At 39.7% G+C, this 144179-nt stretch overlaps 2 protein-coding genes across 11 annotated transcripts; one reads left to right on the plus strand and one right to left on the minus strand.

The window, feature by feature from the left end:
- On the plus strand, nucleotides 2217-43838 carry LOC102166306 (alpha-fetoprotein-like). Of its 9 annotated transcripts, none has more exons than XM_005666745.3 (15): nucleotides 2233-2350; nucleotides 2462-2573; nucleotides 3641-3692; nucleotides 3818-3959; nucleotides 5465-5676; nucleotides 10254-10386; nucleotides 14088-14185; nucleotides 15207-15336; nucleotides 18425-18639; nucleotides 20863-20995; nucleotides 22624-22721; nucleotides 24894-25032; nucleotides 25970-26196; nucleotides 32130-32262; nucleotides 39701-43838. In XM_005666745.3, exons 3-15 carry the CDS (start codon nucleotides 3643-3645, stop codon nucleotides 39743-39745), a joined length of 1755 nt encoding a protein of 584 aa, XP_005666802.1. In that variant the 5' UTR covers nucleotides 2233-2350; nucleotides 2462-2573; nucleotides 3641-3642; the 3' UTR covers nucleotides 39746-43838. The 9 variants fall into 9 exon arrangements, with proteins under 9 accessions (XP_005666800.1, XP_020957083.1, XP_005666802.1 ...); XM_005666746.3 differs by having other exon boundaries at nucleotides 2260-2350; nucleotides 2465-2573; XM_005666743.2 differs by lacking the exon at nucleotides 2462-2573 and having other exon boundaries at nucleotides 2217-2350.
- Nucleotides 43576-102208, minus strand: RASSF6 (Ras association domain family member 6). 2 transcript variants are annotated; one of them, XM_005666740.3, is made up of 11 exons: nucleotides 101327-102208; nucleotides 88315-88413; nucleotides 68353-68431; nucleotides 63373-63512; nucleotides 57147-57244; nucleotides 55617-55801; nucleotides 52372-52473; nucleotides 51794-51845; nucleotides 46671-46789; nucleotides 46475-46572; nucleotides 43576-46376 (listed from the first exon to the last, which is right to left on the minus strand). In XM_005666740.3, exons 2-11 carry the CDS (start codon nucleotides 88377-88379, stop codon nucleotides 46301-46303), a joined length of 1014 nt encoding a protein of 337 aa, XP_005666797.1. In that variant the 5' UTR covers nucleotides 88380-88413; nucleotides 101327-102208; the 3' UTR covers nucleotides 43576-46300. The 2 variants fall into 2 exon arrangements, with proteins under 2 accessions (XP_005666797.1, XP_020957088.1); XM_021101429.1 differs by lacking the exon at nucleotides 101327-102208 and adding an exon at nucleotides 101108-101320.

A 144179-nucleotide genomic window follows, 5' to 3' on the forward strand; every position in this document is an offset into this window, starting at 1 on the left:
ACGCCAATGACTAGAACATACCCGGACTCCCTCAATGCAGGAAGACTTTTCTAGTACTAGAGAAGTTTGTAAATGTGATCAGCCTGGTGGTGCTATAACAAGGGGCAAGACTGCACATGTGTGAACTGTCACTGCCCAAGTTTTTGGTGGGATCCAGGGATCCAGTCCTGTGCTTCCCAAGGTTGAACTCTGTTCCTATAGCTTGGACAAGAATTAGGTTTCCTATGAAAATTATACTTGTTAAAAACCATCATTGTGTCTTGTATTTGTATACCTTCCATATTTGATCTTAAAAGTCAGCATGGAGTTCCTCCTCTCTTAAAGAACAAGTTTGGTGCTGTCTTTTCAGCTCCATCATAAAACTTACCTTTGCTTAAATAACCCTGACTCATCCTTTCTCTGGTATGAAATTCTACTCTCAGTCACTAAAAAAGAATGTAACATCTCTATACGTTTTCAAGACTCTCTTACTGTGAGAGAAGGATTCCCATGGGAAGTTAATTTTGTTCATTTTTTAAAAAAAGAATTAGTTTAAGCACACAAACCATAGTCTTTTTTTTAAAAGTGTCTGTGTCAATCATTTAGTATTAGTAGCTGTCCTGTGGCACTGTGCTATGAATGATTCTAAGGCAAGTCTAGGTTCAGAGAGAGAGAGTACAGTCATCAATTAGTAATGTCTGCAATGGGCGAGTCTCACATCCCTCATCCACAAGATTTGCCATCCCTGGAGCAATATGTCCATTTCTGATAGTTCCAGGAAGCTTAGACTAAGATCTCAAGGGAAAGCTCAAAGAATGCAAGAGAGCAGGAGATGTTGAGCATTAGGACTATCTGGAGGACCCCAAAAAGCATGATGGAAACTGGCCAAAGATAGTCTTTTCTATGTTGCCCCTAGTTTTTGTCCACAAAAGGTCAACCATATTCTTTACTATAAGCCAGTGTGTCCCAAACAAAAATAACAGATTTGTTTGCTGTTTTTCAGTCAAGTATACCCCTCCCTCTCACTTGTGATATTTCTTTGCCTAGGGATCCAGAAATGAGAATGTGTGAGTTGCAGAATCAATCAATGTATTGTCAACCACAAAGATTATCTGGTCCAAGCCCTCCATCTATAAATGAAGAAACTGAGGACAGCGATGGTTAAAGTAGTAACCACTGATTTCCTGTTTCCAAAATGTTTGGACTTCAGATTTATCTTACGCTTTTAATTCAGTTAGGAATCATTTATGTCCTGCCCTAGACCCAAGAACTTGATGATGGGCAAAGCAAAAAATATTAGAGAAATGTCAGAATCTCAGCTTTTAATACTAGCTCTTAGGTGGTGTGTGTTCTGACTTTGGACAGACCTGAATTTCTTTCTTTTTCTTTCTTTCTTTTTTTTTTTTTTTTTTTTTGTCTTTTTGCTATTTCTTTGGGCTGCTCCCACGGCATAGGGAGGTTCCCAGGCTAGGGGTCTAATCCGAGCTGTAGCCCCCGGCCTATGCCAGAGCCACAGCAACGGGGGATCCGAGCCACGTCTGCAACCTACACCACAGCTCACGGCAACGCCGGATCGTTAACCCACTGAGCAAGGGCAGGGACCGAACCGGCAACCACATGGTTCTTAGTCGGATTCGTTAACCACTGCGCCACAATGGGAACTCCCTGAATTTCTACCTGTGAGTCCAAGAGCAAATTATATAGCCCTGGATCATAACATCTAATTCAAGAAATAAGAATATTGCTTTCTACATATAGTCATATAAAGTGCCAGACCCATAGCAACACTCAGTAAACTAGGTAACATTTCCTTGGGTTGCTCCCAAGACCTATGCTCCCCTCTCTCTGCAGGGAACAGAAAATGTGACCAGCACTGGAACTGGGGCCTTAACCATTTATCTGAATCTATCATGTATTTGGAGAGTACATGTTTCCCGGATCTCCTACCATTTTAGAACTTTGTACATAACCACAGGCATTTCTAGGAAATGAGATATTTACCAAAAGTGTTTATCAATCATTACAAAGCCTACATGGTGTAATCTTGAAAAAACAAGGATGATGACATGATTCATTTTAAAATCCAGTATTCATTAATGAATACTATCAAAAATATTTCTTCATTGTCATGAATTTCTTTAATTTTTTCAAAGATCAGAGTGGCCTGGAAAAAAATATTCACCAGAAAAAGGTTAATTATTAATAGCAATTACTTGGAAAGAATATAAAAGGATTCTTTAATTTTTTCAAATCATAGAACGCCTTCTCCAAGACTCATCTGAAATAATGAAGACTGTTAGATCCATACCATTTCTTGTTTTCTTCAGCTACATTAAATGTCAGACTCTTCAGAGAAGTTTTCTAGATGCAGGTAGGGAATTCTGTTTATAATCTATACATCCCATGTGCCAGGAGATGAGGCTTAATAACTACCGACATAAACATGGAACTGCTTATCTTTCTCATGTGCATCTCTGTCAAGAAGTCATTGAGAATGGCTGTAACTTAACTTGTGGAATGGATACAGAAAGAGAATTCATGTATTAAGGCGACATAGACAGGAAGATATCATTTTCATCTTATTTCCACTCTAGGTGAGAGAATGATGTATTTCAAACTTGTATTTAAAATGGGATAAATGATTTTAGATAGAGCAATTGTGTTTCTAGTAGCAAGAACAATACTGTGAGCTACATTATTCGGTACCTACTATGTGCCAGGCGCTATGCTCAAGGTTTCACATGTTGGCTTTTGTTTAATCCTAACAACCATCCAATGTAGTAGAAGTTGTTTACATTTGATAGAGAAACAGAAACTGAGTGTGGACATTATATTACCAAGGCCATATTAAGTATCAGAGCTAGAAATTGAGTTCAGAATAACTGTCTCCAAAGCTTTCCCCTATTAATAGAGCAAATAATAAAGGTTTCTTTATGAAGTAGATAGCTGCTAAGCTCTTCAGGTGCTATTGATATAAGAAGGAAGACACTGTTTTCAGCAGAGTGTGGTTTGCGTATGTGGTGAACGGAGGTGATGAAGGTGATGAGTGAATCCAAGGTATGTGAGATGATGTCTCTGCCAAATTAAGCCTGGTAAACAGTTAATGTTTATACTTTTGTGTTTTGTTTCGTTTTTGGCTGCCCTGCAGCATATGAAATTCCCGGGCCACAGTCGAGACCTATGCCACAGCAGCAACGCCAGATCCTTTAACCCACTCTGCTGAGCGGGGGATCGAACCTATGTCCTGGCATTTGTAGAGATGCCGCTGATCCTGTTGTGCCACAGAGGGAAATTTAATGTTTTTACTTTTGTTTCTAATGCCAAACTTTGACTTTCTTAGTGTTCTTTGGGTGTGCTATTAATGTCTTTTAATTAATGTGCATTTAATTAATTCAGAGGTGTTGATACAGGTACATGCAACTTATTTTCAGGCCAATGATAGATTCAACTACATGATGTATTTGAAAAGAAATAAATTGTCCACAGAATACAGTTTAAATGTGAGAAAAGATATGGACTTATAATTTGTCCTGATTTATGATGTAAACAAAAACAGTTCTGGAAATTTATGGGTGAACAAATACAGATTTGAGACGTCAAGGGGGATTTCAATTTCGAAAGTTTCCTCTTCTGCAAATAAAATCTCATTTTTTTTTTCCAGCCATGCAGCACATTAATAGACAGAATTCTCTAGAGGACAACTTAAGAGATGCGTGAGTTTTATTATCAATATTCTTTTGTCTGAAATTTAAAATCATATTAATTATTGGGAGGAGCAGTAGGGCAGTGATATAACACTGAATCTATTTTCATCGTTCACACAAGTGTCCTGTTTCAGCACCAGCATTATGGTTGCACAGTTTCTTCAGAAACTGGCTTATGAAGAAGTACAAACCATAGTTAAAGAGTTGCTACCTCTTGCAGAGCAATGTAAGGATCTCAAGTCACATGAATCACCTTCAGAATGCTGTCACCAACTGGTAGGTGAATCATGTTCTGCCTTTTTCTTTCCTTTTTTTTTTAAAAAAAAAAAAAAACTAAATTGCAAACAGAAGATGTTACAAGAAGGGGCAATCAAATAATAAGTCAAGGGACTTGAAGGCAACCATAGGTGCATGAGTCGCACTCAACATGTAATCTCTGTAGGTTTATAAACCTGCAGTTTTTCAATTCATACCTGGGAGATCAGACTGAGAGCCAAACACTCCAGAGAATGATTGTATCCTCAAATGCCAATTTGTTAATTTAAGTAGGTTGTTCTGCCTTTGTCATGAGAATACTACTGATTCTCATATAAATGTTCCTGGGAAATTTAAGTACTGATTCTGAGGTTTCTAAGGGAATATGGAAAAGCAGAAAAAAAAAGTGAGAGTTATTATAGGCTCTTTTCCCACTTAGAAAATCTTGAAAATCATTATTGTCTGTTCTGAAGTATGTCTATCTTGTGATTAGAAAATTTTTGATAAATACTAACATATTCTTATAATCTAACATATTTTTGAGTGGGTTATTCTCATGTCAACAGTTTAAAATACAAATGAATGGTTTCATTCTTTACTTACAGTTTTTTTTCAAAATCTCCATCTTTTTAGGGCTATACCTATCTTTTTTAAAAAAACTAGAATCTGTGTAGTCATAGAAAAATCATTAGTCATATTAGAAATGTGCTTTAAATGAAGTTCTTCTGCCGGTAGCTGGCCTCACTTATTTTATAGTGATTTCTTCTCATTTCCACTTCAGTAGATGACCCTTTTCTGCTCTTATCCTCCAAATGTGGAAACATTTGTCATTTGAGGTTTATAGCATCCCACATATTTACTGCATTTCAAGGATATTTGAAAGCTGAATCATCACATTTCCATTTGAATTTTTGACACTGAATACACATTGTTTCAGAGTTCAATTTTTAAAATAAGTTCCCATGGAAACCAACTAAAAACAATCAGGAAGCAGGTAAAGCAAACAAACATCTGTTTCTTGGTGGATAATTCATATTAAAAATACCTTGATTTCTTTAAACCCTGGATATTTTGGCTTATGTTTATTTTAATCCCTCTCAACTGTATGAAAATGAGGCACATATATTGGTAGGGAGTGAATGATAATTCTATTTGGCCAATGTCCAGCATGTGGGAATTTAGACTTAACAACATTTTTAAAGGATTTTGTGGAGTTCCCTTGTGGTACAGTATGTTAAGGATCTGGCAATTGTCAATGCTGTGGCTCCAGTCGCTGCTGTGGTGCAGGTTTGATCCTTGGCCCAGGAACCTTTGCATGCCATGGGCCAAAAAATAAACTTTTGCATGCCATGGGCCAAAAAATAAATAAGTAAAGGCTTTTGATCAAAAGACCTATGTCCAGGAACTATTGGACACAGAGTATAAGACTTTGCACTCAGTTGCCTTTTCTTTATAATAATTCCTTAACTTCCCTGTGGTTAAGAATGTAGACCACACATGCTCCTACTTATTATTTCCTCCTACAGATGACTACCTTCCTAGGGCATATTTGCAATAACCAAGGAATGGCTGGAAAACATGTATTTTATGACTGTTGCAATATAAATAACACAGCGAGCCACAGGTGTTTCCTCTTACACAAAAAAGATGATGCAGCTTACAGTGATATATTCCACATTTCAAATCCTGAGCAGATCTGTGGGTTGGACAAAGAGAATCGAATGTCAGTGAAAGAGAGGTAAGTCACTTTTCCTTGCCAGGTCTTTGAAAAAGAGTATTTTCCAATTTTGAAGACAAATTATTACTATTTTTGGTCTTTTTAGGGCTGCACCTGCAGCATATGGAAGCTCTCAGGCTAGGAGCTAAATTGGAGCTACAGCTGCTGACCTACACTACAGCTCATGGCAACACTAATCCTTAACTCACGGAGTGAGGCCAGGGATCAAACCTGAATTCTCTTGGATACTAGTTGGGTTCATTACCCTGAGCCATGACGGGAACTCCTGAAGACAAATCTTTTTACACATGAAAGTCTCTGAACATAAAATTAAAGTGAACATTTGAGCTACAATACATGTTTTTTCCTCAGAATGACAATATGGTCTTTGTAAATCCAAGAGGCATGAGTGTGTCTATGCTGTGAAACGTTAAAAATGACCAGGATCTGTAAAAGACCCATCTCCTTAGAGTTTAGATTGGTCAGACCAGTAGCAAACGATGTTGAAAAGTACAGGTTAAAAAAAAAAATTAAAAGGAGTTCCCATTGTGGCTCAGTGGTTAACAAACTCGACCAGCAACCATGAGGATGGGGGTTCAATCCCTGGCCTCACTCACTGGGTTAAGGATCCAGCATTGCCGTGAGCTGAGGTGTAGATCATAGACATGGCTTGGATCCTGCATTGCAGTGGCTGTGGTGTAGGCTGGAAGCTACAGCTCCAACTGGACCCCTAGCCTGGGAACCTCCATATGCTGCAGGTACAGTCCTAAAAAGACAAAAAAAAAAAAAAGAAAAAAAGAAAGAAAAAGAAAAGTACAGGCAAGTAGGCAAAGCACAATAAACAGAGTATTGGGAACAGAGGGCAGATAATAGCTCAGGTGAGAACTGGTATTTGGAAGGTTCACCAAGGCATAGCAGGATGGGAATCTGCTAGGCATATGGGTAGAGCCTGCCCCTGGGAACCTAGGAATAAGTGACAATTGCAGACTGGAGAGAGTTGAGTTTTCTACTCAAGAACTCTGATTCTATAATTCCCACTGGAGTGGATAGCATTATAGCCAGTGGGTAGACCAGCTCATGTTTAAGTCTCCCAGTTAGCACAGAGATCTATTATTTGAGAGTGAGGTGTGAGCAAGTGGCAGGGGCTTAGAGGCAGGAAACCAAAACTGAGAGAGGGAGGCATGACGAGAGAAATCCGAGGCTTCAATTCTCAAGGGATGTAGGTCTCGCCATCTTGTCAGGACAGACTCAAGATACTGGGAATGAGGGAAAGATCTGATTGCTGGATCTAGTGTAAGAAGCACTGTGGTAATTTGATTTCAGATTTCAGACATGAAACTCAAAACCAGAAGTGAACGAGCAGACAGGGTGGCTTGCTGCTGAATGATGTAAATACTTTTAATTCACCCATATGAGGACAGAATTGCCTGAGATTACTGAGCTTTCAAGAAGGAATTAAGCGGCGCCAACCACTGAGGGAGAAAAGACTCAAGAAGAAGAGATTGGATGGGTCCAACTTGTCTGACCTTAGGGGCCGCCAAAAGGGAAACAAATATGAACTTGACTTCCTCTTTACTGTAGTGACACATGCCCTAACTTGAGAATTATAAAATCAGGTTTGGGCTGAACATTTAGAGATTCCAAAATCTGACCAATACTCAGGCAGTGACTCCAATTTCTTCTTGAACATTTACAGTTAAATCAGTATTAAGGAGTTAGTTTCCATGCTAATTTAACTTATGTGCATGCAGTGGTAAAATGGTCAGGGAAAAATAATTTTCTAACTACTTACTGCATAACTATAAGCCAAAACTTTATCTAATTCTCAACCAAGGAAACAGTAATTTATATCAAAGCTGGAGGAAAAATAAGCTATTTTGGACTTATCAAAAATAGCATAGCATCGGAATTCCCGTCGTGGCACAGTGGTTAATGAAACTAATTAGGAACCATGAGGTTGCAGGTTTGATCCCTGGCCTTGCTCAGTAGGGATCCGGTGTTGCCATGAGCTGTGGTGTAGGTCACAGAGGCAGCCCTGATCCTGAGTTGCTGTGGCTCTGGTGTAGGCCAGCGGCTACAGCTCTGATTAGACCCCTAGCCTGGGAACCTCCATAGGGGGGAAAAAAAAAAAAGGACACACAAAAAAATAGCATAGCATCATAATACCTCAGTAATTGTACCTTTGGATTATCTAAGTATTTTTCAATAACAATTTTGATCATTTTAAGATTTGGTTATGTATCATACTTTAGTACCCAACTTTCAATCATGTGTGTCCCTGTGTTACCTTACAATAGGGATCTTCTCTTTCTTTCTTTGGTGGAGCCCGTGGCATGTGGAAGTTCCTGGGTCAGAACCTGCGTCAAAACAATGAAATGCCGGATCCTTAATCTCTAGGCCACTAGGGAACTCCAGGACATTCTGCTTTTTAAATGGCTCTGATGGTTAGAAGGCTTTTCCTTATACCAAGTTAAACTTTGCCTTTGGATATTTGAAATTAGATTGGATCATACTGAATATCCTCTAAGGGAACAAAGTTATTGCAGCATGAAAAGTGAACTCTTAGTTTAGCATGGTACCCAATAGAGAACAGAGGTATTGACAGGTGGGGATACTCACGACTATACTAACGAGGACGGCAAGAACAGGGGTATTGAATGGCCCCAGTTAATTTCACATTGACCAAAAATTTTGCCTCATCTTGGGTGGCAGATGTATTTTGATAATATCGCCTACTTTTCTTTTGCTACAAGTTGGGCTTGAGAAACTCTGCTGAAACAAATCTACTGACTGAACTTCGAAGCATAAGGGTTGGGTTTTCTTGGTTTGTTTTTGCATAGCATTGCCCTGCTTTTCTAAGCCTTGTCCAGTTGCTAATGAATAAGGTTCAGTTCTAGTATTTGATCTATTTTTTTCCCTCTCCAAGGCTTGCAGATAAGTTAAATGACACTGTGGTGACCAATTACCTCTAATTTTCAGTGACTTAACAAAAGTTTTATTTTTCACACATGCTATCTGTCCAACGTAGTTTGTTGGGAAGCCTGCTTATCATAGTCATTTAGGGACTTAGGCTGACAAAGAAGCCATCTCAACACCTGCCTTCTTGTTTCCTGTGGCAAGAGGAGGGGATGGTGGTAAATCATGAAGTCTCTTAAGCTTCTGTTTGGCATAAGACATTGTTTTTCCTTACATATGGTTAACCACAGCAAGTCGCATTATGATGCCTCACTCCAGAGGGAACGTACAATGTACAATACTACTGTTTGTTTTTTTTTTTCTGGAAGGAGGGGAGCTGGAAATATTTGATAAGCAATTCTGAAATGGCCACCATCTCAATTATCCACCACCGAGAAAAGATTTTTGACTCTTAACCAAAAGGAAATGTTAGCACAGGATTGCTACACACATCAGTTGTTAGAAGAAGACTCTACTAATATTTGATGAGTGCTTCAGGTCTCCTGTAACATCGCTCATCTTTATCATGGCATCATTATTCTGTATCTGGTTCTAACCTTCAGGGAACACCAAGAAATACTCTTTTCATGAGGTTATATGCAGATATAGTCCCCTGACTCCAGAAATTCCAGCTACCTACTTCGCTGTGATTTCGTTTTCTAGATTCTGTAGAACTGGGGGATCCTATTCAAATATTTCAAGCATTTCTTTGGCCATTTGTCATGAGCTGCAATTGCTATTTCAATCATTAAAGGGAAGGCAATTGTAGTAAACTTGTCATTTGACTAGAGGTCAAGGCTGCGGCAATTGCAGCCTTAGCCTGCATCCCAAGAGGAATGGAAGTTAAGGAAGTTGCAGGAATAAAGATTTATACATTATCCAAGGAACTGGGGGTGGGAGGAACTTATCAAAAGCTGCCTGATCTCTGTTCTTTATTACTTTCCCCATTATCCCTCTCTCTGTATCTTTTTTGGGGGCTGCACTCATAGCATATGGACATTCCCAGGCTAGGGGTGGAATCAGAGTTACAGCTGCCAGCCTATGCCGCAGCTGCAGCAATGCCAGATCTGAGCTGAGTCTGCGACCTACGTCACAGCTCATGGCAACGCTGGACCCTTAACCCGCTGAGTAAGGCCAGGGATTGAAGCTGCATCTCATGGATACTGGTCAGATTCATTTCTGCTGCACCACAGTGGGAATTCCCTCCCCACTATCTCTTTAGCATTGAGATAATGTACTTATGGATGATCTTGAGAAACTGCTCTTCATCCACCAATAGCTTCTAAATTTAGTTCCCCTCTACCAGTTTTCCTCCATTTGTAATCAGTTTGGACTATAGAACATTCTACCTTCTACTTATGTAAAAATGAAAAGTTTTGATTACTGCTTTTATTTTCCCACCAGACCAGAAGGTACAGTTGGTCACTTTGCGAGCCCTCAGAATGTCTGTCTAACCTCACAGTGATCCTGGGCTTAGTGAATATGTGATTCATTTAAGTTCAGTGCCATTCCATCTCTGTCACCATGAAACTCTAGAAGTTTCAGATCAATAAAAATAAAGTGAATCCCAAGTTTTTAAGAAACAGTGTCAGCACTTGTTCTTGACCTCCAAATTATATAGCTTTGTATTTTTCAAATTACAGGTACATTTATGAAATTTCTAGAAAGCATCCATTCTTGTATGGACCCACTATTTTGACCATGTCTGCTTGCTACAAAACAGCTGTTCAGTCATGCTGCCAAGAAGAAAATAAGACTGAATGCTTCCAGATAAAGGTAAAATATTCATATGTTCCCTAACTATTATTTAGGGATGTGTTATGCCAAGTGGGACTGTGGACCAGCAGCATATGCATCACCTGGCAGCTTGTTAGAAATGCAGAATCTGAAACTCTTTTCTAGACCTGCTAAATAAGACTTCATTTTAACAAGATATTCAGGTAATTCATGTAGTCTTTGAAATTTGAGACGCATGATCTAACATAGATAGCCTTTCATAATAAATATTTAACACTTCAGTTATTATTTCTGCATAACAAAGCACCCCAAAATTTACTGGTTCAAAACAATAACAAGCAATTTATTATTTCTCATGGTTTCAGTGGGTCAAAACACCAGGAAGGGGGAGTTTGCACTGTGGTGTAGGGTTAAAACTCTGACTGCAGTGGTTCTGGTTGCTGCAGAGGCATGGGTTCTATTCCCCGCCCAGGGCAGTGGGTTAAAGGACCCAGTGTTGCTGTAGCCACAACTGCGGCTTGGATTCAATCCCTGGCCCAGGGACTTCCATATAAAAAAGCAAAAAAGAGAGAAAGAAATTCAGGAAGGGCTCATCTGGGCTGTTCTGGCTTCTGATGTTTCATGTTATCACTGTCAGGCAATGGCTGGATCTGGGACTCTGAGGAGCTGAAGCACCTAGAGTCTGTTCAGCATCTCTTCCTTCTGCCACCTCAGGGTATCTCCCTGTGGTCTCTCTGCCTTGGCTGGTTTGGGCTTCCTCATAGCACCGCAGCCTCAGGGCAGCTGGACTGCTGACATATGGCCAAAGTCTCAAGAATGAGTATTCTAGTGGATAAAGCAGGAGTTGTAGGGCCTTTTATGGCCAAGCCTCAAATTTACCTCTACTATATTTTTTAGTGGTTGAGATACCTTAAAACCTCACTGGTTTGAGTGGGGAAAGTAAATATATGGTAACAAAAGCTCACTGTAGAAGAACATGGGATAAAAGATATGACTGTAGCCGTCTTTGGAAAATAGTTTGCCATGCTTAATTTTAACCAAGCGGCCTTTTCTCCTTCATTGGATAGAAGTAAATTAGTGATTAGTTCCATGATAAATGTCATTTTATGCATGCTCATTAAAGTTTCTAAATATCTACCTAAAATAACCATCTTTAGAGGGGGCACCAGGTGCATTTTCGGAAGGTCATGCTGAAATGAATAGTGGTTTGTAATCGTTTTGATGAATTCCTCAACGCTAAGTGCTGTGCCATTTTTTTCCTTGCTGTTTTCTTTGATGTCCTCATTGAGAATTTCTCTCAACTCCTCTCAACTCCTATTTCTCTCTTCCTCTAATTCCCTTTCTCCTATTGAGTGCCTCATTGTCTACCTTGTGTAAGACATTAAGCAATGTATCTAAAGAGTCTCTGACCTAAGCTAAGTACTCAATATCACAGCTTTTGTCTCTAAAGCTGCTTACATATATACCTTACCCCCCTCTCCATTCTTTCTGGTGAACTCTAATTCCTTCAGAAGCCAATCCTGAATTCCTAGGCAGGACAGTCATTTTTTTCTCCTTTGGTCTTCGTTTTAAAAACAAAAAATAAATGACTGGGCAGGCTTATGTCTCATTACCTGGCGCTTCTGAAGAATTACTTTTTTTTTTATTAAAAGGAGGTTAATTTTTTTTAGGTCATTTGTTAACAAAGTTTTCTTAATCTTTTTTTTTTTTTTTTTTTGTCTTTTTAGGGCCACACCCGAGGCATATGGAGGTTCCCAGGCTAGGGGTCTAATCGGAGCTGTAGCCACCGGCCTACACCACAGCTCACGGCAACGCTGGATCCTTAACCCACTAAGCGAGGCCAGGGATCAAACCTGCATCGTCATGGTTCCTAGTCAGATTCGTTAACCACTGAGCAAAGATGGGAACTCCAAAAGTTTTCTTAATCTTAATTAACCCTTTTCAGAGGAAATTTTGCCCTCCTGTATAACAAGCCTCTAGAAGGTTAAGCAGAAGCAGAAGCTTTTAAGTTAGCCAAGAGCTCTTTTCTCCTCTCCTCACTTTGTGATGTTTACAGTCTTGCTGCTGCCAGGATGTCTGTGCCTAGAAATTCATATATCTTACTCAGAGAAAATTGCACAGCCAATTGTATAAAAATTCTGTCTATGAGGAGTTCCCATTGTGGCTCAGCAGAAACAAGTCTGAGTGGGAATCATGAGGTTGCGGGTTCGATCCCTGGCCTCGCTCAGTGGGTTAAGGATCCAGCATTGCTGTGAGCTGTGGGGTAGGTTGCAGATGTGGCTCGGATCTGGCATTGTTGTGGTTGTGTGATTGCACCCCTAGCCTGGGAACCTCCATATGCCGCAGTGTGGTCCTAGAGGGCCAAAAAAAAAAAAAAAAAAATTGTTCCTATGATCAGAGAATGTAGTTTGAGTTGTCTTCAAGACTCTCTTATGAAGAAGTGGATAAGCTTGTTTGTATTTGATTTCAAATGTGTACAATATAACCAAATAAGGACAAAATAATAATTATATTCATAATTAATTATAAAATATAAATCATTATTGTTGTGTCAGTTTTGCAGTTTGTGTTTTGCCTCTGTATACATTTCCAATTTATTCTTAAAAATAACACATCATAAGGTGCTATTACCCAAAGTAAAAATAATATATGGTCAATATAATGTTTTAAGTGAAATAATAGAGCTTTTCTGAAACTTTAAAATATTACTTATATGGGAATTACCCCTGTGGCTTAGCTGTAATGAACCTGACTAGTATCCATGAGGATGTGGGTTTGATCCCTGGCCTCGCTCAGTGGATTAAGGATCCAGTGTTGCCATGAGCTGTGGTGTAGGTAGCAAATGTGGCTTGGATCCCGCATTGCTGAGTAGGCCAGCAGCTGCAGTTCTGACTCGACCCCTAGCCTGGGAACCTCCATATGCTGCAGGTTTGGCCCTAAAAAGCAAAAAGCAAAACATAATAAAAAGTTACATATATTCCCATCACACAGAGATACCATTTTGGTATATTTCCCTTTTTTTTCTTTTTTTTTATTGACAGATTTTATTTTGTATGTTGTGCTCACAATGGATATATAATTTTGACTAGAGACTTAAATATATGTCCTTTTTATTGGATATATACACCTTTTCAAGAATAATGTGCCATTATTTACTTAATCATCACTATGCTTTTGAGACGTATTGCCTCCAAAATTTTACTGTTGCAACAAACATACATGTTCTTTTTTGCATAATTATGTTTTTATCTATTCAGAAACATTAATTTGGAATGGAATTTCAGATGTCAAAATTCTAGCGTAAAGAATATGAACATTTTTGAGGGGGAGGACTAAATGCACATTGTAAAACTAAAGCACATATTTTAGACAAGCACTTGGAGACATGTTCAAGACGACAGGGCTACTAATCTGAATAAAACCAAAACATAACAGTAAGATATTATTGAAATTCATCTAGTGGATCTCTGGACTTTTATTTGCTCAGTTTCTTGTTCTCATTTACACTCCAAATGTTTAAGTCCTGGGACAAATGATCTCTGGGAAAATGAGATGATATTTTATTTTTAAATAATCTTTACCAAAGTATGCATTTGCATTTGGCCTTAGATAAGACAATAAAATCTTTCCAATTGTGAGGAGATACATGGTTTTTATTTTTCTCTCTTCTTTACTAACAATGAGATGGACTTTTTCTGTTGTTACCATAGTTCTTTGATGAGTCGTTTTTCTAATTACAGCTGCAACCCATCAAAAAGTATGTTAGAGAAATATCTTTGAGGCATCACCATTTATGTGAAATTGGAATTAAATTCAACCACAAAGTAGCAAAAGCAGTGTAAGTTGCCTATTTAGATTTGGGGACTTTGTTGCTTTGGATCGCCATTTTGGATTAAACTCCTTGGAAAAAAATCATTTATCTTTCATTTACTAACATCTCTCAGAGAAAGGCAAGTCACCCCCTTTCTCCCCACAGTGCTACTTGCCTGTTCAAGAGGGCCCGAAGGCTGTGCATGAACTTACACAATCCTCATCTCCACCAGTATCTCCTGCCTCAATTTCTTCCGTCAGCTCAAATCCTTTGAGGTTCTTTGTCAGTGCACAAAAGATTCTTCACGTTCAGAGGCATACAAAAATTGTTCTACACGGGAAAGCTTGGAGGACAAAATGTATTTTTCTGTTGGAAGATAGGAAAGGTTTTGGCTGTAATGTCACGAAGAACAGAACAAGTGATTGGTGTTTGGGGGTGAGCATGGAAGAGTGTGGGGTGGGAGGAGAATCGATGTTCCTCCGGGTGCCTCTTTCTTGGTCCAGACCATGTGTCTGTCCAGGTTTACCCCTGAAGACATGCATCTTCCTTACATCACCTTCTTCCCCAACTTAGGACAGTATTGGGCTGCTTGGAAGCTCTGTCCTCCTTATAAGGCAAGCTCATTTTTCATATTTCTAGAAAAATGTCAGGAATGTTGCTTGGTTGTCAACAAAGAGGGTAAAAGAGAACCCAACCTTCTGTAATTATTGTCCTTATGGTAAAGAATTTTATTTGGGAAGTCAAGTCAGATAAATTCCCAAGTAACCCATCTAAACGACTCAACTTTTTAAATCTGTACTTTAAATGATAAAAGTGACAGTATTTACATGATTATGAATTGAATAATTTTCATTTTGTGAGTTAGATCTTCATATGGTTCTGGGTTCTAACATGAAGAAATAGAAAACATTTTTATAATATACACCTCTCTTCATCATACATTTGCAAATATGTTTTTATTCTTTTGGTTACTCAATGAACTAGAACTAATTTTGGAAAAGATTAAGTTAAAAAACCTGTTTAAAATGTATTTTTTTTTAATTTTCAGGGAATTAGTTCTGTTGGCTAAAAAACTGCCTAAAGCTAACTTTTCTGAAATTGCCAAACTGGCCATGGATATTCAAAGTCTGCATCAGATCTGTTGTGAAGGAAATTCGGTAGCATGTGTGCTTGGCAGGGTAAGATCCGCTTTCTTCTTAAAACTCATTTCAGCCTTTAAAATACTTGCGATATTCTTAAATAAAGGTGACAGTGGTATATAATGAAACTAAAAAAGTAATTATCATTTCTCAGTGTTTCCAACAGAAGGATATTTCCCCTCCTCTCTCTTTCAGCTCATGCAACATTTTTTTCCTCTTCCTTCCTTCCTTCCCTCCTTCCTTCCTTCCTTCCTTCCTATTTCCATCCCTCTTCATTCTATCTTACTTTACTTTATTCTTTCATTCTTAAATTTTTAGTGCTGACTCTACTTTCCTTCCAAACTGGGGTTGTGTTTCATTCATCTTTGAGTCACGAGCAAGTCTTGGAATTGCAAACTATACCCGCAGGCCATATCTGCCTGGAGGAAAGAAGAAGCTGCCAAAACAAATATGTGGCATCAGGGGCCAGGGCAGTGGAGCATGGACAGCCTAGAACCCTTGTGCCCTAAGTCCAAAAGTAAAGTTTCAAAATCCCAGAGAAGGAAAAAAATTGTCACTGTTAAAAACCTGGAAGGGCGTTAGTAAGTCACAAGTTGCAAGTTATGCTTCTATTCACTCTGCAAATTTTCATCATGATAAATAAATAAGACAGAAACAAAGAAAGGCTAAAATCATGATTTTAGTGAGATATCCAGGACCCTTATGGGCAGGAATGCCCCCAAATTTAACTTTCAACAATTTTAACCCCATTCCATAACAGATTAAGGGATGTGGGTTACAATTGCAGTTAAAATAAAAAAAATCTTTGAATAGAACACTCAGTAGAATCCCTAGGACTCTGAGTCCTTAACTGCTTACTTTGCTGGAGTACAGAATTGGGGTTAGACTGTAGCTTTTCCTTGGCAGCTGTTGCAGTTGGCCATTGGGTACCAGGGTCAATACCACATTCAGCTCCACCACTTGTCAATTCCATCCTGAAAACAATTTAAAGCTGCTCCTTGGATTACTTTCTGTGTGGCCAGAATCTCGGTTGGTACTAGAAGGAATACTGTCCTACTCACATAGCAGTCATTCTGGCTCTTCAGGACAGGCTCTCAGAATTCTATTTGCATGATGATTAGGTGAATTTTGGGGAAAATTACAGCAAATTTGAGGGCTTACACATTGTAATTAAAACAAAACAAAATCTTTAAGCCCCTTAATATATGAACAATACTTATTGCAAACTGCTAACTGTAGAACAGCTCCCATTATAGTCTGCACCATGACCAACTGTGCTGGAACAATCTCCAGTTATGTAATTTCATTGGCTAGTATTCATAAGCAGTATAAAATAACTGTAGATTTTTCTGGAACTCCGGTCTTATTCCAGACTATAAAGGTAACAGGTTTAGAGTTATTGGCTTGACAAAGCCATTGTTTATATGTTGAGATTTGTTTCCTTCTATTTTAGAGACTGTTTTGTGATATTTTAATTAGGGTGGATTCTAAATATTACTAAGGATTCTTTTGTCTTCTTGAGATGATCATTTGATCTGTATTGTTTGACTTATCCACTGGTGAATTGTATTAGATTTCGTCCCTTTTTTTTTTTTGGTCTTTTTGCCATTTCTTGGGCCACTCCCGCAGCATATGGAGGTTCCCAGGCTAGGGGTTGAATTGGAACTGTAGCCACCGGCCTACGCCAGAGCCACAGCAACGCCAGATCTGAGCCACATCTGCGAACTACACCACAGCTTACGGCAACGCCAGATCCCCAACCCACTGAGCAAGGCCAGAGATCGAACCTGCAACCTTACGGTTCCTAGTCAGACTCGTTAACCACTGAGCCACGATGGGAACTCCTGTATTAGATTTCTTTATTTCTTCCTACATGTACATTGCTCAAGCCAGTCTCATTTTACTCTATTTTTGACCTCTTCTCTTTTTTTCTCTCTCTCTTTCCCTCTGTCTCTCTCTGTGTGTATGTATGTCAAATTTTCCCTTTTATGTTTAGATGTGAAATGGAACTAGAACTTTGTGGCACATACTTGATTAGATTTTTGTATCCCATTACGCTCACTTCTAAAAAATGAGTTAGAATTGTTTTCCTTCCAAAGTCTCTGAAATAACTAGTATTGAGACTTACCTGTCCTCCGACAGTTTGCCTGTGAACCTGATGCAGGGATGAAGATATATCTCGTGTGACAGTGTCTCTATTTCTTTGGTACAGATTTATTTAAGCATTTTCCAGTCAATCTTCACTATACATGAATTCTGTGCTTGTGAATTCAGCTATATGCCAAAATTCATTTGTAACCTCCAAACCAATCCTCACAGCACTTTGGGACCATTCCCAGATGGGTGCACGCTCAGAGCAGTGGAAATTAGAGTTGCCTGATATGGTAGTTCCAGCTGTCATGGACCAAGGCAATGCTCTCTGCCTCTGGCTTTAGCTCTCATACTGTAAGCAGGTGCTCTCTCGTGGGGCCTATTTAACACCACGTTCTCTGTATTTCTGTGCTTTTTGTTGGTTATTTAGTTGTTTTAAGTCTCAGATCACTGAGATCTCCACTCTGACCTTTATCCAGTCTGGATTGCCAATGTCTCTTTTATCTTCTAGAGGATAAGATGTGCATTTCTCTAACAATTTATTTTATAAAGAATCATTATTATTGTTTAATGATTTGACTTTCCAACTAGTGTATGAGTTCCTTAAGTAAGAGACTACTTGTGTGTATGTACATGAAAGTAAATATGTAAGTATAGCAGTAATATAATCGTCCTATATATAGGAAATGGCAGAGGCAAAATGTTTTCTAAACTGGGATCCTAAAACAGTAACAAAGATAGCAAGTGATAAAACTCTTCATCTGTATTTTGTTGGGCTACACATGAAAATGATAATACATTCTCTCTCCTTTTAAGTTCTTTAAGAAATGTTACAAGAGTTTGTGACACTTGAGTAAGGTCAAATAGAGAAACTTTCCTATTCCTCACCACAAATGACCTTTTAGGTCGCTCAGTGTGCCAAGGAAAAAGCAATACACAATGCCAAGGTTTTCTCTGATTTTCTACCAATGACAATAACAATAAATAAGTTCACAATGAGGTCATCAAAAAGAACCCTCCCTTTTTTGTTTTACAGAGATGGCTTATGAACTATATCTGCTCCAAACAGGCAGTCCTATCCAGCAAGTTTGCACCATGCTGTGAACTGCCAGAGCCATTCCGAGGGGAATGCATTATCACCTCAGAAAATGATGACACACCTGACCTTTCACCCCTGCCACTCAGCAGGTTTACAGAAGATCCGTTTATATGCAAACAAACCCCTGCCAAGCAAGATGACTCCCTGCAAGAGTAATATGGCTTTTTGTAAAAGATCTTAATAATGGGGCATTGTATTTTTGGATTCTTTGGGAAAGGTTGCAAATTTGAATAACGGCAGAGGCTAACCAATGACGTGAGTGAATGGTTAAATGGCCAAGAGGAGATACTTTGTGGAGTCTAAGGTGGCAGCTACTATTTGGCTGCAGCTGCTTATTGCCATGTGGGAATGTTGGCTTTGGGTGGTTGGGTCAACTGCATTTTGAAGGAAGCCGAAAGTCTCTTAATTTTTAAATGTTGACACCTAATGTAGGAATTTAAAAAAAAACATGTGAATGTCAAGTGTGTGCAAGCTTTGCTGCAAGTATCTTTGAGGCATCATTAAGTAAGAGCTTCAACTTGGCCACCTTGTCTATTCTAATTAATTGAATACCTACTATTGAGGTCATGGTGTGGCATTTCAAGATTAAAGAGATGGAGTACTAACATCTGTGGTGTCCATTCAGAAGTGCAAATTAATTTGGGCATAGGGCAAACTGATTTCAATGTACAGTATTAAGACAACATTGAATGAAAAAAAAAAAAGCACAACCTAAAAGTTAAGAGTGTTGTTTATTCGGAGGACAATCTTAGGACTTCAGGGGACATCATCTCAAATAACCCTAAGAAAACTCTTCCAAGAAGGTGAAGAGAAGAGCCAGGATGTGTAGGAGTTTTGCAACAAAGGGCAGGTAGTCTGAACGTCAAAAGATTATTGTTAATTAAAGAAAACAGCTATCTCAAGTTAAAGAATTTAGAGTTTTTCTATGTACGGGAAATTGCAAGAGTTTTGGGCTCACTGAAATCAATCCTTTGGTCTGCACCTCAAATCTCTGGGGCCAGTGTCCTGTATCTTTCCATCCTGAGTGTGCCTTAGGATTCATCAGTGGGAGTGGCTGCAGTCTGATGGCTGCTAGATGGTAGGTGTTCTTTATTTTGCCACCTGAGTTCCCTCAGGGCTCACAGGCTCACCACTGACGGTGGCTGCAATTGCTGATGATGGTGACATCATTTATTTACAGAATGGCAGGCATTGAAATGTTGCTGTGTGATTGAAATATTTCCAGAGTCACTTTCTGAAGAATTATTTGCAGCAACTCAATTGCAACAAAGCGTAAGAATTGGAATTTTCTTCATAGAAAGACTTGTAGAATGACTTTAGCTACATTTCTGAAAATTACATTTGACACTGGTTTAATGAAAGCAAATATCACTACCTGAACTCACTTATCTCTAAACTTGCATTTGGTACTGAAAATGTAGATAGGCACAACTGCCTAGTGGAAAGCACATTCGACTATGAGTTGGAGACCTGAGTGCCTGGCTAGCTTGGTCCTGCATCAGTGTTGAAATGCAGTTCAGGAGTTCCCGTTGTGGTCCAGTGGAAACGAATCCAACTAGGAGCTGTGAGGTTGCGGGTTCGATCCCTGCTCTTGCTCAGTGGGTTAAGGATCCAGTGTTGCTATGAGCTGTGGTGTAGGATGTAGACATGGCTTGGATCTGGCATTGCCGTGGCTGTGGTGTAGGCTGGTGGCTACAGCTCTGATTAGACCCCTAGGCTGGGAACCTCCATATGCCTCAGGTGTGGCCCTAAAAAGAAAAAAAAAATAATGCAGTTTGAGACCTCTTAATTTTCCAGGCTTTTGGATTCCAACTGTACATGAGGCAGTTGGCTAAGATCACTTCAAAGCTCCCCCCTGTGATTTTATGATTCCTTTAAGAATATTCTAGAGTTCACATTTCTGTTTCTTGTGACCCAGAAGAATGTGTAGATTATAAACAAATCATACTTGAAGGTTTCTGTGGTGAACACAGGAAGATGGTGATTGAATGCCAAGGCAGCATCAGCACTTTCTTATAAAAAATTGTAATACTTCTAAAATCTTGCCCCAAAGATCATAGAGAAAAATGTTCTCACTCAAACACTTGAAATGAATTTCCAGTAAGAGTTAAATAGAGATCCCGAGCCATGAAGTAAAGCTTATCAGGATGTTTTAGGTCCAAGTTTGGGACTTGTCACTCACTACTGTGTGACTTTGGGATAATCACATAATTTTATTGACTTGGTTTCAAAATATAGCCAATAAAACTTCCCTGGAAGCCTCTCAAGATTTTCAAATACCTTAAAGTCAGTTAGAGTACTGAATATATTTTGTAGTTGTAGTGGCTTTTGAAAGAAAACTCGTTCATTCTCTACTATGTTTCACATGGATACAGGTTTCTTTATGAATATTCAAGAAGACACCCAGAGTTGGCTGTTCCAGTGATTTTAAGAGTGGATACAGTGTATCAAAACTTACTGGGAAAATGCTGTAAATTAGAAAATCCTCTGGAATGCTACAGCCATGGGGTAAATTGCTTTTTTTTTTTTTTTTAAATCTATGCCTCATAAGTGATTACAAACATAGAGAAAAGTCCAGTACTACTCATAGTGCCATACTTTTGTAAGATGATTATGTGTGTTCTTTCTAATTCCTGGCACTACGCAAGAATTATGATTTCCATCTAAACCAAGGACCATATTGTCATACAGTAGCGATTCTCTGTGTGAGTCACTGCCTCATAGCTTCTGTATTCTATGAAACTTTCTCTGTTGGCACAGTAGCAGGTAGCATGAAAGCATAGCATATTAGAGCGGGGGGGGGGGGGTTTGACTATTTCCATGGAGCAGGCCTGGAAACTGTGCCAATCTCAGGTCAGAAATCATATGGTTACATGCAGCAGCTCCTGTTGTGCCCTTGACATGGCTAAAGCAGATGGCCTTGCCAATCTCTGACCAGACAATCTGTTAGCTACGGATTATCAGGGAGTCAGACTGTTCTGGATTTTGTTATTCTTATCAATGGCTTTCATATCCACAAAGAGGTAGGGATGGAGGCCATGGGTGTTTCCTGTATCTGGGCTCAAGCAGGTAGACCCAGCATCTTTCTGTTCTGGAGAGAAGGCTAAATGAAGGTGACTTGGTCTTCTCTCAGCATCCTTTCACAGCATCCCCTATAGACCTCTACAGTAATCATCATGATAATGTCCCTTAGAGGAGCATGGATGTTTAGGGTTTATAACCAGGGTCTTTTTTGATCCTCATGACAGCTTGGTAAGATAGATGCTGGTGGAAGTACTAATTACATTTCTCCATGAGAATATTGAGTTTCAGAAGGTTCAAGTGTCTTGCCCAATGTCAGGCAAGCAGTAAGGATGATGAGGCTCAGAGTTAAGTCCAGGCAAACAGTTTGCAAATCTGGTAAAATTTTTACTATGACAAACACTGCTTATTAGGATGAGGTGGCCTGGGTCTGATTACTTAAGATGATAACCAGTCCTCTTACCAAAGAGCTAAGTCTGCAAGGTCACTTGCATCTTCCCACAGGAATTTTATTTGCACTGGTCAAGAACTCTTTGAATTTGCCTTTAGCTCTAAAAATTCCATGTGATTCATTTCAGTGTGTATTTGTGGAGTGCTTTACTGTGTTCAAGTCTGGTATGTTTTTATTAAACCATGACTTCTTAATATATATCTATATTTCTATTCCTTATCTGTAGCTCTATACCTGTACTGTTATATAAGAATGCTGCATTTTAAAAAAATAACGAATATGCACACATACACATTCTGATCAATTGAATTTAGATCTGTACACTACTTTTAAGGAACTCTTTCTGGCTTGATGAATAATTTGTTTTATGCTTGCAATATGCCATTTGCGCCCACAAATGAGTTCATATCACAGAAAACTGAATATTCATCTAGATGTCTCACTTTTTTCTCCACAAAATACAGTCATTCCTGTTTTAGCAAAATGCGTTTTTTTGTTTGTTTGTTTGTTTTGTTTTTAATATTTCCAAACTCACTAAGTAAATGAAACCCTGGGATTAGGAAAACCGTGACAATAAGCTATTACAGAAGATGGTTTTGCAATCTTACCTCAAGATATATTGTTGCAACGATAGAGAAACACTGATTATCTTTATTTTTTTCAGGAGGAGATATTCCAAAGAGTGGTTCATGACAGCCATGAGCGTGTAAAAAATCTGTGTGATTTACGTGAGAAATTAGGAGATCGTAGCTTCCATGACAGGTATGCTTCCAAGACATGGTCCCGATTTATGCTTATGAGTGAGTTTTTGTTAACTCCTGTTGCTGAGAGTTGCTAAGAGTTTACATTCAACCTTAAAGTCTCAGAGGCCAAGGGAAAACTCAGTACAGAATTAACCTAGCTATCTCTAAGTTGATAAGATAGTTAACTTTTCACATAACCTTGGGTGTTTTTACATGGCTTTTTAGGCCCGTGTCCAAGACTCCAATCAATGCCCAGAGGTTAGGGGGCCAGCAGACCCTGGCTGCCCTTCTGCAATCTCATAGGAACCCTCTACCTCCCACCTGGACATTTAGTTTGAGGATGTGCCTGCAATTTGGAGTCAAGGCCTCAACAGAGATCTAATCTAGGGTTTCTTTGTCAGTTTGAAGTCAGGTCAATATAGCAAATACAATATTTTCACTATCAAGAGCAGAGCTAAATGGACACCTTAGTTGTTTGCCAGAGGGAGTGTGTACAACTCTGTGTGCTGAGAGCCTGGGAAATCCCATGGTATTTCAAAGATTAAGATATCAAAGAACAAAAGCCAATTTTTCAGTAATCCCTAAGATCTTACCATAATAGTCTATTTAGAAGCAGAGTATTGGGGAAAACTTCAGTTTGGACTAGTGTCCCATAATATTGAGCTTAAATTAAATGTCCAGAATAAAGGATCCAGAAAAATTATTGTTTCAGAGAGAATATTTGACTTATTTTCTTTTATATTGCGTTTAGTGGTTGATGTCTAATTTAGGGATTAGACCTGTGGCCCTCAAACTTTAGCCTGCAGCAAAATGACCTGGAACACTTGTTAAAACACAACCCACCTCTAAAGTTTCTGATGCAGCAAATCTGGGATGGGGCATGAGGACTTTTATTTCAAACAAGTACCCAAGGATTCTAACACTGCCAGTCCAGGGGTCATGCTTTAAGAAGTACTGGATTAGGTTTCCTATTTCATTGAATGTTATAGCTAAATTCTTCCCCTAACTCTATTATAATATTTTTGCAATAAACGATTCTGATATTTGGTAGTCCTTAAATCCAATTCTGTAAAGTCTTTCTCATTAAAATCTTTCTCTAGAAGTTCCTGCTGTGGCTCAGTGGGTTAAGAATCTGACTGCACTGGCTCAGACTGCTTCCTTTGCATGGGTTGAATCCCCAGCCCTGGGGCAGTGGGTTAAAAGGATCCAGCATTGCTGCAGCTGTGGCATGGTTCTCAGCTGTGGCTCAGATTCAATTGCTAGAACTTCCACATGGCACGAATGTGGCCACAAAATTAAAAAAAAAAACAACAAAACGCACTGTCCTCTGAATCCCTTGATTCCCACAACCACCACTCTTCTAGTTCAGGCCAGCACCATCTCTCACTTGGATTATTGGTCTTGTCTTTCCTTCCCTCACTTGGCCTCTTGCCCACCTCCAACCCAGTCTTCATACAGCTACAATAATTATCTTAAAAGCAACGTAAATCTGCTTCTGGACTTGAGCTTTTTTTCCTCTCCTCTCTCCAATTCCCAATCCCCCAATCAAGACTGTAAAATCACACACAATAACTTTCCAAAAGCTCCCCTCCCACTTTCACCCCCCTTCACCTAGCTCATTTTCAGTGATTGTCAGATCTCAGCTCACCTGTCACCTCTTTTGAGAGCCCTACCTGACCTCTGTGAGGAGGGGGTTAGATGCCATGCTGTGTGCAGCTACAGAGCTCGTCACTCCTCTCATTACCGTGAGTGTATTCGTCTATCTCCCCCATTAGGGTGCAAGCCCATGAGAGCTGGAACTGTTCCCTGATCGTTGCTGTAGCTCCTATTCCTACATATTGTAGACAAACAATAAATGATTTAGTAATATATGCTGTGCATGTATTTATTTCAGAAGCTGTTTCACTGAGTCTGATTTTGCAGCCATCCAAATTAGCTATCAATAGTATCCTTGATAAGTAGAAAAAAAGATGGCTTGGATTGGAGCAATATTGAGGTGGAAAGAGAATTCCAGGCATATTGAATAAGACATTGGGCCACTGGAACCAGAACTAAAAGGGTAGACTTCAATCAATCTGATAACTTGCTCACCCTCAATCAGAGACAATATCAGATGTGAGGAAGACTTTGAAGAATTCTTTGTTTGGGGCACATAGCCATTGCCAGGAGTAAGAGGAAATTATTCTTTCAGGCTCATAGTGCTTTATACAAAGAAAGCCCCACAGCTATCTACTCAAGAGTTGGTTGTATTCACGAAGAACATGGCAGCTGCTGCCTCCAAATGTTGTCCACTGAATGATGAGCTACAGCTCGCTTGCATGGAGGACTCGGTAAGCACATTAGCAGCTACATGTTTGCTTGTTGTTTAAGTTCTGAACTCTCGGCCTCAGCAACCAAGCTCATGTTGGTGAACACATCTATGAATTGTCAATGGAACCAGATCATTCTGTTATCAGAAGAATCTTTTTAGGTCAGTTCATGCCAGTTGTCTTTGATCAGCAACAGGAGTAAGACCATCACTTTGCAAAACCTGGGGATGTCTTTCCAATGACATGAATAGTTGAGTCTAATAACTAGGCTATCCTTCATCCTGAATCAACTTACATGGGAAGTTGAATTAAGATGTGGGTATTCTTGGAGTTCCCATCATGGCTCAGTGGTTAACGAATCTGACTAGGAACCATGAGGTTGTGGGTTCAATCCCTGGCCTTGCTCAGTGGGTTAGGGATCCGGTGTTGCCATGAGCTGTGGTATAGGTTGCAGACACGGCTCAGATCTCTCATTGCTGTGGTTCTGGTGTAGGCTGGCAGCTACAGCTCCAATTTGACCCCTAGCCTGAGAACCTCCATATACCATGGGAGTGGCCCTAGAAATGGCAAAAAGCCAAAAAAAAAAAAAAAAAGATGTGGGTATTTTTACAGATAGACTCAAAGGGTCAAATTAGCAGTTGTGTTCACTTGAGGCTTGGTTTTAATTTGATGGAGCATAGGAAACTCCTGCCTCAAATCAACGTTGGCCTAAAAACTGGATTGGGGAGGAACGGGGAGGTGGGTTCAAAGGGGATGAGGATGACACCTGGAGGATGACAGGAAGAAGGAGGATAAGGCTGAGAACCAGGCTTCGCCTGACACTCTTGCTCTTCTGCAGACAGTGAAACCCAGGCTGAATTCTCAGAAACTGGAATTCAAGAATACTTTTCTCTGCACAAATATTAATAATAATGACCACACACCTTATGTCTCTTATCTTAATTCTCTTCTGGGAAAGGCAAAGCTAATGCTTGGAGCTTTATGCAGAAGACACGAGACAGAGCCTATCAATGCTGGCGTGGGTCACTGCTGTGACGACTCATATGCCTTCCGGAAGCCTTGCTTTGATGATCTTCAAGTCGATGGAACTTACATTTCTCCACCTTTATCCTGTGACAAAGTCATCAACCTTAAAGAGGACTTGTGCAAAGCTCAAGAGCAGGAATTCCAAACTGAGAAGCAAAGGTAAGGATCTTTGTTTAGCATGTTTCTTAATTTAACAAGGGAACAAGTATGGAGATCTGTAAAGTGGGTGCATAGACAAGTATTACATAATCAATGCAATAGCTAAATGTCATATCAGAGGTCAGATGAGACTATTCTGCACTTTAAAGCAACCTGTTTTATTGTAGGTAGGCTTAATTTAAAAGCTCGTTTTGTTGTTGTTGTTGTTGTTGTTGTTGTTGAATAGAAATATATTTGTCACTTCCAACCAAATTTCTACATTTGAAGCTACAAAGAAAAATATTTACTAAGGGTAGATCCCTTTTAGTTGACTGTCATCTGAAGGTGAGGTAGCGTGGTTACACTTTTAATCTGCAGAAGGCACTCCAGGGGACGGTGAAGGGGAATGATGTACAATGCTTTCCAAACTTGGGCATGACCATGGAAATTCATATAATTATATATACACGCATAGATCATATATATATATAGTACATGTGAAAACATTGTAAATTAGAACATTTTATGACTATAAGTTATTACTTTATAAAGTGCTATTCTGATTTGGGTGCTGTTATGTATACTGAATCCTATTGGTCAGAAATGTTGCCAGTAGAATACAATCTCTTTACCCTTGAACAGGGTTTCCCAACGTGTGTTCTATGTATAAAGGGTTTCTGAATGAAGCTGGCAGTAGACTTCAATCCCCCGCTCTTTTCTACTCATGCATTCACAGCATCTATTAGAATATCTCATCCTTCCACTCTGCTGTCCACTCTCTTGCCCTCCCACTGCTGCAGTCACAGTCCAATCTTTTTCTCCCTCATCTTTTCCTCGTATGATATATATGTTAGTGTTTGCTGTGTAACAGATCACACCAAATTGTAGTGGCTTTACAGAGCATCCATTAGTGCTCATGTGTCTGTGTGTTGATTTGATGAGTTTGTGGGCCTGGGTCAGCCTCAGCCACTTTCAGCTGGGCTTGCCCCAGTCTGTGGTCAGCTATTGGGTCAGTTGCTCGGTCAGCTGGGAGCTGGTTGGCCCAGGAAGCCTTATCTCTGAGGCATGTGGTCTTCTGTTCTTGGGCAGGTGATCCCAGACCTCTTTATATGGCAACTGGGAGGAAGGCGATGTGTGGAACTATGCAATGTCAGTTCTGCTGTAAGGAGGGTCATAGGGTGGGCCCAGCTTAAAGGGATGTAGACATAGACTTCCTTTCTGAGAAGTAAACATTTGGAAAGTGACAGTGTAAAGGGCACAGATACAAGAAAGGTAGGCAGTGGGTCCATTTTTATAATCAATCTGCCCCATGTGGATCATTAAATGTAGTTGTTGAAACTATAGAAGACGATGGAAGTCAAGATAATGGTGGAGAGCAGGGCAATTAATGGGGTCCGAAATCATCAAAAATGAGGGGACATCACCAGGCTTCCCATATGTGGCATAAATAAAGAGGGATGAGGATGTCAGTGTTTGATGGCAAGTACCCCCAAAGAGCTATGGCATTTAAAAGAGGATAAAGGAGAGATAGGCAGGGAGCGGTAAAAGGGAACTAGGTGCTAAGGTAAGTGGCGACTGAACAAAATAAACTCCTCTTGCGGGGTCTTGGGGATGCTGTGTCTTCTGGGGAGCCTCATGTTTTCATATAGAGCAAGAAATGGTTCAGAAAAGAGGCTGTGGATATAGGGCAGTGTTTTTTTTTTTTAAATAATTCAGTGAATTTTATTGTATTTATAGTTGTACAACCATCATAACCTCATTGTAGCACATTTCCATCCCCAAGCCCCAGAATAGGGGTGTTTTCTGATGGGAAAGCCTCAAGGTACAAAGAGGATGAGTTAGGGAGGGCAAGGCAAGCGGGAGATGGGTCTGATTAGGGATGTGGAAATATCACTATGATGACAGATAGTCCAAGAGACTGGGCTTCTGACTGGGAGTGAGGTGACTAAAGCATGACAGGCTTGGCCTTGGAAGTTGCACATACTGGACACACAACGTTAGGGCAGCTGGTCTTGTCCTTGGACCCTGAGAGCATAAGGTGATTAGGATCTCACAAGTGATTGGCTTTTTCCCCCTGTTCTCCCTATCACGCCCACATGGGAGGATTTTATGGAACACCTACTGTCAGGTCTTAGGAAAGATTCTATTTATTTGCTGCTGCAAACAGAGAAATGACTTTCTTAGTGTCTTCAGTCACCCACCTCTTCACCCCAAACCAATCCTGAGCCTAGAGGTCAGATATTCCCATGGCCCAGGCGTTCTCCCTTGGCATGAATGCTGCTGATGGTGGATATGATGCTAGGGCCCCCACGTGGAATTGACCAAAGGTGACTATCCTAAGAGAAACCAAGGGGTGAAATTCTGGTTACCCTGAATCAATACGATGCATTGAAAACAATCCATCTCCTGGCAGTGGGGCAACTCCTTTACAGTGGCTACTCACCCTTCCTGCTCTCCTCATATGCCCTGATCCTGTCCTCAGGAGAAAGCAGACCCTGGTCCTCAGAGTTCCTTCTCCCTCAAGATCATTCGTGGTGGCTTAGTTCTAATTAATTTATTTGCTCTAAGATATGCTGTAGTAGGGCCTAGATAGGATTAGTCCAACAATATCATCTTGCCAAGTGAGGCAAAGTTTTTTGGGAATAAAGATATTCTCATGGTCAGAAAGCATGAAGTTGTTACTTGTTCTGTTTTATGGCAGTAAAATTCACAAGCCAGCTGACCCCTGATGTCCTTTCTTCAGCTCCCAAGGTGAGCTGATCGCCAGCTAGACCTCACAACATCCCAGTGGGCATCCAAAGACCACTGTAACACCCAGTTCTCCATTCTTTCTTCAGCCGAGGCTTGGTGTGAGAATATCACGAGGAAGAAGTCTGCTTTACTTCTGGAGTTCAGGCTTTGCTTTCTCTGGTGGAAATTCTCTGGCACCCTTTATGCATGTCATCTCACCAAATCCTTACTGCAGATTCAGGAGGTAGCTAATATTACTACTCTATTTTAATTGTGAGGAAACTGAGGCTGAACAGGCAAGGAAAACTGGTAAGAGAGCTTGCAAAAAGTAAACAAGTTGTTGAGCTGGAATTTGCACCCAAGTTACCTGGCTCAAAGTACATATGCATAACTATCAACATGCAGCTGTTAGTGTGCCCTAAACAGGGGGTAATATTGCTGGTTATAATTTTTAAAACATGAAACTCTTCATATAAGGGCTAGATAATAAAAAGTGTGAAATATTAGGAAGCATCCCTGTCCTGGTGAATTCACCGTGTTTTCTGTGTGAAGAAAGCAGTAGCATAGAGACAGCTAGTGTAGAAACTTCTGGAATGTTCTGGGGGATACATATTGGAAGTCAAAGGTCAGTCTAGACAAAACCCTCCAACTTCCTGGGATAGTGGTAGGGGATCTCTCCATGGCTTTCACCCCTATATAGTTCTGGCTAACCATCATAGTACACACACACACACACACACACACACAGACAGAGAGAGAGAGAGAGAGAGAGAGACAAGAGAAGGGGCTCCTGGCGGAGAAAGACGAAATTCAGCAGGAATATAAAGAGAAGGCAGAAATGAAGTCAGGGAATAAGATAGAGAAAATAAAAAGAAAATGGAAATTTAAAGTAAAAAGAATTTACCATCCATCGAAGAAAAAAGCTGAGTTAAGATTGAAGATAGTATATTCAGACTAGAATGTGCTTTACATGATGAAATAGTGAATAAAGGTAATGAAAATAAAGGATTAATGTCAGAAATGAAACACTGAGGACAATTTGATGGCATTAGGATCAAAAATGGGATCTATTTAGAAGGTAAATCAAACATTTTAAAACTAAAAGAATAAATAGAGTTAGGGGAAATATTTTGAAATAGCAGGCAGAGAGAGCAGGGTGGGGTGGGAGGAAGTGAACAGGAGAGGCAAAACCACTGCCAGCAGATCACGAGGATGTGACAGGTTGTTGCTGTGGCAGGAAGGTCTCCTTCCAAATGGCTTAGCGTCCCCAGTTGCAGAGGAGGCGGCTTCTATATGGAGTGCCACGGAGGGGTAACCTGACATACTGATACCCCTGCTGTAAATCTCTTTCCCAGACCTGCCTTCGCCTAATGAGACCCTCTACCCCCATTACTTATCCCATCACGATGGGAGTGTTTTTCCTTGTTAAATAAGCAGCTGCTGCCCGATCTGGAAACTCAGCAGTCATAATTGTCTGCCCTCTACTGGTCGCTTATGGGAAGTGCATCCAGAAACCAGCGGACCCAGCAAGGCCGAGGAGAGCAGAATAGCTCAAGTGACTGAGGCGTAGGTGGGAGAGCGGAGAGGAATGTTCTGGGGTGAGACTAAAGGGGTTGGAGGGGACCAAGCCTTGAAAACACTTGGAATCCTAATGCTTGTGAGGAAAGAGAAGAAGGGTCTATATGAGGGAGGCTTTCTACCTCCTCTGTTAGGTTTCTCTATCGTTGTTAACTCTACAGCTCTCAGCCTCAGGGAAATTATAAACATGCTTATCAGTTATTTGCTGAACGAATAAATGAATACATAGGAGAGAAGCTGTGACAATGTGGGACTCAGGGAGAAAGGAGATCATAGTTGGAAGCCATCAATAATTTGAAATGTAAGCGAGTTGCAAGCTGTGCTATTATAATTATTCATTATCTTTGCCATAAGATAACGAAATAATTAATAAAATTATTCAGATTATCTTTGCCACTGTTCATTGAGTGCCTTCATTGTGCCAGTTACTATACCCAGCCCTTTAATATAGTATTGTTTTTGGTCCTTACGAAAACCTTGAGATGTAGGTGTTCAAATTTTCTTTCTTTCTTCCTTTCTTTTTTTTTTTTTTTTTGTCTTTTTGTTTTTTTAGGTCCGCATCCATGGCATATGGAGGTTCCCAGGCTAGGGGTCCAATCGGAGCTGTAGCTGCTGGCCTATGCCAGAGCCACAGCAACACCAGATCTGAGCCGCATCTGCAAACTACACCACAGCTCATGGCAATGCTGGATCCTTAACCCACTGAGCGAGCCAGGGATTGAATCTGCATCGTCATAGATGCCAATCATTCATTTCTGCTAAGCCACCATGGGAACTCCTCCTGGAATATTATTTTGTTTAATAGAGTAATAAACATCAGGCTATAATTTTGAATGTTCAAAGTGATTGAAACAGCAATGTCTATATATAGTTGCGGGGGAAATTTATTCTGTGAAGGAAATCTGAAAAGATTGTCAAACCACTGAAGTTCTAAATTAGAGTATTGGTTTTATTGTTAATAACATCTAAGAAGTCCTCAAACTTCCAGGTGTGTTACACTCGTAATATTCATTGGGAAGTTAGTTGTTTAGAATCAATATCATATATAACAAAATGTTATAGGAAAAGCTAATTTACTTTATAACCTATTAACCATCCAATGCAATGAAAATGTACCCTAGTAATAATCACATAAAGATAATTAAATTTATATAATAATTATCTGATGAGATATTCTTGATATGTTGACTAAAACGTGAAGATGGAGATGGTCATTGTGAAAACTATGAAGACATCAGAGCATTTTCAGGGCCTTTAAACTGAAGAGTGAGAGCTATACACAGGTATGAGTGGTGTGCACACTCAGGGAGTGTCTGTATTTTCACTCATTTTTTCTTTCTTTCTTTCTCTCTCTCTTTTTTTTTTTTTTTTTTTTTTTTTTTTTTGCTTTTTAGGGCCACATGTGCAGCATATGGAAGTTCCCAGGCTAGGGGTCGAATCAGAGCTGTAGCTGCTGGCCTATGCCACAGCCACAGAAACACAGGATCCGAGCCACATCTGTGAACTACACCGAGGCTCAAGGCAATGCTGGATCCCCAACCCACTGAACGAGGCCAAGGATCGAACCTGCGTCTCATGGATACCAGTCGGGTTTGTTACCGCTGAGTCATGACGGGAGCTCCCTTTACCACTCATTTTTGATTCAGGTTCCTCAGCCACCTTGTGAAACAGAAACCACATGCAGCTGAGATGAAGTTCCAGTCAATTATTGTGGATTTTGCTCATCTGGTGGAGAGGTGCTGCCAAGCAGAGAAAAGTGAAATGTGTTTCCAAAAAGAGGTACCCATGTTTCCTTGTCTGTTCTCTTAGCTCTCTTAGGGCTTATTAAAGTAAAAAAAAAAAATCATTTCTCTATTCCAATCATAAATGAATGAGGAGACAATCAGAGTCTAGGTGGACTGGAGTAACTGACTATAGTTGTGCTTAAGATATGTTGATACTTATGTCCCTTTGGAGGAAGTAGGCATGTTGGACATAAATAGAGACGAACTGAGATGTTTAGGACTGGGGATGGGAGGAAGAAGGAGGAGTTACAGACCTTGATCATTGTAGAGATGTGGTGTCCTTGGAAATACAGGGAATTTCTGAAGAAATAACAGTTTAAAGACCTGTCTGGGCAAATGGGAGCTTTGTTCTAGAAATTTCTGAAGGCACAATCAGAAAGAGTCACCAAATGTAGTTTGGGGCTTAGTTAGGAAACAAGGTGAAAAGGATTTCATTTTCTCAGTGGCAGATCATTAGACTAGCAGTTGAAAAATAGAAGAAAAATGACTAGGAAAAAAAAGTTTATCTGTGCAGACACGCCACATTGATTACCAGGAGATTGTTTTCTGTAATTAATCTAATTGCGTATCGTTAATAAGCAAATGATTTTTCATAAGATGATAAAGTTGTGTGACTTAAATTTCTAAACTTATGTGACATAAATGTCATGGTAATCCCACCATCAGTCCGTGGCACAGAAAATTCATGTAAATTCATGGAGGGACCTGGGATGGACCACTCTCTCAGGACATGACTTGAAAAGCAGAAACTTGCATGCAGTAGGTAATTGCATCTGAGTAGAGGAATGCAAGTGGTTAAAAAAATAAAATGAAGCAGCCCTTAAAGTCAAAAAACATGCTGGGCCTAGGTAGAACTGGGGTTTAGAAATGGCCCAGGAAAACGTTTTCATAGATAACAATTTCCATGAGCGCCTTAATTGCCTTTGGTGGCTCTTTTCTACTTTTTCAGCCAAACTGTACACATGTATGTATGTATGTATGTATTTAGCTTTTTAGGGCCACACTTGCCGCATATGGAAGTTCCCAGCTAGGGGTCGAATCAGAGCCACAGCCACAGCAACATGGGATCCGAGCCACATCTGCAGCCTGTACCAGAACTTGTTAGAAATAAAAATTACCAGACCCAACCCTGGATCTATTGAATCAGAACCCCTGTGGTGGAAAACACTGTTTTTGTTTTAATAAGTCTTCCAAGTGATGCTGATACAGGAAAATTTTATTTCAAACAAGCTTATGGCAACATCAGATCCCCAACCTACTGAGCGAGGCCACGGATTGACCCTGCATCCTCATGGATCCTAGTCGGATTCATTTCCACTGAGTCACGCGACGGGAACTCCAATGTGCTTATGCTAAAACTTATATAACTACAGTGTAGTCAAAGGTAGCAAAACTACAGTCCTCTAGCTACCAGCTCCACTCTCTGTTCATGTAAATAGGTTGTGTTGGCACACAGCCCTGCCCATTTATTTATGTGTCATCTATGGCTACTTTTTGCCATAACAGAATTGAAGAACTGTGACAGACTGTATGAACTGCAAAGCCCCAAATATTTGGTATCTGGCCATTTACAAAAAAGCTTTGCTGACTCTCAGACTAGCTGATACGAAAAATGAAGATAGTCATCTATACGAGGGTCCATTTATTTATTATAAAGCCTTTTTACTTTCGATAAACATTCAGAAAACACAGCTCTACCTGAGTAACAACCCCATATCTACGAGATAAACAGTTTTGCCTGTGCCTGAGAATTCCTGAGGGAGTTTCCTTGAAGTATTCTTGTTCTTGAGTGGATACTTCTTACTTGAACACTTTCATCAATAGAGAGATTTCTGTGTGTTTTTTCCCACACTTTTGGCCCAACAGCAATCTTCCACTTAATAATTGAAACACACACATGGTTTCTGCTTCCCTCCTTTTAAGATTTCCCTAAAGAAGAAAGAAGGAGCTCTCTGAAGAATATATTGTGTTAATGAAAATGTTAATTAAAATTAGTGTTTTCAGATTAAAATGCTTATTATATGTAATTATGTATCATCGCTGAAGTTTGATCACGTTTACCTTTGTATAATTTTCCTAAGGTGGTGCTTCTGAAATTTTCCTGTATCAGCATCACGTGGAAGACTTATTAAAACAAAATCAGTGTTTTCCACCACAGGGGTTCTGAGTCAATAGATCTAGGTTGGGGTCTGGTAATTTTTCTTTCTTTTTTTGTCTTTTTTTTTTGCCATTTCTTGGGCCGCTCCCGTGGCATATGGGAGGTTCCCAGGCTAGGGGTCTAATTGGAGCTGTAGCCACTGGCCTACACCACAGCCACAGCAATGCGGGATCCGAGCCGCGTCTGCGACCTACACCACAGCTCACAGCAACGCCGGATCGTTAACCCACTGAGCAAGGGCAGGGATCGAACCCTCAATCTCATGGTTCCTAGTCGGATTCGTTAACCACTGCACCACGACGGGAACTCCCGGTAATTTTTATTTCTAACAAGTTCTGATGCTGAGGCTTCTGGCTTGGAGACCACTTTAAGAACCATTTTCCTAAGGCAAAATAGATAATCCTAAACAGTTGCCGCTACTCTCCCAATCATTTTTCTATATCTAACTCTTTTTTTTTGGCTTTTTGCCTTTTCTAGGGCCACTCCCGCAGCATATGGAGGTTCCCAGGCTAGGGGTCCAATTGGAAATGTAGCCGCCAGTCAACGCCACAGCCACAACAACCGCTAGATCCGAGCTGTGTCTGAGACCAACACCACAGCTCACGGCAAGGCCAGATCCTCAACTCACTGAGCAAGGCCAGGAATCAAACCTGCAACCCCACGGTTCCCAGTTGGATTCGTTAACCACTGAGCCACAACGGGAACTGCCCCCATATTTAACTCTCAATGAGAAGGTAGAACCAAGGACAGTAACAAAAATAAGGAAACAATTGAAAAATAACTTATTTATGAAAGAAAGTAAAAGAATTTAGGGTCATCAAATATATAGGTAAAACTGGAACATTAAAAAAATACCTAATATTATATAGAATAGGCTTAGTAAAAAATATAGGAATATATGTTGGAATATTTTGGAATCTTATCAAGAATTGGTGTCTTTGTGCGTCTATGTTTGTGGAAAAAATCTGGGTTTGACTGTGGTACAAAAAAATTATACCTAGTGGCTTTGGGAATCTCCATGGAACCAAGATCCCAGAGATAAAGAAGCTCAGCCAATTAGCGTCTGTAGATGTTTCAAGTCAGGCTAACTGCTCCAGGGACCTACAGACATTTTCTTTGTTTTCTCTTCTGAGGTTAGAATAGTCAAGTATGTGAACCCTTCTCCATGTTTAAAGAGAAAGTGGGCAGGTTTGAAGATTGCCTTTCTAGCTATGGCTATTGGAAAGATAAAACACTTTTAGGCAAGATGGAAGATATATTTTGAGAAGTAAACCAGAATGCAGGAATATTCTAAAGGAAAAAAAGTGAACCAAAGTTAATGTTGGAATGTTGGTAAGAGTAAGAATGAAATAAAAAGGAGTTCCTGCTGTGGCAGAAGAGGATCAGCAGTTTCTCTGGAACACTGGGACACAAGTTTGATCCGCAGTCCAGCTCAGTGGGTTAAGGATCTGGTGTTGCCTCAGCTGTGGCATAGGTTACAACTGTGCCTGGGGTCTGATCTCTGGCCCGGGAACTCCATACACCACAGGGCAGCCAAAAAAATTCTCTCCTCCAGGTCAGTGGGGAAATGATAATTATAGCCTGAGATACTTATCTATTAACCAACGGAATATAACATGGAAAAAAGTTAACAAGAATTAGCAGAAATCTGGGCAGGTTGACATGGTAGTTTGAAAATAATACATTAAATTTAACAATAAAAAAGCAAAGTTCTGCTTTTAGATCACTTAATGCAAACTCTTGTGAAAAGACCTGCTGGTTTAAATAGCCTAGGTTGTACAACTTGTTGGATCTTCTGCCAAAGCTACTGTGACCCTGGGATGCGTTTCTGAATTAAAAACAACCATCAGATTAAACAACGTCATATCTCAGTCATATGTCTCAGGTCATTTCGGCATACTGTGCTTAGTTTCTTAGAATGCATTACACAATTTTGAAAATTATATAAGCAATACATGAACATGGCAAAAGTTCAAACAAGTGAGTGGAGTACATTTCCCATTCCCAAAAGGTAAACAATTTTGGTTCTTTTGTACTTCTAGTGATTACCATCATTATTTTAATGGTTTATTAAAGTGCTATTGTCACTCAAAGAATATAGTGTACTTCAGCTAACTTCAACAATGCTACCCACAGACTCTTTCTCAGTTTTTTTTTAAGGTAAAGTGTTTTTAGTTATTTTATTGGTTATTACATTCTATTTCTTTGTCCTTCTACTTCAGTCAGCATCTAGTGACTTTCCAAAATATAATTAATACATCTAAACTTTGATTTCTCTGCCAGCTTTTCTTTTTAAAGTTATACCATTACTTCTACACTGTCTAGGTTTATTCATCCTGCTTTGTACATGTTTGTCTTATATGCCTTGTCAACAGGTTGATGCTAAAAACTGGCAACCATTGAATAGTATATGCAATAGCGTGTTTGTTTGGAATACTATCCTGTAAATGACTTACTCTGTACCCCTCAAACTGTGTCAAGATTAAGTGAAGTCTCTTATCTACTATCAACTGCAGAAACCATGCCACATTTATATAGTTTTACATATTTGGATTATGATTTCCTAGGATGTCATTCTTTTTTGAGATTTTTCTAATTTTCTTTTTCCATATTGGCAAATAAAGCATCTGCATTCATCACACCACAAATATATATAAGGTACTTAATCATACAGGTTTTGTAATAGAATACTCTATCATCTTAAAGGTATATTTGAAAAGTCCTCTGACTTAATCTTTCAGTTTGCATCTATTTATTTCTCTGATTGATTTATAGTGGTAAACATAGTTTCGCTTTTTTTTTTTTTTTTTTTTTTTTTTGGTCTTTTTAGAGCTGCACCTGCGACATATGGAGATTCCTAGTTTAGGCGTTGAATTGGAGCTATAGCTGCAGGCCTACACCACAGCCACAGCAATGCCAAATCGGCGAGCCATGTCTGCAACCTACACTACAACTCACGGCAACGCTGGATCCTTAACCCACTGAGTGAGGCCAGGGATCGAACCTGTGTCCTTATGGATCCTAATCAGATGCAGTTTCCACTGAGCCTTGATGGGAAGTCCTGGAGTTTCTTTTTAGTGTAATCCTGGGTAACATTGACTATTTCTAAAATTCCATTTTGAGTTTTTTCTTGGACTGAAAATTAAGTTTTGCTGAACTACATTCTTAACTATGTATACATTTTTTTTTTCAGAATGGGCACCCAAGAGTTAAATTTTTTTGGGGGGGGTCCTTGCATGTTTAAATATTATTTCCTCTATATAAAAGGATAATACTGACTTTAGGAATCTTTAGAAAGTTTACAAAATAGTCTGAGTAGCAGATAAGACCCAAAGCACCTCAGACATCAATGACTTTCTGATCTTTTACTGCTGGTATATCTCTTCAACTGCTGTCTTTGCATTTTGGTATGTAGATTAATATCATACCAATGGGCTTTATTTTTTTAAAAGTTCATAAATATCTCATATTGATGGTAAGCTTCTTTTTCTTCTTAGTATCAATAAGATTTATACTCTTTGTATATTTTTACTGTTACCGAATTGGAATTTCAAAAGAGATGAAAGATGCCACATTTTAAAAGGATGTTGGCAAATTGCTATGTCCTGAAGTATCTAGAATGGAAAAAGGATTGAAAAGCATGTCACAGGATGTGGAGAAATAAACTAGGAATATTTATTCCAAAGTCTTAGGATAGGTGAGAGGTTCGCAGTCTCCCAACATGTCTGGGATTATAGGAAATCAAAGAGTGGCTAATTTGGTGTCAGTGTGAGGAATACAGCTTCTCTTTCGTCCCTCTCTTCTCTGCATTCCATCATATGAGTCCATGCTTTCCATTTCAAAATCTTGCTTGGGCCTTCTCTCCAGATGTGGCATTATCCTCACTTCTTACTTTATACAGGGCATTGCTTCTTATTAGAGTAGTTTTCTCAGATGCCTTCCTTCTGCCTTACCTTTACCAGAAATTTTTTCCCCCTCAGCACTCGTTACATAACAGATTAGAAATTTACCTAGAGCAATGGAATCGATGGGTGATGGAGAAATTTGACTTCCTCTCCTGTTGTTAGGCTAGAAGATACTGAACAAGATTTAATATGAGGGTCCTGAGGTTAATCTTGTGGGAAATTTTTCTATAAACATTGATTTAAACAGTCATGAGTTACCAAGGAAGTTAGAATGCCTTATCTTTTTTTTTCCTTTTTTTTAGGGCTACACCCGGGGCACATGAAATTCCTAGGCTAGGGGTCAAATTGGAGCCGTAGCCACGGGCCTACACTACAGCTACAGCAATGTGGGATCTGCAACCTACCTCATCTGCAGCTAGCCTCATCTGCAATCCAGCCTCATCTGCAACCTACCCCACAGCTCACAGCAATGCCAGATTCTTAATCCACTGAGGGAGGCCAGGGATCGAACCAGCATCTTCATGGATACTAGTTGGGTTCACTACTGCTGAGCCACAGTGGGAACTCCTAGGATAATTTAAACTACAGAAGTGTTTTTAAAAATAGATTTCAGTCTTTCTAGACGATTTAGGTGTGGTGCTGTTTGAAGAAGAACTAAATCACTAGACTTCTACCCATTTTACAGGATTCTAGAGGCTCTTAGGTGTGTAAGTCATCTACCTCCCAGGTGTGTGTGTGTGTGTGTGCGTGCGTGTGCACGCGCATGTGTGTGCACATATCTTAGCATGGAGTTCCAGGGATCCCATTCTGACTTAGCCAGGTATTTAACTTTTATCTATTTGGGCTTCTACAAATGATTTTTATTTGAATAAAGACTATACAGGTACAATTTGGGGAAAACTTTTGGACTTGATATCAAGGTCTATATCAGTAAATATGAAGGATGTAGAGGTGTCTGATCAGCCTTAAATGGCTTTGTTCGTCTTGAGTTCTTATACCTGAATATGTAGTGACTCGGCTTGGGATTACCCCAGAGCTGTTTTTAAAAGTAAGGAGAAGCTATGTGCAACTATGATGTTTCTGATTTTTGTGAGGAGAAAGCAAATTTTTATTTATTCCAAATATGGTGTCCTGAAACTGGACTGCAGTTAATTAAGGTCTTGCAGTTAATACCTTAATTAAGGTATTGCAGTTAATTAAGTCCTTAAGGTAAGGGACTAGGCCTGTGAGCAATTCCAAGACCTTGAGAGGCGAGCATATCAGAACCCCTCTCAGGCGTGCAACAGGGAAATCAAAGTTTTTCTCTTGGGGATCAGAGCTGTTTAGGTGTTTTCTCCTTCTCACCAATGTGCTTGTTTGCTTTTTTTTAGGGGTCCAAACTGATCGAAAAGTGCCAGTCTCTTTTGGGAAGCTAATTGACCCCAGAAGATGTCAATGTAGGATCCTTGCTGAATTATGTTTTTTTTTTTTCCAGCAAAAATGAAATGCATGGCTAATATTCAAACTGAGAATCAACATCATTTTTCAGCTATTCACAGTTACTCAAGAACACTAGTCAGTCTTCACTACATCTCTCCTTTCCTCTCCAGTACAGAAATCCACTTATTGTAACTCTCATACCCACTTTCCTTCCTCCTTTCTCCTCATAAGCTTTCTACATCTCAGAAACAGCAATAGAAACATGAACCAAGGGGCCTTTTGAAAGCCTCGGGTGGATGCAATGGGTTCTCCATGAACCTGGGACCTGACCACTGGGTTTCTGGAGTGAAAAAGACCCCAAGTGCTACCTGGATTTTCTGTCTACATCACTGCTGAACATGGTTATTGATGAGCTGAAAGAAATGTGTTTTATAATACAGTTACCATCATAACTGTATCTTCTTTCACCTTTCCCCTTGATATGTGATATTGACATTGTCACCAAGGAGTCCTGAAGTATTTAGTTTAACTTGAATTTTCAGCATTGATTCGTAATAGTAGTCTTTTCCCTGGAAATTCTGGCATAAATGACACAAAGAGCTTATTATTTGGACTTACTTTTCCAGATCTTTTCTGTGTTTAATGAAGTAAAAATTAGCAGTGATGTTTAGGAAGCAGTGATATACTGCTTGGAGTATTTTTTGATCGGAGAACATGCTTAGTTGATTATAGGGCTCTTGATTTCAGTTTTCCCTCACTCCAGTAATTTCAACCTGTTCATGTACATTTGCAAATTAAATCCAGTGAACACTTTAAGTATCTATTGTGTTCAATACACTGTGCTAGATGCTGCAGGGGATAATATGAATATGCCATGATCCGATCACTAATGAATTTATTCAAGATATAAACACATACGGAATGATAAGAATAGGGAGATTTTGCATTTCCAGTGTCACAAGAGCAGGGCTAACTGATAATGTGGAACACAGGGAACTGAGAGCACATACTGTCACAGTGACCAGGAAAGCTCACGACAGAAGTGATCTGGTCAATAGCTAGAAAATGGCATGGTTTCAACAGATAGATGTAGTAGAGTGTGCACCTGAATGGTGAGGGATTCATTTGGGTGGGTTTTGAGACAAGAACGAAGTATTTGTGGGTGGTAAGACTTAGTGAAAGCCTAGGTTACAATGCCAGGTGGGGACATCCTGCAGCTTATTTATAACAATAGCTAATATTTATCACACATTTCTTATGTGCAAAAGGTCAGCCTTTAAACCTATTATTCCTGTAACTCCTACAGTTGTCTAATGAAGAAGGTATTATTATTCTTATTTTACAAATGAAGACACAAAGAAGGCCATTTGAGGGTTTGTAGTTTAGGATGAGGGCATATATTTTAGAGGTTAATTAAGAGTGTGGATTCTGGAGCTGTAAGTTTCAAACCCTACCTCGATCTGTTGCTAAAGAGCTTAGTAAATCTCCTGACTTCTCCATGGATCACTGTTTTCATCTTTAAAATCAGGTTGAAAGACTAATTTTCTCATGGGAGTGTAAAGAACATTAAATGAGCTGATGTATGTAAGGCACGTAAAATAGTGCTTAGCAAATAGTAAATGCTGTTAGTTTGAACAATATGAAATTGCTGCTTATTTAGGTCAAATATGAACAATTTCAAATGGCTAATAGGTTAGCCATTATTAAAAGAAAAATGGATGCTGTTGAAGGGTTTGCCCTATTGAATTGCATCCTATTCTTTTCCTTCCTTGCACATGTAGATATCTCAATATAATAGATATCGTGCCATCTTTTTGACCTCATCAACTGCTTTGTAAATGGACTTTCCCCTTCACCTCCTGTGGCATATGGAAGTTCCTAGGCTGGGGGTCCAATCGTAGCTGCAACAGCTCATGGCACTCCAGATCCTTAACACACTGAACGAGGCAGAGATTGAACCTAAAGCTAGGGATTGAACGCATGTTCTCATGGATACCAGTAGGGTTTGTTACTGCTGAGCCATGGTGGGAACTCCTCCCCTTCAGCTCTTGAAGTCAATCTGAACAGCCCTAAACAAATTTCCATAGTAATGCTGCCTAAATGAATATTTCACACAGCTTAAAGTTAATAAAATACACCACCATATTGGTGAAAACCATATAGAAAAGATTCCTTATTTCTTTGGCTACTGGATCAAATTTGCGAAAAAGGAGGCATATATATACAAGGAATTTAAAAAACATTTCAGATCATTTATTTGCTCATTCTTTTATTCATTCATTAATTCATTCAGTCCTTTATTCAACCGATTTTTATTGAGCACATCCCATATACAGTATACAATATTAAGAATGGCAAAGTATACAAAGATGAATGGGACAGGTCCTCTATCCCTAATAAATACAACATATTACCTAGAATTGAATTTGAACTAATATATAACTGGTAATGAAATACTTGAACCACCCAAACAATAAATGGTTTTATGACAAAAGTTTATATTCTTATATTATGCAAAGATGACTGAAAGGAATGGATTTTTGTCTCAGAAATTATATCTTATTTATTGCTATATAGCAAATTATCCTGAAATGTAGCAGCATACTATAATATACATTTCTTATCTCACACATTTTCTGAGGATCAGGAATCCAGGAGTGGTTTAGCTGGGTTTTCTGGCCCAGGGTCTCTCATGAAATCGTCGTCAAACTATTAGACAGTGCTGCAGTCATCTGAAGGCTTGACCAGGGCTGGCAGATGACTCACTCACATGGCTGTGGACAGGAGCCTCAGTTCCTTGTTGGCTTTTGGCAGAAATTCTCAGTCCCTATCATTATAAGCCTTTTCCCTGGGCTGCTCTGAACATGGCAGTTGGTTTCCCCCAGAGCAAGCAAACCAAGAGAACAAGCAAGGAGGATGCTACAGTGACTTTTATGACTTAATCTCCAGAGTCCACACACATCACTTCTGCTTTCCTTTGTTCCTTAGAATTAAGTCACTAAGCCCAGCCCTTTGGCAAAGTGAGAAGGATTAGGCTCCATCTCTTGAGAGGAGGAGTATCAAAGACTTTATAGATACATTTTATTTTATTTTATTTATTTTATTTGCTTTTTAAGGCCACATGTCTACATATGGAAGTTACCAGGCTAGGGGTCAAATCGGAGCTGCAGATCCTGGCCTACACCACAGCCACAGCAATGTCAGATCCAAGCTGCATCTGTGACCTACACCACAGCTCATGGCAACACTGGGTCCTTAATCTACTGAGTGAGGCCAGGGATCAAACCTGCGTCCTCATGGATTCTAGTTGGGTTCGTTACCACTGAGCCACAGTGGGAACTCCCCATAGATATATTTTAAAACTACCACAGTAGTGATGTTAATGTCTCATTTGAATATTAAAAATTTTTTTTTTCATCTCGTAGAACTCTATGCTTGCATGTACTTGCTAATTTTTTTTGTGGGTAACTTTTTAATAAAAAATTTTCTATTTCCTTGTTTAAAAAGTAATACATGTTAATTGTAGAATATTTAATAAGTATAGAAAAATACAAAAAATATAAATCACACATAATTCTACAAACCAGGCATAACCACATTTGACATGTTGTTTTGGTTTATAATGTGTATGTACAAATAGTACACACACATATATAAACATATATCTATATATCTCATGGGTAATACATGTTAAAACATTTTAGTGTATATTCTTATCTAGCTACATAGGAGAAATAACTTATAATTAAAATTTGTTTGAAAACAATCCTAAGTGCTTCATAACATGCTATGGGTAAATGTTTCTTTCCTTCTTTAATCTTTTCTATTTTTCGACATTAGACTATTTGCTTCCTTTTATCACAACAAATAATGATCTTGTTTACATAGTGTCTTTATACATCTGAATATTTCCAACATAAGATCCTACAATTACAGGATGAACTTACTACCAAAATTGCTTTCAAGGAACATTATATCTATTTGTATTTTTATCAGCAATTTAAGTTCCTATCACACTGTAATCTGTTGAGTATTTAATATTATACCTTCTTAATTTTTTAATAGACCAAAAAGGATATTTCACTTTCATTTGTGTTTTGTTGCCATGCCAGTTATTTTATCGCCTCTGTGTTCCAAATTGATTCTTTGCTGATGGCTCTGGGAAAACCGATATGGGAGCCTTTAAATTTGTTTCCTTTGCAGCTTACAGATGTCATATTTTGTCAGTAGAGGGCGCTGGAGAAACACTGTAGGAGGAAGTTGGTTTTACAGGATTCCTCAGGGGCTGGTTGGTCAGGCTCAGGGAAGCTTTCTTCCTCCACCGTTTTGCCCAGAGTGGTTTCTCCAGTGCTAGTTGCCTGTAAGGTCCTAGTTAGTAAAGCAAGCTAGTTGCTTGCTTTAGCATTTGTTCCCCCATCCCCTTTTCCAGCTTTTGATTTGGTTTGTGGTGGCACAGCCTGAAGCCAGTACAGGCCTGTGTCCTAGCTTAAGTCATTACTCTCCATACCTTCTCAACTTGGTGCTCGCAGCCCCTGCAGCTTCCAGTCCTAGTGGCATGGCAGCAGTGCCCCTGACTCCATCTGTGTGGCTACTCTTCAGCCTCAGCTTGCCTGTGCCCCCAGACTTTGTTTCCTGCAGACCTCTGGACAGAGACATTATGCGATGTGGCCTTATGCCTGCAGAGAAGCCCCAAGCCCCTCTGCAAACCTGCCACTTGCTCCACACCCCAGGGGGTTGTTCCTGTTTGCCCTATGACTGTGGCCCTCTTGTATCCTGGGAACCCAGAGGCCATGTCCTCCATCAAAAAGGCTGCAAACACACCTTCTCAAGTGAATTCTGAACTCTTTACTTCAAGCTTTTCCTTTATGGGTATTCTTCTCAGCCTTGGGGTACACCTTAGGGTTCTCTCTTTTTATAGTTGTCCTCCTATCATCACAGCTAAATAATTATTTATATTAAACTTTCTCTCTTTAAATGATCATGTGGTTTCTGTCTCTTAATTAGACACAGACTAATACAACTGATCACTATTATGATACAAATTTTTTTCACATATTTAGTAGCCATTTGCTTTTCCTCTTCTGTGATTTTACTTTTCATGCTTTTTTTCTTCTATCCAAGCTTGGCATCTTACTTATGTACTTTGTAGATTTTGATATGTTCAAGATGAACTTTTTGTCATGTTTATGGCAGATACTTGATACAACTTTAAATAAATATACTGAATTTTAACCATTACATTTGCTTTACTTTAGTGAAATGAAATTTTGTTATTAACCGAGAGAGGAACAGATAAAGATGCAAGCCTCTGTTTTATTGAATAAAGGATATTTCCTAGGTCTGAAAAGGTTATAGTACATTTTTACTTTCATCCTGTTTAGGATCAGATGATACTGAGAAGTAATACCTTTGTCTTAAACATATTTCATATTTTGTTTATGTAGTTACGGAGTTTACTACATGATATATGTACACACACTGTAGATCCCTTATCTCATGGTATGTATAATGCAATCAAACAATTTAATCCAATGCTGATGAGAAGGAGTGGTAGAGTGGAGAAAAGCTGCATACAACTCTATTTTAATATAGAGCTCATAAATAAAATCATCAGTGATACTTGTGGCATTTTCAGTGGTTAAGCAGACTTCAAGTTTTCTGAGTGTTATCCTGTAGAATGAGTATTTTGGAGAAAAAGGGCAGAGCTACAGATTCCCTGTCCCACTTCAGCTACCATAGATTTGCATTATCTTCCATATTCATTCAGCAGCAAATGGTCATTATGGACCAAGTTTTCTCCTGGCGGATAAAATACATTAAATCTCTGTGGTATTTTTTTTTGAAAAAATAAAGAAAACTAGTTCAATTGACTTTTTAAAAAGCTTAATAACACTTTTGAAAGTCATCAGTAAAACAGAGTGGGGGGAGAAGGGTTCAGGTTGAGAAAATTACACTTCGGATTTCTTAACAGAGTCCATAATATTTTCCATCCCTGAGAATAGACAGTTCTGATGTTGCAGATAGCCCAAAGTCACCTACCCATATAAAGATAGCCCTAGATTTTATGAAGAGGCTGGAGTTTTCAAGGCACTGTGAAACACCATAAACCATCAAACTCTTTGGTGGGTAATAATGTGCTGCTTTTTTATTTCAGGAGCTGGCAGCTTTTACTTCTGAATCATTTCTCAGAGTTGGTTGATGATATTTCAGTTCTCTTGACAGCTGAAGCTCAAAGACATATAAAGCTACATGATATCTGAAGATGTCATTTAAATTCGAGTTCATTGAGCACTTTACCATAACAACCATTTGGAATACATAGTATCCGAGCTTATTTCAGTTACTGAAGCTAAATTCAAGTTCCTTTCCTTTCAACTGTGAACCCAAGTTCACCTCATCACTTCAAAGAGAGACAAGCTGTTTTGACATTCAGTTTTCTACAGATTCCAGTTCACATATATTTGTATGAATACAAATATAGAATTTATGCACTCAAATATTAACACCCTTCTAATTTTGTTGAAGTGTTTTAGCAACAGGGACCTGTACTACTAAACTGTTGTCTCTGTTTTTATTACCCGTTTACTTTGAAGATATTTCAGGATGATAGCCTTTTCTGTCCTGAATCTGAAAATGAGGAGAAAAAAGTATTAAAGATTGGACACATTTTGTACATTGAGTCTATTAAAGGACAAAGCGTTCAATGTTGCTAGTTCTTAACTTACTTTATTATTGTTCTTTGAATCTCTCTTTTCTCCTCTTCATTTAATCTTTGAAGGATGGATTCCAGGAGAGAAAAATGAAAGTTAATATACTGAGCCACCTGAAACGAAAAGCAAACAAACAAAAGAAGGAGAGCATTTATGTGAGAAGTGCTGAGTCAGGAGGGGGCAAAGACAGCTTCAGAGCAATGGTCCATACATCACTGCTAATTTCTTCTGCATCTTTGTCCATGAGGAAAATGCGAGCGTTCTTTTTGGAAGGTCCCTGTAGGAGTCTGTGCAGTAGCGGAATGTCTGTCTTCTTTAGCCGTCTCTGCTCTGCAATGAAAATAAGAATCAACTACATATACACACTACTGTATAAAATAGAGGATTAATGAGAATCTATAGCACAGGAAAATCTACTCAATAGTTTGTAATAACCCATATGGAAAAAAAGAATGGATATATTTATATGTATGACTGATTCACTTTGCCATAATACAACACTGTAAATCAACTATATGCTGATAAAATTAATTTTTTTTAAAAAAGAATCAACTACAGTCAGGAGTCCATCCTAAAGAAAAAAAAAAGGATAGTTGGTCCATTCATTTTATTCTTTACCTCATTTTGAAAGACCTAAAAATAACAGAAAACTGGAGGCATTTCCTTAAAGCAAATTGAAATTTAAAAACTTTTACATGAACTAAAAATGAACTTCTTTCTCATGCTATCCCTCAGGGTTTGTTTTTCTATCTCAGAATTCAACCTTGTCTTTGGTTTGGATGTTCAGACAAATCTCCAGTCCCATTTATGCCTTTTATCAAGAAACACATCCAAAACATTCTTTACAATTTTTTAGTTATTCAACAAACATTTATTGGTCTTTACTAGTTCAGTGAATGTAATTCTATCTTTCCAGTAGTTCAGGTCTAAGACTTTGTAATTATCCTCAATTCTTTATTTCTCTCTCACTCTACTTTCAATTCTTGGCTTTTCTTCAAAAATATATTCAGAATTGCAGTAATTTTTATTCTTTCATTCATCTGTAGGCTTCATTCATTCAGCCATAATATTGAGATGAGAAAGAATATCACTTCCAACTAGGAATAGTCCCAAAACTTTAAATTTCTGGGAGTTAGAATATATACACTCCCACCACAAGCTACATTTGGCTTTCTGTCAAAAGTCATTTCACATCTGAGATTTCATTTTTATCAGAATAAAGCATGGCCAGGACAGAGTGCCCTTTCATTCATTTTCTTTCCTCCTTCCTTCCTCCAATATTTTTTGAGATCCTACTATATACCAGCACTGTTCTCTGTGGTGGGTGCACTATAAACAAAGCAGAGTGAAATAATCTCCATCATGGACTTGCACTTTAGTGGAGGAGACAGGTAAAGGAGACACATCAGGAAAACATGTCATATATTAGTGATAAGTAATCAGGAGAAATAAAGGAAGGGGTTAGAAACTGTGCACATGTGCAAATATGTGTGTATGGGGGGAAAATTATTGATTGGGTGGCTGAGGAAGGTCTCACTGAAGATGTAACATTTGAGAAAAGACCTGAAGGAGAGAGAAAAGAATCAGGAAGCAATTTGAGGAGAGTGTGTGCCCAAAAGAGTAAGTAAATAAACAGAGCACGAGGTCAGTGCATGCTTAAGGCTGTCAAAAAGAAGTCCGGGAACAGGGTGGCTGGCATAGAGGTGAGAGGAGGATGATTAAATGATGAAGAGAAGAGGTAATGGGACCAGGACAAAGACTCCAGCTTTACTGTGAGAGGAGAGACCATTGGAGGATTTAGAAGATGACATAGTCTGATTTGCATGGTTAAAGAACAATCCATCTACTCTGCTGAAATAGATAGATGGAGAAAAGGTAGACCAGTTGGCTCTTTCTACAGTATCATGTGTATACTTGTGTGCATGGTCAGTTCTGAGGGTCAGAATTACTCTCATCCCCTAGGTTGGATTCACCCCAGGAAAAAAGACAAGAGAGGGTCTAGAATACAGAAGCCCAGCTTCCTCACAATTAAAGTGACATTACCCATTCCTGTGTCCAGAGTCAGTGTTCATCGCTTTAATTCCTCTACTATTTCTAAAGGGAAACCCTGATGATTTAGCTCCTCTCATTAACTCACCAGAATCCTCTTTTTATTGTTTTTAGTTTTTACACCTTATGTTAACTTGGTTTTGCATCCACAGTTTGTTCCATTCTTGATATTACAGAGCAATGTGTCCTGCTTCATATTTTTGCTTCATGGTGACCTGGGATAATTATTAGAAATACGTATTCCCAGACTGTCCTCAGATATAGAGGAACTTGAGAACCTGTATTTTAAACTCTCCAAGTAATTCTGAAATGCACTACAATTTGAGAAACACTGCTATAGATCATGGGCTTAGTAGATAAAAGGTGTTAAAACATATCATTCTTTTTTTTTTTCTCTTTCTTTCTTTTTGCCTTTTCTAGGGCTGCTCCCTCGGCACATGGAGGTTCCCAGGCTAGGGGTCGAATCGGAGCTGCAGCTGCCGGCCTACGCCAGAGCCACAGCAACGCGGGATCTGAGCCGTGTCTGTGACCTACACCATGGCTCATGGCAACGCCGGATCCTCAACCCACGGAGCAAGGCCAGGGATCGAAACTTGTAACCTCGTGGTTCCCAGTCAGATTCGTTAACCACTGCACCACAATGGGAACTCCAAAACACATCAATCTTTATTTTCCATATTACAACCCAAATGGGTACTATATGCTCCATTCTTTTCTCTATCCCTGATCCCTAATAGGTGCTAAGTTATGATTATCTTTAGTTCTGGATTTCATATGTAAGAAATTTTGCCACAAAATATAAAAGAAAACATGATTTTCACCGGTAAAATGTAAAGAATTACATTTTTGCAGTAAAAATACAGTTTTTCTGACTTTAAAAATAATGTATGTATTGGCAAAGGGAAATAGGTCAGGGGGTACAAATTTTCAGTTATTAGAAGAATAAGGTCTGAGGATCTAATGCACACTCAAACATTGCTGAGAGTAGACTTTAAGATTCTTAGCCCAAGGGAAAAAAAAGAAAGTTTACTTTGTGAGCTGATGGATGTGTTAATTATCTTGGTCTTTTAAATCATCCTATAGTGTATGTATATGTCAAATCATCATAGTTTATCCTTCAGATATATACAATTGTATCTGTCAATTCTTCCTAATTATTCCTTGGTAAAAAACCCTGTGCATTCAATCATAATTATGAAGAAAAGTATAAGGCAAAAATTAAAGATCACCTGGAATCTCAGAACTCTGAGATAATCAGCATTTCACTGGAGTGGACATCCCTCTGTATATCTCCTCATGCACACACACGAACAACACACAAAGGGGGGTGTAGCATACTTGCTATTTTTATAGTGGACATATTTTTAAAAATCATAATTAGGTTTGGTTTTTCCCTTTCGTGTTTTTTTCTCCGTCTCATCTTTTTTTTTTTCTGTATCTCCCCACCCCCCTATCCAAGTAATCAATGTTAATGGCTTGGTATTTATCTTTCCATATCTTTCCTCCTGATCATATAGTTATATATACCACAAAATTAAATTGAGATCTAGGAGTTACCGTTGTAGCTCAGTGGTAACAAAACTGACTAGTATCCTTGAGGCCCTGTTCAGTGGGTTAAGGATCTGGTGTTGCCGTGAGCTGCAGTGGCTCAGATCCCTCATTGCTGTGGCTGTGGTTAGGCTGGCAGCAGTAGCTCCCATTCGACCCCTAGCCTGGGAACTTCCATATGTCGCAGGTGCAGCCCTAAAAAGACTGATAAATAAATAAATATCTAAACTTCTTTTAAAAAATGGGATCATACTATTACATTTATAAGCATCTTGCATTTTTTCATTTATTACGTATTAAAGAATTCCCTCCATTCAACTAGCATAGCTCTAATTCATTTTATTTAATGGATGCATACTAATCATATATTAAATCATTCCTCTATGATGGGTGACTTTGTCTTCAGCTTGTCATTAGAAATAGCCTTGCACATAAATCTGTAGGTATTAGCACTTTTATTTTTGTGAAACAGATTCTCACCAGTAGGATTGCTGGGCTAAAGGATATTATACTGTAAATATTAATACATATTGCTGGAATGAACTCCAAGAAAAGTAGACAGTCTGATCTTCCCCAGAACTGCGTGAATATACTCTTTTGTCCTTAACCACGCCAACCATTGTTAGAATCTGATAAGTGCAAGGTAATATTGTTTTGTGGTTTGAATTTACATTTCCGTGATGTTTGCATTTCCCTTAATATTTGCAGTTTAAGGCTTTTCTAAAAATATTAGTGGTTATTTTGCTATTCTTTGAATTGCTTTATCCTACTTCTTTGTATTTTTATCAGATTGTCTTTTCATTGTCATTTTACAAGAACTTTTTGATATTGCAGTATTCATCTTTTATCCAATATTCTTCATAATCCATGTTTGTATCTTTTACATTTTTATAGAGGCCAGTGTATAAACCTTTTATTTTCCCTAAACAACTAGAATGAATATATACACATACACATACAAATTTAGAATTTAAAATGTGTATATTTCATATATTTCATATATAATAAGGACTTTAATCTTGTGCATGTTTGGAGAGCCAGCTTTCATTTTCTTATAGTTGTTCTGGATCAATTTCATTCTATTCAATTTCTGGCTCAGACATTCTGACACTTAACTTTTAACCTGAGCTATTTCTCTGATTTAACACTTAGATATTATCAGTTTTAAGGCTTCCAAAAATTTCCTTTCAATATTACCTTAGGGTTTCTCCAATCTTTCTTTCCCTCTCTGCTCCTAGTGCCCCATATATAGCCTCTTCTGAAAGTCCTGCTGCTAATCTTTTACCCCACAACAAAGTTCTGCACATTCTTCTCTGCTGAGGAGGAAAGAACACTCCTACAATGTGTCAGACACTGTGCTAAGCAAGAGGTAACAACAAGATCAGGGAGAAATGGTATCTCATGATGACTCTGGTAAGAGTCAGAAATGATAAGGGATAGAGAAAAAGTACAGAGGTCAACAACTTAAATGACTAACAATTCCTGGGAACTGTACACCTGTTCTCCAGGATTCTGATCGCCATTCAGGTACTTTAATGCTTGGCCAATATGGAAAGTTTTTGGATACCTTATTCTTAGGTTGTCTTCCTCTGAAATGGTGAAATATGAATTATCTCTTCCTTCTTCCTTCCCTCCCTTTCTTCCACAAAATCAGGTAAACTGCTTTTCTGACTTCCTTATGAGCCAAAATTAATAATACACTGGAATAATATAAAAAGAACAACCAAAGTTTCTTACCTCCTGTTGAAAAAATAATGTAAAGTGCAAAATCCTGGGCACTATTTTCAATCTGTCAGTGGAAGAAAACGAATAGGCATGACTTCTTTGTCGTTAATGTTTTTTAAGCCAACCAGGCTCAAACTATGTATCTGTTTCCTCACTTTCTTTTATCACTTTCAGGCATAAAACGTTCTCTGCTCCCTGGAAATAAGGTAATTTCTCAGAGCACAGTTATTAAAAGATGTTATACACTTGTCTCTTGGTGTCCACAGGGGATTGGTTCCAGGACCTGCTGTGGTACCAAAATCCATGTATGTTTTAGGCCCTCAGTCGGCCATTCATATCCACAGAGTCCACATTCATGGGATCCAACCAACTATGTATCGTAAACAGAGCAGTATATGTATAGGAAAAAAAAAAATCAGTGTATAAATGAACCCAGGCAAAGGATCAACTGTACATAGGAAAGAATTCTTCAGAACTGAACATTTTATTTAGATATATATGTTTATAGATATTTTTCAGAAGAATCTATTTATGTGTCTTAAGTTAAATTATTTGTAAGATTTACGGCTCGGTTCAGTGATTAACATTACCTTAAATTTTTGGAGAATCTGCTTTATTACTTCTTCAGTTCTCATATCACTGTTTATTCTGACCTTAGTTTCTGATCCAAAGGCTGGAGTGAATATTGATGTCTAGGAAAAAAAATTGATATAATTTTAATGACTTACAAGACAAAGTAACAAGAGCCAGTGTCTTGAATATGGCCTTCCTTTGGTCAAAAAACCCAAGATCATCAGTTTAAAAATTTGCTTTTTTGGTTTTGCTCCCTTTGTTATTGTTATTGTTGAATACTGTGTTTATGCTCTTAAACAGCTTTATATTTTTTTATAGAAAAAGTTAGGGAAAACATCATTCGAGAATATTCAAAACATATTCACTACATAGCCCTTCCATTCTTCAGTTTAGTTGAAGATTTCAAAGTTCCCTCCTGGTTGGAATAATTTTTCTAAATTGTTTTAATTTGAACCATAAAAAATCATTCATTTCTGGTTGGTCCGATGTTGGCAATTGCACACGGTTCGGTCTTTATCTCTGCTGAGGCCTGCGGTAAAAGTCTGTTAATTGAATATCTAGAAAAATATTTCCCACAAGTTGTCCTATCTATGGTCTGCCTTTTAGATAACATTTGGTAAAAGTTTTCCATGGTGAAATAACTCTGACACATTCCTCTTGGGGATTAGTAATGCACCATAAAAAAATCACAAGAAACATATAACCATAAATTTTTTACTCATAATTTGATAATATTCTTATTTTAAAGTAAATCCTGAAGGAGTTCCCGTCATGGCTCAGTGGTTAATGAATCCGACTAGGAACCATGAGGTTGCGGGTTTGGTCCCTGCCCTTGCTCAGTGGGTTAAGGATCTGGCGTTGCCGTGAGCTGTGATGTAGGTTGCAGACGTGGCTTGGATCCCTCATTGCTGTGGCTCTGGCGTAGGCCGGCGGCTACAGCTCCGATTCGACCCCTAGCCTGGGAACTTCCATGTGCCGCGGGAGCTGCCCTAGAAAAGGCAAAAAGACAAATAAATAAATAAATTAAAAATAAAATAAAATAAATCCTCAGAAAGATGAAAAAAATTAAATGGAAAATTCCAGAAATAAATAACTCATGTGTTTTAAATTGTGTGCCATTCTGAGTAGAGTGATAGAATCTCACACCATCCTACTCCATCCTCCTAAGACCCCCAACCACTGACAACACCTGCTCCTGACAGCCAATTAACCACAGCATGATGGCTTGATGGTCCAGGATCACCTGAAGCAGACAATACTCCATGGTACCCTAAGCTGCTTCAAAATGCCTACGTGATTCACCTCACTTCCTCTCACCACATAGGCATTTATCATCTCACACCCTTTACAAAGGGGAATACAGCACCTTGAGATATTTTGAGAGAGAGGGAGAGAGAGAGTGACCACATTCACATAACGCTTTTTACAGTATATTATTATAATTATTCTATTTTATTATGAGATATTGTTGGTAATCTTTTCTTTTGCCTTATTTATTTATTTATTTATTTATTTATCTATCTAGCTTTTTTAGGGCTACACTTGTGGCATATGGAAGTTCCCAGGCTAGGGGTCGAATCAGAGCTGCAGTTGCTGGGCTATGCCACAGGCACAGCAACGTGGGCCCAAGCCACGTCTGCGACCTACACCACAGCTCATGGCAAGGCTGGATTCCCGACCCACTGAGCAAGGCCAAAGATTGAACCCGCATCCTCATGGATACTAGTTGGGTTCGTTTCCACTGTGCCATTATGGGAACTCCCTTATTTTGCCTAATTTATAAATTAAACTTTATCATAGGTATGTATGTAGTGGGAAAAACACACACATAACCTTGTAAAGAAGGAGGGATGAAGGAACTAAGGCTAAGAGATTGAGTGATTTTTAACTGTGCCCAGCAATAATTTGAAATCAGGTCATCAAACTGCAATGCCCAAGCGCTTAACTCTGATGCTGTGCTGCCAACCTCATTCTTAGCATCAGGACCCCATCTGGAAGCTGCTCATTTATCAATGTGGTGTTCACAGCCTTCTTTAACACAAATCACCCCACAAACTGAGATATAAAGCATAATTCTGAGGAGGAGAGGAAACCAGGACAATTGGTAGTTGCACAGCTGTGAAGGACTGTCACTGTTACGCTATAGCCAGAAAAGTGTCTACTTTGAACAAAGAATTTACAATGGAAGTTTCTCCCCATTGGTCTCCAAAGGAACAAAAGGATACCCTCTCAAGAGAGAAATAAGAAGGAATAGGGTAGGAAGCTCAATAGGAAAAGGCTTAAGAACAATGACAATATTTTGTATGAAAGGGCTTAGAACAAGTGCTTTGCACAGAATAAGTGCCTTTAAAATGCACATTAAATGAATGGACGAATGACTGCTAAAGCAGGTGACGTGAAAAATTTGAGTTCTAGAAAAACAACTAACATATTTCCTACCTTCAGCCAAATGAAATATCTCACAAATACTATGGAAAGGAATGTGTAAATGTAATATATATTCAGCAAAAAAAAAAAAAAAAAAGAATTCAAAATATACCAACTTCAATGATACGTGTAAAAAATGTTATGTGTATATGTACAAGACCTAGAAAATGAGAAATGTGATCTATCGGAATAAATCAAAATCAGCCTATGGCTGATTTTTTCCTTTTATTTAAATATTAATATTTGAACGCACTTTGAACTAATCTCTTTTGTAGTGCTCACGTTATTCTTTTTTTTTCTCATCAAGCAAGCTTTTCAATAATTACACAGCCAGCAGCAATTACTGAATGTTATTCTAATGCCATTTGCGTATGTATTGGCTTCTTTGCCCAAGCCCTGAGCTCCATGCTGGCAGAGGCATCAACTGAGCCACCTTTGTTTTTCTAATGTGTGGATGGGGGCCTGCCACTTAGATAGTGTTCAGCCATCATGTTGGCCAAGAACTTGGGTTCTGCCATCGGACAAAGCTGAGTCTCAAGTTCATAGTTGCAACTTCTAAGAGTATGACCTGGGACAAATCTTGTAACCTCTGTGAACCTCAATTAACTCATGCAAAGCAGGGGAAATAATGGTATCTACTTCATAGGACTGTTTTAGCAATTAATGGGATAACCCATCAAAACAGTTTAATGCCTAAGGCATAGAGAGTATCCAGTAATAACAGTAGTAGTATATCTAATGGTATTATTATTTTTAATTGTAAATTGAATTGAGTGGTATTGTTAGCACATGAGACAACATTCTTTTAAGTAACATTAATGATATTGTAACTTACTTCATGGTTATAAATGTGTCCATTAATAGAGGCCCTATGTTTCTGTCTGGCTTTTCTGTCCATCATTGGAGGCTTCATCCTTTTCCTCACCAGGGCTGCTTCACTCATGGTTCTATACAGTAGCGGGGATTCAGGCTCTTCATCTGTATGAGGCTTCAGAGTGCTACACTGGTAAGATAAATAATCTGGGAAGAATAAAGGTGATTAGCCCATATAATTTAGCTACTTACTCTTTGCATCCTGGGTAGATTTGATTAGTACCTAAGTGATTATGTAGCTAAGCAATGGACAGATAATGCCTTTAAATAGAAAATAGCAATGATCTTGTTTAAGAATAGGACCATCTGCTGACACTTGTATTCCATTTTACTTTGTAATTAAAATTGTACAAAAACTCTACTGTAATTAGTGTCATCAGATAGCATGTGATAGTTCATACTTTTCTACCACTGATGCTTTAATACAAGTAGATCTTTATTGTATCTTTGGTGCCAAAATATTGGGATTTCTCTTTGTTTAGATGAGTGTTATCAAATGGCCAGTTAGAAGGATCCTCATATAAAAGATGCCAAAAGGCCATAAGACAAAAATAAGGGAATCCTGAAAGGAGCATCACGTTTTGTTATAGAATCTGGATTGTTATGGAGACAGCAGAGGGGTCTGAATTGAGAATGCTTTGGAAAAAATTAGCTGAACATTGGAAGTTGTTGGTAGATTCATGAAGATATTGCCAGCAGGATAATCTTGTTCCATCTGAAGTCCACTTGGTAATATCGCCACCCCAGGAATGTGAACCCTAGCCCCTGCCTCAGTCATCAGCTCCTCGTTGGAGCTCTAGAAAGTATGTGAGACATGAAAGTTCATGTAAAATGCTTGATGCTTAAGAGTCTCAGTAAGTCAGAGATCCTAATATTATCACTATCACATCATCATCATTCTTATGACTCTTGATGCCACATGTCATAGGAGCTGGCATTTTCCATTGTTCTGTCAAATTTGATAGGAACTCATTTGATGCTCAAGTAGATTTCTCTTTTTAAAATAAATACTTGAAACAACTGTATCAAATACAGTGACCCTAGCATATCTGACTCTAGAAGCATTGTTACATAAATACCTATTAACTAAAATGCTCGACTTCTCAAAAGATGCAGAATTCAATCTGAAGGGCTTGGTCTAACATAAAAAGCTACTGAGTGCAATAAATGAGCCTAATTCTTGGGGAAAATATGGAACAATTTTATGTGTACAAACTTATTCAAACCGTTAGTCCTTCCTAATGTAACAAATCTAAGTGACTTGATGTAACTTAAAAACTAATGTTTTTATAAGCAAAGAAAGATTCTTAAACATCATATGAGCACTGTAGTGATATAAGTTAATATGTTCCTAAAAATTGTATCTTTTTAAATTTAAAATGTGTTTAATAAGTAACAGTTATAAAATGTTAAATTTCAGAGAAGCATTTATGATTCATGCTTGATATGATTTAAAAAAAAGTCTTCTCATTAATTAGAGTTTAAAACTAACCTTCCTGGGAATTTGTTGCTTCAGACACTGGAATCTGAGTCCTGTCCAAATCACTAATTCGATGAAGATCATCAAATTCTCCCCAGCGTGTCATTCCCCTGAAAAGTAATAAATATTATGAGTGATATCAAGTCTATTCATAAAGAGGCCTCTGATGGTTTTCTGACTTACAGTATTGATATTTTTTTGGCTGTGACTGAGGCATGTGGAAGTTCCTGGGCCACGGATCAAACACGCACATGGTAGCAACCAGTCCAGTGACACTGCTGGATCCTTAACCCACTGGGTCACAAAGGAACCCCTTGAATTTACAGCATTAATAGAGTACTCTGGTCCTCTGTAGGCAGATACATCATCTTAAGTTATAACAGTTTTTTATGTTATTAAAATGATACTTATACGAGAGTAGTAGGCATGTGCTTTAAATACTTTCTCTACTGATTTTGACACAGTAATTATTACACACTGAAACACAAGTTTACATGGATTCTTAAAAAGCATATGTGCCAATGGAATTAGTAGAAACCAATATAATCCATTCTTTTTTAAAACATTAATTAGTTAAATAATTAAAAATTTTATTGGAGTTGTTGACTTACAATGCTGTGTTAGTTTCAGGTGTACAGCAGAGGGAATCAGATATATAAATATACACACACATATCTATTCTTTTTCAGATTCTTTTCTCACATAGGTTATTACAGAATATCACATAATCGATTCTTATATAGATAGCTCACAATAGTCTTAGTGTTTATTCTGTCAACTCGCATTGAGTTTCTATTGCATTCAAAGCATTTTTAGGTAAAGTGACTCTAAAATAATATAATATAAAGTCTATATTTAAGGTCCTTGACACATTGAAGAGCACAATTTGTAAAGGAAGACAGTGTATGAGAAACTTTTCTGGAAAATCATGACATATAGGATATTAAAATTTTTCAATGCATTCTAATACCCAGAATAAATAAAACTGAGCAACTGTTTATCTTTACCAGTTGGTCCGACACTCATTTTTATTTTCTTTAGCTGGCTCTAGATAAGTTACTTATCTTCTCTGTGCTTTACTGTCCTTGTCTATAAAATAGGAATAATTATGGTATGAGGTAGGATGGGGTTGTTGAGATGATTAAATGAGTTGATTTGCGTAAAATCCTTGAAAACTAACACATAGCAAGCAATCAATATGTGTTAAAAACTATCATGATCATCCTCATCTTCCTTGTCATTGTCGTCATAATCCCCATCATTTATATCCATTTCATGATGGATCAAGAGCCATTAGTGATCCAAGATCGTATCCAATCTCTCTAGGTTAAAGTATATATCACATCTAGGACCAGCCTTGGTCCTACCAAGAATCTCTTCCATGTCTGTTTTCCGAAACCAAAAAAAAAAAAAAAAAAAAAAAAAAAAAATCTGCTTCTAGGGAATTTGTGGCATTAATTCTACCCAAATGTCACTGGCCACCACAAGAACAAAAAAATGCTTATTCATATTAATGGTGGAAAATATGAATAAACATGATCTTTTTTTCCCTTGATCTTAGAATTCCTTGGAAGTCTTTTTACAAATTTTATACTACTTAAACCTCACAATAATAGCCTTATGACGGACATAAGAAACCCGTAATCTATTTATTCATTGATTTTCTACTAGGCTGTACTATCCAGAATATAGCCAGTCAAAGCAAATGTCATAAAAGCCCAAGAACTATAGGCAACTTTAACTCAATAACTTTCAACTCAAAGGAGAACTATTTAGGTCCTGACTCAGAATCTAGTTATTTTTATGATGGATAACATGATAAATTTTCCCCAATTTGGAGAAGATTGATTTTAAAAAGGCAAATGCCATTATCATAGAGTGCTAGCAATGGAAAAGACAAAGTACCAATGTAACATAGAAGCTAAAAAGGCCAGGCAGCTCTGTGCTATTTCACACGGGGGAAGAGAGAGAATCCATGCACGCCAGGCCAGGGACGTAACATAAACTCTTGGTAATCCTGGCAGACTTGACATCTGTCCTTACTTCCACCTTAGTGGTGTCACATAAATTCCGAAGAATAAACATGGCTTAAGACAGTCAGTGTTTGGACCCTTTTCCTCCCTACCATCTTGGGAGCACACACACACATACACCCACACCAAAAACAAAAAAACAAAAAAACAAAAAAACTCACAACCCAACCCAACATCCAATTTTCAGCTCTGGATTGTGTAACATGAAATGTCGCCACATACAACTATGCACATGACTAAGCTTAAGGGCAGTTACACAGAGTTTTCCAAAGAAAACTGGTTGGAACTTGATGTAATATCAAAGAGTTGAACTTGCCCAAGCACAGGACTGTTGGCCATGTTTAGACCAAGCTTCAGCGTGTACCCCATTAGCAAATTTAAGAAATGGGGAGGTTTTATAATGAACTGCAAAATAAAAAGGAAGTAGAGGAATTCCTGTTGTGGCTCAGGAGTAAAGAACCTGACTAGTATCCATGAGGATGCGGGTTTGATCCCTGGCCCCTTTCAGTGAGTTTAAGTATCTGGTGTTGCCACACCCTGCGGTGTGGGTTGCATACGTGGCTTGGATCTGGCATTGCTGTGGCTGTGGTGTAGGCTGGCAGCTGCAGCACCAATTGGACCCCTAGCCTGGGAACTTCCATATGCCACGGGTATGGCACTAAGAAAAAAAAAAAAAGATAGAAGTAGATATTTGAATGAAAGCAGTCACTTCCCTATCCCCTTTGCAAGAAAAAACCCCACTATGGGTGTTATTCAAATGTACACCTATCCAGTTTCTGCTCTTTACCATTCTGCCATGATTTGTCCAAAGCATGTCAAAACTGACTTTGGAAAGACATCAAAGACAGAAATGAAAACTGGTGCAAACAAACATAACCTTCAATAAGGCTGTTTTTACGGAAAAAAAAATCCAGAACAAAAGATGTGGACCAGATATAAAAGATTAAAGTACTGCCCACAGAATTTTTTTCATAAAGGATCACAAGTGGTCACAGCTCAAACTGATTTGTTTTCCAACTTTTGCCATTTCCATTAAACTGATTCAATGTGACTCATTTTAGAGGTAATTAGAACAAATGAGCTTGACAAACAGACAGTCCCCTCCAAAGGTGAGTTGAAAGGAAAGATTGCAGCCCTTCTGCAGCTGAGTGTACAACTTTTATATCTTTTATTCCACAACTGCCTACTAGAGATATTAAATCGCTGATCCTGTGAGAGGAGAGGTGTAAGTTCTGCAGCCAGAAACCCCGTGTGGGAAAAGGAACAAGAAGAAGTGTCACAGAGTGAGTGTGCAGTCTCCTTCTCTACACAATTCCCTTTAAGGCTTAGAATTTAAACAAATACCATGTTAAGGATGGCAAACAGAGAGAGAGTGTCTAGGATTGGATTGAAACAAAGGACACACCTTAGGTGGCTTGGCACCCACGGGAATCAGAAGCCGAGAAAGAGCCATTTCAAATTATGCTGCCCCTTCCTTCCGAGGATTCTGTTGGTTCCCACAAAGATTAGCACATTAGCTAATTAATTAGAAGATTAAATCTGCTAATTAATCACAACTGAATCTAACCTTGATCATGTGTGTAAGAAGAGTGGGACCTTTCTCTGATAATTCTTACCCACCAGAAAAATCTGATACAATACGAGTGTGCATTTAACTTCAAATGTTCTCCCAGTAAGTCTCAGTACAATGGCAAAGGGCAAGCCAAGTTTTCTAGGATAGTCTTTCTCAATTTTAAACTAAAGAAGATAATTCCTGTTTGATTCACAGCATTGTTCTGATAAATAATGAAAAAAGGCACATAGATTCCTTGGAAAACACAAAATAAGGATATTAATTTATCCTCTTCTGCAGAAGAAGGAAAGGTATTGACTTACCTTGTCTACCTGGGCTCCTGAAACTCATCCCCAAGTTCAGGGTTTCTAGGAAGTGTTTTGAATTTTAATTTGAGAAAAAAAATATATATATATATTGGGATATCCATTCAAAATCCTGATGGCTTAATGTATAATACAAGTAGCCTACTGCATCTCCTTAACATCTTCCCACAGTGTTCAATAATAATCATTTTTTTGTGATTCAAATAATTAAAATGCATTCAAAGGAGCTGGCTACTCACGGAAGTTTGTAATAAGTTCTTAAGTAATACGAAGAATGATGGCTAATTTTGCCAAATTCAAAGCTGATACAGTTTCCTAAAAGGAGGGCCCAGGGTTAATTTCTACTTCTAAATGATGCTCCTGGTCATTCAGAATCATTAGCCCCATCAATCATCTAGTACCTGAAGGTGAGGGATGCAGGACTTCACCAGGCTGCCTCAGTCTGTGGTCTCTCTTCTGCTCTTTCATAAGTACTGGGCCCCTTACCCATCTTTAGTTTGGATGGGTAACCAGTCAACAATGGGAGATGGAGAGACAGTTCACCCAACAGAGCAAAGGTAATTTAACTACCAGGATTCTGCAGGTTTCAGTCAATACTGTATTTTGCATGCCCTCTTTGCGCCCTGGGATAGAGATGCTCCTTATCCCGGAGGATTTCACAGGCTAAACGGGGAGGCAGGTGCATAAAAATACAATTAACAGCATGCTCAGAAAGTGATATAGAAAAGTGGTAGGAGTTACCGTTGTGTCTCAGCAGGTTACAAACCCAAGTAGTATCCACGAGGATGCCAGTTCGATCCCTGGCCTTGCTCAGTGGGTTAAGGATCCAGTGTTGCCATGAGCTGTGGCATAAGTTGCAGATGCTGCTTGGATCCTGTGTTGCTGTGGCTGTGACGTAGGCCTCAGCTGCAGCTCTGATTCAACCCCTAGCCTGGGAATTTCTATATGCCACAGGTACAGCCCTAAAAAAGCAAAAAAAAAAAAAAAAAGGTGTTACTGTACCAATGTACCTACTACTGACTGAAGGGTCAGAAAAGCCTTTCTGACAACTTAGAATAGATTTACAAGGAGATCCTGCTGAATAGCATTGAGAACTTTGTCTAGATACTCATGTTGCAACAGAAGAAAGGGTGGGGGAAAATGTAATTGTAATGTATACATGTAAGGATAACCTGACCCCCTTGCTGTACAGTGGGAAAATAAAAAAAATATTAAAAAAATAAATTAAAAAAAGAAGGATACAAAAAAAAAAAAAAAGAAAAGCCTTTCTGGAGAATATGCTACTGGCCAAATCTTAAAGGATTGGTGGAAGAGTCTAGCTAATGGGTGTCAAGAAGTAGTAGGCGATTAGGAAGAGAATCAGGAAAATAAGAAACTGACATGTGTAGGGAATTACAAAATGTTCAGAACTGGTGAAGCCTCCTGTTTGGGAAAGAATGGCAAGGTGCAAATCATAGCAGGACTTCAGTGTTTTCTCCAAGGGAAAAGGGGGGCCTCTCTCAAGGTGATACCTGATTTTCCTTCATTCTGGCCAAAAGTGAGATGGAAGAAAAAGTCCTGGGTGCTCTCTCCATCCTTTTAGAATTCCAGTCATCTATTTATGGATGGGAGATGGATGGAGAGAAGGCCTGGTACCTCCAAGTAAACACAAAAGGGAGATGAATTAGAGAATCAGAGGTTAAATAGGGAAGAAGTGAGGCAGGAAGACAACAAATATTCATAATGCATGATTCCTTTGGGAATATTTATTAATATTTCTGAGAATTGTAAAGGATAATGAAAATATCAGTCCGACTCATATATTTAAGGTTCAGTTGCAAAAATCCACACAGAGAACTGTTTTGTGCACTTATTGCACTTCAAATGCACTTTGTCCTGATCCAGTTCAACAGGACCCAGCAATAAGATGGAACATAATTGTCTCCTATCTAGAAGGCAAGAAAAACCCTTTGTCCCAAGGAAAGAAGGAATTTAAATTTTATCCTCCCTGTTTTTGGTGACAAGTCCAGGACTAATGAAATCTTGCCTAGCTGTCTTTTCTAGGTAAAGAATGCAATCTTCCAGGAGAGGAGTGCAGCCGAGAGGGCAGAAGCTCTGGCCCCCATACACCTGAGGTCCAACCCAGTTCTGCTACATGGTAACTGAGAGTCTTGTATAAACTACCTAACCTCTCAGAGCCCTGGTTTCTGAATAACTGCTTCCTAGAGCCATGGGGATTAAGTGAGATGGTCCATAAGCATTAGAGCTTTCATCCTCGAGAGTGCACATAACAAGGGTAAATATGAAGATCATCTTCTAAGGAATTTAAACCATAAAAGATAGCTCACCTTTTGGAAAAGACATCCGGTGACTTTAGCGCAGTAAAAGATGGGATCTGCTTCTCATCTTGTATTTTCAGTTGTAGAGGGCGCTTTACTCCCCAGAAAATGTCCAACAGCCCTTCCACAATTAGTTTACCATCTTCAGTCTAAGGAAGAAACCAATCATCTCAAACATTGTTTTTGTATCATTTACAGAGGGAAAGGTTTTAACTGAAGATGTAGAAGTGAAGTCTGTCAGATATATTAATAGATAAAAATAAATTCTTGGGTAGGACTGTTTGGCTTTTAAATTTATCTACAGAACGGTTTTAGTTTTGATGCATTCTCTTATTTCTTAAAACAGCTAAAACCAGCCAAGTGGGTCATAATGACAATGACATGCCCACCAGGGGGCATAGTATGCTAAAATTTTAGCTTTCTGAACTCTTAGTTCTTCATTTAAGTGAAAGTTTAATTCTCTACTTCTATTTACCTTAAAATTTAAGCAGAATTAAAAACTGTACTGAAGTAGAAATCAGAAGAACAGCTATTGAGTAATTTCGTGGCTGTTTTCTCATTTCTGACCAGGAAAAGTATAGCTCGCAAAATTATTATGCAGAACAAGTGAAATAATACAGGTAAAGACAGTGTAAAATGCAAAACAGAAACTGAATATTTGAAAAAGATCAATAGTACCTGAGTAGTCTCCTTTAAGTCAGAAATATTATAACAGAAGAAAGAAATTCCATGCAAATAAAGAAAAATTAGTAAACATGGTGGAACACTTATTTTGTGGATGTAAATATTAATACCAAGGCACATTCTCATAGAACTTATTTTCTAATCTATTTCGCTTTTGTACATGTAGATGTCTGGTTTTTTTTTGGTTTTTTTGGTCTTTTTGCCTTTTCTAGGGCATATGGAGGTTCCCAGGCTAGGGGTGGAATCGGAGCTGTACCTGCTGGCCTATGCCAGAGCCACAGCAATGCGGGATCCGAGCCACGTCTGCAACCTATACCACAGCTCACGGCAACGCTGGATCCTGAACCCACTGAGCAAGGCCAGGGATTGAACCCGAAACCTCATGATTCCTAGTCGGATTCGTTAACCACTGTGCCACGATGGGAACTCCTACATGTAGATGTCTGTTATTAGTGTATTATTATTATAGGAAATTCAGAAAATATAGAAGGGATTCTCTAACTATCCAGTAACTACTATAACCTCCAGTAACTATTTGTTATTATGAAAAATTAATTACCAAGAAACATAAATGACTCAGTTCTTATTTGTAATAAAAACTCCAGACTCTGAAATCAGACAGACCTGTGTTTGAACTCCAGCTGGACCACTTCCTAGCCAAGAGATCTTGGACAGGATGTTAAATACCTTTACACTTGGGCTGCTGCTTCTGAAGAACAAACGTCATAACAATCCCGGGTTCATAGGACATGGTATTTAAAATGCTCAATACATGTTATTGCTCATTATTTCTTTGGCTGATAGGCCTAGTTTGGAGTCATTCCTGTAACAAAATTTGCTTTTTCTCCCACTTTTGAGTTCACATTTCAGTTACTGTGAGATCAGGCAACCAACCAGTTGTTAAACCAAACATGAGTTGCTCTTTGAAAGGGCAGCAGCTGACACAAAGCCTACGTTTTAGTTATTAATGTATAACATCTTTTCTTGGCTTAACTATATTTCACTGAATCCCTTATATCAAAGACTTATAGGATAACTGCTTTTCTGAGGTTATCTAACTTATACTTTCAAGAAGAAATACTTCCAACAAATATCAGACAATGTGCTTTTCTCGTGTAAGGAATAGCAGAATACTTTTTAATTTCAGAAAGCATCTCTTTTGAGATTAACTAAATAAAAGATCCCTGCAGGATTATTTATACTTATCTGCTCTCATTGTCTCCATCTTTAGGCCTCTTCTCTTCTGGATCTACACTGATGGCCTTGGGGATCTCAATGATCCTTATATGTACCTCTAAACTAATAGCTCCCAACTTCATATTCCCAGCCCAATCTTCAGTTATAAACCTTCCTTCTTGGCATCAAACTTAATATGTTCCTAGGAACTGAATACGTTCCTAACTTAATATATTCCTTAATATGTTCCTAAGATTAAGATTAACTCTTAATATTTCTTCCATAAATATTTTCCTCTCTCAATCTTCCCATCACGGTAAATTGCAGCCCCCATCCTTCCAGCTGCTCAGGCCAAAAGTTTTAGAGTCACTATTAATCTTTCTTTATACTCAACATCTCAAAACTGAATTATGTTAGTACATCCAATGAGCTTTACAAGCATCTCAAAACTGAATGTGTTAGCACATCCAATATCTTGCCCATATGGGTATCCTCACCAGGTCCATGACCACAATTTTGGTCTATGCCATTGTCATTGTTGGCCTGGATTAGGGCATTAGTTTTTGTCTGGTCTACCTCAGTCTTCTCTTGTTCCTCTATATGTTCCTAGTTGCTAGAGAGATCCTCTGAAATGAATCTTTAGATAATGTCACTGTTCTATGCAAAACTCCTCGGGCGCATCCCATTTCATTCCAAGTACATGCTAAAGTCCTCACAACGATGTACAAGCCCCACCTGTGGTGCCCTGTCCTTGGTCCTCTCTCTGGCTTCCTTGTTCTCTAACATTCCATCCTCACAAGGTCCTGCTGCACTGGCTTCCCGCCGTCCCTCAGTTATGGGAGCCAGACTTTACTTTTTTTTTTTTTTTTTTGTCTTTTTATCTTTTCTAGGGCCACTCCTGTGGCATATGGGGTTCCCAGGCTAGGGGTCAAATCAGAGCTGTAGCCACCGGTGTACACCAGAGCCACAGCAACGCGGGATCCGAGTCGCGTCTGCGACCTACACCACAGCTCACAGCAACGTCGGATCGTTAACCTACTGAGCAAGGGCAGGGATCAAACCCGCAACCTCATGGTTCCTAGTGGGATTCGTTAACCACTACACTACACCGGGAACTCACAGACTTTACTTTTAACCTTTACTTAGGCTGCCGTCTCTGCCTGAAACGTGTGAACCACACCCTTTTGCAGGGTTTGCTCCCTGATAACCTTCAGTCTCCTGTCAAATGCCCCCTCCCCTTTCGACTTAGACTCATTGGGCTGAGGCCCTCTTCCCTGCTCGGCTTTTCCCCATAGCCCTTAGCACCATCTGACACACACGCTACTTTTTTTGTGTCTTTTCCATCTACTAACATGTAAGCAGCATGAAGGCAGAACATTCAGTCTCGCTTCTTCATTGCTATATCTCTAACTTTTAGAACAATGTCTGGCATGCAATATGAAATAAATATTCATTAATCAATCAGAGATTAAGAAAGCTACACGTTATTCTCCAGGCATTCCCCCCTTAACAGTGTCTATCACTGTAACTAAGTCAGAGATTTGGAAAGCTCTGGATTCTAACTTTATTGACAGCGAGATGGGAAGATTCAGCAATATGATATTCTTGCTTTATAGCTTTAAAAAATTATGTAAGACATGAGACGTTATTCTAAAAAATCAAATGGCTTTTGTAAACTGAGCACTGATTCACAGACTAGAAAAGGACATGCCCCAATTTAGATGCTGGTAATATCAAAATTCATTTTTCTAAAGGAGACAAACCTCTTTAAAAAACTTATTTATTAAATGTTTTGTTTTTTATTTATTTTTATTTTTTGTTGCACCTACGTCATAGGTTCCTGGGTCAGGGACTGAATCTGAGCTGAGGCTGCTACCTATGCCACAGCTATGGCAATGGTGGATCCTTGACCCACTGCACCAGGCCAGTTTTGAACTTGTGCTGCCACAGAGAGAACTTGGGATACTTAACCTGCTGGGCCATAGCAGGAACTTCAGGAACAAACTTTTTAACATCAGAATTTTGTGGAAACTATTGAATTACAATATAAAATCACTTTCTTAAAGTGTTGATCTTGTCCTAAATTTTATGTTTTTACAGTTACATTTATCAGAAATCTAAGATATAGGACAATATTGAAATATTTAAAATTAGGTCAATTTCTTTATAAAAGGATTATTTCCACTTTTATAGGAAATTACATGTTGGAAGTTAATGGAAATATCCAATTGAACAAAATTATTTAAGCTCAATCCTAGAGGCCAGAGTGGTCTGTAAATTTCCTTCTGTGCCAGCTACAGGTTTAAGCCAATCATGATGGCCTAGAGTCAGTGCTATAGTGTCAAAAGTGAAGATCTGAAACATGCATAGAAAGTTCTAATGTTCTCTGGGACCAGGACCATATTATAAAGATATGAAGTGGGTCCCTTTAGACCGTAAGACCGAGTGGGGAGATCTGTGGAGAATGAGGCATTAAAAGAAAATCTAAAGCCATCTTGTGCAGTACCTTGTCAGCCCCACCCTTAAAAACAATTTCCAGCTTCAGGACTCTGCTGAATTGTTTCTCCAACATTTTAAAATTCAATTATTATGACATACTGAAATTCTTTGGAAGCTAATTCATTAACATTTAACAGCCAAATCAAACCATGTTACAAATATGTCATGATTTACTTGACTAATGCTCCATTGGTATAAAGACAATATATCTTCAAATTTATTTTCATTAGAAATGATATCTCCATGAACATCCTTTTATATACATACTGGTGCATATATAATAAAGTACTAGGGTCGATTTCCAGTGGAACTGCTGTTCAAAAGATATTCACCCACTTTTTAAAAGTAGAATGCAAATATATCATTAAAGCCATTTTAAAATGTTTTCCTATTCAAAAAAAAAAAAAAAAAAAAAAAAAAAGCTTAGAAAGTCATAGATGTTCCAGGAATGGGATTTTGTAATATAGTCTAAAAATAAAAATCATGATCAAGTTACAGATTCGCCTGTTTCTCCTAGACCATTTGTGCTGTTGGGTTATGAACTCCAACTTATCTTGACTCTTTTGCACTTTTATGGAATTTTTTTTTTCCCGTGAATCAAACTGTATTGAATTTCTTTGACGGGCTTACCTGTCCATATAAAATATGCAGATTTTCCTGATTCCTATAAAAGATGTTATAGGTCTTCAATAAAGAATTCAGTTGTTCCCTAAAAATAAAAAATTACATTCAGTTACCATCAGTCTTAGGCTCTTTAATGGGAAAAGGCAGTAATAGTGCTTTCAGTTCATAAAGGTACAAGATAGAAGGAAAGAGTTCAGTGGAATCTTTACTGGTATGCAGGTTATTGAAACCTGAAGCCTCCTTAGGTCATCGACAAATGTTGAAGGTGCTAATTCATAAATAAATAACCAAAGAATGGAAAATGACGACAGGCCATACAGGGAGGAGAGTGTTCTCTAGCAGGAGGCGACTGTAAAACTGATTTCATTTCACATTCTTTTTTTTTTTGGTTTTGCAACATTTAATCACCTAAGTTGATCCCTTGGTATGTGCCTGGCCTTGTGCTTCCCACTGGGGACCCAGCAATAGTCCGGGAATGGTCAGTGCTTCCAAGCATCTCCCCTTTGTGGCAGGTGGGCTCTGGCAGTGGGAATGCTGGTCCCCGCCACACCTCCCACCCTTTCCTTTGTGCCACCATAGCTCAAGATGCCCGTCTCACCTGCCTTGCTGGTTCACACCATCTTCTCTCACCTGGATTATGGCAACAGTCTCCTAAAAGCTTTCCTGTAGCTGTTGTCTATTCTCTACAGTAGGAGTTATCTTAATACAAACCTGATCATCGCTTTCCTTTGCTCCAATACTTTTTTCATGACTAGAATAAAAGCCCAGATCCTTACAATGACTTCAAAGGCCAGTTGTGATCTGGTTCCTGCTGCACCTCCCATCTTATTCTATTTCTCGCTCCTTCACGCTCTGCGCTCTAGCTAGTTTTGCACTTGCTGAGCCCTCTGCCCAGAATCACATCTTTCCCACTATCACATTATTTTGTGCCTTCATTTTCTTCAGCTTTTTACTCCAAAGTTACCTTTTTCGGGAGTCCTCCTTGACAACAAAATCTGGAAGTTTGCATTCTCCCAAGGTGCATAGTCTGCTTTCATCCTTACCTCTGCCCTTTGGTCACCATCTACCGTTGCATTTAGTTTACTTATTTATCCTGTATCCTGTCTCCTCCACAAGATCGCAGAGACAAGAGAAAAGGCATGCACATGTGTTTTGGTCACACCATATTTCAGGGACCTGGAATGTCCTGGTGCATAGTAAGAACTCAACAAATACTGGCTGAATGAAATGATCAGAAAAAATTTTATTCCTAAAACAAAGCAAATGGATCAAGCAAAGGGCAGATAGCTTTTTATATAAGCAGCTTTGTAGCAGAGAAATTTCCAAACATATCAATTGCTAAAATCCCTTGGATCCTTAATATGTCTCTCTCTCTCATAAAACTGGATCCACGAGGGCAAGAATTTGGTCTATTTTAGTCACTGCTGTCTTTCCAGAGCAGCAACTGGCTCGTGCTAAGTTCTTAATAAACATTTAATGAACACTGAGTGATAGGATTCATAAATATTGATTTTTTATGTTTGAGATCATGTAAACATACTTTTCCCACTTATAATTTTTAATGTACACATTTCCAAGGATCAAACACACAAACACCCCATAAAAAATTCTACGGAATTCCTCCATGCTATTGTTCCATATCCCAACTGGCTTACTTTAGCATTTTAGAGTTCATGAATATTTCTGTTCTAAATATCACCAAGCACCCAAGGCATTTTGTTTCATTGGAGTCACTGCTGTGGGAGAGTTCCTAAAAATCAGCCCTTTTATAGCTCTCATTACTGGGTGCCAGGACAGCAAACAGAAATTTCTGGTTCACTTAGGATGCAACTCCTGAGCTGTGAGAGTTGTTATTAAAGCACATGAATTTTTACATCATCTTATTTCCTCAGTTTCTGTTTCTGAAAAAAACTGCATGATAAGGTGTGGGTACCAGTATCCTTCAAAGTATTTACCTCAGAACCATGTTTAATTAGAAAGATTATTCTCTGGGACAAGGTACTTGGAAACTGTTTCTGTATCTCAAAAGAACCTGACTAAGTCTTTCTCCACAGAAATAAGACTCCAAATGACCCAGGGAGTCAGCAAACTGTGGTCCCAAGCCACCTGTTTTGGGAAATAAAGTTTTATGAATTTTTTTGCTTATTGTTTGTACCTGCTTTCCTTCTAGAACAGCAGAGTTGAGTAGTTATGACACAAACCATATGGCCCACAAAGCCTAAAATGTTTATTATCTGTTATAGAGGTAGTTGACCAACCCACAAACCACGTGTAACACAAGGTAACTGAATACCACAGAGGGTTTCCTTATTTGTCTCACCACAGGCAGGATCTTCTGACTATTAATGGCACTTTGAAGGATTTGGGAGGGTTAAGAAGAATAGAACTTAGTAAAATATTGGGATAAAATTAAGTGAGTTAATGGTGCAATAAAGTGAGGCATGAGAGAAGAAACTTGGGAAGTTAAGTAAACAATTATAGCCATGGTGAGTTCATTCCAAATATTAAAACTCATCACATTTTAACTGGATGGACCTCACCAGAGGCACTGTAGAGGATGACTCATTCATACACCTAATGAAACAATGGATCTAACACCACACTGAGAATAAGGTGTAGCCTGCGACACTCTAACTGGACTCATTGGCAAGAGGGGCTCAAGGAGCTGAGGAAGTATTGTCAGGTTGATTATATGCATTTGCTGACTGATTCAAGTTTTGTCCTCTAACAGAAGACCTGACCTAATGGTCATTCATTCATACCTTTGCTGTGGAGCACAATCAGGAGGCCTCAGTCCTGCTCTGAGGTGGGGAGAGCTACAAGGAGTAGATGCTGCCTATTGTGTACTTTGGAAGAGAAGGATTAAGCAAGAAGAGCGTGAGGCGGCAGACGAAGAAAATACTCACAAGGACATTCTCGACATTTCCATAGTTTGGGGGGAGAAAGTGCTAAGAGTTGGGATTCTAGGAGCAGAACATGTAAAGTGGGGACTGGTCAGTAGTGAGGAAGCAGGCAGGGACCGTGAGAACCTTTTTCAGAAGCTAGGAATTCACTCTGCAGGCGGTGGGCAGTCACTGGAGGTTCCAGAAAGAGATAAAGCTCATAAGGGCCACGAGGGGCTTAGGGAAGACTGGGTTCAGGACAAAACAACATGGAGGCGGTAGGATGAGTGGACATGTTGCAGTTATTGGGGTGAGGGGTAAAGGCTGTGTGCTGTGCAAAAGTGACCAGTTGTCCCTCATCTACAGAAGGACCTGAAGTCTAGAAGAGACCTAAAATAAGTATAGAGATTATATGGTTTAGAAGATCCAAAAGCAATCACTAAAATGTTATCTAGGCAGTTCCTGGTCAGGAAAGGGGATACTGATTTAATATACACAATGACTTATTAATGGTAATTATAACAGGTGTTTTGTTTTGTTTTGTTTTGTTTTGTTTTAGGACCTACTTAAATGTTATGAATGGACCACCCTATCTCATAAAAAGGAAAAACAAAACAAAACAAAACAAAAAAACAAAAAAAACCCCTCATCTCTGTACCTTTCCCTCTCAGTCCCAGAATTCCCCACCCAGCCTAGACCAGACTGCTTAGCAACTGTTCAGCTGCCCCAACAAAGCTATATAATGGGTGGTAAGAAATGGATCCCATATCCAGTCTTCCCAGTTTGTAAATGTGTGCTGTCTAGAAGCCACAGAGACACCCAAGCAGCCGATATGGTACGAAGAGCCTGTATACTGTACACATGATACATAAATTGATTTTCTAAGAGCTTGGCTTTTTGGAACATGAAATACTGTATCATCACATATAACAAAGATTTAAAAAAACGAATTATCACACAGTATATAACATGACTAGTGTGCGTATATAACTAAGCAGTGATAACTTCCATGTAAACTGGACTTCTAACTAAATGAATACATAGAATCCTGCACTTCCCCAGGGCAGAAGCTGGCACTGCCCACTGGCAGTGCCGCGAGAGGATTCTGAGAGATGCTGACGGATGCTCAGGATTAGTCATTACAGCTCCTGGATGAGTGCTGACTTAACATAGGAGCATCAGGTGTAGTGGAAGGATGCCAGGGTTCCTGTTCTTTTAAGAGTCCCCCCTCCTTTAAGGCTCCCAGTTCAGATTTAATGAGTAATAGTGGATCCAAAGTTGACTGTAATATGCTTAGGCGTCCTTTGACCTTTGTGGTCTGAACTGCATCTGCCCAGCACATGGGATTTACCCACATTCTGACATTTGCCATGAATAATGGACTGAGCAAGAAATGAGTTCCTCAATCTTAGCATGTGATTTCGCCGGCCAGAGGAAATACTTTTTATTTAATTTTATAAACTGTAATATGCATGGACATTGGACAGCATGATAGGTAGAAGTGAGTTATGCCCGGAATCCACAAATCCAATGGCCAATTTGAGTTGTAACAAGAGTTCTCTCTCATTTTAGTAACGTTTTACAGCATAATTAATGGATAGCTTAGCTCTTTCCCGGAATCCAAAAAATCCTATCTAGTTCTTTACTAAGCGCTTCTGACAATTTGGACCCACTAAAGGCAAATCAGAATTACTGTTGTATGCTGTAGCCTAACACAAATGTCAGAGGCTGCCGCATGACACAAAATAAACTTCAATGGAAAATACAACTTGATGTAGTCATCAAGAGCGTATTTGGCCATGGCGGTGCTTCCAACTGAGTTTATGCTATTTCTGCCTCTTGAAGACTTGCTGCAAAAAATGTTCAGCCTCCAAGCCAGGCGGCCACTGAACTACAGGACAACAGCAACCAGCAAGAGCATTCTGGAGTTCCCGTCGTGGCGCAGTGGTTAACGAATCCGACTAGGAACCATGAGGTTGCGGGTTCGGTCCCTGCCCTTGCTCAGTGGGTTAACGATCCGGCGTTGCCGTGAGCTGTGGTGTAGGTTGCAGATGCGGCTCGGATCCCGCGTTGCTGTGGCTCTGGCGTAGGCCGGTGGCTACAGCTCTGATTCGACCCCTAGCCTGGGAACCTCCATATGCCGCAGGAGCGGCCCAAAGAAATAGCAAAAAGACAAAAAAAAAAAGAAAAAAGAAAGAGCATTCTGCTGTGTGAATTGCCATGTTTAAGAGCAGGAACCTAACACATTTGAAAAAGTCTCTTCAAAGAGATGGAAAATTAAGGCAGAATGAAAATGCTAGCTTGCTCTCTTATAGGTTTGGTCTCCCCCCCCCCCCCAAGTTTGGTTCATAATGTTACATTTTCACAATCAGATTAACAATTTAATGTCAGGCCAAAAAAACTGAATTTAGGAGTTCCTGTTGTGGCTCAGTGGTAACGAACCCGACTAGTATCCATGAGGATGTGAATTTGATCTCTGGCCTCACTCAGTGGGTTAAGGATCTGGTGTTGCTGCAAGCTGCGGTGCAGTGCAGACGCAGCTCGGATCCAGCATTGCTATGGCTGTGGGTAGGCTGGCAGCTGCAGCTCCCATTCAACCCGTAGTCTGGGAACTTCCATATGCCACAGGTGCAGCCCTAAAAAGACAAAAAAAAAAAAAAAAAAAAAAAAAAAAAAAAAACCAAAAGAAAACTGAATTTAAAACCTAACACACAGTTTATGAAAAACATTAACATGTAAAGATAGCAAACTGATCACTTTCTGGGGATTAAGACTGTGATCTTTTATTTTAGGTGCTGTAGTTCTGTCTACTTTCCAAATGCTGTACAGTAAGTGCATACTACTTTCATAATGTTTTCATGATTTTACTTCCATAAAAATGTAATATAAACTCCTGTATGCTTCTGGAAAGGTGATCCAAAAAACATGAGGACAAAAGAACAAGTAAAGCCTTATGTCATTAAGCTATTTGCCAAGACAAACTATTATTCCATATTACTGATGTTTGCAGCGGTAGAAGTCTCTTGACCCACTTTATCCTTCATGACTGTCAGCTTGAATCCTAGAGTTAGAATTACCAACTTTTGCAGCCCCTCTTCCATAAGCAGCCACAGTGTCAGGTCTTTTTGCCTTTGGCCTCTTCTCCTGGCTCGAATGATGAGGAAAAAAGACTGCTTTTCAACCTTGGCTTAGCGACTTGTCAGCTAGCAAAATAGGTTACTCATTTCCCTTGCAAATGAAGGGATTGGGTTCCCTGGTTTGAATACTGAGAAGCAGGGGAGAGGTGAGCCATCGTGATGGACTGGACGTGAATATGCAAAACCTAAATTACCAGGGAGCCCTGCATTTGTCTAGCTTTCCTGACTTCCTTTAAAGGGCTGCTGTTTTTGAAAAGGAAGGGTTTCTAACGTCTCTAGCAGCTCTGCTCAAGTATCATTAATTCCTGCTGTCAGTTGGGATGGTGGCACCTGTGATTTGTTCACCTTCTTCTGCCAAGAAATTCTGTCCTGAGACCCTAAAGCTGTCATTGCTGACAAGTCACAGTAAAAAGGATGTGGGAGGAGTTCCCATTGTGGCTGAGCAGAAACGAACCTGACTAGTATCCATGAGGATGTGGGTTCAATTCTTGGCCCCGCTCAGTGGATTAAGGAATCGGCATTGCCATGAGCCATGGTGTAGGTCACAGACATGGCTCGGATCTGGCGTTTCTGTGGCTGTGGCATAGGATGGCAGCTGCAACTCCGATTATACCCCTAGCCTGGGAACTTCCATATGCCACAGGTGCCCTAAACCCCCCCAAAAAAAGAAAGCCATTAGTAATCTAATCAACAAGGTAATATAACCAGACTTATCTGCCTCCACCGTCTAACCACCCTCTGGCTGCTTTTGGTCATTTTATGACTTTTGTAATTTTCTGGGGCATTCATTTTTCCAAGATTACTCCTGTAAACAGTGGTCCTGGAATTACCCCAGGAAGGGAGAGATGTCAGTTTCTCTCAAGTCCTCAAGTCCTAGAATGTAGACAAACACAAAAGGCTTCAAGATTAAGGTAAAATTTCACAGTATTAAAAAGAAATGTGAAGTGATGGCTAGTTGGTTGATACAAAAGAAAACACCCCAAAGGCTTTCCTGTTATAAAAATGCCACTGTTTAATAGAGGGGCTGCAGCTATTCAGAACAATGTCACTAGATGTTGATAAGACATGGAAGAGGGGTAAAAACTGAGAGACAATGATGGACTCTATCAATTATAAAATGCTTGGGAGTTCCCGCAGTGGCTCAGCAGGTTGGGAACTCAATTAGTATCCATGAGGACGTAGGTTCAATCTCTGGCCTCACTCAGTGGGTTAAGGATCCGGCATTACTGTGAGCTGTGCTGTAGGTCGAAGATGTAACTTGGATCTGGTGTTGCTGTGGCTGTGGTGTAGGCCTGCAGCTATAGCTCTGATTGGACCCTTAGCCTGGGAACTCCCATATGCCATGTGTGCGGCCCTAAAAGAAACAAAGAAAAGAAAAGAAATCAAAATGCTTTAGGTCTGATATCTAATTTTGAGGAGACTCTCTTTACAAGGGTAACTCCCAGTATTTGATATTTTAACACACTGCTTGTTTTCCAACAACCTCAGATAAAGGAAGACATTATTCTTTCCCTGTATGGTTTGGCTTCTGCAGATTTTTATGAAAAAAGATTTTTAGAAGATTCGTAGCCTGTTTGTTCCAGTTGGCAGTGTACAAGCAGCTCTGCATCAGATCTTGGTTTGTTCCCACGTGCGGCTCTTTCTTTGGGGCAGCTGGGGGACAGGGAAAAGGAACGGGGGAGTCTACCCTCTACAAACTCCTCTTCTGGCCTGAAATGCAGAGAAGTATGGTCTCTGGCTCGTGGGCTTGACACTCTTTGCAAATCAATACAGTATTATATATATATGCATTTCTATACTAATCCAAAGTAGGGTCATGAAACTGCCTCTACTTTGATGACATACTCTGGTTTTTTCGTTGTAGCCGATTGTTTTGGAGAGAACAAAGAAACATTTGGTGCCCAAGACAATAACTGTTTGAAAACTACAGAAATATGTGCTCCTGTAGGTGTGGACAACACGAAACTTGGTGTTATATATATTATTTCAGATAAGCAGTTCTAAAACTGCAGCTAGTGTTAGAATTGCCTGAAGGGCTTGTTGAAATGGACTAGGAGTGGCACCTCCAAAGTTTCTTTTTTTTTTTCTTTTTTCTTTTCTTTTTTTGTCTTTTTAGAGCTGCACCTGCGGCATATGGCAGTTCCCAGGCTAGGGGTTGAAGAGGAGCTGTGGCTGCCAGCCTACACCACAACCACAGCAATGCTGGATCCTCAACTCACTGAGCAAGGCCAGGGATCAAACCTACATCCTCATGGATACTAGTTAGGTTCATTACTGCTGAACCATGATGGGAACACTCAAAGTTTCATGGTGAGTTACGTCTGGGCTGGGTCCTGAGAATTTGCATTTCTTCTTTTCTTCTTTTTTTTTTTTTGCCTTTTTGCCTTTTCCGGGGCCGCTCCTGCGGCATATGGAGATTCCCAGGCTAGGGGTCGAATCAGAGCTGTAGCTGCCAGCCTATACCACAGCCATAGCAATGTGGGATCCAAGCCGGGCCTACACCACAGCTCACGGCAACGCCGGATCCTTAACCCACTGAGCAAGGCCAGGGCTTGAACCCACAACCTCATGGTTCCTAGTCGGATTTGTTAACCACTGCGCCACAACGGGAACTCCCAGAATTTGCGTTTCTAACATGTTCCCAGGTGATTCTGATGCTGCTAGTCCAGAGAGCACATTTTGAGATGAATTCTCTTAGATCTTAGGGTGCTGAGAACCCCGGTGGTATTCTTTTAGGGGAAGGAAAGTCTATCTACTGGCAAATCACAGGGTGAGATAAGTGGCTGTTCCAATTGAAACTAAAATAGTATAACCCGTCTCCCCCTCTCCTCTGTGACTGAGCTAAGAGGCTGGAGAATCCTGGGCCTACAGACATCATTTGGAAGGAGGTCTGTTCTAGTTTCCTGTTGCTGCTTAACAAATTACTACAACTTAGTGGCTTTAAAACACGTGAGCATATTAGAGTTCCTTGGGTCAAATGCAAGTCTCACTGGCTATAATTAAGGCTGTCTCAAACGGGGCTATGTTCCGTCTGAAGGTTCTAGGGGAGGATACATTTTCTTGCTTCTGCTGCTTCCACAGCCTGCCCTGCCAAAGCCCATATCCCCGGGCTTCTCCCTTTCCATCTTGAAAGCCAGCAATGGCCACAGAGTCCTTCTCGGTCTGTCATTCGTACACAGAATCTTCTCACACAGATGTCCTCCTCGCCTATATGTTAGGACCCTTATCATTACACTGGGCCAATCTGGATAATCTCCCTAATCTAAAGCCAACTGATCAGCATCCTTAATTCCATCTGCAACCTTCCTTCCCTTTGGCGACGTAACCTAAATATTCACAGACTCAGGGGATTAGGAAGTAGACCTCTTTGTGAGGCCATTATTCCACCCATCACAGGATTTAAGGGTGACTCCCTCTATCCAAACATTATCTGAACACCTGGAAGGCATCTTGTTAAAAGTCAGAACCTGTATTTTAACCAAGATCCCAAGGAAACTGTACAGACATTAACGTAGATAATCACCTTGCCATTAAATAAGAAACAGACATAGTACTGAAGCCCCAGTTTAAGTTCATTGAGGTTGATACTCTCATATTCATTCATCATTAACAAAATGTCTTGCAGAATTATTATTAACAGGCAATGTAATAGATGCTGAGGACACTGCAATACTTAAAAGCCGCGAGGCCCCTGCAGTGAAGGGACTTAGTTTTTGAAGGAGGAACATAGAAAAAAAAAAGAGAGCAAATAAGAAATGCTGATTTTATATAAGGATAAGTGTTAAAAGAACAATAAAACAGCCTCTTGTAAGGCAGCACATTAAAGAGGGCATTTTAGGAGTTCCTGTCGGGGCATTTTACGAATCTGCAGCCATGAGGACACAGATTTGATCCTCGGCCTCTCTCAGTGGGTTAAGTAGCCGGTGTTGCTGTGGCTGTGGTGTAGGTCCCAGACGCGGCTCAGATCTGGAGTTGCTGTGGCGGTGGAGCAGGCTGGCGGCTATAGCTCTGATTCAACCCCTAGCCTGGGGACCTCCATATGCTGAGGGTGTGGCCCAAAAAAGACCAAAAAAATAAAAAAATAAAAATAAAGAAAGAGGGCATTTTAGAAAAGGTGATCAGGAGGTCTGAGATATTTAACTGGGAATCTGAGTAATGGGAAGGAGGCAACCAAGTCCAAAGTCAGGGGGAGTGTCCCGAGCAAGGGAGGCCAGTGCCACATCCTGTATCCTGTGTGCAAGACTACACTGGGCATGTTTGAAGGAGGAAGAGAATGGAAGAGAGGCTCAAGGTGATGTTCTAAAGGTTCCCCAGGCCAGATGAACTTGGGCCTTGAAGACTTCTTACATAAAGGGTCTGTAATAGGAAGCTTTGAAGGCTTTGGGCAGGATGCTATGACTCCATTCAGAAGAGCCACCCTGGCTGCTGGGAGAGGCTGGATTGCTGAGACAGAGAATGGAAGCTGGCAGCCCCATTAGAGGCTGGACGTAGAGACGAGTGGGTGGAGCAATTAGGTTGGTATCTATCTTATTTGGGATCTTGCATCTCATTTTTCCATGATTTAAATGTTCATTTCAGGTCTTTCTAATACATGCCTTATAGACTTAAAAAAAAAAAAAAAAACAGTTAAAAAGTAAACACAGATGTGCCATGCAACACCCATCCTTACTGGAGCAGATGCAGGCTGGCTGTAAAATAACACCCTTTGTGTATGAATAGCTGGGGAATTTTGTGCTCTTGAGGTTGATTACCTTGACTTCACTGTCTGATGCTTCTGGTCTCCTTGGGATGGGGAAACAGTGTATCCATTCTGTTAATGAAGCCTCTAGGTTATTTTACTGATAAGCTTTTCAGCCCCTTGGACCACTGGGATGCTTACTGAAGTGCCTGAAACGCAACAGGTGGTCAGTGATCCCCAGGGCTACTGAATGAGAGAGGGAGCTCTCCTGACCCGCAGGCTCCTACAGTGTTCTTCTGTGGCACCATCATGATTTTGACCACTGAGTCTCCTTATGTTTGAAAAAAATATATTAAGCCACCTCCTTGTTTCTATCCTGGGCTTCTTCCATCCACTCTCCACACTCTATCCATGTCCACACATATCTAGAACATACATAATCATATCATCTGCTTTGCTTAACATGGTTAATGTCTCGCCAATGCTCTTGGGATTCAAACCCCAGATCTTTATCACAGTAGGTCAAGTCCTGCTTGTTCTCACTTCCTCTTTAGCATCTTTTACAGAAATGGTTTTCCCTGTGTCCGGCACCTCAACCACTCTGGGAACATTCACTTGCTGGAACTCGTGTGCCTCTGGCCATGAGGATGTCGGGCTGGCCCATGTCAGGAGTGCCTCCCGCTGACACCCTTAGACTTGTTAGTGTCCTCCACATTCGGGTCTCTGGACTTCCCTGCTTAGGCTAGATCCTTATTCTCTCATAGAAGTGGGTTCCTTTCCTTATGAACACCTACCTTTGTTTGCTGTCAGGCCTTTAGACCTGTGGTTCTCGCTGTCATTCCCAGAGCAGAGGCATCTGCACTACCTGGGAACTTAACACCTGCAAATGCTCACTCTACCCCAGATCCCACCCACCCCACCAAATCAGAAACTCTGGGAACAAGGCCCAGCAATCTTTATTTTACCAAACCCTCCAGTGAGTCAAATGAGGGCTCAAGTTGGCAACTGTGGCTTTTGACTACAACCTCCATGAAAGTAGGGTTCTTGCCTGATTTTTTTCAAAATCACTACCCCAGCTTCTAGCCCAGTGTCTGCTCACAGTGTGTGCTCAGTGGTTATTTGTTTAGGGAATAAAATAGAGGAAACTGAATTCTGACCTACTTTTAGAGGGGAAAAGTCTTTTGCCAATTAGGAAACACGACTGGAAATTCAAGTAAACTCTGTGTCATCTATTTCTAGACTCTTTGAATTTTGACTTTGTCAGACTTTCTGTTGAAACATTTCAGTGTGTCTTGGGCAGACAGATGATCTTGTTTTTTAGTGGATCAAAGCGGTAAAAGAGGTAAATGTGGAGTAGATGAGTTTTATTGTGAACTATAGTCATAGTGAAAGCTCAGTGATTGTTGACCATATATGCTCCTTGAAAAATATCTGATGTAAAGCTTAATGACTCCTTTCACATATCTGAGGGTGACATCAATGACCTTTCTGTGAAATTGTGACATCCAATTTCTCATAATAAAATTTTATTTTTACTAGATCATCAAACATGAATAATGGGAATTTTATATAAATTAAAAAAACTGGAGTTCCCATCGTGGCGCAGTGGTTAACGAATCCGACTAGGAACCATGAGGTTGCGGGTTCGGTCCCTGCCCTTGCTCAGTGGGTTAACGATCCGGCGTTGCCGTGAGCTGTGGTGTAGGTTGCAGACGTGGCTCAGATCCCCCGTTGCTGTGGCTCTGGCGTAGGCCGGTGACTACAGCTCCGATTCGACCCCTAGCCTGGGAAGTGCCATATGTTGCGGGAGCGGCCCAAGAAATAGCAAAAAGACAAACAACAACAACAACAACAAAAAAAAACTCCCACATAGAAAAAACTCCTCATTTTTAAGGGCCATGGTCCTACACATGCCCAAACTTTTTGCCCAAGCTGAGTTTAAAATCCTAATTCCTATAAAAATATGTCAGGGAGGGCTCCCTTATCCTTTATTAAATAAGAAATTTCAAGGACTTTCAGGACAGTGGTGCCCTCTCTTTATACACCTACCTGCAGGGCATGCCAGGTTTTGCAGGGTTTGCTCTAGTTCCTCTGATCAAGAGAAGGCCCTGTCTATTTAGATCTTCTGCCCGTTTTTCAACTAGGTTGCTTTTTGTTGGTGGTGGTGGTGGTTGTATGAGTTGTTTGTGTATTTTGGAGATTAAGCCCTTATTGGTTGCATCATTTGCAAATATTTTCTCCCATTCTGTGGGTTGCCTTTTTTTGCTGTGCAAAAGCTTGTAAGTTTGATTAAGTCCCAAGATGTGGTATCTATATATAATAGAAATAAAGTCATTCGCAGCAACATGGATGCAACTAGAGATTCTCTTAGTGTAAGTGAAGTAAGTCAGAAAGAGAAAGACAAATACCATATGATATCACATATATGTGGAATCTAAAACATGGCACAAACTAACCTATCTACAAAACGGAAACAGTTTCACAGACATAGAGAACAGACTTGTGGTTGCCAAGGGGGAGGGAGGAGGGAGTGGAAAGGATTGGAAGTTTGGGGTTGGTAGATGCAAACTATTACAGTTACAATAGATAAGCAATGAGGTCCTTCTGTACAGCACAGGGAACTATATCCAAACTTCTGGGATAGACCATGATGGAAAATAATATCAAAAATGTATATGTATAACTGAGTTACTTTGCTGTACAGCAGAAATGGGCACAACATTGTAAATCAACTATACTTTAATTAAAAAAAGGAAAAAGAGAATACAGTGGCTGTGGGACCCGGGCAAACACTGCCCTCTGGCTCTGCGAGCCAGGTAGGAGAAAGCCTCTGGAACACTGGTTCTTTGTACTGAATCTATGCTCAGAGGTGCAGGTGGCTGGTTCCTTTGGTTCAGCAAAGGGTGCCGGCCAACATGCCTGGAAAAAGAAACTGTTGGGAATGATGCAGTTTCTGCTAAAATTAATTACATCATGCTAATTAAAGTTAGTAAGGACAGGAATACACACATGCCTTGTGGCCTCTGCTGGTAGATTGGCAGCCTACAGGGCTTTGTATTAGGTTCCCAAGTAGGAGAAAAAAATCCAACAGGTTCTGAGAGGGAAATCTGATCCGCCTTCTAAAACTGGGTTTGAACTTTTTTCAAATTCAGAGTTGGCATTCACTCACCACTAAGGTGCCCTGATTTCAGCCTAGGACCTGAAAGGAAAGTACTTTGAAAGCAACCATATAGGACCGCGTTTTATTTTTTTAATAGCTCACTTGGAATATTTACCATATGAAGCAACAGAGCAATGATAACCCTAGGCAAAGAAATAGCAACTGGAGCCCTAATCATTTGTGCATGAAGCTATTTTAAGTCAACACCTTCACTCGGGGAAATTTCTAACCTCAGAGAATTCTTATCTAATGTTACATTGCTTACTGTACTATGAAATCAAGACCTCTTATTTCATGGCTCGTATTTACTTCTTATGAAATTTGCTGAAAGCAAAATTTCCATCAAGGAGAGTCTACTTTCCTATTAATTTTCATCATTGTCATATATTTCTGTGCATGAAAATGAAATCCCTTAATAAGTTGGTAATTTCTGTCTTGTTGGCCAGACATCACCTGTTGCAGATGGGCGCTGACTAAGTAAGTGCATAAATGAAAGGAGGTGTTTGCCAGATTTCTGACAAGTTGGATATCATAGATAGTCAGTGGTATCATATAGTTTCTGGTGATTATTTTGTAAAGGTTCCACTGAGCTCCAGAAATTTTCTTTCAGGTGGTCAGAAGTTCTCAAACTTCAATCCTTTCTTCCTCCGAGCAATAGTTTCTAGACTCCAGCAATGCATCAAAATCACCTGACTAGCTGTAGGGTGGGATGCAGCATCTGCATTGTTCACAAGCATCTCATCAGGAGGCAGGTGGCCCGTGCACATTTTGAGAAATGCTCCCTTCAAGTCTGATGTTTGTGTAAATGCTCTATCATTTTACTTTACCATCTAGAGTTACAAGGGGGCTCTGGGCTATAGAAGATAAACTACAATCCTTAATTTGTCAATTCAAAATGTGAAGCAAAATAGGGATTTCTTGAAATGCAGACACTTCTTTAGCAATTTCCTCCTCCCAAATATGTGGTTTCACTGTGACATATTTCATTGTAGGCCAGTTATAAGATGGGAATGCACATAGGTTCTCAAATTTTGTTAGTTTTCTTCCCCTTCCTATGTTCCTAATTAGTAGAATGCATTTATTAAAAAATGATTTCAGAGATAAAATTATAGAATGCTGTCTTTAAGGCTATGTTGCAGGGAAGTGATTGATACCTCTGGCTGAGGGCTATGGCTGCACTGCTCAAACTAATTATCTTTGGACGGCTTTTGTGAGTTTGGCCAATGCCAAGTATCATCTGTGGTCATTTAATATGTTTTTAGTTGACTCTCCCTTTTTTTATACATATTTATTCAGCAACTATGCATTATTTATATGTTAATACTTACAGAATTATATAAAAAGTACCACCCTCTTCCCTTACATTTTCAGTCTTATTTGAGGGATAAAATAAACAAATGTAAAACATTAGAAAATGAGAGTGGGAGTTCCTGTCGTGGCACAGTGGAAACAAATCTCACTAGTAACCATGAGGATGCAGGTTTGATCCCTGGCCTCGCTCAGTGGGTTAAGGATCCGGTATTGCTGTGATTGGTGGTGTAGGTTGCAGATATGGCTCAGATCTGGTGTTGCTGTGGCTGTGGTGTAGTCCAGAGGCTACAGCTCTGATTGACCCCTAGCCCGGGAACCTCCACATGCCACAGGTATGGCCCTAAAAAGACAAAAAAAGAAAAGAAAAGAAAATGAGAGGATTCTGATAGCATGTGCTTTGGGATGGGTATTTTTTACGAGTTAGGGCTTTGTGGTTGTGACAGAAAGCCAACTAAGATGCTTAGCTGACTCTTAAGTAAGTTTTTATATGTCCTAAGCAATAATGTTTGTGAAATCAAAGATTTCATGTGCTGGTTTTCTAATACTTTCCGTATGTGTTCAAATAAAAACCAATTACATATGTTTCACCTAAAGTCATCTCTTGTGTCAAAGTCATCCAGATTCCTCATCTTGGGAAACAGCCTGCAAAGGTACTTAGGTCTTACCTTTGAAGGGTTCATATTCAACCTTGGTTGAATCTATTACATGTCTATTATGAGACAATAAAGACAAGCCAGGAAGACTTATGCCATTGGTGGGAGGAAGGCTCATCAAATGTTTTAGAAAGCTAATTTGTAACAGTAACATTAGATACACTTGCATACTTGACTCCAGTAACTGCACTTCTGTGAACTAACCCTTATATACTCAAAAAATTGCAGCCATCTTGAAAGTCAAAATTAAAGGAACAGTTACATTATGATATTCTTAGATAGTCAAAACATTAAAAAGATTATTTTAATAGAATGGGGAAATATTCATAATACAATGCCAGGTGTGTAAAACAAGATACAGTCTGATTTCAACTGTATAAAATAGAATCCTTGGAAGATAAAGAATGTGACAAAAACAGTGTATTTATTTCGGAGTAGTGAGATTACGGATGATTTTTATTCTGTCAATGTATATGTTTCCATATTTTCTCAGCTTTTATAATTAATATCAATATATAAAATAATATTTATAAGATAATAACACTTTCATAATTAGGTAATAAATATTTTAAAAGAACAAATGCACCAGTAATTAACACAGGCTAATTAAAATCTTATTGCGGTTCAGGGAGGATTTCCTGAAGTGAGGAACTGAGACTGAGAAACTATAAAAAAATTACAAAGGAAACAATAGTTGACCAGGTAACTACCAGTGTATGGAACAAGTGTTTATTTCAGTGAAGATTCTTGATTTTCATTCTGTGATGACACAGATGAATAAAATAAAGGAACATGGTTGCCAGGATCAGAAGTTACCATTGACTGGTCATGGCTACTAATGAGATCAACACAGACCAATTTAGGACAGAAGTAGGAACTTCATAAAGGTGGAAGGAAACTGTTCTAGCGAAATCGAGGATTCAAAGACTGAGAGTAAAGAGAAGCACATGTGTACAAACAGTGGGATCAGGAAGAACAGAATGACCCCTTGGAGCAGACAGAGGCTACAGAGGGCACTGGGGCTTCTTTTATATTTGTCTTGAGGTTTTTTGGAGGAAGAGAGATCCTAGTTAATTGGAGATGCCTGGGAGAGCAGACAGGGGGCTGTGGATTGCTAGTTGGGTCATGTGGCACCTATTTAAGTATATTTTAATCTGATCATAAGGGTAAATCTAAGGTTTGAGTGAAAAAGGACCTTGCTTCCTCAGGAATCCAGGAGGAGAAGAGCAGCTAGATGAAAGGAAAACAATTGTAACCTCAGACCAAGAGGTGAGCCCCAAGCAACGCCCTGGTGGGGGTAGAAGAGAATCAGGATCTCATGGGCTGAACTGAGTCAAGCAGACTTGAGTAAACATGGATCTGAGTTCGTACATTCTTCTTTTATGCAGTGTATGTTTCTTCTCGAAACTTCCTTCCCAAGGTGGTAAATGTATTTTCCCTGTAGGCTAAACTTACTCTGTGCAGAAGGCATTTATGCAGAAAGAAACACCAGTGTAGATCCAGGGCTACTGTCTTTGTTGAGACACCTTTGTTGCTTCTGTAATTTTCTCTGGGGTAGGGAACAGCGGTAGGCAGACCTGCCTGAGGCTGTCCTGGGCTCTTCCTCAGCCCTTCTGTCACCCTCTCACTTTTATTCACAATCACTCCCATCTTCTCCATCACCCATCTATCTTAAACCTCATCTGCCTCCAGCATCTCCTGCAGATCACTCACATCCTTTTCTCTTCCCAAACTGTCGCCTCTCAACCACATCCATCCTGTTACTATGTCCATCTCTTACTCCTCTCTAGAACTTTTCTGTCTCTCTTATCTTTTGGTCTATACGAATGTTACCTTCTCCTTCATCATCAGTCACCTGCACTTAATACTTTAAAAATTAATTTGTCTTTCAGTTTCCCATCTCCTCAACTTCCCTCTTCTCCTTGTATCTCCATCACCACTTCAGGTACTGTGACATCCCAAAGTGGTGTCTTATACATGTACCCGCTATATCACTGCTCTTCTTCTCTGTTCAGTGCCCACATTCCTTCTGGCCACCTTTCATCCAACGTACCTCTGTCTCACCTTCTCATCTCCTACTTTTCCTACCTCATTTCACTCTTTCCTAACCTTGGACTTTGAATCTTCTCTATTCACACTGATTCCCTTGTGATCTTATTCAGTCTCAGTGGTAACATGCTGAACTCCTAATCTTCTACCCCAAACCTGCTCCTCTTATAGTCTTTACAACATCAGAAAGTGTTTGTGCCATTCTTCTAGACCAAAATTCTTGGAATCATCCTTAATTATTCTCTTTCTCTCCAACCCCACATCTAAACCTTCGGGAAATCCTACTATCCCTTCCTTCAAAATATGTCCAGCATCAGCCCATGTTTTTCCTACCTCCACTGCTGCCACCTTGGTCCAAGACACCATCATTTCTACTCTGGACCATCAGCAATTTGGTAGTTTCTCTGCTTCTACTCTTGCCCCTCTTCAGTCTGTTCTTAATGCAGCAGCTAGACTGATGCAGTTGCTCACGTACTCAATAGTATTTAATGGCTTCTTGTATTATAAATGGGAAAGATGAAGTCTCAGTGTCCTATGAGGCCCTAGCTGTCCTGGCTCCATTGTATTTCTGACCTCACTTCTCCTACTGTCTTCCTATTTCACTCTCACACACTGGCTTCCTCCACACTTATAGGCAAGTGCCTGCTTCAGGGCCATGAATTTGGTGTCTGCTTTCTTGGAAGGCTTCCAGCCAGACACCTGCATAGCTCCCTCGCTCACCTCCTTCAGGCTTTCCTCCTAATGTCACCTCCTCCCTAAGGCCTTCCTTGACCATCTTATATGAAATCATAACTCACTTCTCTCCATCCCCAACAATCATTACTCCCTTTCAGCTTTTTGTTTATTCCTCACGTCTCTCAGCATCTAATAATGCATATGGTTATACATTTATCCTACATATTGACTGTATCCTTCTTTTAGGAGGCAGCTCCATGGGGGTAAGGGCTTTGTTTAATTTATTGCTGCATGCTCAGCATCCACAAGAGCATCTGTCTGCAGGGAGCAGTTAATCAGTATTTGAGTAATGAATAAATGAATCCTCTCTTTTACTTCTTGTCTTCTTCCTACCCCTTTTATTTCATGCTTATCCTCCAGCCTTGGCTTTAATTCCATTTTTGACTGTATTTGTTTTCTGTGCTTTCCTATTGCGTAATCCTGTATCATTTATACCATTCCCCCCCCCCCCACTTATTTGGCTTTGCTTCTTGTCCCTATAAGACAAAGGTCACGCACCAGGGACATTTGTTTTTTCTTCTTATCGTGTTGTCCTTCCCCTCCTGAGCTTCTGCTCTAGCTCAGCCAGGATTATCTCTTATCTTTACTCTTACAGTTTTTCAGGTCCCTGTTTTATTATACCTAAACCAACAGAAGATGCTATTTGCTCTGTATAAGAAAGCAGCCGTAGCTATTGGCCATCTGCTGCATAACCTAACGTCCAGAGGGAAACAGTAAACATGAGGTGTGTCCTGAGGAACAAGGGAGGGAAGGAGAAACCAGGAAGGGCTGGTTTAAGCCTGTGGGCTAATTCTTTGGATATTTTAAGAGGGACCTCAGATCCCTTACTTCTTCATACTGCTCCTGAGAACTGGGTCAACAATTAAAATAGAAATTTTGCTTTCAGTGAAATCAGAGCACTATTTATGAACTCTGAGTGATTGTTCCCTGGGAGGTTATGGTTTTGCAGTCTCCTGGGATGTATTTATTCAATTTCTCATTCCGTGTCTCAGCTGATGACCCTATCCTTGATCCTGTGGCTCATACATTTATTTTCTTTATTGATAAACATTTCTTATTGATAAACATTTAGACTCTTTACAATACCTATGGGAGAACCCAGTCTAGGCATCCTTTATTTCGTATTCTCTGACATAGTTTGCAAAGTCCTCCTATAATTTTTATAACACTTATTTCACTGGGCTCTCTTTATACCAGATGAGAATAATTACAAAATGTGATGATGCCATTTTCCAAGTTTTTCCAGTGGGGTTGAAGCTTACAATGACATAATGCCCCATATGCAGTCGGTATAATCCCCAAATGACTGATAACTAGAATAACACATAATACAGCTGTATAGTTAATACAGGTGTGCGGGTACCTGGTAATGAACGTTCTCTCATTGATGAAGATCCAAGAAGAGGCCTCGTGAGCCATCATAGTCATCTTCTCCCCCTTTTCAAGATCATCTGAGGCTACCCTAAAACATTAGAGTAATATTAATGGTATGTTCCTGTGATGCGTTCATAAATTAGTGCCTGGCATACACTAAAATTGTTTGTTGTGTCCTTAGCGTGTAAAAATATTTTGGGGGCAGTTTTTAGGTGGTGTTTTATGTGCAGGCATGAGAGTTGGGTTGAGGAGGAAGGAAGGAGGATTTTTTTTTTTTTTTTTTTTTTTTTTTTTTTTTTTTTACCATGTGCTTGCTATGGATCTTACACTCTGAATGTGGGCCCTTTTATAGTTGCTATCATATTTACACCTCAGATCACCCCAGTAAGGTAGGGACATTATTATCTCCATTTCAAACAGTTAGTAAGCAGTGAAACAAATAATCTGAAGCAAGGTCTGAATGTCTTTAAGGTTTCCTCTTTTTTCTTTTTACTGACATTGTTTTTGCTGTTTGAAGAATGTTACACAGATTAAATTTTTGACCTTCTATAAACCAATCCATTCTAAGATTCTTTTCAAAGATTTTTTTTTCTATGTCTAAAGGAATTCATATTGAGGATAAGTGAAACATTCTCCAAAATCTTCAATTATAAGAAATAAGGAGTTCTCGTCGTGGCTCAGTGGTTAACGAATCTGACTAAGAACCATGAGGTTGCAGGTTCGATCCCTGGCTTTGCTCAGTGGGTTAAGGAGCCTGTGTTGCTGTGGCTGTGGCATAGGCCGGTGTCTACAGCTCTGATTGGACCCCTGGCCTGGGAACCTCCATATGCTGCAGGTGTGGCCCTAGAAAAGACAAAAAAAAAAAAAAAAAAAAGAATATAAATTTAAGAATTCAGAGTTTTAACTATGACCTCCTTTGAGTGGATTTCTAAATGGCATCCTTTAAATCTGCTTTTCACCATTATCCACATTATAATTTGTTTTGGGTACAGGTAATAATGTGTTGTGTTCTCTATCTCCTCCACCCCTCTTCCCTGCCCCCATAAGCTTTAGGATGCTTAGGTGTTTACTCCATTCTTATTACTCAAAATGTGCTTTTGAGAAAAATCCATTTTATCTTCTTTTGATAGGTTTTGATTTTTAAATGGAAGATTATATTCTTCATATAATTTACGGAAAACGGTAGTAAAAGAAGAGGAACATAGGAGTTCCCATCATGGCTCAGCAGTAATGAACCCAACTAGCATCCATGAGGATACAGGTTCCATCCCTGGCCTTGATCAGTGGGTTAAGGATCTGGCATTGCTGTGAGCTGTGGTGTAGGTTGCAGATGTGACTTGGATCCCGCATTGCTTTGGCTGTGGTGTAGGCCGGAAGCTGCAGTTCCAATTTGACCCCTAGCCTGGGAACTTCTACATGCTGCAGATGTGACCCTAAAAATAAAAACAAAACAAAACACCCCATAAATTTAATTTTGACAATCTAAAGAAAGATGATAAAGACAGCAAATGAAGAAATACTACCTGAGCCAGAAATAAATAGCTTGACATACAGTTTTCTCCTTGCTGATCAATTTGAGAGACTGACTGACAACTGGGAGACAAGAGGAGACACACAGAGAAAGAAAGGCAGAGGGGGGAAGCAAGATGTCTAACAAAGGACAATACTAACCATGATGCTGACCTGTAATAAATGCTAATGATTGGCAGATTTCTAAGTGGAATCCTGGGTCAAGCTGTCCTGATAATGACTTTCCACTGATGGCTGTATTAGCTATGCTCCCAGTAATGACCATATCCAGTATGTCTACATTTGGCAGAACTCCAATGATAAGGAATCCTATTTCTCGTATTTGATTTGCTAAGAATTTTTTTTATTTTCCAACATACCCTCAATTCTGATATACAAGGTTTTAGTGATTTAAAAGTTATTCTCCTGCTCCATTTCTCCATAAATGCAAGATGGGCTTAGGGTGTTTGAAGCCACTGTTTCCTGGTACAGAGCTTATGTTTTACTGAGAAGGAAAAAAAGAGAAGCCTCATGAGAAATTCTGCCTGGCTGAAATAATTCTTCTGAAGTCTTTCTGGTTTTATATTTTCTAGTAAAACTTTCAGAAATTTATGAAAAAATAGATGTCTTGCTGTTATTATTTCAAATAATTTCCCGACTTAAAAAATACATTTAGTTTTGAATTTGTTTACATAGCCACTCAGTATTATTTTCTTTAAAAAGATATTAAATTCCCAAAGGCTTCTTGGATCCAAAAATAGGTATTTTGCAAACATTGAAATGTTTTTGGCAACATGGGAATACAAGACAGCTAATGTAGAGAAGAAATCTTAGGGGAACGTTTTGAGGTGTGCAGAAAAAAGGAAAATGTACTCTGCAAACTGAAAAACCACAGAAACTGTGCCCCAAGGTGGGGAAGGATCCCCGACTTGGAAGGTCTGTTTTTGGAGTATTTCCAGAAAGAATTCTCTTCTGTATGATTCTGTGCAAGGGAGCATGTTCCTTCTACTCCAGCGACTGAATTCATACTGGCTGAGCCATCCCACAAACACAGTTCCACGTTGCCAGGCAGCCAAAATCAAGCTCTGACTTGCAGATCTGATGATTAAGTATGACGTAAAATCCCTCAGGTTTCCCTCAGGCTCTGGAAATTGTGGTCAGATGTGAATAATATCCTTCTTATGTCTTCATATAAATGGCATTTGGGTGTTACTAGAGATTTTATATAATATTTTCTAGTCATTCCATTTTGCAGAAATCAAATATTTCATTACGATTGCTTTAAGTCTATAGAATCATAGGGGATATAGCCAGAATAAAAAGATAGGCTAGAAAAAAAAAGCCTATTTTTTTTTATTTTAAAAAAAGAAGGGGAGGGATTTCTCTTCTTTTCTTTTGGATTTCCTCCTTTACCTTCTGAAGCAGGTCATTTTTGGTTGGGATAAGGTGTGTGGAAGATAGTTCATGTTCTTTTTCGCCAGGATAATATCAGTCAAAAATAGAGAAAGAAAGAAAGAAAAAAGCAAACAAGCAAGCAAGCAGGGAGGGAGGAAGGTTGCAAGGAAAGAAGGAAGGAGGGAAAGAAGGCAAAAGAAAAATGATTCTCACAAAATCTTTGATGTATATTTTCCCTTAGTTAGTTTGAAATTCTATAATGTATTGAAAAGCTATGAGCACACTTCACAGGCATATTTCAATAGTCTCTAAGCTGAATACTTGACTGGTTTTCCATCATGCTTTGATTACTTTGGTCATCACATCATTGTGCTCACCAACCTACCTGGGATCTCATTCTTAGCAGATACACCCCAAGTCCCTTAACCTGATGTTCCACACACACCTACCTTTCCAAACTCAACATGGACACTTTCTTTAATGCCAGGCCTTCTAGCCTAATGGAATCTCATGTCATCAAGTTTCTTCTCACCTTTTCCCTTTCCCTCATTACTTCAGGTCCAAATCTCTGCTTCCTTCTAGTCTCTGCTCAAGTGGCACCATGTCAATCTCCCTATAGCTTATTTTCTATACCACTGAGATGTTACTTTCTGCTTCTCCCTGTGTTGTCTTGATTAATTTATACTTTATCTCATTTTCTACACATATCCTCTTGCTCCAAGAATGATGTTCCTCTAGTTGAGAATGTCATCTTCTTTGATGGCAAGTCATTGGAATGGGGTTTCTCAAGGATTCATGCTGGAAGAGACAGAACCTTAGCCAACCAGACAAATTAACTTTGTGGGTCAGAAGCTACATGGATGCTTTAGGCTGCTTTGGGACAGGTATATAGCATGCTCCTGGACCCCCAAAATCCAAGTCACTCATTCACAAGATCTGATCTGGGCTGTTTGGTTACATAGCCTTTGCTCTTGCTTCTAAAACCTGAGTTTTGCTCCTAGATTTTATTCTAATTATCCACAACAAGATTGATGCTCCCTGGTGAGATTCCCCCAAGGGTCACCTTGCTGCTCAACACTACTCCTCCCTCCTAGATCCAGATTATTTACCACTTCTTTTAATTTATTTCTGTACCTCTCCTTCCATATTCCAATGGCCTATATCTTGTCAAGGGGTACATTATCTGTTCTTATTTTCTCTGCCTTTTAGCAGAATTTGGCAAAGTTGATTGTTCCCTCCTTTTGAAGAACTTTTTTTTTTGAGACTTTTGAGACAAAGCCACAACCACAACAACCTTGACTTATTTCCTTGCTGTCTCACAGGCCTCATCTGTTTGTCTTCTCTGCTGACTCCTCCTTTTACATGATCACAAAAGGCTCTTTTTTTCCCCTAATAGTCTGTCATCAGCCATCTTCTCTTCTCTAGATAATCTTCTCTTCTTCCAGGTAATCTAATCCATCTCCAGTCCAGCCTCTCTGCTGAGTACCAGACTCATGTCATTACCTCCCTATTCTCTGCTTGGAGGTCTATCAGGCTTCCCAGTATCAGCATGGCCAAGCCAGAACCACTGACTTTCTCCCATGCTCCAGAATTCCCTCTTCCACTATTCTTTCCCATCTACCCAGCTGGGTACCACAACAAAAACTCAGTCTTATTTTTTCCTCTTTCATCACAACCAGATTCCAATCCCAAAGTAAGTCCTATGTGTACCTACAACATGTAACTCGAAAGCTTCTAATTCCAATGCTACCACTCTGAGCCATCCCACCGGCATCTGTCCTGAATGATTTCTTCAGCCTCCTGACTGGTTTTCCGGCATCCACATCGTGTTCAGGGCATCCAGGATGGTAATTTTAAAGAGCAAATTGGCTCTTTCTAATTTCATGATTAAAATCTTGCAAAGATTTCCAAGAATGAATGAGAATAAAACAGAACCTCCTTATGACCTCCAAGATCCTGCCAATCTGTTCAGTATTCTTTCCCTTCATTATTTTCCTCATTGATGACATTTCATCTGCACTGGCCTTCTTTCTGGTTTTCAGTCACTCCCTAAGCTCATTCCTACTTCAGGGATTTGAACTCGCTTCGCCTCATCCTCGGAGCACTTTACCTCAGGCTTTCACATGGATCTCAGTCCTGTGTCTCTCTCTCTCTCTCTCAGCGGCTTTCCCTAAGCTAGGCTCAGGTAGTCACTATGACATTATTTTCATCTAGGTACATATCAGTGTCCCAAAGGATCTTATCCATTTACATTGAATGTCTTCTCCAACTACAATCTGAACTTCTTAGCATACGGGCTTTGTTTGTTTGCTTCCCTGTATACATCCAGTTCTTAGGATTTTGCCTGGAATGTGGAAGGAATTTAATTAGTATTTGCTGAGTGACTGTCTAAAAATAAAGTTGTAGCTGTGAACTAAAGGACTAATTACTATTAATAAAACTTTTCTTGATCTCATAGTTAGTATGATATTTTAGCTGAGACTAAAGGTTGGGAATATTTTGAACCGAAGAAGTGCAAAAGTGCAAATTGATAATGATGGCCGAGGAATCTTGCAGTGGCTTCCTGTTTGGCTCCCACTCTATTTGTATTCATAAAAAATTAGCTAAGGTTTCATTAAAGATAGCACATAACTGTTAGATAATTATATTGCCAAACTCATGACCTATGCTAAAGCAAATCATAGCTAGCTTCAAAAGACATGATTAAATAATTTCAAAAGCCCTTACGTTATTCTCTGACCTTAGGAAAAGGACAGTTGAATGGAATTTATGAAAGAAAATAAAAACAGGATAGAATCTTTCTTCATAGGCAGTGTATAGTAATTAAATAAGAAATAATATTGAAGAGTTCTTGTTGCGGCTCAGTGGAAACAAATCTGACTAGCATCTATGAGGACACAGGTTTGATCTCTGGCCTCACTTAGTGGCTTTAGGATCTGGCATTGCCGTGAGCTGTGGTGTAGGTCACAGACATAGCTCGGATCCCATGTTGCTGTGGCTGTGGTGTAGGCTGGCAGCTACAGTTCCAATTCGACCCCTAGCCTGGGAACTATATATGCCAAGGGTGCAGCCCTGAAAAGACCGAAAAAAAAAAAAAAAGGAAATAATATTGACTATGTCTGAATCCAAAAGTTGGCTAAATAAAGTATTCAAACAACTGAAATATCTAAAAGGAAAAAAAATGTGATTTGGTAGAAGTCCCATTTTATTATGAATTGATGAAGTGAGAAATAAATCTATGAATTCAAATAGTTTCTCCTTTCCATTTGCATTAACCTTGATTCACTGCAAATTAAAATCTTGAAGGGCACTTGTGAATAGACTCTAAGTTATAAAGACTTTGTAGGTTTGAGGGTTGAGCTAGTTTCCTCAAAAGGCTTATGAGGAGGATAACTAGAGGTTGTGATTGCAGAAGTGGAGAGGATTTATGAAAAAAAGAAAAATTATAGGTCCAGAGGCCTCTATGTCTTACTTGGAATGTTCACAATGATTTTGGGAGAAGGCAACAAACTATGACTTGAGGGAGAAGGTAGTTGTTACAAATCTATGTACTTTACTGGGAGGATTAGTCATACAGAACTCTCCCATCCTAGGACCAGAACTTACTGACTTAGATTGTGTGAAAAATAAGATCACTTACTTAATGTTTCGCTATTTTAAAATTTTGTTCAGACAGAGTAGAGTGCAAGAAATAGGAATTAGATAGGCAAGTAATGAAATCCTGGAGAAATACACAGTCAGCGAAGGCTCAAAAGGAAAGGAAGAAAACCAAGAAAGCAGATTCAGTCTGAGCAGCTATCAGGAACCAGGAACTTGAGAAAGCTGGTTAGTCAGCACCAGCATTTGGCCCATGCTGAGACCTGAGAGCATCTGAAAGCATCTATGGGTCACCCCTTCCTGCTCTGCACTGTGCCTGGATGTGAGCTTGCCTGCACTGGCCAGTTACCAGAACCAGGCCAGAGGATGGGAAGTGAGTCCCAAGTCCAAGTAACTCAAAAGGGCCAGTCATCTAAAGTATCTTCCTGGACCCAAGCATGGATTAAATAAATAGTTACTTGTTTAAAAGTGGAAAATCTGGTTCATTCCTTTGTAAAGTCAACAAATTTCATGACTTCCTACTCTGTGCCTGTTAATGTGCTAGGCCAGGAAGTATAGCTTTTATCTGTATCTGCAGCCTCTCATTCCTGAAGTTGCTTGGTACAGGAAGTGTCAAAATGGTCATAATTTTATAACAAACTTAAAAAATACAGGTTCTCATCGTTCCCTGGTTCTCCAACCAAAGAGCATTATTTCCTGCCTCTAAGTTTCCATAGCAAAATATTTTCAGCTTACTAATTACTTACCGTTTTCTCTCCCTAATAGTATTTTATTTTACTTGATTTCTTTTAGAAGAGGATGATTGCTTATTTCATTTTTGTATTTCCTGGAGTGAATGTATACATGACAAGTATGGAGGTAAAACATATAAAATGATAAATATCTGTCTGTTCAATATGTAGAGAGAGGTCCACAAATATTAATGGTCAAATCGAGAGCTGTGAAGTTATGACTGATTTTTATGTCCTTTTTAATTTCATATGTACTGTCTAAATCATGTATGAAGAACATATCTTACATAACACACACCATAAAAATTTCTAAAAAATAAGAAGAGCAGAAAGTATCTCATTAGAATAGTAAGCAGGTATTTCAGTTATGGAGTTAAGATTATATTAAAGGCTGTACACATGGAAGGTTTTTTAAAAAAATTATTATTTTGGCCTGAAGAAGCAATGAAAAGTTACAAATATGTATTTAGCACTAAAATAAAGCTGTTTTCTTTTTAGACTGTTTTGTGACCTGGAACCTTGGAAGAGCGATAAACAGAGCCATGTACAATTTTATCACATCCAGGAAAGGAGACAAAACATCTGTAATTCTAACTGCTATGTAATTCTTGGAAAACAGGAATAGAGTCAAGAAAAGTGTGGTTTCTGGGAAACATCTGGCTCCTTATTTTTTCTAAAGACTGTCTCATTTGCAGAGATGGTAAAAGTTGAGCATTAGCATATATAAACTATCATTTCATTAAGTGATTGCTGTTAGGAAATGTTTATTTTCAGATACAAATAAAAATGTATTACAGTGCTTGAATTTAAGACAGGACTAAACAGGATGTGGATCAAAGAACCAGACTTCTATGTGAGAGTACCATTGCCAGTAGGCCCAGTGGCATCTAATTTGAAAGGTGAAATCTTTAATATTCTGTTATATATTCACAGAGGACTAATGCCATGTGCTTTATCTTCCCAGAATGCCCTCAGGGAGGTGTGAAAAGCAGGCACAGTAGAAGCAAGCCAGTTTGAAGCAGAGCCACTTCAGGACTCAAGGCATCTTGCCACCCCTCGGTCTGGAGGGAACTATTCACTCTGCCAATGACATCTTCTGGAATTGCTGCTGTGGCACAGCTCAAGATTCTCTGCTTCATCTGGGTTTCCAGGAGGACATTCTAAGGGTGACTTCACAGGAACAATGGCTCATATTTTTCCTGTTCATCTGTTGTCTGCAAAATAATCGGCCCTTTCTCCACTTGAGCTCCATTTCCTAGACTCTAGGATGATGCTGGAAAAATTGTCCTTCATGCATCTCAGCTACAAAGAGAACACCCTCATCCCTTAAGAAGGAGACGCCTTCATGTTCACCTACTGAAAGTAGTAGCATTGATTGATTTGGTACTTGAGATGATGTTATGAAGTGATGAAATCACTATATTTCATAGCTTTAAAAGATGAAAATTTTTTTGCAACAGATCCTCACCCTCTCTAACCCTAGACTTAGTGCAAAGAGAGAATATTCAAAAGAAGTTCTTTCTCATGGGAGTTCCCGTGTGGGGCAGTGGTTAACAAATCCTACTAGGACTAAGGGTGCAGGTTCAATCCCTGGCCTTGCTCAGTGGGTTAAGGATCTGGTGTTGCCGTGAGCTGTGGTGTAGGTTGCTGAGGCTCTGGCATAGGCTGGTGGCTATAGCTCCAATTAAACCCCTAGCCTGGGAATCTCCATATGCCTTGGGAGCGGCCCTAGAAAAGACCAAAAAAAAAAAAAAAAAAAGTTCTTTCTCAGAGGTTGTATTTTCAATTGCCCTTTACTTGACTATTTATAACAGTCTAAACTTTTATATGACACCCATGTATCTCTAACAACCCTAAATTCCCTGTGTGCGCTGTAACCAAAGGATCTGTACAACTAAATTGACTGTTAGCATTAGATTTTTTTCAAAGAAAAGTACAGAACTTTTCTTACTTTAGGAAGTAAAAACAAGAATCAAATATGACACCTTGAATTACATGTTAAAAATATATTACATTTAGGTTATACTATTTTAAATGTAACCTGAAAAGATAATTTTTCTCAATCATTGTTGGTTATCTCCCTTTATCTCTCTCTCTCTCCTGATTGACCAAAACAGGTTAAAATTTATCACAAACTTTTATAAGCATTACAAATAGTAGAAAAATATTTGTATATTAAAAGAGACCTTAAGGAGATTTATACCATGTTACATGGTTAAATAAATTAATTCAAATTCACAAAAAGACAAAAAAAAAACAAAAACAAAACAAAACAAAAAGGAGTTCCCGTCGTGGCGCAGTGGTTAACGAATCCGACTAGGAACCATGAGGTTGCGGGTTCGGTCCCTGCCCTTGCTCAGTGGGTTAACGATCCGGCGTTGCCGTGAGCTGTGGTGTAGGTTGCAGACGCGGCTCGGATCCCGCGTTGCTGTGGCTCTGGCGTAGGCCGGTGGCTACAGCTCCGATTCAACCCCTAGCCTGGGAACCTCCATATGCCGCGGGAGCGGCCCAAGAAATAGCAACAACAACAACAACAAAAGACAAAAAGACAAAAAAAAAAACAAAAACAAAACAAATTCATCTCAAAATGATTAATAGATTTATCTCGATTGGGACTGCTAATTATTGTTTAGATATATGCTTATTAAAAAATCTAAAAATCAAATAACTTGGTTTAAGTTCTAACAATATTTATTCAGCATAAAGGCATATTTCCTCTTTGAAAATGTTCAGTGAATACAGATGTTATAATAATTGTAAATAGATTGGATTATTTTATAAGGTTTTAATTACATTGCACTAAACACACTCAGACCCCAGGGTATAATAGTATAGTAAAGTTCAGTTTGGTTGGCTTATGAATTCTATCTACAACTTTCCAGAAAATACCCAGTTAAAAGGGTAGTGGGGGAATTGGATGAAGGTAGTTAAAAGGTAAAACTTCCAATAATAAGATAAATAAGTATTAGGGATGTAATGTACAAAATGATAAATATATTTAACATTGCTATATGTTGTATATGAAAGAGAGTAAATTCTAAGAGTTCTCATCACAAGGGAAATTTTTTTCTATTTCTTTAATTTTGTATTTATATGAGATGATCCATGTCCACTAAACTTACTGTGATAATCTTTTAATTATATATGTAAGTCAAATTGTTGTGCTATACACCTTAAACTAATACAGTGCTGTATATCAATTATATTTCAATAAAACTGGAAGGAAAAAAAGTTCCTTCCAGCTTGAAAAGAAAAAAGAAACAAAAATACCAAACAAACTACATGCATTGGTAATTTTCAATTCTGTAATTTGAAAACAGAACCCATTAAATCAGTGATAATATTAAGCTGGGATTCATTGCAAACCATTGAAGTGTTTCTTATATACATATATTTTTTAATCAAATACATTTAAAAATTTATTTTATTTTATTTTTTCCCACTGTACAGCATGGGGATCAAGTTATTTTTACATGTATACACTTTTTCCACCACCCTTTGTTCTGTTGCAATATTCGTATCTAGACTATTTCTCAATGCTACTCAGCAGGATCTCCTTGTAAATCTATTCTGAGTTGTATCTGATAACCCCAAGCTCCCAATCCCTCCCGATCCCTCCCACTCCCTCCCTCTCCCATCAGGCAGCCACAAGTCTATTCTCCAAGTCTCTGATTTTCTTTTCTGTGGAGACGTTCATTTGTGCTGGATATTAGATTCCAGTTATAAGTGATATCATATGGTATTTGTCTTTGTCTTTCTGACTCATTTCTAGGTGTTTTATATTAATAAAAGAAAAGAATGTCATCAATGGAAATTCTTTGCTAGTCACACCTCCTAAGTTTATCCCTTCCTCAAATTCATCCACATTTATAAAACTATCAGCAACATTAACAAAAGTGCTCTTTAAATAAAATTTCATACAGTTAAGTTCACCTCCCTGGAAGTCTAAGATGTAAAGACCAACAAAACACAGGTATCATTCTATACATTTCTTGTTCATAAACACAAATAAAAGTCTACATAACTTTAATACAAACAATGCACTATGTGCTGCAATATAAAGACATGGACCACTTGGTCTAATTTTATCAAAGTTATTCCAGGGCAATCCCTCTTATAAAACTCAAAACTGATGGTTTCCACAACATGGGATTGAATGTTTGTCCCCATCATAGAATTATAGCTACTTTTTAAAAATAACAAGTTAATATAAATGTGATTTTTCCAAAGTAAAAGTGTGTAGCAAATAAATTTGAATTTGCCACCACACACTTAAAAATAACAAGTTAATATAAATGTGATTTTTCCAAAGTAAAAGTGTGTAGCAAATAAATTTGAATTTGCCACCACACACTTAAAAATAACAAGTTAATATAAATGTGATTTTTCCAAAGTAAAAGTGTGTAGCAAATAAATTTGAATTTGCCACCACACACTTAAAAATAACAAGTTAATATAAATGTGATTTTTCCAAAGTAAAAGTGTGTAGCAAATAAATTTGAATTTGCCACCACACACTTAAAAATAACAAGTTAATATAAATGTGATTTTTCCAAAGTAAAAGTGTGTAGCAAATAAATTTGAATTTGCCACCACACACGTTCTAGTTTTTTTTTTTTGTCTTCTTGCCTTTTCTAGAGCTGCTCCCACGACATATGCAGATTCTCGGGCTAGGGGTCTTTCTTTTACCCACTGAGCAAGGCCAGGGATCAAACCCACAACCTCATGGTTCCTACTCGGGTTTGTTAACCACTGTGCCACGACAGGAACTCCAACACATTCCCTATTTGAAGAGTGGAAGAAGCCAGATCATTTCATTGCTACTCAGAGAGGTAATACTTTGCCTACCTGCCATCTGCTCACGTGTCCTGGACCCTCTTTGTGGAAACCAGTTCAGTACCCCTGTACTGTCATCAGCTCGGCTCACCCTCCCTGACACGGACCCTTCCGCAGAATTGCAAATTTCTTAACACTAACTGGAGGCGTTATTTAGGAAAGCTTGCTAAGTGGTCAGTTCCCATCAAAGCCCTATTGGCAGATACCTACGATGCTTATTTTACAGGCGACAAACTAAGACTTGGCTAGGTTAAGTATCATGCTAAGGAACAAAGCAGTAAGTGGCAGAGCCAGGATTTGAACCTACGGCTCTCCTGCTTCAGAATTTGAATCTTTAAATTCATGGACTCCCATCTAATTATGATTATTCTTTCATTGTTTGGGGCCATCTTAAATTATATCAGAAATCCTCTCCAGTGTTTGGGGTGGTGGCTGGGGGAGGGGAAGTCTCTGTTAATATGCTGAAAATAATAATAGTTTAGCTAAACTCTCAAATAAAAAAAGACCTTTTAAGTCTGCCGATTGACTACAAACAACACTGTAACGATTAGAACACAGCGAGACGGGGGCATCAGGCAGGAGTCACCCTGTAAACACAATTTCAGGTAAAGATCTTACAGAGTTGGATTCCTGTTAGAAAACGGAGGTGGGGTTGGTGGCCACACCTAGCTCCAGGCTCTTCTCTCTTTTCCTACCTGGTCCCCACATGCTTACCTGGGTCAGGAAAGGATACTGGAAAAAATCCAAAGGAAAAGAATGTCCGGGTTTCAGGCTGCTCTGCTCCACGCACACCTTCCAACCTGGCTGCCTATGGATTCTGCTTTCTAATGCTTTATCCTCAACTTGACCTCAGGGAGAGGGTTGGAGGGGTTCTTCTCCCTATCCTCCTTTTGCACCTGTTACACACACTGTGAACAGGAGAAGGCTTTTTACCTTAGTTGTAGGGCTGAACCTGCTCCGACGAGTTTGTTGCCTCGCTCAGTCACAAACTCTGATCACCGTTGGAGTCCCCGCTCCGCTCGCTCACCTGTCGCAGAGGTGAAGGTGGAGGGCGGAGCCGGGGAGGGGGAAGGGCGGCACAGGGCTCCCTCCGCGCCTGGCGGTGCCCCTCCGTCTTGCCGGTCCTCAAGCCTAAGAAGCTGTTAATTATTACTCCTTTTCGCCACAGCAGGGAAGTGGTAGAAACCTGAGCCACTCCCTGTGCCTCAGTGCATGTTGGGAGTGTTTACTTTCTTCGGAGCAGCTGATAGGAACGCTCCTTTGCTCCCTGTCACACATCTTGAAGACCAGGGAAGTGACATTCTGGTGACTGCTTTACCCTCTGACTGGACAGATTCGAATCGCTCCTCTCCAGTCTATAGAGAAACAGTCTATAAGAAATGACAGCGACTAGGACTGAATGTCCTGCTTCACACGTTCTTCCGGTTAAACATTTCTCTTTTAATTGGAAGTTTCTTAATTCTTGCTCTTTTGCTTCCTTCTTTCCCTACAGGCACCTTTTCTCACAAAGCATGGTTCTCACACGACAGAGCCCACCAGAGTCAACTGTGTATCTGGTTAAATCTGGGCACCCACGGGCCTCGGCACCTGTGAGACGCCGATCTGGAAGGTCTGGGGTAGGTGGGAGTATTTTTTTACGAGCTCCACGGAAGAATCTGGTAGACATCAGAATTGGAAACTTGTCATGAACGTGCAAGAGGAAATGAATCGTAATTTAATTACTACCTGTCCAATTGGATTTGGAGACTTGGCTTTTCCTCAACACCTCCAGTTTCAAAAAGGGCACTAAAGTCTAGGTAACTAACCTTTTATGGTGATCATTATGCAAACAGTGAAGCACCTGAAACGTATGTAGTAGTATAAGACTCTCATGCCTCAAAAAGAAAGGAATGAATAAAGGAACTGAGTGTTCAAAAACAAAACAAAACAAAACAAAAAACAAAACAAAACAAAGCAGCTCTCTCTTTGAAAACTATCAAATGCTAAGGCTTTTCATTTTTACCTAAAAAACCAGTTCCCCCAAAAGCCCCTTAGACTTAGAGACACTCAGACACTCAGAGGATAGATGCTGTGGAAATAGTGCTTTTACACACACACACACACACACACACACACACACAATGCACTTGGGTATCATTGGTACTTTACCTGTTTCCTATGTAAAGCAACTTTGATAATTTTTTATTTACTTTATTTTTATTTTATTTTTGTCTTTATAGAGCCATACCCACAGCTTATGGTGGTTCCTAGGCTAGGGGTCGAATGGGAGCTGCATCTGCAGGCCTACGCCACAGCCACAGCAATGAGGGATCTGAGCCTCACTGTGACCTACACCACAGCTCATGGCAATGCCAGATCCTTAACCACTGAGCGAGGCCAGGGATCAAACCTGCGTCCCCATGGATACTGGTCAGATTTGTTTCTGCTGTGCCAAGATGGACACTCTTCGATAATTTTTTAAAAGCTTATCTTGTAAGTATAAAGCTTAGATTCCTCAAGAGAAATTAAATATAATTTCTGCAACAAGTTCGGTAGGCAGAGTTGATTCCTGGGGTCCTGCATGTTTAAAATGTCAAATTAACATACTGACCATCACTCTAGATTTGCAGGTTATGTGTTTGATATAGCCCTTTAAGGATTCTCTGTGCTCAAAATGTCAGACTGTTCATCTAGTTAACTTGTGTGTGGAGACCATGAATGATCAGATTGGTTATTCCTTGGGCTATTTTAGTAGACTGCATAGAAACAGGCAAATGCGCTTATTGGATCGAAATCAAAGCTTCTTCAGCCTCACATATGGGACAGTGAGACTTGGTGTTTTCTGTGGGTATTGGTTTGAGGGCTATGAATTGACCTTTGGATAATGACTAACAGGATCTGCTGTGTCCACAGCTCCTAGGCTTCAGAACATCTTTGTTCAAATCCATGCCCCACTCCCATTGTCTGCATTTATTTATTATCAGGGGAAACTTATTTTGCATTGTTTATCTGCAAACATCCTTGAAGTCTTCATTCCAATGACAGGTTTCTTTTGGTGAGTTTCAGTGATTCTTTTTGTTTTGGTGTATTTAACCTTTTGTAAAGATGTAATTTCCCCCCCCACATCAAAATATATAATTACTCATTTGCAATGTGGAAAATTTGAAAAACAAACGTATAGAGAAAAAAATCACCCAGAATTCCACCTCTCAAATATAATTACTGAGAACAATTTGGTGAATATCTTTATTGACATACTTTCTCTACAGATATTTACCAAAATGCCATTGCACTTGGCTTATTGTTTTATAACCTGCTTTTATCATATAAAACATTATGAACAATTTGCCACATGTCAGTCAGTTTTTTTCCCTGCAATGTGATTTTAACTAGCTGTACTATATTATACCATATAGATATACCATTGTGTATTTAATCAGTTTCTTATTGTGGAAAATTTGTATTGCTACAAACAACACTGCAGTAAACATTTATCTGTAATTACACACGTTTGTAATTATGCTTTTAGACACATTTCAAAAAATGAAGTGGCCAGATGAAAGGGAATGCATTTCTTTAAAAGAATTTCTCTCAACTGTCAATTTTGTATTCCTGGAGTAATCTTTGGCTTATTTTTCTTCTTTTAAACATTTAATATTTTGAAAAGTGTAAAAAAAATCATATCCTATTTTAAATATGTATATTATTGATTGCTTGTAAGATTGAACTTTTTTTAGACTGGTCTTGTATTTTTGCTTTTTATTTATTACACTCTTTGTTCACCTTTTCTGTATTGATTTCTATATAAAATCTCTTTATATATTAATTATATCAACATTTTGTCATATATGCTCTGACTATATTTTCCAGCATTGTTTGCCTTTTAATTTTGTGTATGGTCAATTTTTTTTACCTATGAAAAGTTTAAAAATTTAAATAGTTAATCTATTAATAGTTTTCTTTATTGCTTACATGGAGTGTTAAAAAGCTTTCCTATCCTTAAAATATATATGTATATATATTTCTCCTAGTTTATTTATTTAGGTATATTTATCTATTAAATTTAACATTTCAAACCATCTGGACCTCATAATATTTAAATTTAACTTAATTCTTAAAAAATATTAGTCTATTAACCAAGGAGCATTTACTGAATATTTATAGATTATAAACTCCACAAGATAATAACTATGTCCGATTCTCCATTTTATCAGCCAAGCCTAGAACAGTGACTAGCAGGTTCATGATTACTGAGCCAAAGCTTTGCGTTTTTTTTCATTTATTTGTTTATGTTGAGATATATTTGATTTACAATCTTACATTAGTTGCAGGTATACAACATAGTGATTAAAATTTTTGTAGATTATAACCCATTTAAAGTTATTATAAAATATTATAAAAACTGTGCTTATATTCTGTAGCTTTTTATTTTATAACAGTAGTTTGAACCTCTTAATTCCCTCACCCACTCACCACTAGTTTGTTCTCTATATCTGTGAGTCTCTTTGTTCAGGCCGAATGTTTAGTAGTCACTCAACGCTTTTCTTCCCTCTTCTTCCCCCCACCCCCAAACAGGTCCTGATGTTGTATTTAAGTCTCTGCTTCTCCACTAACCCCTAGATGAGGCAGCATCACTTCTTGCTCAAATATTACAAATCACCTCCTATCTAGTCTCTCTGCCTCCACTATCGTCCCCCTATTATCCGTTTTCCACCTGTAACCAGTGTAGTGTCTATAAACAAAAACCAGATCACAGTGCCACCTCTGATTGTCTTTGATGAAGACCTTTCTGCTGGTTGTCCCCTGCATCTGGGATAAAACTTGGATAAAATTTGGTCTCCAGGGGCCACGTCGCCTTGTCCTTCCCCACCTCTTCAATTTTCCTGTTCTTCGCTCCCCTACTACTGACTCTCTGCTTGCTGCCCTGGTTTGATTTTTGTTCCTGGAACAGACCGGGCCGGTTCCTGTCTCACTGCCATTGCACTTGATGTCATCTCTGCCATGACAGCCCTGCTCTTGTCATGACTTCTTTCTTTTCATTTTTCTTTCTAGAGTGTTATGCCTCAAAGAGGCTTCCATGACCATTCCATTTTTTAAATTCAAGTATAGTTGATTTACAATGTTCCTTCAATTTCTGCTATATAGCAAAGTGAAGTGATACACACATGTACATTCTTTTTTTTTTTTAATACTGTCTTCCATCATGTTCTAACTCAAGAGATTGGACATAGTTCCCTGCGCTATACAGTTGAACCCCATTGCTCATCTATTCTAAATGTAATAGTTTGCATCGACTACCTCCAAAGTTCTAGTCCATCCCACTCTCTCCCTTCTCCCCACCAGCACCCACAAGTCTGTTCTCTATGTCTGTGAGTCTTTCTGTTTTGTAGATAGGTTCATTTGTGCCATATTGTAGACTCCACATATAAGTGCTATCATATGGTATTTGTTTTTCTCTTTCTGGCTTACTTCACTTAGTATGAGAATCTCTAGTTGCATCCATGTTGCTGCAGATGGCATTATTTTATCATTTTTTATGGCTGAGTAGTATTCCTTTCTATATATGTACCACATCTTCTTAATCCATTCTTCTGTTGATAAACATTTAGGACTCTTTAAATAGGCCCTCCAGTCTTTCTCTATTATAGTCCCCCCATTTATTGCATTAATGCAGTTATCACTATCTGGATATATTGTATTCTATTTATTATTGAATGTATATTTGCTATTTAAGCTGTCCTGTTTATTAAAATATAAGCTCTAAGAGATTAGGAACCTTGACCACTGTTCTGTCCTCAGTGCCTTTAACAATGCCAGGCCCATGTTAGAGGTTTAAGAAACATTGGTTCATGAGCAAATAATGGTGGCTTAGTAAATATGTGATGAGTAAATAAATATAGATCAAACTTTTTCCGGATTTGAAGTAACACTTTTATCTAGTACTAAGGGCGTATGTATTTTTGAACATGATTCTAGAATTTATATTTTGTTCTATTGACCTATCTAGCTACAGTGGCATCAGCTTCATATTATTATGAGCTTATACTATAGCTCAATATCTGGCAGTATAACTTGATTATCTTTTTTTTCCCTAAAATTCTCTGGGTTTTTCTAGCCTTGTGATACATAAATAGCTGCTCACTGTAGGATAATAATGCTTTAATTTATATTTAGTGATTTCACCATTTGGCATTGTCATTGGCAATTTCTCCTAAGTCCCCTAGTTTCATGCATATTAGCAATTGATGACCCCAGGTCTAGGGGATAAAGGATCCTCAAAGTTCCTTTCTTTCTTTCTTTTTTCTTTTGCTTTTTAGGCCTGCACCTATGGCATATGGAGGTTCTCAGGTTCCAAGCTAGAGGTCGAATCGAAGCTGTAGCTGCCAGCCACAGCCACCACTGCATCTGCGATCTACACCACAGTAATTCTGGATCCTTAACCCACTGGCAAGGCCAGGAATCAAACCTGCAACCTCATGGATATTAGTCGGATCTGTTTCTGCTGCGCCACAATGGAAACTCCCAAGGATCCTCAAAGTTTTGATGCTTTCTTTCGGGGCATCAAAGTGAGTGCTGGATTGACTATAGCAATAGCTCTGGTTTGGTCCTGCCTCCCTGTATTCCTTGGAAGGGCTTTCCTACACTGGTTCTGGGCTTGGCCATATGGCTTGCTTTGGTCAGGGAGTCAGTACCCAGTGACATAAGCTAAGACCTGAAAATCAATTGTACACCAGGACTTACCCTCTTAGTGCTCTTGGAGCCCTGAGCAACCACATGAACAAGCCTGGGCTAGCCTGTAAGACAATGACAGACCCTTGTCTCAGCTGTTTTATTACCCTGGCTGATAGTCTGAAAGCAGAGCCACTAAGTTAACCTGCAGCAGACTGAAGACCCATAACAGAGTCCAACTGAGAACAGCAGAATGGCCCAGCTGAGCCCAGCCCAAACCGCCCCACAGAACCATGAACTGCATTGAAGGCTGTTGTGTCAAGCTACAAAATTTTAGGCTGGCATGTTATAGAGCACAGGCTCACTGATACATCCGGTGTGTTCTTCTCACACGTGTACACACATGCACGTGTATATGAACATACACACTACTAATATATTAACTGGAAAATGAGAGAAATTCTAGGGTCACAATGTGTTCCTAACACATATCTGCTTCGGAGATGCAGTGCCCCTTAGAAATGGAACAGAAAAGGAGAAAAAAGGAGATGTGGGTAAGAGATTAGGTCATTTCTACATCCCTCTAAATCACTCCTGAAAAATACCCAGAGAAGATTGCAACTTGAAGAAAATACAAGAGAGCAAGAAGTTGCCTCATTCTAACACTATGCGCCCCAATTGCTGTGGGCCTGTAATGGTTCGTTTCAAAGCCTTTACCTTTTTAGGTGTTTGAGGCTACACTTGAAGCCTGGGCTATGCACTAAGTGAAATGAAACAAAGAAGCATAGCAGCTCCAAACAAAGACAGAACTCCTAATAAAATCCTAACTAGAAATCACCTTGTTTGGAAGCCAAACATTCAAAATGAGACAATATGACAAGCTACTTTTCCAATATGTAGAATTTAAACTAAATAAATTTTACCCTTGGGAATTTTCCCATAGAGTTTTTTTTTTTTTTTTTTGTCTTTTTTGCCTTTTCCAGGGCTGCTCCCATGGTATATGGAGGTTCCCAGGCTAGGGGTCTAATCGGAACTGTAGCCACCGGCCCACGCCAGAGCCACAGCCATGCAACCTACACCATAGCTCACAGCAACGCCAGATCCCCAACCCACTGAGCAAGGCCAGGGATCAAACCTGCAACCTCATGGTTCCTAGTCAGATTCGTTAACCACTGTGCCATGACGGGAACTCTCCAAGAGTTAATAAATTTCCATCATAACATTAATTCTCTGGGAAAAAAGTTTCAACACTAATCTTTTTTTTTTGTTTTTTTGTCTTTTTGCCATTTCTTGGGCTGCTCCCACAGCATATGGAGGTTACCAGGCTAGGGGTCGAATCGGAGCTGTAGCTGCTGGCCTACACCAGAGCCACAGCAATGCAGGATCCGAGCCGCGTCTGCAACCTACACCACAGCTCACGGCAACACCAGATCGTTAACCCACTGAGCAAGGGTAGGGATCGAACCTGCAACCTCATGGTTCCTAGTCAGATTCGTTAACCACTGCGCCACGACGGGAACTCCTCAATACTAATCTTGAACTTGAAGAATATAAACTGTCTTTCCTGTTTAAATTAAGAAACATTTATGTCATTCTTTTTTATGGCTGAGTAGTATTCCATTGTGTTTATATACCACATCTTCGAATACAATCATCTGTCGATGGACATTTAGGTTGTTTCCATGTCCTGGCTATTGTGAATAGTGCTGCAATGAACATCGGGTGCATGTGTCTCTTTTAAGTAGAGTTTTGTCGGATAGATGCCCAAGAGTGGGATTGCGGGGTCATATCGAAGTTCTATGTATAGATTTCTCCTTTTAATGAGGACAAAGACAAATTCTAAAGAAAACAAAATTCTAAAGAATTTTACTTTTTAAAAAAGTTTGTTGAGAAAAATAAGGGAGGAGAAATTCCTTTCACACATTAATTAAAGTCATGCTATTATTAATATATAGGTCATTTACAAACTTTTGTGAAGATGAATTTTTTAAAAAGCCTTGCCCTTCTATTATTGTTGTATGTTTTTTACTGACATTGACTTTTGAATCTGGCTGTGGTTTCTCCCAAAAGATTAAGGTTAAATGCCACATTACTGCTTTGATAACTCGAACAATGAAAAACATTATATTGATTGAGAAGCAATAAAATGATTTCCTTTTTTTTTTTTTTAAGGCCACACTTGTAGCATATGGAAGTTCCTGGGCTAGAGGTCAAATAGGAGCTGCAGTTGCTGGCCTACACCACAGCCACAGTAACGCCGGATCCAAGCCACATCTACCACCTACACCACAGCTCATGGCAATGCCAGATCCTTAACCCATGGCGAGGCCAGAGACCAAACCTGCGTCCTCATGGAAGTTAGTAGGGTTTGTTACTGCTGAGCCACAATGGGAACTTCCTCATTTCCACTTCTAATGGATTTTTTTCTCCTTGAGGGGCAGTTTCTTAGTTTCAATATGGACTGTTTTTCAGTAGTGAAATGGGTCAGTGGAAAACATTCATCTTAGTCAGACATTGAGAAATTACTGGGGTGTAAGGTGGATGTGGCTGGGACCTCGTTTGCTGTCCCATTGATCAGGAGTGTTGATTTAGCTGATCTGGCTGGCTAGGCGGTGTCCTCTTCCTCCCTCCCCCCTGCGTGTATCTGCATGTCCCTCCTGAAGCCGTGTGCTCCTCTTGGTCCAAGAGAAAGAGCTTCCCCTACACAGGAAAGCCTTCCTTTGGTCAAGGGTATCGGAGTAGCTGTGCACCCCATGGGAACCAGCCCGTAAACTCTCAAGTTCCATTCGTAGGAGAACATAGTGTAGTCATGCTTTTAAGACTTGAGATACATCAGAGTGAGGTACTTCATGTAGCAGTCTGTCTGTCTTTTGCCAAAACAGAAAATGAAACAGGAAAAAGCACTCTATGCCAGGCAGGTGCAGAGAGGATCGTATAACAATGAATAAGAAAGAATCTCTGCCCTCAAGGCACTAAAAATCTTCAACATCTGGATGAATGGTCTTCTGTGTCACAGGATAGAAGAGATTGCAAAGCTCACATACTTTCAAATACCATGTGATTCTATGTGGAATCTGAAATATGGCACAAATGAGCCTATCTATAGAAGAGAACAAGACTTAAAGACATAGAGAACAGACCTGTGGTTGCCAAGGGGGAGCGGGAGGGAGTGGGATGGACTGAAGGTTTGGGATTAGTAGACAAATTAATACATTTAGAATGGATAAGCAATGAGTCCCTGCTGTACAGCACAGGGAACTGTGTCCAATCTCCTGGGACAGACCTCGATGGAGGATAGTATGAGAAAAAGAATGTCTGTATAGGTATGACTGGGTCACTATACTCTACAGCAGAAACTGGCATGAGAGTGTAAATCAACTATATGTTAATAAAAATAAAATTAAAAAAATAAATATATCAACACCAAAAAATTCATTGACAGAAGAAACACAAGGCATAACGATTTTGATAGATTTTAAGAGGTAGGAGGCGTAATGGTTTGTCTTTTTTTTTTAATTTTTAAATTTTTATACAATTTTTAAAGGTTACTTTCCATTTACAGTTACTATACAATATTGGGTATATTCCCTGTGTGGTACAATACATCCTTGAGTCTATCTTACCTCCAATAGTTTGTATCTTCTACTTCCCTACCTTCTACCCCCCACCCCCCCGCTGGTAACCACTAGTTTGTTTTCTATATCTGTGAGTTTGCTTCCTTTTTGTTACATTCACTGGCTTGTTGTATTTTTTTTTTTTTTAGATTCCACATATAAGTAATGTTATACAGTATTTGTCTTTATCTGACTTATTTCACTAAGCGTCATCCCTCCAAGTCCATCCATGTTGCCAGTGAAAAAAAAATTATAAAAAAACCTTTAGTTTGGAAGTTTTAGTTTTTCCTGTGTGACTCAGGTGTCCATTTTAATCCTTTCCAACAGCATAGACATATGTCTGTATATATGTACATATACGTCTGTATCTATAAAGTGACAAACTTTAGACTGAGGGCAACCGAAATTAAGTCTGGGACAAGGAAGAGTAGGAAGAGTGGTTCAAAACAAACTTACAGTTCCTGGATAGACAGATGGAGAGACATTTATGAGAGAAGATGGTACATAAGACAGGGTGTCTCCACGAATTCAAAATTTGAAAGATTTGGCAGTGACTTTGAGACTGAGACCTATGCCTTGCCATTGTGGATGTGCTATTGTTTGCCAGGCTCCATTTCCTTTGCACCTCTTTTTAGGTTATTAATTTCAGAATGACTTCTTTTCCAAAAATGTTATGAGTATGTTGGAGGCAGCACATACAGGCAGGACTAGGTTCAACTATTAGCTCTGCCAATTTGAGCAAACTAATCAGTGCAACCCAGACTACTGAGTAACCTAACCATTTCCCCGGTATTGCACTAATTCCTTTTCTTTTTTTTTTTTCTTTTTAGGGCTGCACCCATGACACAGGCCAGGGTCGAATTGGAGCTACAGCTGCTGGCCTATGCCACAGCAACTTGGGATCTGAGCCACATCTGTGACGTATGCCACAGCTCACAGCAATGCCAGATCCTTAACCCACTGAGGGAGGCCAGAGATCAAACCCACGTCCTCATGGATACTAGTCAGATTCATTTCCACTGTGCCATAATGGGAACTCCCGGCATAATTTCTGATGATATTATGGTTAGCAAAGGCACCTGTTTTTATCGGCCTCAGAGTATCAAGTAAGAGACAACCATTATTTAAAAGTGACATTGTACTCTTAGATAAGTTCTAAATTGTACTATAATTTTAAATGGGATTGGGGGAAGAGCATTATACCTGGAAGGAACAGCATGTGCAAAAGTTCTGGGGCAGGAGAGAGCAGGGAAAATGAAAAGACTGAGAATACTCAAAAGTAGCTGATGTGAATACAGTCAAGAAGAATGCAGAAGCCTCAGTTTCCTTGTCTGTAAACTGGAGCTAATACAGTGTAGGGTTATTTATTTTATTTTTTGGCCACACCCACGACATGTGGAAGTTCCTGGGCCAGGGATCAATTCCACACCACAGCAGTGACCTGAGCTGCTGCAGTGAAAATGCTGGATCCTTAATCCTTGGCGCCACCAGGGAACTCCAGTGTAGGGGTATCTATGGATTAGTGAGAACAACCAAGAGTGGCTACTGGTTAGATGGTGGCTACAATTATCTTTACATAAGTGCTGCAGAGATGAAGATGTTTCTCGCATCACATCAGCCAAATCAACCTTGTCTTTCTTAATGTTTTGGTTGGGCTCCACCTCAACAAGGGGCCCCTGGCAGACAAATGCATGTCAGTGCCTGCGTTGTACAGAAGACCTGCAGTGGGGACAATGGACAATGGACAATGGACAGTGGAAGATGCCTGTCAGGGAGAAGAGGATTGTCGGAAAGGCATGGTTGAAAGGAAGGAGGGAAGGGGTCAAAGAAGCTCGATGTTCTCAATATTTTTTGCCCTGACGTGTCTTGAACCATGACATTCCATTCCCCTAATCTGTCATTTTCTCTCCTACAGGCAAGGGCTCCAATCGCCCAACATGTTCCTGCAAGCAAAAGTCTGAATGAGGAAACTACTGTAGAAAAACCTTTTGGAGCAGTAGCAGCAGAGCTGAATTAAATTGTAGAATTAGGTAGATTCCCCCATCCAGTGCCTTTAAGTGGATCCAGGATGAGTGTCCTTGTAACCCACGGCTGGTACCACTAATAGCTTCCATCCCAGTCCTGTCTCCACTCCTGACTTCTCTGTGTCTTGGTTTCCCTGTCTGTAGGATAAGGATAAACCATAGTATCAACTTCACAGGGTGGTTCTGAGGATCAAATGTGTAAACAGGGTAAATGCTCAAAGCCTTTACAACAGTTCCCGGCACAGAGTAAGTGTGCGTGTGTTAGCTCTTATTTTAATGCCTTAAGTAGTTGCCAGTTCTGCCCCTCCCTCTTCCAACATACGCATAGCTATATACATATATAAGGTTTTCCTGGTCTTGGTGTCAGGAGGTATATAAACTTCTTAGGGTGTTGTATCCAGTAAAAAAGGCTTTGAAGTTTTCCAACACTGTAGCTATTAAGGGCAAGAGACAAAGGGAAGAATGTTTTAGCTTTCGCAGCATCTTTCTAGGGAGTAGTGTTGTTTTTTAATAGTACATGAGGGAGAGAGAGGTGGAGGAGGATGACTTTGTGACCATCAATCCACATGAATCTTACCAGCTACCCCATCCATCCACTGGCACCTACTCTGGCAAAACTCAAGTCCGGGGAACAGGCAAAGAGGTAGCAGGGCTGGGAGTGGAAAAGCCATGGCCTCATTTTGCTTCCAGTTTGGCTTCTTGCATCCAGACCAAGGACTTGTGACCACCTTTGCTTGCAGAAGGCTGAGCCCTTGTTCACAATGTCTTTCCAGTTGTCAAGTGCGTGGAAGGGATGAACCTGCCCCCAGCACCTCTCTAATCTCCACATCAGCCGTCATCACAAGCAGGGGTGGGCTTTCCTAACTTCAGGCTCCTGGTTCCTGGAACCTGAACCTCAGAGGCTCATATTTCCATTGCAGTTTTATAGCCAGAGGCATCCCTGGTTCTTGTCTTTCTCCCATTTCGAGTCTTTGCCTTTGGTTATAAAGCTGGAGAACATGAGGCTGCAGACACTCATGCTTAGTGATGTTGAGCTGTGTTTGCAGGACATGTGCAACCAGTTTTCTCTTCTACTCACGTTACCACCTGACCTCTGTATGGCTTGTGCCACTGCAGGCTTCAACACATTTTCTTTGCTGCTACTGAGTGTTGCTGTGTTCCTAACTCTTTGCTCTAGGCATCTGTCTTAACCCAGAACCATTTATTAAAGGAGATGTGGACACTTGTGGGGGTGAAATGTGATGCAACAGGAGGTAAATATAACCCCACATTTCACCATCATTTGTCCTCTATGGACACAAGCTCAGAACTCAACCTGGGCAAAATCACTCTTTGGGGCGTCTAGAGTTCTCTAGGGATTGCAACCCAGCTCTCCAGTTTCTTCCACTTACCCCCACCTGCAACCATTTGTGGCCACTGCACTTCCACTGCTGCTGTGTTTCTCTGTGGACAGGCTGCTGTTGGAGGCTGAGTGGCTTATCTGGAAGCTTCCAACACTGTCACCATGGAGGAGCCAAAGTGGGCATCAGCAGACACAAGAGAGATGTTCCTGCTCTTGGCCACACTGGCACCAGGCCCCACTGGTACCCCCATTCATGTCCAAGGCCTCAGAAGTTCCCTCCTGTGAGGGCGGCCCTTCAGCTGCCAGCAGCAGGCCTTCTCTGCGTGGCCTCTGTCACAGATCTAAGGGACGAGGTAGAGCCTTCTGGCTTCTGGTTTTAGCACATAAGGAGCTTGGAGGTGACTGCTGCGTCCTAACACCAAGTAAAATGCTGAACTGCTTGAAAATGCAACAGCTCTTCTTAGATCTATAAGAGAAGTGAGGTCACAGGGCAAACCATAAGCCCCCAAATTGGAGAGACCAACAGGTGCATCCAGAGATCATGGTTATCGGAACAGAAACCCATGAGTGGAAATCTTCGTGGGAACCAGGGATGGGGTAGGAAAACCTGAACTGATCAGCTTGTTATAAAACATTTCAAATATACAAAAAAGTAGAAGCTTTTAACAGTGAATAATTATATACACATTCCGTGGATGCAGCAATTCACACTCTATACACTTATTTTTTAAAATGTGTATCTACAGATCCATCCATCCATCTATCCAAGCTCATATGTCTCCTAATTTCACCCAGAAGAAAGGTCAAAGTCCTGACAATGGCCTGCAAATTTCTGCGTAGTCTGCCTCTGAGTTACACAGCCGACCACTTTTGCCAGTCCTCTTGAATCTGCCTCCTTTTTTTTTAGCCACACTGGCCTCCTGGTGATCACTCAGGGTATTTGAAATTGCGGTTTCCTCCACCTGACCTGCTTCCTCCCAGAAGAAACCTGCATATGGCTTACTTGTGTTTATGCTGAATTGTCCCCTCTGTAGAGATCCCCACTTAAAAGTGCACCCCCACTCCTACCACAGCACCCCCATCCCCCTTCCCTGCTTTATTTCCTCTGTGGCACTTATTTTTCAATTTATTATTTTATTTTCTATCTATTTTTATTGACGTATAGTTGATTTATAACATTGTTTCATATGAATAGCAAAGTGATTCAGATATGTGTATTCTTTTCGATTCTTTTCCGTTATAGGTTATTACAAGATATTGAATATAGTTCCCTGTGCTATATAGTAGCTCCTCATTGTTTATCTATTTTATATACAGTTGTGTATCTCTGGTAATCCCAAACTCCTAATTTATCCCTTCCCCTCTGTTTTTATTTCATAAATACTTCCATTCATGTCATATTTTAGATTACATATATAAATGATATCATGTGATATTTTTCTTTGTCTGATTTACTTCCCTCAGTATGATAATCTCCAGGTCCAACCATGTTGCCGCAAAAGGCATTCTTTTGCTCTTTTCATGGCTGAGTAGTATTCCCTTGTGTATGTATGCCACATATTCTTTATCCATTCATTTGTTGGTGGACACTTAGGTTGTTTCTATGTCTTGGCTGTTGTGAACAGTGCTGATATAAACAGTGGGGCCCCCATAGCATTAGTTTTCTTCACTTTTGTCTTGTGTGTGTTCGTCTCCTTTCACTTGATTATAAACTCAAGGAAGACAGGATTTTTCATCTCTTTAGTTCACTCTTGTAATCTTAGTGATTACAGTTGTGCCTGGAATACAGTAGACACTAAAAATTATCTGTCAGTTGATGAAATTAATAGATGAATGAGTATGCCAATAGTTACATTTACTTTGGATTAAATTCTAGGTGAAAGACATGGTGCTAAATTTTATGTTAATGTGTTCTTATAGTATTGGGCCCTCTCTTTTAGAAGGGAGTGCTTTTTGCTGCTACTGGACTATTTTTCACTTTATTAAACACCTTGTGATGTCCTTCTGGAGGCCTCAAGACACAAAATTGAGCACTATTCCCATTCATGCATATGAACATCTTAGGCCAATATCATATTTGGGGGGAAACTTTTATAATATTTATTATTTTATCGGACAAGATGCTCTGATAGAGAATTTTAAAAGGACTATTTCCCCTAAATGTTAAAGCTGAGTCCTTTTCACATCCTTTAGTTGCACAGAAGCCATTAATAAAATGGTGATATCTTTCTTTTTTCTGCTTCAAAGTCGCATTGTCAGAATAAATAAGCACTTAATGTTTATAAAATTGTTTTTATTCCCTTGTGGCTCAGTGGGTTAAGGATACAGAGTTGTCATTGCTGTGCTCTGGTCACTACTGTGGTGCAGGTTCAATTCCGGGCAGAGGAAAATCTATATGCTGAGGGTGTGGCAAAAGAAAGGAAAGAAAGAAAGTGTGTTTTAAAAAATTAAGGGTTCGTTAGATTTCCTAGGGGGTTGTCACGCTAAACATCCCCTTTGATCAGTAAGAAAGAGGTCACTGCGCATGCGGGAGTCAACAGGGCCCTCGGGGCACCGAGCAGGGACTCAGGTGACCTAGGTTAAGCTGGCCCTGGAGCCCTGCATGCAGACAGAACACTGGTTCTCAAATGTTAACATGCATCAGCATCACCCGAGGACTTGTTAGAACAGACGCTTCTGGGCCCCAGTCCCAGAGTTTCTGATTTAGTCAGTCCTTAGTGATATCCAATAACTTGCATATTTTAACAAGTTCTGGGGTGATGCTCGGCTGCTGGTCAGGGATCAGACTTTGGAACAGGGCACTGACCGATGTTTGCTGCTTCACTTTTCCGAGGCTGGGTGCAGACCCCCCAACTCCATGCTGCTGCCAGACCCAGCGCCCAGGTTCAGGCTCCCTCCCCTTCACATCTAAGGGCCCTGCTTGTGGCCGAGCCAGTGAGGATGGACTGAAATGAGGGGTGGGAGGAAGCCCAGGTCCCACTCTTTCTTGGCTGAGCTCTGCTTCTGCAGCTGTGGCAGCTGACATTTCCTATCCCTTGCGAGTGGTCATGACTCCACAGAGACACTTGTACTGAAGGATTGACCTAGTTCATTCATTAATTCCTCAGATGAAGAAAGAGAGAAAATTGAGACCGGAGGTAAACTAAGCCAGTGTTTTTGTAACTTCAATTACACATGCTTAGTAAAAATGCAGATTGCCCCACTGCCAACATCACCAATCCACAGGAGTGCTATTAGGTCTAAGGTAGTTTAAGAAATAGCGTTTTAAATAAACACCCAGATGATTCAACTATGGGTAGTCAGAAGACCAACTCTGAGAAATATTTGACTAAATAATTTGCCCACATTCATACATGGAATAGCATACGTGGAATAGAACCACGTCTAATTCATTGAAATATGCTCTTGAATGCCTATTGTGTGCAAACAGTGTTCTAAGCTCTGAAGAGGCAATGGTTCACAAAATAAATTGAATCACCCACATCTTTTCAACTGGAACATGCTGTTATTTTATAAATGAGTCTGATGACGATTTCTCGAGATGAATTATGCTTTGCTGTTTTCGCTACCGCTATTCAAGAAAATGACAATTGTGGGCACGAATTATTTTCATCAACATAAAAATGTAATAGCAAATGGAGACCCCTTTCTCTAAGGCAATTCCATTAAATACCACATAAATCCATATCATACGGCACAGCTTAATCTAATGCAATTCATTGCAATATATTACAGTACAATACAGCCAAAATAAATGAATAAATAAAACAATGCATTGTGATACCATACAGCATCTCTGCCGCTGCAGCGCAATAGCCTTAGCGGCAACCTCAGTCTTGGGCTGTACCGCCCTCTAGTGGCAGTAACTGGGATGCTTTTGTGGCGGCTACAGATGCACTTGCCATTGAATGAGAACTGTCATCTGTAAGAATGGAGAAGAGCTGAGATCCAGCTGCCTGCTTTCGTAAACGAGAGGTCACTTACCTGAGCTTTCACCTAAGCTAGTAATAAAGTAATCGTGCTGTCCTTGCTACTGTTGTTTTCACTGTATTCTTTTCATAGGTGACACATAAAGGAAGAATAGTGATCAGCCTTTTTTCTCCAGCCAGAAGATGGGAAAGTGAAGCAGCAAATACAGGAGAGTTAGAAACCCTATCAAGGATTAAAATAACAGAGATATAGAAATAAAATATATGATAGAACATAATAGAGATGGAAGAATCTGTATCCTTTAATTGAGAGTCCTCTTCCTTCCATGGTTGGAGATCAGCTGCTCCTAAGCTGTTTGGGGATAGCAAGGAGGAAGTTAAAGATGAAAAATTATTTATTTGGCAAAGGGTACATGTATATTTATAGTTCATTCAATTTGTATTTACTGAGCACCTACTATGCTTCAGGCTCAAATGAAACACGTACACACACACATACACACACCCAACACCCATGCACACCCCCACACACCTCTAAGGAATTTCATCTGCATAGTAGACTCCTTTCCCACCTCCCTCACACATTTGAGGATGACAGGAGCTTTCTTGGTGCCAGCACTGTGTTAAGTTCCAAAGGAGCTCCCGGTCGCGGGCTGACACCTTCGTTTCCTTTGTGAAAGGTGTGTCCTCTCACTGAACGTGGTGTTATGCAGCTTACCACACCAGTGGATCAAAGTCAAGTCTGGCACTCTCTTGGCCAGTGTTGATGGGAAATAGGCAAGTAACGTAACCCTGCCTTGAGAAGATCATGATGATCAGGGCTTTAGTCTCTTTGAAGAGAAATTTCCAAATCACGTCACCAGGGAGTCTCCAAGATATGCAGAGTTGTCAGCTAATGAGAAAGGAAACCTACAATGGGTCATGGAGGATGGAGACCCAACAGTTGTGGGAATGGGGACCATAGTTCTTTCCACTTGGTTTCCTCGGCCAGGTTTCCCATAGGAAGGGAGATCCTGAGAACTCTGGAAGGGATGCTCCCTGTATGTCTTTGGGGACGTGGATCCTGGCAGTGCTAGGGGTGGACGGCTGGGGCCATGAGCTGTGCCCTAACTTCTCCTTCACTGCCTCAGCTACTGGTGGCTTTCAGCTCAGACCCTTCAGCCTCTGCCTCAGCAGCTGAGGGCACCTGCCCAGGTGAGCTAACCTCGCCCAAGGTCTTCCCCTTCTGAGCTCTGTCCACATCCAATGACCAATAAGGTGCAGGTATAAAGACCCACTGAACAACTCTGATGGGCCATTGTAGCCCCAGTAATGCTCTTTTAAGTTATGCTGTGGGTAGTAGACAATCCAGAAGACTTAGACACAGATTTATTTAAGGTTTCTCCTATTGTTTGAAATTATAATGCTATTAAATTTTAATCACCACTAATAGTTTGAGGGTAACATCTTAAGCATGTGCTTTTTCTCTTTTTAAAGAATATCTATGGAGTTCCCACAGTGGCTCAGTGGGTTAAGAATCCGACTAGTATCCATGAGCATGTGGGTTTGATCCCCGGTATTGCCGTGAACTGTAGTGTAGGTCACAAGCATGGCTCAGATTCTGTGTGGCTGTGGCGTAGCCTGGCAGCTGCAGCTGTGATTTGACCCCTGGCCTGGGAACTACCATCTGCCACCGGTGTGGCCCTAAAAAGACAAACAAAAAAAGATTTAAAAAAAAGAATATTTATAGAATAAAGTCCTCTGATCAGTGTCACAAACTCAAAAACACATGTATATTTTTATATGTCCTGACCTGTATGGCCTAGTTGCCTGTCAAAAGGGCCATGCAGATTTGCTGTGGCATATACATCAAAATATATGTGTGTACAACCCATGCTTTGTAAATATGTCCAGTTCAGGTATGGGCGGACTCTTACAAATTCTGTCCAGTTTTTCTTGGCATAGAGAAAATTTATTTAGCTAAGTTTGAAACTTTGCATTTGACAAAAATATTAAAAAATTATCTGAATTTGAATGATGATGATGAGAAATGTTATCACCTTGCTCTAACGAAAGCTGCTGTGGTAACTTTTTTTTTTTTTATTTATTTTTTTTTTTATTTTCCCACTGTACAGCAAGGGGGTCAGGTTATCCTTACATGTATACCTTACAATTACAGTTTTTCCCCCACCATTTCTTCTGTTGCAACATGAGTATCTAGACATAGTTCTCAATGCTATTCAGCGGGATCTCCTTGTAAATCTATTCTAGGTTGTGTCTGATAAGCCCAAGCTCCCGATCCCTCCCACTCCCTCCCCCTCCCATCAGGCAACCACAAGTCTCTTCTCCAAGTCCATGATTTTCTCTTCTGAGGAGATGTTCATTTGTGCTGGATATTAGATTCCAGTTATAAGTGATATCATATGGTATTTGTCTTTGTCTTTCTGGCTCATTTCACTCAGTATGAGATTCTCTAGTTCCATCCATGTTGCTGCAAATGGCATGATGTCATCCTTTTTTATGGCTGAGTAGTATTCCATTGTGTATATATATGCTGTGGTAACTTGATGAAGCAATTTCCTTGTCATTCATATCATAAATTTACAAATGTTTATCTCCATCTCTTTGAACCTGTTTTCTTTTTTTTCTTTTCTTTTTTTTTTTTTTTGTCTTTTTTTGCCATTTCTTGGGCCACTCCCGTGGCATATGGAGATTCCCAGGGTAGGGGTCTAATCGGAGCTGTACCTGCCAGCCTATACCAGAGCCACAGCAACGTGGGATCCGAGCTGTGTCTGCTGCGCCAGATTGTTAATCCACTGAGCAAGGGCAGGGATCGAACCCGCAACCTCATGGTTCCTTGTCGGATTTGCTAACCACTGGGCCACGACGGGAACTCCTGAGCCTGTTTTCTTTTTTGTTGTTGTTTCTTAGGAAATGTTGCTTCATAAGGTTTGATGTTGCAAACCTTGTATGGTTTTGATAAAGAGAAAAGCTGCCCCTAATCTCCAGGAGCTGGCCTGGTACTCTTGGCAAGATCTTCTGTGTTCTTCTTTTGAAATAAACAATTTCACAGAACACTGACATCTGTGACGATGATGGATCAAGACACAAACAAGACCGCTCTCTAACCCCAGCTGAACACAGACTAAATCATGAACATGGGTTGAGCCACAGAAAAGTTCAAACATCCACCATCCTGGCTGATCAGCGTGCCAGCTGCTTCCTTTCTAGGTGTGGTTTTAGCCTCTTTTATGTCACCCCTCCATCTAGGTAAAATTTATTAAGAGACCCAACCATAGGATTGTCCCACTTTCTAACAACATCCAGTCCAGAACCTCCTAACCCTCCCCCAAATCACCTAACAAGCCCAGATTCTAAAGTAGATCCTTCCGGATGCTGTTTTAGTGAGACACCCTCTTCCCAAGCAGTGACCTCTCCCTCACACAGGGAGAAATGCACACTGCTTGTTCAACCATAGTGGTGTTTCCGTGAACCCCTATTAGCAATTTCAACTTAACTTGGCTAGAATGTTGCAGGTCGATGGATTTGTCTGTATCAAGCTTTCCAGGTTAACTTTTCTAATTTATACAATATTTGTTCTCCCGATTTTCTCACCTTCCGGTATGTTCAGCTTTATTCAGACAAATAATATGTCAACAAAACTTTTATTGAAGTCTTGGTGATCATCCTCCTCCTCAAATATGTTGATATATGTGTGTGAATATATATATCTATATATTTCTCCCTTTAAACAGTTTTATCACAGAAACGCTTATGGAGGAGTTCCTGTTGTGGCTCAGCAAGTTACAAACCCAATTAATATCCATGAGGAGGCAGGTTTGATCCTTGGCCTTACTCACGGGTTAAGGATTCGGCATTGCTGTGAGCTGTGGTGTAGGTCACAGATGCGGCTCAGATCTGGCACTGTGTGGCTATGGTGTAGGCTGGAAGCTGTAGCTCCTATTGGACCCCCAGTCCAGGATTTCTCTATGCCATGAGTGTGGCCTTAAAAAAAAAGAAAAAAAGAAAAAAAAAGAAATGCTTATGGAGAAATGACAGTCCAGTTTCCACATGGCTGGTGCACGTCTTGCCATTTGCATGTATAGCATTTTGAAATTTTGGAGTTTCCTCTGAACTTGAGAGGATCTGGTCCAACCCCCTGCAGGTATGTAGAAAGATCAATGGGACACGTGGGAAGTGTGTGGAGAGGTAAATGGGACATAGGTTGTAGAGGGTTTTGTTATTATGGCCAAGGCTGTGTGGGGTGTCACATCCAATGTGGGGGAAACAAATTTTGCAATTGTCAATAAGTGAGGTCAGTGGGGAGACTGAGTCATACTTCATAGAAGCAATTCTTTGAATTCCTAGAGGAAAAGTTCACGGGGAAATGCTTTTGAGTCAAACAAGAAACAATCCATTTGGTCATGTTTTATGTCTCAACATCAGTTCCTGTTCTTAAACTAAAAGATACCTATGACTGATAACATTTCCTCCAAATTCTCAGAAAATGAAGCTTGGTCTCTTTGAGTTTGACATAATTTGTCTTTCACGCAGTACACAAATTGGTCTAGAGTGATACATTGACTCAGTGTGAATGCCTTTAGTCTTACAAACCTATCATGATGAATTTCACAGGACAAAATATAAATGAGCTGCATAAAAATGATCTGATCACTTCTTTGGTTTGGAGATAATTCTAAATCATTTATCATCATGAAGGTGTCCACAATGAAGCATGTATTCAAACCATAGCACGTGGAAAGTAAATCCCTTACTTCAATCATTTTAAACACCAAAGTAGGCAGCGTTGGGTCTATTTATCAATAAAGAGCTTTCAGATGTGGAAAACCTGAGTCAATGGGATTTAAACAATAATATGTATTTATTGGCTCATGTAACTGAAAACCAAAGGACGACTCAGCATCAGACATGTTTTGGTTAAGAGCTAGGCTCTATCTCTTCCTTCTGTCTTTATCTCCAGATGAAATGTCACCCCATGGCCACAAAGATGCATGGTCACGAAGTGGTTACAAGCTTCCTTGTCCATTTCCAGAGAAAGAGTTGTATGTCTCACAGTATCCAATGATTCTTCCTGTTCTTCATGCAGACTGAACTAAGGTACATCGGCCACTGTAACAAGAAGTGTGAGCATATGCTGATTGACCAGCGCCCGCTTTAACATCTTGTTTACGGTGTGATTACCACAAGCGTACTCTAGGTTATTTCCTTACAGGAAAATCAGAGGGAGGGGGGACAGAGGGAATAGAGGCTGGTCAGGCCTGTCCAGGACTTTCCATTTTAAATTTAGCCCTGAGGGAAGCGATATCCCATTTCACCTAGAAGTGGCAGTGTTGGGCTAAAAACGTGGCATCCAGACTCAGGTTGCAGCCATTCACAGGTTCACAATTTGAAGCAGTAGACTTTTTTTTTTTTTAATTACTCAAATAAATCTATCACATCTGTAGTTGTATAATGATCATAACAATCTGATTTCACAGGATTTCCATCCCACAGCCCAAGCACATCCCCACACCCCCAAACTGTCTCCTCCGGAGACCATAACTTTTTTAATGTCTGTGAGTCAGCATCTGTTCTGCAAAGAGGTTCAGTCTGTCCTTTTTTCAGATTCTACATGTCAGTGAAAGCATTGGATGTTGGTGTCTCATTGTATGGCTGACTTCACTTAACATGATAGTTTTTAGGTCCATCCATGTTGCAAAAAATGCTGGTATTTCATTCTTTTTGATGGCTGAGTAATATTCCATTCTGTATATGTACCACATCTTCTGGATCCACTCCTCTGTCGATGGACATTTAGGTTGTTTCCATGTTTTAGCTATTTAAATAGTGCTGCAATGAACATCGGAGTACATGTGTCTTTGCGAGTCGTGGTTTTCTCTGGGTAAATGCCCAGGAGTGGGTTTGCTGGATCAAATGGTAGTTCTATGCTTACAATCCACACCCTCTCCAGCACTTATTGTTTGGAGACGTTTTGATGATGGCCATTCTGGCTGGTGTAAGGTGGTACCTCAGAGTGGTTTTGATTTGCATTTCTCTAATAATGAGTGATGTTGAACATCTTTTCATGTGTTTCTCGGCCATCTGTATGTCTTCTTTGGAGAATTGTCTGTTTAGATCTTCTGCCCATTTTTGGATGGGGTTGTTTGTTTTTTTGGTATGGAGCTGCAGAAGTTGTTTATAAATTTTGGAGGTTAATCCCTTGTCAGTCGATTCATTTGCAAAGATTTTCTCCCATTCTGTGGGTTGTCTTTTTGTGTTGTTTAGGGTTTCCTTTGCTGTGCAGAAACTTTGAAGTTTGATTAGGTCCCATTTGTTTATTTTTGTTTTTGTTATCAATACTCTGAGAGGTGGATCTGAGAAGATGTTGCTGTCATTTATGTTGGAGAGTGTTTGGCCTATGTTTTCCTTTAAGAGTTTTATAGTGTCTGGTCTTATATGTAGGTCTTTAATCCTTTCGGAGTTTATTTTTGTGTATGGTGTTAGGGAGTGTTCTAATTTCATTCTTTTCCATGTGGCTGTCCAGTTTTCCCAGCACCACTTATTGAACAAGCTGTCCTTCTCCATTGTATATTCTTGCCTCCTTTGTCATAGATTAGTTGGCTGTAGGTGTGTGGGTTTAATTCTGGGCTTTCTATCCTGTTCCACTGATCTATATTTCTGTCTTTGTGCCAGAACCATTTGGTTTTGATGACTGCTGCTTTGTAGTATAGTCTGAAGTCTGGGAGCCTGATTCCTCAGCTCCGTTTTTCTTTTTCAGGATGTCTTTGGCTATTCTGGGTCTTTTGTACTTCCAAACAAACTTTAAAATATTTTGTTCGAGTTCTGTGAAAAATGTCCTCGGTGATTTGATAGGGATTGCATTGAATCTGTAGATTGCCTTGGGTAGTATAGTCATTTTGATAATATTAACTCTTCCAATCCACCTCTTTGTGTCATCTTTGATTTCTTTCATCAGTGGCTTATAGTTTTCAGAATACAGGTCTTTTGTCTCTTTAGGTAGGTTTATTCCTAGGTATTTTATTCTTTTGGATGTGATGGTAAATGGGATTGCTTCCCTAATTTCTTTTTCTGCTCTTTCATTGTTAGTGTATAGAAATGCCATTGATTTCTGTGTATTGATTTTGTATCCTGTGACTTTGCCAAATTCATGGATGAGCTCTAACGGTTTTCTGGTAGTCTTTAGGATTCTCTAGGTATAGTATCATGTCATCTGCAAATAGGGATAGTTTTACTTCTTCCTTTCCATTTTGGATTCCTTTTATTTCTTTTACTTCTCTGATTGCTGTGGCTAGGACTTCCAGAACTATGTTGAAGAGTAGTGGCAAGAGGGGACATCCTTGTCCCTGATCTCAGCGGGAATTATTTCAGCTTTTCACCGTTGAGAATGATGTTCGCTGTGGTTTGTCGTATGTGGCCTTTTATCATGTTGAGGTAGGTTCCCGTTATGCCCACTTTCTGAAGGGTTTTTATCAGAAATGGGTGTTGGATTTTGTCAAAGGCTTTTTCCGCATCTATTGAGAAGATCATATGGTTTTTATTCTTCAGTTTGTTAATGTGGTGTATCACACTGATGGATTTGCGAATATTAAAGAACCCTTGCATCCCTGGGATAAATCTGACTTGATCATGATGTATGATCCTTTTAATGTATTGTTGGATGCGGTTTGCTAGTATTTTGTTGAGGATTTTTGCATCGATGTTCATCAGTGAAATTGGCCTGTAGTTTTCTTTTTTTGTGGAATCATTGTCTGGTTTTGGTACCAGGGTGATGGTGGCCTCATAGAATGAGTTTGGGAGTATCCCTTCTTCTGCAATTTTTTGAAATAGTTTCAGAAGGAGAGGTGTTAGCTCTTCTCTAAATGTTTGATAGAATTCACCTGTGAAGCCATCAGGTCCTGGACTTTTGTTTGTTGGAAGTTTTTTAATCACAGTTTCAATTTCAGTTCTTGTGATGGGTCCATTCATCTTTTCTATTTCACCTTGGTTTAGTCTTGGAAGGTTGCATATTTCTAAGAATTTGTCCATTTCTTCTAGGTTTTCCATTTTATTGGCATATAGTTGCATATAGTAGTCCCTTATGATCCTTTGTATTTCTGTGATGTCCGTTGTTACTTCTCCTTTTTCATTTCTAATTTTATTGATTTGAGTCTGCTCTCTTTTTTTCTTGATAAGTCTGGCTAGGGGTTTATCAATTTTGTTGGTCTTTTCAAAGAACCAGCTTTTCGTTTCATTAATCTTTTCTATGGTTTTCTTTGTTTCTAGTTCATTGATTTCTACTCTGATCTTTATGATTTCTTTCTTTCTGATAACTTTAGGTCTTGTCTGTTCTTCTCTCTTGAGCTGCTTTAGATGTAAAGTTAGCTTGTTTATTTGAGCTATTTCTTGTTTCCTGAGGTGGAGGACTTGTATTGTTATAAACTTACCCCTTAGAATGGCTTTTGCTGAATTCCATAGGTTTTGGAGAGTTGTATCTTTGTTTTCATTTGCTTCTAGGTATTTTTTAACTTCCTCTTTGATTTCTTCAGTGATCCATTGGTTGTTTAGTAGCATGTTGTTTAGACTCCATGTGTTTGTGTTTTTTGCAGTTTTTTTCTTGTTGTTGATTTCCAGTCGTATAGCGTTGTGGTTGGAAAAGATGCTTGACATGATTTCAATTTTCTTAAAGTTACCAAGGCTGGATTTGTAGCCCAGGATATGATCAATCTTAGAGAATGTTCCATGTGCACTTGAGAAGAATGTGTATTCTGTTGCTTTTGGATGGAATGTCCTATAAATATCTATTAAGTCCATCTGGTTTAATGCATCATTCAGGGCCTATGTTTCCTTATTGATTTTCTGGCTGGTTGATCTGTCCATTGCTGTAAGTGGGGTGTTAAAGTCCCCAACTATGATTGTGTTATTGTTGATTTCTCCTTTTAAGGTTGTTAGCAGTTGACTTATATATTGCGGTGAACCTGTGTTGGGTGCGTAGATATTTAAAATTGTTACATCATCTTCTTGGATTGATCCTTTGATCATTAGGTAGTGTCCTTCCTTCTCCCTTAAAATGTTCTTCATTTTAAAGTCTATTTTGTCTGATATGAGTATTGCTACTCCAGCTTTCTTTTGATCCCGTTTGCATGAAATATTTTCTTCCATCCTCTCACTTTCAATTTGCATGTGTCCCTAGAAGTGAAGTGGGTCTCTTGAAGACAGCATATATATGGGTCTTGTTTTTGTATCCATTCAGCTGGTCTATGTCTTTTGGTTGGGGCGTTGAGTCCATTAACATTTAAGGTAATTATTGATATGTGTGTTCTTACTGCCATTTTATTAATTGCTTTGGATTTGTTTTTGCTGCTTTTTTTTTCTTTCCTTCTTCTCTTGTTCTTTTCTGCCTAGAGAAGTTCCTTTAGTATTTGTTGTAAGGCTGGTTTAGTGTTGCTGAATTCTCTCAACCTTTGCTCATCTGTGAAGGTTTTGATTTCTCCTTCAAATCTGAATGAGAGCCTTGCTGGGTAGAGCAATCTTGTTTGGAGGTTTTTTCCTTTCATCACGTTAAGTATATCATGCCACTCCCTTCTGGCCTGCAGAATTTCTGCTGAAAAATCTGCTGAAACCTTATTGGGGTTCCCTTGTATGTTACTTGTTTCTTTTCCCTAGCTGCTTTCAAGATTTTCTCTTTGTCTTTAATTTTGGTCAGTTTGATTAATATGTGTCTCAGGGTGTTCCTCCTTGGGTTTGTTTTATATGGTACTTGTTGTGCTTCCTGGATTTGAGTGAGTGATTCCTTCCCCATATTAGGGAAGTTTTTGGCTATTATCTCTTGGAATATTTCTTCTGTCTCCTTCTCTCTCTCTTCTCCTTCTGGCACCCCTATAATACGGATGCTGGTGTGTTTAACGTCGTCCCAGAGTTCTCTGAGACTCTCTTCATTTGTTTTCAATCATTTTTCTCTTTTCTTTTCTGTATCCGTAATTTCCCCTAATCTGTCCTCCACCTGCTTATTCGTTCTTCTGCCTCCTGTATTCTGCTGTTAGCTGCTTCTAATGAATTTTTTATTTCAGTTACTGTATTTTGAATCTCTTCTTGTTGAAGTTTTATATCTTGTATCTCTTTGGTCAGTGTTTCCTGTAAGTTATCCATCTTTGCCTCCAGTTTATTTCCAATGTCTTGCATCATCTTCAGCATCAACAGTCTAAAGTCTTTTTCCTGGAGGCTAAGAATCTCCTCATCACTTAGCTGTTTTGCTGGGGTTTTTCCTTTCTCCCTCATCTGAGTTATAGTTTTCATTTTTATAGGTTTTTGGTGTGGTGACCTTTTTACAGATAATAGAGTTGTAGCGCTCTTACTTCTGATGTCTGCCCCCCTGTGGCTGAAGTCAGTATGGGGGGCTTGCTGTAGGCTTCCTGATGGGAGGGGCTGATGCCTGCCCCCTGGTAGGTGGAGCCAATTCTAATCCCTCTGGTGGGTGAGGCTTAGTCTCTGGTTGGGATTAGAGGCAGCTGTGTGCCTGAGGCTCTTTAGGTAGCCTATTTACTGAGGGGCAGGGCTGTGATCCCACCTGTATTGTTGTTTGCCCTGGGGCTTCTCAGGCTGAAGCTGACGGGTGGGGCCAGATTTTCCCTAAATGGCCACCTCCAGAGAAAGGCACGGCTGCTGAATATTCCTGAGAGCTTTGCTTTCAATGTCCTTCCCTCACAACAAGCCACATTCACCCCTGTTTTCCCAGGATGTCCTCCAAGAACTGCAGTCAGGTTTGACCCAGATTCCCATGGAGACTTTGCTTTGCACTGGGACCCAGTGCACGTGAAAGTCTGTGAGAGCCTTTTAAGAATGGGGTCTCCATTTTCCCCAGTTCTGTGGAGCTCCTGTGCACAAGCCCCACTGGCCTTCAATGCCAGATGCTCCAGGGGCTCTTTCTCCCCGTGCCAGACCCCCACACAAGAGAGTTTGATGTGTGGCTCAGAACTCTCACTCCTGTAGGTCAGTTTCTGTGAACCAGTTAGTTTCCAGTCTGTGGGGCTTCCCACCCAAGAGGTATGGGGTTGTTTATATTGTGAAATCGCCCCTCCTACCTCTTGATGTGTCCTCCTCTTTTTCTTCTGGAGTAGGATATCTTTTTGAAGGTTTCCAGTCCATTTGGGTGAAGAGTGCTCAGTCTTTAGTTGTGAATTTTATTGTTTTTAGGAGAGAAGTTGAGCTCCAGTTCTTCTGTTCTGCCATCTTAATCCCCCGAAGCAATAGACTTTTATGCAAGTCACTTAGCTTCTCCTTGCATCAATATCTGCACTTCTAAGATGAAATTAGTAGAATCTTCCTTGTAGAGCTGCTAAGAGTTTTCATCGGAATGATACACATGCAGCCCTTACCACAGTGCTTGTCAATTTCCAAGTACTTGGAACAGCCATTGATGGACTTTCTAAGGCATCCCTTTTATCTGCTTGGCGTCTGTATGCTGCCCAGAGTATTTTGGAGATTTTTCTCCCCATCCTTGGGGGCATTTTTATCAGTTAACTTTTGTTTTTTTTTTGGTCTTTTTTTGGCATTCTGACCAGTAAGGTTTAGCCAAATCATCCTGGACAAGACAACTGAATCTATTTATTTATTTATTATGTCTTTTTAGGAATGTATCTGTGTCACATGGATGTGCCTGGGCTAGGGGTCAAATCGGAGCTGCAGTTGCCAGCCTGCACCATAGCCACAGCAATATGGGGATCTGAGCTGTGTCTGTGACCTACACCACAGCTCACAGCTAGGCTGGATCCTCAACCCACCAAGTGAGTCCAGGAATGGAACTTGCATCCTCCTGGATACTAGTCGTGTTCATTTCTGCTGAGCCATGGTGGGAACTCCACTTAACTCACTGAAGTAGACTTAGTGCTTTGACTTAGAGACTAGGAGCCTGATGCTGAAGAAGTGATAAGCCCTGGTGCATTGTGGTATAAATGCTCCAAGCCCCCCATCTGCCAGGTGTTCTCCATGGGGAATTTCCTTTTCAGTGTGAATTTCTTTTTTTTTTTAACTCCCCCTCCCCAGGCCCCTGCAGCATACGAAGTTCCTGAGTCAGGGATTGAACTGCAACCTATACTGTAGCTGCGGCAAGGCCAGATCCTTAACTTGCTGTACCACAGCAAGAAATCCTGCAGTTTCATTCTTTTTTTTTTTTTTTTTTTTTTTTTTATCTTTTTGCTATTTCTTGGGCCACTCCAGCAGCATATGGATGTTCCCAGGCTAGGGGTCTAATTGGAGCTGTAGCTGCCAGCCTACACCAGAGCCACAGCAACGCGGGATCCAAGCTGCGTCTGTGACCTAAGCCTCAGCTCACGGCAACGCCGGAACGTTAACCCACTGAGCAAGTGCAGGGATCGAACCCGCAACCTCATGGTTCCTAGTTGGATTCGTTAACCACTGCGCCACGACGGGAACTCCTGCAGTTTCATTCTTAAGTCATTTGAATACAGGGTACCAGCAGCATCTTCCTGGGCCTTCATAGTTTCTTATTAGGAAAATTGCTGCAGAAATCCTGCTAAACTCGTACAGAGCAATGACGTTTTGACGATTCCTTGCTTACTTCCTTTAGCTCAAGTAATTGGAAAGCTGAATATATGCATGTGGCAATAATGCAGTAAGTTTCTTTGGGGTGCGACTTTTTATTTTGTTTTAATGACAGCTAGTGGTGAGGTGGGGACAGTGGAGAGCAGGAGTTAAAGTAACCCTAAGCATTTGTTTTAAAACCCTCCCAGGTGAGGGCTAACAATAGAGCTTGGACTACACACCTTTGGGAAAATCTATATAAACTTTGTAAGGTACCAAGTAGGTGAATTAGGGTGATTGCATCAAATAACTGCTTTTCAAAATGATTTATCTTACGTGTTTACAGAAACGATAAATGAGGAAAATTTGAAATATGACTTCTGCTTTAGTACATGGAAACGATTTGATCAAGGGAAAGAACAACAATTTGGGGAACAGAAAGACCAGGACTTAAATCCCAACAGCACTGTTTGCTTATCAGATGTGTGGCCTTGGAAAATGCCTTAATAGGGCTGAACTCTCAGTTTCCAAATCTGATACCAGAATCTGAAAGGGGGGCAGTAGTATCTTCTTCGTAAGAGTTTATGGGATGGTTGGAAAGAATAGACAGCATGATCCAGCATGGTGAATGGTAGATATGAAGACACAAAAATGATTCTTCTTTTATTTTTATTTATTTTTATTTGTTTATTTTTTGTTTTGTTTTTATGGCTGCACATGCGGCATATGGAATTTCCAAGGCTAGGGGTTGAATTGGAGCTGCAGCTGCTGGCCCAAACCACAGCTCACGGCTATGCTGGATCCTTAACCCACTGAGTGAGGCCAGGGATTGAACCTATAACCTCATGATTACTAGCTGGGTTTGTTAACCCTGAAACACAATGGGGACCTCTAACATAAAAATATTTCTTATTTATCAAGTTTGCTTGAACAAGTAAGATGTAAGGGGAGATCCATTATATAAAACAAAGCATGCCTTCTCTCAGAATTCTCTGACTTTTTGTTGAATGCCCTGCAACTGATCACAAGCATTCTTTACAACAGGACCTCATGGCTTCAGATCTAAAACTGAAAGACTTGGATTCCCTTGGTGGCTCAGCGGTTAACAAACCCAACTAGGATCCATGAGGATACAGGTTCAATCCCTGGCCTCGCTCAGTGGATTGAGGATCCAGCGTTGCCGTGAGCTGTGGTGTAGGTCACAGACGAGAACTGGATCTGGCGTTGCTGTGGCTCTGGTGTAGGCCAGCAGCTATAGCTCTAATTCAACCCCTAGCCCGGGAACCTCCATATGCCATGAGTGTGGCCCTAAAAAGCAAAATAAATGAATAAAAAAAGTAAATAAATAATAAATAAAACTGAGAATTATGTGCTTCCTAGTGTCACCTGGGAGAACGAGTAGGCAGGACTGCGACCATCAGCCCATGGATCAGTGCCTCCCAGCCAGCTGCACGTCGTCATCACTTGGGGATTTCAAGAAGCCTCAGTGCCTGAACTGCACCCCTAGAATAATTAAATCAGAAAATCTGGAGGTTGGAACCAGCCATTGGCATTTTTTACAGCTCTGCAGAAAATCCAAAGTGCAACCTAGGTAAAGAATCATTCCTCTAAACTCTTGATGCTCAAACTGGAATGTGCATGTGAGTTGCCTGAGGTCTTGTTAACCTGCAGGCTTTGGTCCTGTAGGTCTGGGGGTGGGACCTGAGCCTCTGCATTTCCAGGATGCTCTGAGAGGTGCCAACGTGGCTATTCCTGGACCACATCTCGAGTAGCCAGGCTCTAAGATACTTATTTTCCCTTCTCTTTCTGCCACCACCCAGTTCTAGGAGAAAAAGCCTTTTCTAAAAGATACCTTCTCGGAGTTCCCATCGTGGCTCAGTGGTTGGAACCACTAGGAACGATGAGGTTGTGGGTTCGATCCCTGGCCTTGCTCAGTGGGTTAAGGATCTAGTGTTGCCATGAGCTGTGGTGTAGGTTGCAGATGAAGCTCGGATCCTGCGTTGCTGTGGCTCTGGTGTTAGGCCGGTGGCTACAGCTCCGATTCAACCCCTAGCCTGGGAACCTCCATATGCCGTGGGAGCGGCCCTAGAAATGGCAAAAAGACAAAAATAAATAAATAAATAAATAAATAAGTAAATAAATAAAAGATACCTTCATTCTCCCAGGAATTACCTTCTTTCCCCCTTCAGTTTTATTAAGCTATAATTGGCACACATCACTGTGTAAGTTTAAGGCACAGCATCATGGCTTAATATACATATATGTTATCATGGCATAGATACATCTATTGCCTTGTATAACACAAACAATTTTTTTTCTTTCTGATGAGAACTTTTAGGAACTATATCTGTGACAACTTTCAAACATATCATCCAGCAGCGTTAATGGTAGTCATGGCGTTGTGTGTAATATCCTCAAGGCATATTTGTCTTTTAACTGGAGCTTTATATCTTTTGACCACCCTCATCTAATTTCACCACCTTTACCCCCCCACCTGCAGTAATCACAAATCTGTTCTCTTTTTCTATGAATTTGTGTTTTTTTTTTTAAAGATTTGATGTGTGGGAGTTCCCGTTGTGGCGCAGTGGTTAAATCTGACAAGGAACCATGAGGTTGCGGGTTCAATCCCAGGCCTTGCGCAGCGGGTTAACGATCCGGCGTTGCCTCGAGCTGTGGTGTAGGTTGCAGACGCGGCTCAGATCCCGCATTGCTGTGGCTCTGGCGTAGGCCGGCGGCTACAGCTCTGATTAGACCTCTAGCCTGGGAACCTCCTTATGCCGCGGGAGCAGCTCAAGAAAAGGCAAAAAGACAAAAAAATAAAAATAAAAAATTAAGATTTGATGTGTGATACCAGGTAGTATTTGTCTTTCTCCGCATTATTTCACTTAGCATAATGCCCTCACAGTCCCCCACCCCCGTCATTGCAAATAGCAGAATTTTCTTCTTGTGTATGGCTGAATAGCATCTCAGTATGTTTGTGTTGTATATATATAAGGTATTAATGTGTGTGTGTGTGTGTGTGTGTGTGTATATATATATATATATATATATATATATATAATTTTCCTTATCCATTCATCTGCTGATGGATGCTTAGGTTGTTTCCATGTCTTGGCTATTGTAAACAACACTGCAATGAACATAGGTGTGCACTACTTTTGGAATTCGTATTTTTGCTTTCTTTGAGTAAATAATAAGAAGTGGGATGCTAGATCATCTGGTAGTTCTATTTTAAATTTTCCGTAGCGGCTGTACTCATTTACGCTCCTATCAACGGGGCACGTGGGCTCCCTTTTTCTGGCCATCCTCACCAACAATTGTTGTTTCTTGGCTTTTTGACAATAGCTGTTCCAACAGGAGTGGGTTGATATCTGACTGTGAACCTAATATGCATTTTTCCCAGGAATTGCTTTTATTTCTGAGGTCACTGTCACCTTTATCCGCGACAGCAGGATGTTATTCTTTCTCCAAGAGTGTTTCAAATTGCTCTACTCATTGCAGTAATGGTGACTTGTTAAAACCATACACCTCTGTCTTCAGTACAAGATGGCTCACAATGTTATCTGGAAAAAACTGTTGAAGTATTTGACATAATGTGAACACCTTCAAAATCTGAAAGCTCTGGAAAGTTTTTAAAGAAGATAAGTTATGCCCAACTAGAAATCAAGAAGAATGATTATTCAGGCAGTGTTTGTGTACATTGAAAACTACTACAAATTGTTGATACCTCTGAGATGTGGATTTGAATCCCTAAAGCATCTTTAAACTCAACTGTTGGAGTTCCTGTTGTGGCTCAAAGGCAACGAACCCAACCGGTATTAATGAGGATGTGGTTTGATCCCTGGCCTTGCTCAGTGGGTTAAGGATCTGGCATGGCTGTGAGCTGTGGTGTAGGTTGAAGACATGGCTGAGATCTGGCCTGGCTGTGGCTGTGGTGTAGGCTGGCAGCTGCAGCTCCAATTCAACCCCGAGCCCAGGAAATTCATATGCCATGGGTGCAGCCCTAAAAAGACATAAAAATAAATAAATAAATAAATAAATAAATAAATAAACTCAACTGTCTTGTCCAGGATTGTTTGGTTAAACTTCACTGATCAGAATGCTACCAGCTGCCCCATAGCTGACCTTGACTTCTGGCACAGAAAGCAGAAACTCCTGACCAGCTCTGGGGCTTGTTCAGGCTATGCCACAGGCATATCATTTTAGTGGTGTGCCAGGACACATTTCAAAGAGAGAGAGCTAGGCTATTTAATATCCATTTATTACTTTGTTTTTGCTTTTTTAATTACTTCTTTTGCCTGGCATAGAGGACCAAGTCAATGGCTTTTGAGTCGGCTCTATCTTAGGTGTCAAATCTCAGCCCTTCCTCTTTGCTATCTTTGAGCCTGGGACAATGGACTTTCCTCATTTGCGTAAATAATTGTTTATTATGATCTCACACAACAGGAAGTCATGAAATAATGGTTTTAGGAAGGGCTCAGCAGCTTGATCGTGTTGCTAAAGCTCCCCTAATCCTGACACATTGACAGTGTGTTTCATCATTAGGGCGTGGTAACTCCAGGTATAGGAACCACACAGGACAAAGTCCTGAGGAAAAGGGAACATGGACCATATGCCTTTATTTTTATTCAGGAAGAAAGTCCTGCCTAGGAGACTCTCTGCAGGACTGGCCTGTCATCTGAGTGGGCAGAAACAGGTCACAGGTCAACCCCTGAACCATTCGTTGGTAAGGAAGAATGAGACTATCAGGATGGTCTTAGATCACTCCTAATTCATGTCAGGACAGCATTCACATTGTCATATTGTGGCGAGCACATAGTCAAATCAGGCTCCTGTTAAGGAGAAAGACTCCTGGATGGACAACTGTAGACTCTATCACACCATTAGCAGGTGTCCTTCATTGTTCAAGCTATCTCTGAATTAGGCAATTACACTGCCCCATGGGGGGAGTGTCAGCAGGCTTGTTATTCCAAACTGATTTATTTCTTTACGTGGGAATGTCTTAGTTTGCTTTTTGGAAATTTTGTTTCTAGTAGCAAAAGTTCTTATTGTATTACCATAAAAACGTTTTTAAAATTTTCACCTAGAAGCTGAAAACAGTGTCATCTTTGTTGCTCTCTTCAAAATCTAAGACCAAGAAGGCAAAATGACATTTTTATTTGTAAACAAGCATGACGTTAACATCAAATTAAAATTTGAAATCAGAGAGGAAAGAGGACAACTTTTGCTCCTGTTATACTAATACGTCATGGGCATTTGTTGCTTCCTCTAATCATAAGTCCTTCCCTGGAGTTGGCTATGTCTTATTTATCTTTGCATTCCAATAAGTTAACACATTTCTTGGTTCATAATAGATGTTTGATAAATGTTGTGTTGAAAATAATCTCAAAACACAATGTCATGCAAAGTTAACTTGGTAAAGTTATAGGACAAAGTCCATGCATGCCTTGGCATTAATGAATACTTCCTAACTGCCCCATTATCATACGTCAGGCAACTTGGCAATGACCCTCCAGCTTATTGTGAACATACCAAGTGCTGTTTTTAAGAGTTAACACATGGATTAGCCTTACTTGGCAATATGGAGTAGATGTGGCAATTAGACTGTTTTTGTAGCACAAAGCCCTCCATGCTTGCTGTGCCACATTGGTCCCATAGTCCATAGCTGAGGGATATCAGCAGTGCCGGGAGCCAGCTCATCACACTCCAAGCCTCGCTGATGACTCTGTCTGAATTGGAGCAAGGCTTGAGGGCTCAGGATTTATGACAACTTGTTTTGCTGGTTTTCACGAGTTAACTGATTAATGCGGACCATCAAATCTTTTCTCAATTTGAAAAAGACGGAACCACTGTGTAAGACTAGAAATTCCTTAAGAATGAAATACTAGCAGATATATGAGGAAAGCCTGAGGGAAGTAAGAATCAAGAATGGCTTCCAAGAAGAACTTTAGAATGAAATTTACTGGAAGTCAGAGACCTGTGACTTCTCTGTCCTCAGTCCCTATTGGTCACTTGCAACCCTTTATGTTCTGTAGGGAAAATCCTCAGGGGAGCTCACATGTGCCAGATATCCTTCTTTTCTCCTGAAACATGAAAACTGAAGGCCAGAGGGACATAGGAATGCCCCTAGGTGGTCACCGTGTCACCTTGCACCCTCTTGGTACCTGGCAGTTCTATGATGGCTGGTCATTCTGGCTGGTTAGTTTTGTGCTTTTTCCATTATTCTCAGTCTGAGTAGCTCTTGCCATCTTCCCAGAACACGAACTTCCTCCCTCTATGTTCCTTATGAGTAGCAGTGGCCTTGGGCTTCAAGCTGAGATTTTAGGAGTAATACTGAGTCAGTTTGGTGGTGACGATCCATATTTTCCGGCTTCAAATCCCAGCTCTGCCACCTGCAAGTTCTACGACCTCAGATGAACTGCTGAACCTCTTCATCTCATTGCTTAACTTTCCTCACCTACCTCATAGGGCTGTAAGGAAGATTAAATAAATGCATTGTCTGCTGCAAAGAAAACACTGAGCCTCAGAGAAAATGTTTCAGCTTGTCAAATTCAGACATGACAGCTTTAGCAACTGTATATGAAGCCTGTGCAACTTCCAACTTAGAAATTTGCTCGGCTCATGTGTAGTTTACTGTATAGCAATGGCTGTGCTCACCATTTTGCATCAATATTTTGTCTTAACTTTTCTTAAGTACCTTTCCTATAATTTCTTCATTTTCAAGTTGAAATATAACAGTTTCAAGAGCTGGGACTTTCTTCTATTAATTTCTTCATCTACCCAATGCAGAAAGGCTACATATAGGTCAAATAAAAAGTGAACTGTTTTGAAAATTTAAAAAAAATATCTATTGAGAAGCAAGCCTTTCAAAGTGCCAAAACAAATAACCCACCAATTCAGTCCCAAGGTTCCTAGTTTCGGGACAGGTCAATTCCAGTATTGATTCCACTGTTTTCAGTGGAATAATCTGACTACTTTATCACATAATCTTCCCATCAAATATCCAGATGATTTTAAGATGCCTGGATCTCGTCGTTGTCTTTCATATGAGAATAGCATCCTGGGATTACGAATGGTTTAACTGATGACTGAGGTTGTGGTATTGAGAAACAATTCCTATTCAGAGATTAAAATGACTCATAAATGGGTCAAAGGCAGTTAGAATATATTTTAACCAATCAACTCTCCAGTGAGCATTGTTCAAGCAACATGAGAGTTTCTGATTACTGGAAATCATGCAATATGGGCAAGTATTGGTGAAACATGGCAGGTGTCCTGCTCTAAAATATAATATTTTGGTTGTTTGAAAAGCTGCATTGAAAAGTTCCTTGAAAAGCTGCATCTCTATATCACATATACATTTTCCTGTAGGTGACTTCAAATGAATTATTTCAGCAAGGCAGTGAGTTTAGCCCAGGTCGACAGTGCAGAAGAGTTATTGAAAGTACTGGCTCTGGAACTGGACTCCCTGGGCTCAGATCACAGCAATGACACACTTATGGGGGTGTGACCTCAGGCTGATTCCTTCACTCGCTAAGGATCTATTTTCCTCTCTGGAAAATTGTCGTAAAAATAGTACCTCCCTCATTAAGTTACTGTGAGCATAATATTTGAGAATTTATAATAAAGTGCTGAGTCCAGAGAGAGTTGACTACATTTTAGCCATTACTTTTTTTTTTAATACTATTATTGGAAAGCATTTGCCACCTTGACCTTGCATTGGTAAATAATTTAATGGTGCAAAGAAATCTCTTCCTGATTAGTACAAAGATCTGCTTCTTCAGGGAAATCTAAGTGGTGTTTTGTTAAATGATTTTAATACTGGTGAGACCAGAAGATCCTGGAATTTGATGCCACCCTGTTCCTGTCAGAACCTGTGAGTCAGGTTGAGGCCAGCTACCTGCCTCATTCTTACATGGTTTCTACTTAATGAGGCCGCCTTCTCTCATTGCTTTCTTTGATGGGCCAAGGACCTACTGAGAAAACTGTCAATTCAGGGTTCCTGGAAGGAGGAAGTGAGTTGCCTGAGGCTAAGTATCTGCAGAACTACTCTGTCTTAGAACAGCCAACTTTAATGAGCATCTACTACGTGCTGGCACTTTACATACCCTGCTTAATATTTATAACCTCCACTTGGAATGGGATTTTATTGTCTCATTTTCATATGAGAAAACTGAAGTAAAGAGACATGTGTAATTTGTTCGAATCTCCACAACTCAAGAAAGCCAGGGTGCGCTCTGAACACTGTGTGTGTTAGATGCAAGGACTGTGTGTCTGAACATTGTTGTTTCTCTGAGGACTGGAGGGTACATATTTCATTGGGAAGGAAAAGGTTAATTTCTGTTGAATTTTGCCTTTTTCTTTATTTTATTTTATTTATTTTATTTTTCTCCTCTTTAGGGCTGCACCCACGACGCATGGAAGTTCCCAGGCTAGGGGTTGAATCTGAGTTGCAGCTGCCAGCCTTTGCCACAGTCACAGCAATGCCAGATCCAAGCCACATCTGTGACCTATACCACAGCTCATGGCAGTGCTGGATCCTTAACCCACTGAGAGAGGCCAGAGATGGAATCTGTGTCCTCATGGATACTAGTCAGATTTGTTTCTGCTGCATCACAACGTAAACTCTCTTTTTCTTCGTTTATGTATAATTTATTTATTCTGTTATTATTATTTAAATTTTTAATTTTTTTTTATTTTTAGGGCTGTGCCCATGGCACATGGAGGTTCCCAGGCTAGGGATCAGGTCAGAACTACAGCTGCTGACCTACACCACAGCCACAGCAATGCAGGATCCAAGCCACATCTTCGACCTACACCACAGCTCACTGCAACACCAGATCCTTAACCCACTGTGCAAGGCCAGGGATCGAACCTGAAACCTCATGGTTCCTAGTTGGATTCATTTCCACTACGCCATGATGCGAACACCTATTTATTCTATTTATTATTTATAATTCATTCATAATATTTTTTAAAAAGTAAGTAATAACTTTATTTCCTAATATAACAGGGGCAATTAGACACATCAAAGGAAAATTACTAGATGAAAGAAGAAAGATTTTGATCACTTACAGACTTAACTCACATTTCAAGTGCATTCTATAGGCTTCCCAAATCTCCAGGGCTGGAATTAATCATCTCATCCTCTGGGCTTCCAAAACACTTTCTAAAAAGAAATTTACATATTAAAATATGTAAAAAATTTAAAAATTAGATACTAAAAATATTTAACAACTGATACAGATGCTGGCTGAATGTGGAAGCAAGGTTTTGGGAGTTCTCAATGTGGCTCAGTGAAGAACATGACATAGAATCCTTAAGGATGCAGGTTCTATCCCTGGTCTCACTCAGTGGGTTAAGGATCTGGCATTGCCTCAAGCTATGCCTCTGACAGATGTAGCATAGATCTGGTGTGGCTGTGGCTGTGGCGTAGGCCTGCAGCTATAGCTCCAACTCAACCCTTAGCCTGAGGAACTTGTGTGTGCTGCAGGTACAGGTGTAAAAAGAAAAAAAAGAAAGCAAAGGCTCGAAGCTCATCTCTGCTGGCCACTAACTCTTTGGTTCCTGGATCCTGAGGAATTTGGTTCCTGGGTCCTAGCTTCTGGGATGACTGGGAAGCTCTCAGAGAACAAGAGCAGTGGTCATTTGCCAAGCAGTATGAACATATGTATTATTTCCACAAACACAAATTAGGTATGGGTGCAGGGCCTATTTCTTTTTTGTTGCTGGTGAGATATAAGTGACATATTATATCCTATTAATTTCAAGTGTACAACATAGTGATTCAATACTTGTATGTATTGTAAAATGATCACTACAATAAGTCTGGTTAACATCCATCACCATACATAGTTATAATTTTTCCTCTTGCAGTGAAAACTTTTATGACCTGTTCTCTTAGCAATGTTTGAATATACAATACACTATTAACTATTGTCCCCATGCTGTATGTCACACCCCCATGACTTATTTATTTTATAGCTGGGAGTTTGTATTTTTTAGTCCCCTTTTCCCATTTCACCCAATCCTCACTCCCTCCAGTAACCACCAATCTGTCCTCTGTATCCATGAGCTTGGTTGATTGGTTTTATGTTTGGTGTTTGTTGTTGTTATTTTGTATTTTTAGATTCCACATATAAGTGAAATCATAGAGTATGTGTCTGTCCCTGTCTGAGTTATATCATTTAGCACAGTGTCCTTAAGGTCATCTATGCTGTCACGAATGGCAAAATTTTCTAGTTTTATGGCTGAATAATATTCCATTTCCATTGTGTGTGTGTGCGTGTGTATGTATATTATATGCGTATATAGATGTATGTATATTACTCCTTCTTTATCTATTCATCCATGGATGGACACTAAGTAGCTGCCACATCTTGGCCATGCATGATATATAGTGTTGCAAAGAACATAAGGGTGAATATTTCTTTCTGAGTTTGGTGGTTTTGTTTTCTTGGGGTAAATATGCAGGAATGGAATTGCTGGATAGTGTAGTAGTTCTGTTTTTACTTTTTTGATAAGCCTCCTTACTGTTTTCCATGGTAGATGCACTAATTCTGATTCCCACTAACAGAATACAACGGTTCCTTTTTTTCCACACCCTTGCAGACATTTATTACATCTTGTTTTTTTGAATAATAGGTATTCTAAGAGGTGTGAGGTGATATCTCATGGAGGTTTTGGTTTGATTATCTCTGATGATTAGTGATGGTGAGCACCTTTTCATATATCTGTTGGCCATTTGTATGTCTTCTTTGGAAAAAGATCTATCAAGTCTTTTGGACATTTTTTAATTGAGTTTTTCTTGTTTGTTGAGTTGTAAGAATTTCTTATATTTTGGACGCTAACCCTTTATCTGATATATGGTTTGCAAATATTTTTTCCCATTCATTATTTCACATTTTGTTGATTTCCCATGCCGTGCAGAAACTTTTTAGTTTAACGTATTCCTACTTGTTTATTTTTGGTTTTGTTGTCTTTGCTTTGCCAAGATAAATGTCAAGGAGTTTGGTGCCTATATTTTCTTTCAATAGTTTTATGGTTTCAGGTCTTGATCCATTTTGAGTTGACTTTAGTGTATAGTGTAAGATAGTGGTCCTGTTTCATTCTTTTGCATGTTGCTGTCCAGTTTTCTCAACACCACTTATTAAAGAGACTATCATTTCCCCATTGTATATGCTTGACTGCTTTGTCATAAATTAATTGACCATATAGGCATGGGTTTATTTCTGGGTTCTCTCTTCTGTTCCATTCATTTCTCTGTCTGTTTTTATGACAATACCATACTGTTTTGATCACAGTAGCTTTGTAATATAATTTGAAAGCAGGGAGTATGATGCCTCTAATTTTGTTTTTCTTTCTCAAGATTGCTTTGGCTATTTGAGTCTCTTATGGTTCCATACAAATTTTAGAATCATTTCTTCTAAAAGCAGTTTTGCAAAAAATGCCAATGAAATTTTGATTGGGATTGCATTGAATCTGTATATTGCTTTGAGTATTGTGGACATTGTAGCAATTTTAATTCTTCTAATTCATGAAGACAAAATGTGATCATTTCCCTTTATCAGCTTAATAGCTGAATTTTACAGTTGCCTGCCTATAAAAACTGTGCTGATCTAAAAGGGCAGCCAGCTAACAGTAATTTTATTTTTTCACTTTTAGGAAGTCACAGAGCAGTTATGACTTATGCCTAGCACTTTGCTTAGTATCTTGTGTTCAAAGACTTTTATCACCTGGAGGATATCCCCCATCACCACCCCTGGGTAAAACTAAAGACCATACACACAGATATGCATACACAAATCTATCATTGACATTTAGAGATTCATATGAGTTTCTACGTTGTGACTCACTTGGGAAATATGGAGCAAGCTTCCTTCTTGTAGAATGCATCTTGAAAAACCCAGATAAAAATGGTCAAATATGTAGGCTCAGGGTTAAATTTGAGCTTCATATCTTAGGTGCTATGTGACTTTGGGAAAGTTATTTAAACTTTCTGTGCCTCCTTTGTTTCTTCATCAGTAAAATTAATAAAATGATGACCTCTACCTCATAAGGTTTTGTTATGAACAGTCTTAGTTAGTATTCAATAAACAGTTTCTTTATAAAAGGACACTTCAGTTTTGCATATGTCGGTTAGTTTCCGCAGCATGACATAATTTAATCTTATTTCCTCTTAAATAGCCATCTGCTGACTTGGGTGGGGGGACACCTTCCCCAAAAGTAAACAGACAAAAAAACCCCTTAAGCATTGCCTCATGGTCAGACTTGCCCAAGTGCTGCTGAACTAATGATGCAGTGGAAAATAACACTGAACTCTGTAAGTATTAAGGGCAGCAAGACGTTCCTTACATGGTGAGAGGGGTCCACATGGCTCCTCTTCCAGCCCACAGGCAGCTTATATTATTAGCCTATCATTCTGAGTTCTCAGGACCTGAGAATTCCTTGCCCACAACTCAAATTTTGTTCATGAGAAGGAAACAATGGAACTGGGATTGCATAACACCAGGGAAGCCAATGTCTGAAAGATTTTCAGAAATAGAGCAGAAAGCAACAGGGTCAAGTGTGCGCACATGGAAAGAAAGAAGAGAAGCACTAGAACTGTCTCCACACTCCCTCTACCTATTTTATTTAATAGAAAGCCATCTAGTATGGCTGCCCCTGTAAGTAAATAACTGAAGCCTTTCTTCTCAGTGGCTCCTTCCTCAGAGAAAACTGTAATCCAGACACTTCAGTTTTGAGACATTAACTTGTCATGTTGCCAGTTTTAGAAGAAAGAAGACAATACAAAGGTGTCAAATGGTTGGTAAAAATGTTAAAAATTGTGGTCCGTGAGATAATGATATGAACATGATAAATAGGTAAATACTACTTTTTTTTTTTTTTTCACATTCCCCTGGCTACCACTACAGAATTGCAGAAATGTTGCTTTCTCTGAAGGAATGTTGGACTTTGGAAAGATGAAAGAATTCCCCTTCAAAATCATTTTCATGGCTTCAAACTCATCTTCCTTCCAAGATGGTCCAAGCAACATCCCCTATGTTACAACTAATGAGCAGTAACCATGGTGGTGAGCTTAGGTGGTGGCGATGTTGTATAAAAGAGGGGTATATTATTCAAAGAGGAGAGAGAGTGTCCAGGAAATGCCGCTGAAGGGGTAGAAAGCCCCCAAACCCTCACCCTGGAGATGTGGGCTCAAACAGCACATGTAGAACTTAGGCAGCATCCACGTTCCCAGCCTGCATCATTCCAGACAGGTAGGTGGATTAATTACCTAGAACACTCAGGATGGGGATGGAAAAAGAGTGGAAAGACAGCAGTAATAAAGGAGAAAGATGAGAACTATTTAAGGAATAACATTATTAAGACTTAAAGATTGATTGGTTAGATGAGTGGGAATAGTAAAGGATATGTCTATTTCTAGCTGACTCTATTGGCTGGATTCTAATATCGTAAGAGAAGGAGCACGTTTGGAGAGGAAACCCTGAGGTCAGATTCAAAAATTGCCCTTAGATGAACTGTCAATCCCCAAAAAAAGGATACCAGAAAAACCTGTTGATCAAGCAATGTTAAGTTGATTAAAACACTTCTTGGTTTCATAAATATCTCAGACTGCTAAATTAAGCAGGGAAGCTACAGCATTTTAGGGCCTGAACTGGGGGATTTTAAGGTGGGTGTTTCAAGGAGAGGCATGGTAGGTATCGATGGTCA

Source organism: Sus scrofa, chromosome 8 (genome assembly GCF_000003025.6).
Source record: "Sus scrofa isolate TJ Tabasco breed Duroc chromosome 8, Sscrofa11.1, whole genome shotgun sequence".
NCBI lineage: Eukaryota > Metazoa > Chordata > Mammalia > Artiodactyla > Suidae > Sus > Sus scrofa.

Coding starts and splice junctions, on each gene's coding strand:
- LOC102166306 (XM_005666743.2), top strand. CDS start 2,266: ATGAAGACTGTTAGATCCATACCATTTCTTGTTTTCTTCAGCTACATT. Junction 3,693..3,817: donor GAGGACAACTTAAGAGATGC/GTGAGTTTTATT, acceptor GTCCTGTTTCAG/CACCAGCATTATGGTTGCAC. Junction 10,387..14,087: donor CTGAATGCTTCCAGATAAAG/GTAAAATATTCA, acceptor TTCTAATTACAG/CTGCAACCCATCAAAAAGTA.
- RASSF6 (XM_005666740.3), bottom strand. CDS start 88,379: ATGACTATGATGGCTCACGAGGCCTCTTCTTGGATCTTCATCAATGAG. Junction 68,432..88,314: donor GAGAGAACGTTCATTACCAG/GTACCCGCACAC, acceptor TTTTATTTTTAG/GGAACAACTGAATTCTTTAT. Junction 46,573..46,670: donor CAGAAGAAATTAGCAGTGAT/GTATGGACCATT, acceptor TTTTCGTTTCAG/GTGGCTCAGTATATTAACTT.